The sequence below is a fragment of the Cervus canadensis genome, chromosome 15, assembly GCF_019320065.1.
Source record: "Cervus canadensis isolate Bull #8, Minnesota chromosome 15, ASM1932006v1, whole genome shotgun sequence".
NCBI classification, from domain to species: domain Eukaryota; kingdom Metazoa; phylum Chordata; class Mammalia; order Artiodactyla; family Cervidae; genus Cervus; species Cervus canadensis.
The window spans coordinates 57,980,124-58,124,302 of NC_057400.1; the positions used below are offsets into that span (position 1 = coordinate 57,980,124).

Here is a 144,179-nt window from a genome sequence, read left to right on the forward strand (position 1 = left end):
TTCTAGAAATAAAAAAATCAAGTAATGGAAATGAAAAACCCATTGAACAAGTTAAATAGAATATTAGACACAGCTGAAGAAAGCATTAGAAAAATCAAAAGGCAGATCTAAAGAAATTATCAAGGTTGCAGCAAGTAGTGTTAGAAGGAGTGGCAAATATGTAAGAGAGGTTAAGCAATGTGGTAGAATGTTGGGGGGGGGAGACATACATGTAGTAAATCCATAAATAAAGGCAGGGGAATAATAAATATTAAATTCAGAATAATGGTTATTGGAGGGATGGAGGGAAGCATTGGCTCATGTGGGGCACATAGGGCTTTAAAAATATAGTTGATCCTTGAACAATGGGAGGTTAATTCATAATAGTCTACCCTCCATATCCAGAGTTCCTTTGCATCCAGAGATTCAACCAACCACCAACTTGTGTATAAGTGGATTCCATGCAGTTTAAATCCATGTTGTTCACGGGATAATTGTATTAGTAACATTCTATTTCTTAACGTTGGCAGTGGATATACACATATTCCTTTTTATTGTTACTCTTTATGCCTTAAAATACATTTTAAGTGTTCCTTTTTATACTGTCAATATTTAATAAAATATTTTATTAATCTATTAAAGTAGCCTAAAAAGAAATACTCCATAGTGTTAACTATAGTTGCATTTGGATCATGCAACTACAAGTATTTTTATTTTCCCATATTCTCTGATACTTTCACTTTTTTTCTTGAAACTATATTAAATTTATAGTAAAACTATAATGATGAACATACTTAATACAGGAAAAGAAGTGTACGGTTTCACAACATGATGAATCTCTTTGCATACAATACCAAACTCAGACAATTCTATTACCCAGAATTTTCTCTTTTATTTACAGATAAATAAACAAAGTTTTAAAATATTACAGAGTGGGAAGACTCCTTTGGGTTCTGTTTTTTCTCTGGTGAATAAAAACATAATATCAAATTTCCAATGAACTAAAGAAGCTTTTTAATTACTCTTTGGAATTTACGAAGATTCTTAAACTGAATTACTTCAGTTTCTTAATTATATTTAATGACAAATTAACTAGAGATCTGGGACTGATAAAATTATAAGACTGCTGAGAGTTAAACTTGCTGCAAACAGAGTCTGTGGCAAAAATGAGATTGATTTAATTTTGACTTAATGTGTTTATAGAAAGAAAAGGTTAGAAATGGCCCATTGGTAAGAGAAACACTGACAGTGGTATGTTTTTAGATAGATAATTTTTAATAACTAGTTGAATAATCAAATCCTAAAGAGAAGGGACAAAGACTTCTTTAATGTGCTGAATTCAACTTACTATAAAAACTGGTCTTCCCTTGTGGCTCAGCTGGTAAAGAATCCGTTTGCAATGTGGCAGACCTAGGTTCGAGCCCTGGGTTGGGAAGATCCCATGGAGAAGGGAAAGGCTACCCACTCCAGTATTCTGACCTGGAGAATTCCTTGGACTGTACAGTCCATGGGGTCGCAAAGAGTCAGACACCAATGAGTGACTTTTCACTTCATGAAAATTACAGTTTGCAAAATCATGCAAGGAGACAATGAGATTTTTAAAATCTCTTTGAAAGGTGCTTCAGTTTTTCTAACATTAAAAAAATAAGGTAACTGATTCTTAAGGGTAAATACTGTTTCCTATTTGAAACAATTAGTTTAGCTTGCAATTTTTAAGTGGCCTAAATTGCTTCTAAGTTTTCTTTTAATTTGCAGTCATATTTATTAAAGTATAATCATATACAATGAAATAGACAGATATTGAATATACACTTCAATCCAATCTAACAAATGAATATGCCTGAGCAACCTAAACACCTATAAAGCTATAGACCACTATCATTAGCCAAGAACTTTCCTTTGTGCCCAGACCTCAACTTGTAACCTCATGCAACCACTGCCCTGATTTCTATTATCATTGATTGGATTTGATTTTTCAAGAATCATTCTTTTGTGTCTGGCTTCTTTTGTTCAGCAAAATTAAAAACCGTTTCTTGCTTTTTGTTCTACTGTATACCACGGACTGTTCATCCATTTTCTTGTTGGCCACCTGGGCTGTTTGCAGACTTCAGTTATTACTGTTCAAGTAAAGCTGCTATGAATACTTTTTTTTTTTTTTTATAAGGTATTGGTGAACAACATTTTCATTTCTTTTAGATTAAATACTTAGATGTGGGACAGCTAGATTACAAAGTAAATGTATATTTTTTTTGTTTGCTTTTAACTGCCAAAGAGTTCTCCAAAGTGGTTGTACCATTTTACACTCCCACCATGAATGTATGAGAATTTTGTTTGATCCGCTCTTTAACAACATTGGTATTGTCAGTCACTTTCATTTTAGCCATTTGAGTGTGTAGTGGACTGGAATAGTCTTGTCTGGTTTTGATTGATATTAGGGAAATCTGGCCTTATAAAACAAGATGGGAAGTGTTTCCTCTTTCTGTATTTCCTGAAACTTTGGGAATTTTCATACAGAGGTTTTGAGTTCTTTAACAGGTGTGAGTCTATCAAGATTTTCTACAAATTATCATGTTACTTTTTGTAATTTGTATCTATATTGAATTTGCTTGTTTTATCTAAGTTTTAACTTACTGGCATAAGATTGTTTATAATATCCCTTTTCATCTTTAATATATGCAGAATTTGTAATGATATCCACTCCATTATTCCTAGTACTGGCTATTTGCACTTTCTCTCTTTTCTTGATCAGTTCTGTTAGATATTTAACAATTTTTATTAATCTTTTCAAAGAACCAAATTTTGAAATCATTCTTTTTTGTTTGTTTGTTTTTGTCCATTTTCTGTTTCACTGATTTCAACTCCTATTAGATCTTTTACTTACACTGGACTAAATTTGCTCTGATTTTTCAAGTTCCTTATTAAGTTAAAGACATAGGTCATTTAATCTACATCTTTTTTCCCTAATATAACTTTTAGTGAAGCTTATATTATAAAAATATAAATATAAAATATAAAAAATAAAGAAATAAACTGCAAGCTTATAATATAAGGGTTTTTTATAAATTATTTTGTCTCATATAAGCATTGCTATTTGATAGAAATTTACCTGTAGGCACAGCTTTAGCTGCATGCCACACATTTTATTTTTTTACTTCTCTTGTGATTTCCTCCTCGGTCCATAAGTTACTTAGAAATAAGTTGTTTATTTTCCAAATATTTGAGGATTTGCTAGACATCTTAATGTTATTAATTTCTAATTTAATTCTATTGTGAAATAATAAATGTTGGCAAGAATATGAGGAAAAGGGAACCCTTGAAATATTGATGGAAATGTAAATTGGCACAGCCACTGTGGAAAACAGTTTGGAGGTTCCTTAAAAAACTAAAAATAAAACTACCATATGATCCAAAAATTCTACTCCTGGGTATAGATCTGAAAAAAAAGAAAATATCAATTTAAAAAAATACATGAACCCCTGTCTTCATAGCAGCACTATTTATAATAGCCAAGTTATGGAAGCAAACTAGGCGTCCAACAAGATATGAGTGGATATAGAATATGTGGTGTATACACAATGGAATACTACTCAGCCATGAAAAATGACATTCTGCCATTTGCAACAACACGGATGCACCTAAACGGTATTATATTAAGTGAACTAAGTCAGAGAGAGAAAGTCAAATACTCTGTTATCACTCCTATGTGGAATATAAAAAAAATGAAACATATATAACAAAAGATAAACAGACTCACAGACATAGAGAGGACAAACTAGTGGCTACCAGTGGGGAAAATGGAGAGGGGCAAGATAGGAGATTAAGAGATACAAACTACTATGTATAAAATAAATAAGCAAAAAAGATGTATTACACAGCACAGGGAAATATTGCTATTATTTTGTAATAATTTTAAATGGAATATAATCTATGAAAATATTAAATCACTATATTCTACACCTGAAACTAATACAATATTGTAAATCAACTATACAACAACAACAAAAAATACTATCATGGTCAGAAAATATACTCCAAAGATTTCAATCTTTGGAATTATTGAGACTTGCTTTTATTATTTTATTTATTTTTTATTTATTATTTTATTTATTTATTTATTTATTTTTATTTTATTTTATTTATTTTTATTATTTTATTATTGAGACCATATACAGTCTATCGTGACAAATTTCCCATATGCAATTGAAAAAAATTTGCATTCTCTTGTTTTTGGTGGTACTGTTTTGAAAGGGATGTGTAAATCCAGTTAGTTGATACTGTTTTTCCAATCTTCTATATCTTTACCGATTTTTTTTTCTACTTGCTCTATCATTTACTGAGGTGCTAAAATCCCTCACTAAATTTGTCTACTGTAATACTATAATAACTGCAAGCACTTAAGAGCTTAATTAGGTGCCTACATATTGTTTTCTGTTTTATTATTATGAAATGTCCCTCTTCCATCTATAAATACTCTTTATCTTGAAGAGTTGGATATTTTAAGCAGTCTCACTCTGATGGGTGAGAGCAAATTGTCTTTGTGTATGGAGATCTCAGGGTTTTTGAATCACCACACTGGCCTTTTCTCAGACTTAAAATGTGCTAAAAAACTCAACCCTACTCTTCTTACATACTTTGGTACCAGCTTCCTCCTACTCCAGCTATTCCACCAAGAATGGGGCATCTGGGGAGCTCTTCTCTCATTGTAGTTTCTTACGTTCTTTGCATCCTCAGCTCTCTTCTGTGCCCTCCAAACAAAAAAAAACTATGAATCTGTACATTATCCAGATTGTTCTTGTTATGTAGGACTTTCTATAGCCTACATCATAACTAGATGTGAAAGGCCAGCACCAGTCTTTAAATAAGACTCTTAAATCCTGGTCTTCCCAGGTAGCACCAGCGGTAAAGAACCTGCCTGCCAATGCAGGAGACATAAGAGACTCAGGTTGGATCCCTGGGTTGGGAAGATTCCCTGGAGGAGGGCATGGCAACCCACTCAAGTATTAATTGTTTTAGATTTGCAATTAAGAGTTTATTTTAAAGGACACACATAGGTGAGGACTGAGGATAGGGGGGAGGCAGAGCTCCCACGCACTTTCCTCATGGTGTCAGGGAGCTTTACCTTTCTGGGATGTCAATGTACTCACCAACCAGGAAGCCCTTGGTTGGTACTCACCAACACCGAGCCTCATGTCCAGAGTTTTTACTGAGGTTTCATTACCGAGATATGATTCATGAAATCACTGGCCACATGACTGAACTCAATCTCCAGCCCTCTCCCCTGTACTGAGGTTGGGCTTGGTAATTTTAATTTATTTTAATTGGAGAATAATTCAGTTCAGTTGCTCAGTCGGGTCTGACTCTTTGCAACCCCATGGACTGCAGCACACCAGGCCTCCCTGTCCATTACCAACTCTCGAAGCTTACTCAAACTCATGTCCATAGACTCAGTGATGCCATCCAACCATCTCAGCCTCTATCGTCCCCTTCTCCTGCCCCCAATCCCTCCCAGCATCAAGGTCTTTTCCAATGAGTCAACTCTTTGCATGAGGTGGCCAAAGTATTGGAGTTTCAGCTTCAGCATCAGTCCTTCCAATGAATACTCAGGACTGATTTCCTTTAGGATGGACTGGTTGGATCTCCTTGCAGTCCAAAGGACTCTCAAGCATCTTCTCCAACACCACAGTTCAAAAGCATCAATTCTTCAGCACTCGGCTTTCTTTATCGTCCAACTTCTACCTCCATACATGACTATGGAAAAACCACAGCTTTGACTAGACAGACCTTTGTTGGCAAAGTAATGTCTCTGCTTTTTAATATGCTGTCTAGGTTAGTCATAACTTTACAATAATTACTTTACAATATTGTGATGGTTTTTGCCATATGTCAACATGAATTGGCCACAGGTGTACATGTGTCCCCTCATGCTGAACCCCTCTCTCATCTCCCTCTCCACCCCATCCCTCTGGGTTGTCCCACAGCACCAGATTTGGGTGCCTTGCTTCATGCATTGAATTTGTACTGGTCATTTATTTTACATATAGTAATGTACTTGCTTCATTGGTGTTCTCTCAAACCGTCCCACCCTTGCCTTTTCCTGCTGAGTCCAAAGTCTGCTCTTTATATGTGTCTCCTTTGCTGCCCTGCCTGTTGGATCATTGGTACTGTCTTTCTAAATTCCATATATGTGTGTTAATATACGGTATTGTCTTTCTCTTTCTGACTTACTTCACTGTGTATAATAGGCTCCAGGTTCATCCACCTCATTAGAACTGATTCAAATGTGTTCCCTTCTAAAACTGAGTAATATCCCTTTGTGTGCATGTACCACAACTCCCTTATCCATTCATCTGCCTATGAACATCTAGGTTGCTTTCATGTTCTAGCTATTGTAAATAGTACTGCAATGAACATTGGGGTACATGTGTCTCTTTCAATTCTGGTTTCCTCAGGGTGTATGTTCAGCAGTGGTTTTGCTGGGTCATAGGGTAGTTCTATTCCCAGTTTTTTAAGGAATCTCCACACTGTTCTCCATAGCAATCTAGGATTCTTGCCTGGAGAGGCCCGTGGACAGAAGAGCCTGGCGGGCTACAGTTCATAGGGTCGCAAAGAGTCAGACACGACTGAAGTGACTTAGCACTAGCACCCTCTTAAATCTTATACAATATTAAGTTCTTGGAATAAGTTTATTACTTCCCCCTTCCCCAGGCAGGACCATGATCACATTAACTTAGAGTTTAACCCAGAGGTCCTCAATCTTTTCTTGTATGATGTTACTTTCAATATAATTGAAGTTTCATGTACCATCATGGAGATTATATCTAATACAAGTGAACCTCTCCTTAATCAAGTCTCTCAATGGAGTCTCCTCTTCTGGTGCCTCTCCACCATCCTACTTTGTCAGCAAAGCTCCTTCCTCTAATCTTGCTTGTTCCCCAGTGCACTGTGTACGCTGCTGAGAGATAATTCCTAAAACACAGAGCTGATTCTGTAGCCAACTTTGAAGCCCTTCAATGGCTCCCACCACCCAGATGACAATGTTCCTTAAGATCTGGAGCTGCATGATACCACAGCCTCATTTCACGTCACAAGATGTGCAGTTTTGTTCTCGTCTAACAACCCTCTGTTTTGAACTCTATTTTATTTAGTGACAGAAAAATTAACATGGCCAATTTAGGGTAAATCCAGCGAAGTCATGGTTTTCCTGCTCCGCGTTTTCTCCCCTGGACTGAGTCTCTCATTCTTTCGTGTTATGGATCCAGCTTGGAACTGTAGTGATCACCACACTTCCACACTGGCAAATCCTGTGATGTCTCAGTGCTCATCTACCTTCTACTGCAAACTTCACACTAAATACGCTGCTCTGCCTTCTGCCTCTTATGAGGCCCCAAGCCACACGTCCACAGGTTCTCAGTGTCATAGTCACAGAAAAATACAGTAAAGAATATGCCTGCAATGCAGGAGACCCGGGGTCGATTCCTGGGTCAGGAATATCCCCTGGAAACGGAAATGGCTACACACTCCAGTATTTGTGACTGGAGAACTCCATGAACAAAGGAGCCTAGAGGGTTACAGTCCATTTCATGGAGTCTCAGAGTCAGACACGACTGAGTGACTAACATTTCACTTTCCCTTCCCTCTGCAGGTTGAGTTTCATGAGGAATCTGTAAGGCTTCCTAAGATTCTTTTGTCTATTTATTGTATTTAGACATTTCTAATGTATTCTCCAGTGCTATGATGATACAAAGAATTCTTCAGGGTTTGTGACCTTCCCAGGAAACCCAAAAGGGCAGCAGGTTACAGGACTCTGACTCAGACTTTCAAATTTACATGGTGTTGTCTATTCTCCCTTCAAATTCAGAGAATCTTTATCTTAGAAGGGAGTGATAAAAAATTAAGTCTTCCTCATCACAAATTCTTCCAAATATCTCAGCTTTACTCTTTTGAGACTCAAAAGCCAAGACTTGACACCTTTGTTCTCTGATTCTACTGTGGCAACTCCCATTGAGGACAACAGGTCACCTGCCTTATGATTTAAATGCTGAAAAGGGTAAACTGGGTAACAGAAAGAAATGGGAGGGAGAGGAAAGTGAAAACATATCAGTTAATATTTCAAAACATCCACCACACAAACTTGTTATTACCTGTTTTTAAACTTAAAGTAGTTGGGACCAGTAGAAACATCAAGAATAGATATAGAATTCTCTGCAATACTCCCTAATAGCTGTTTAATGATGGTGCTATTGAGCCTCTCTCAGTAGAACATATACTTGGGTGAGTTTTCTTAATGTAGCCATACAATTGTGTTAATTATTCACCAGAGTCCCCCTCATCCTGCACCTCTGATAAGCAATACACATCAGAAAGATAGCAGCTAAGAGATAGGGACTACCACGCACCGCTAAAAGAAATCATTTATTATATAGAAGTCTCCTAAACACTCAAATTATAAGCAACAAGTCTCAGGGTTAGGACCATTATAAAAATTATTGGCAGTCCCACTACACTGCACAGAGATACACGCCAACTTTCCTGGGCTTGCTTCTTTATGTTGCATTTGTGGCATAAACTAAAATCAGGAGGTTGGAAAGGATCAAAAGATTACCTTTAGATATGTCCCAAAAGGAGAGAAGTCTTTCCTTCAAAAGTTTACAGTAGATCCCACAACCCTCTGTAGAAAATTCGTTCAACATTTCTCTGATAGGAAACATATTCCTTAAAAAAAAAAAAAATCATCCAGTTGCTGAAAAACAGCTTTGATCATTATTTTCTAAACAGATAGGAAACAGTGATTAGCATGGTTTGGGGGTAAAACCTTACCATATATGAAGATCATTCCTGTAGCTTTCAAGAAGGCTGGTCTGGTAAAACAAAATAACATAATGATAAAAACAATGCAATAGACATTTAAAATATTTTAACATTTCTAAAGCTAAATATTGGGGGGTTTATGTTGTAAAACTGACCACTTAGAAGAAAGGTTAGAAGAACAAGAGGAAATTGTCCTCATTATTTGAACATTTGTTAAGTGTGCAATAGTATGTGAAATGTATTTATTATACTAGTTGCTGAGCAAAAAGTTCAGATCATTGTTGTATGTATCTGTTTGCTTTTGTTGTGAAGCAAAATACTCTTAAACCAGTGTTTAAAAGAACAAAAAGTTATTAGTTCTTAAAGTTCTGAGGGGTTGCTGGGTGGTTCTTCTCTGTGACAGCCAGGGCAGGACTCACTGGAGGCTGTGGTCATGGCCTCTCATTACCTGGACTCATGTACTTGGTGGAAAAACGATTTCCAGCATGATGAGACTCTAAGCCCCAATGATAAGACTTTTTAAGCCTCCCAGCACATGTTTGCTAATAATACATTAGCCAAAGCAAATCACATCCCTAGATTCAAACCTCTTGCAGAGGGGTAAATTATATATTCTTGTTGTAAAAAGGCTGAAATTCTAACTAGGGTTCAGATAAATACCAGGTTTGGTATTGGGTATCTCTTTGGACCCAACAATGGAGTAATAGAGTATAACACGATGATAAAGGGTATAAAGAGAGATTAGACAAATTTGTGGCCATGACGCAATCTCCTACCTCATGCATCTTTGCTTATAGTAAATATGAGGCAATAATTCGAGTTGTATTTGAGTTGGAAGGAAGGTCAAAAGCACCTGTAGGAGATTTTACACATCTGTATATGTTTTCTTTTTGCTTTTGCTACTGAACAGAAAGTATAAAAATACTAACCCTGTACAAGTAAGTAAAGCTCAAAATTCTCCAAGCCAGGCTTCAGCAATACGTGAACCGTGAACTTCCAGATGTTCAAGCTGGTTTTAGAAAAGGCAGAGGAACTGGAGATCAAACTGCCAACATCCTCTGGATCATCAAAAAAGCAAGAGAGTTCCAGAAAAACATCTATTTCTGCTTTATTGATTATGCCAAAGCCTTTGACTGTGTGGATCACAATAAACTGTGGAAAATTCTGAAAGAGATGGGCATACCAGACCACCTGACCTGCCTCTTGAGAAACCTATATGCAGGTCAGGAAGCAATAGTTAGAACTGGACATAGACCAACAGACTGGTTCCAAATAGGAAAAGGAGTACGTCAAGGCTGTATATTGTCACCCTGCTTATTTAACTTATATGCAGAGTACATCATGAGAAACTGGGCTGGAAGAAGCACAAGCTGGAATCAAGATTGCCGGGAAAAATATCAATAACCTCAGATATGCAGATGACACCACCCTTATGGCAGAAAGTGAAGAGGAACTAACAAGCCTCTTGATGAAAGTGAAAGAGGAGAGTGAAGAAGTTGGCTTAAAGCTCAACATTCAGAAAACTAAGATCATGGCATCTGGTCCCATCACCTCATGGGAAATAGACGGGGAAACAGTGGAAACAGTGTCAGACTTTATTTTTTTGGGCTCCAAAATCACTGCAGATGGTGACTACAGCCATGAAATTAAAAGACGCTTACTCCTTGGAAGGAAAGTTATGACCAACCTAAACAGCATATTAAAAAGCAGAGACATTACTTTGCCAACAAAGGCCCGTCTGGTCAAGGCTATGGTTTTTCCAGTGGTCATGTATGGATGTGAGAGTTGGGCTGTGAAGAAAGCTGAGTGCTGAAAAATTGATGCTCTTGAACTGTGGTGTTGGAGAAGACTCTTGAGAGTCCCTTGGACTGCAAGGAGATCCAACCAGTTCATCCTAAAGGAAATCAGTCCTGGGTGTTCATTGGAAGGACTGATGCTGAAGCTGAAACTCCAATACTTTGGCCACCTGATGTGAAGAACTGACTCATTGGAAAAGACCCTGATGCTGGCAGGGATTGGGGGCAGGAGGAGAAGGGGACGGCAGAGGATGAGATGGCTGGATGGCATTATCAACTTGATGGACATGAGTTAAGAGTAAACTCCAGGAGTTGGTGATGGATAGGGAGGCCTGGCGTGCTGCGATTCATGGGGTCGCAAAGAGTCAGACACGACTGAGCAACTGAACTGAACTGAACTGAACAAGTCAATCCATCAGCACAAATGAAGACACTTTTGTAACACCAATGTCTGGAAAGAAAACTATACCAGTACCCGAACAGTCCCATTTATCTCTTCTCCCAACATCGTCCTACTCTCCTCCCCAAAGGTAGCCACTATTCTGTTATTGAATATAGCTGCGGTTTTATCATTTTCATTGCTGTATAGCATTCCACTGTATGAAAAATCACACATTTGTTTATTCATTCTACTGTTGATGAATGTTTGGATTGTTTCCAATTTTTGGCTATTATGAATGTGGATATTCTGAATATTCTTCTGCATGTCTTTTGGTGTACACACATTTCTGCTAAGAAAGGAGACTGAAATGTTTGCAGTGTTCTTACTGTTCAAGGACCTAAGTACCTAGCAGGCAGTGTTTTTTTTGTAATTCCCCCGCAGTTTTGAGATATAATTGATAAATAAAATTGTAAGATATTTAAAGTGTACAAAGTGTACACTATGAAAGAATACCACTCCCCCCCGGATGAGTTAATTAACACAACTCTCATGTAACACACAGTCTTTTTTTGTTGTTGTTGTTTTGATTTGGTTTTTGATGAGAACACTTAAGTTCTAAACTCTTAGCAAATTTTATTTATACAATAGTGTTATCAGCTATAGTCACCATGTTATACATTATATCCTCAGACTTTATTTATCTTATAACTGAAAGTCTGTACCCTTTTACCAACCACCCCCGATTCAACATGCAGTGTTCCACTGTCCTATTAAGTACCTAGGAGTAAAATTGCTGGCTTACAGAGAACATGTATGCTCAAATTTAGCTGATCTTATCAAACAATTTTCTAAACTGATTTTACTCATTTACACTCCCACTACTTTTATATATACATTTTAGGGTTTTTAGCTAATGCCTTCTTACCTTCTACTTTCTCTTGCTCTACCAAATGAAATACTTACATTTGGACTCCAATTATATTAACAGTAGCTAATCTTGCATTTAAAATTTCATAAAAACCTGAGAATCCCAAAGCATATCAAATCATTCTGCCTAGCAATAAGTCAAAATAATCTGTTCACCCATTCACTCATCAAATGCCTATTGAGTAACTCTAAGAGATAGATTTGATATATATATATAACTACAATATAGTTATAATACATATGAGAGAGAGACCTGGGGTTACAAAGGAATGTAAAATTGAACTTCTGACCTCCAAGAAATGTCTACACTAGTAGAAGACTCTTATTCATTAGTTCTTGTTCTTCTCCAGCGCCTCCCACCTCTCCTACAGACTCTCCAATACTTGTCTCCAGCCCAGGTGAGCAATACAGCACCTTTCATTAACCACAAACAAATTCCCCTCCTCTTTTTCTCCTCTTTGGACAACTATCCTTAAGAACTTCACTTCCTCATTTTTGGACAGAAAATAGTATTAAGGACATAAGCAAAATTGTTCTCAAACTTGAGGAATGGAAATCTTTTCTACATCTTTTCCCTGTATTTCGAGGAAGTGTATCTGCATGTATTTGTGTATAATGGGATTCTCAGGCTGCATTTATATTGTGTGAGAAGACTGCAAAACTTCAAAGTCTTTACTGTTCAGTATTTCATTTTGTAAAATGACGGGAGAATATATTAGTTGTAAAGGTGATATGCTCAAGTATCTTTGTGGTTTAAAGGAGGCATTACAGCTCCCAAAATAGTTGCAGTTAGTCCTTGTTACTAGCAATACGGAGCCAATTTTAGGTTGTGAAGTGAGTTGTTACATCTGTGAAATACATTTCAAAGCCCAAGATGAGTGCTATAGGGAAACTGAGGTTCTGTTATAAAACTAGAGCACTAGTAATAAAATTAATGTCATTAAAAATTAACCTCATTTAAAATCACTCATTTAGATATTTCCGTAAAGGTCCTTTGTTATATTTTTTTCACAGGTCATCTTTATTGAGTATATATTTATTTCCATCTATACTCAGAAGGAGAGGCTATGAAGTAGAAGTATGTTAGCAAAAGTATAGTGGGAAGAGCTGTCCTTACTAAGCCTGCCCATCAACAGCAGTCACCCTCAATTAACACAGATGCTTTTAGTGCAGGCGGCGCTAGTAGTAAAGAGCCCACCCGCAATGCAGGAGACGTCAGAGACAAAGGTTCGACCCCTGGTTCAGGAAGATGCCCTGGAGGCGGGCAGAGCAACCCACTCCAGCATTCTTACCTGGAGAGTCCCTTGGCCAGAGAAACCTGGCAGGCTATGGTCCATAGGGTCGCAGAGAGTCGGACACGACTGAAGTGACTTGGCACCCTTTTAGTGCAAGTGGTACAAATCTAAATCAAAGTAGCTAAAGTAGAAAAGGGTATTTTTTGGCTCATGTAACTGGGAGGCCTTGTGTTGGCTACAATTAATTTTATTTAAGGACTCAAACTTGTTAGGACTCCTCTTCTGTCTGCACTGCTTTCTTTTGAGCTGTACTTGTCCTCTATTGCAGGGTGGCTTTCTCCATGGGGCAGCGGATGCTCCAGCTTCCACAAACACCTTCCTTGCTTTGTGTGCCCTTAGACATGGCCGTGTGTTTCAGGCTCCAAGCTGAAAAGTCATTGGAGAAGGCTGTGAGTGGCCCAGCTTAGGCCACAGGTTCACTTGTGAACCAATGGTGTTGCCCAGGGGTTCAGGTATTCTGTATGACCAGGCCAGGGAGTTCTTTCATTGGCAGGTTTACCAGAATTATCTGATCAGAGAGAAGGAATAACCCTTATACAACAGCAAATGTTCAGTAGAGCCCTCGAAGGGGCTCCTCATATATCGGCCATAAAAATAGTGTTAGAGAAGGGCACATCTCTGACTGAGCAAACAGGGTGCTATATAAATTATGGAACTCAAGAGGACTAATTCATAGCAAGTTTTCTCATTTCAGGATTTTTTCTAGGATGGAAGCTAATTCACAGGAGATTCAGCCCCTATTTGCTCAATTTTTTAGGTCTTATAGTGCATGAAATGACTGATTAAATAACTAGTTAATTCACTTTAAACAACCATTTGACTGTCACTGAAATGTCTGATCAAAAATTAAGGTGTCTGGATATTGGATAAGCTTCCCAGGTTGCGCTAGTGGTAAAGAACCCGCCTGCCAAAGCAGGAGGCATAAGAGTCGCAGGTTTGATCCCTGGGTCAGGAAGATCCCCTGGAGGAAGTCACAGCAATCAACTCCAGTATTGCCTAGAGAATCCCAAGGACTTGGGAGCTTGGCGGGCTATAGTCCAAAGGGTCACAAAGAGTCAGACACAACTGAAGCAACTTAGCATGCACAAGTCTCTAATATGGGGTTAAAAATAATACAATAGTAACAGCTGATTGCTTTCCATTTCTAAAATGTGTTGGTTAATAATAAACAGCTACAGTGAGATATAAGAATCTATATGAGATAATTATATTAACAGGTTAATCATGCTTCCATTTGCAGAAAATCTCTTTTAAAAAGTCGACCAGAATGTGTTCTCTAGAATGAGCTATCAGAATTTTTGCCAAACAAAAACAGAATATTGCTGCCGACCACTTTATTAAAGTGCCGAGTTTCCCATTTAAAACAAATCTTGCCCTCATAAAAATAAGAGGGCAGTGTAAGTACACACAGCTTTATATAAGAGGAAGATAGTGAGGTTTCCAGAATAAGGACGATCATTGTGATCCACTGAAGAGTATTTCCTTAAGTGTTATGTCTATGGCAGTGGTGGTCAGCTAGAGATGATCTTGCCTCCAAGGGCCTATTTGGCAACGTCTGAAAATATTTTTCATTGTCAGAACTGGGAGTTTGTGCTTCTGGAATCTAACAGATAAGGCCAGGATGAGCTAAATGCTTTACAAGGTACAGGACAGGGCCCCCACAACAAAGAATTAACTAACCCAAAATGCAAATAGTATTGAGGTAAAGAAACACTGGTCTATGGCAAGGTTCAGGCAAAAAGGCAATGCTTAAGACAAAATTTCTGTCACTGACAAATGTACAATCTACTTAGGTGGGATAAGACAAAAAATAAAAATGATCTCATTCTATAATACATAAATGCTAATTATAAGACCTTTACTATGTGTGCCTTGAATTGCATCAGACGATACAGAAGGAAAAGCCACTGTTGGGTTCTACATCAGAGCAACCTTTGTGTTAGTAGCGAGGTGGATGTACGTTGAATCTTGAAAAATTTGAATGGGCTAACAGGGATAATTTAGGTGGAGGGTAGGAGGGAGGTAGAAGTCTAGAGAGGAAAAAGGGTGGTATTTTTAAATAGCCGGTTTGGCTATAGCAGGGTTTTTGTGGCAGGGTAACCTTAAGGAAACAGTTATTTCACCTGGGGTGTGTGATCACGTGGTGGATGGAGTCCTGGCTTTGTGATGTCTTAGCTGAGTGTGTGAACTATAAAACTGTCATAGCGCTTACCTTACGGCTGTAAAAATCAGGCCTGTCACATGGCAGGGCTCAAAGGATGGTCAGCTCCTAAAGCAAACATTGAGGAAGACTGAACTTTAAAGAAATACTAGAAGAGTCATTGGACTTCAGTGTCTAAGGGGAGGACAGGACAAAAATAATGCTTTAGATTAATCTGAACCTAGGTAGGTGGTATATAGGTGGTCACTGTACTCTTCTTTTGACTTTTCTGAATAGCTAACAGTTTTCTAAGCACAAGTCTTAACTTTTAAACTTTATCTTTGGTTTCTGTTGCAAGAATTTAGCCTCAATGGAAAACAGGTCCCCTATTTGTTTGCTCTTCACTGTATCCCCAGGACAGAGGAGTTGCCATACATTGGGAGGTAAAGAGTCGGATATGACCTAGAGACCACACAAAAACAAATATCCTCAGAATAGTACCTGGCACACAGTAGATGATCAGTAAACTATTATCCAAGTCTAGCCACAAAGTTAAAAGGGCCAGGACTACAGTGGTGGCAATTTCCAAAAGCGAAATTGATAAAATTTTGGTGATTTGAGGATAGGGGAACAGCTTTGAAAATGTAAAGGTGATGGGAGATGGGTGGAATCATTTGCAGTTAAGTTAGAAAAGATATAGATCTGAGGAAAAATGAATTTTATTTTGGATCCATGACATTATGGGCAGTAGGCCAGTGATGTGCAGAACTCAAACTTGACAAAAATTTGAGAGGAATCTATCTAGAGGGGATTGCTGAGACTAGCAAAGTAGACGAGGCTTCTCAAGAAAGATGAAGGGCCTATTCTCCCAACATGATTGAGAGCAAAAACTGAAACAATGATCTTTTTTGTACAGTAAGTAGTATCTTTCCAAAATTGACAGATTGTTATTGAGGGACTGCAGTAGAATCACAAACCAGATACTCAAAAGCTTTGTTTGGACTTTCAATAATCTGGGCTATTTTAAACTTACATGAGGTCATCACCAACATTTAACAAACAAAAGCTACATACAAAATTCTTATTCTCTTCAAAACCAGGCAGATGTGTCGATCTTCGGTCTTCTTTTCCTTTGGCACCTGCTGCTGCCTTTAAATGACTCGTTTCCCACGTTTGATTATGACCCACCTGTAACCCTGGAGGTAATTGATTTTGCAGTTCCTGGTCAACTGCTACTATGTCAGCTTTAGTGACAATAACAATACAAACAGTAACAATGAGCACTTAGTTCCAGGTCCTATTCTAAGTATGCCACAGAGAACATTCACTATTTGAGGGAGTTACTATTATGAATCCATTTTACAGATGAGAAAACTAAGACACAGCGGTTAAAGGATTTGTCTGAAAGTCAACAATCAGCAAGTGGCAGAAGTGAAATAAAAGTCAGATTTAAATTTGCCAAAGAGTACTTAATGTAAATGGTAATAAATTACTCTTTATGAACTGGAATCTTCTAAAGCAAGCCCGTGCTCCTCTGTACATACACGACAGACACGCACACCCTGTGAGACTTTGGGCAGCTATCTCCTTTCTTCTTCGAGCTGTGTAACGCTGGCCAAAGGTGAACTAAGCTTCATCTCACACAAAGCATGGTAAAGAGGGCAAGTCACAGCGGTAGAGAGATGTCCTCACATTTATCTCTAGAAAACACACAATGCACAGGTAGGACTACCTTCAAGGAATCGTGTTCTAAATGGAGATATGCAATGTACTCAAAAGTTTTAAAGGACATTTAAACAGAAACATGAGGGTGGGTATATATGGAAGTTGTACAGCATATTCAAGGACAAAAGGCTGGGGTAGGGGACCCAAGAGAGGAGAATAAGGAGAGCCAGGATAACCATTTCGAAGTATTTCAGTGATCGACAGTGGTTTCCTAAAGGTCACACAGGCACTCTGGGTTCTCTCCTAAAATATCAGCCAACATTAAAGTTTGCCTGACTTAAGAAACATTCAGTGGAATAAACATGGGACAGAATGAAAGAATCTGAAAGATGAGAAAGGACATCTGATGATTACAGAGGAAAAAGTGAGAAAAGGATTCGGAAAAACAATCAGGATTCTAAAAGATCTTGGTGCATGAAAGCATACAATTATCAGGTAGACATGAATTAGGGAAAAAAATACATCAGCTGAGTAAACATGACAAGGGGACAATGGCATAAACAAAGTACTCAAACCAAGAACAAAAAATTCACTCGTTAAAAAAAAATCACTTATAATTAACCAGAGATAACCAAAACTTTCCCCCCTTTCTGACAACACGTTTGGGACATGTGAAATCAGGGGTATTAGAAGCTGGTTGCTTACATTAAAAGAATATATACATCTGGGAAAGAAGTACTACAGTAGGAGGAAAGTGACAGAGAATTACTCTTTGTCACACTTTGACTCTAGAAAAATCCATTAATTTTCTGTGTGGCTATTCTAACACAACCTTCTCCTCCTTTTTTTACAGCTTCCCCAGAGGCTCAGATGGTTAAGAATTTGCCTGCAAAGTGGGAAACCTGGGTTTGATCCCTGGGTTGGGAAGATTCCCCTGGAGGGCATGCAACCCACTCCAGTATTCTTGACCAGAGAATCCCCAGGGACAGAGGAGCCTGGTGGATGACAGTCCACGGGGTCGCAAAGAGTCAGACACAACTGAGCGACTAAGCACAGAGATTACAGTGATATAATAGAGCAATCACGAGTCAGCCAATGAACCTTAATCTTCTCCTCAGTCTGCTAGATGCTGGGGAAAAAGAAAACCAGTGTTTGTTGAATGCCCACTTTGCGCTATATATTACTATATATAACTTTGACTGCTTATTTCATTTAATCATGACTACAACTGTCTAACGTGGGCACAATAAACATTTTAAAGATGAATGTGAAGGTTAGCGAGATGAAATAACTTGCCCAAGTCCACACGGCTGTTAGGTGGCAGAGCTGGTACTCGAATACTTCTTTCAAACCAGAATGAAGCTGATCTGGGTTAAAATCTGGCCTGCCACTTCCTAGCTTTCTGGCCTGAACCTAATTAACCTCTCTGGACTTCACACTTCTCTTCTGTAATATGGGAAGACAAAACCAATTCTCACAGGGTTATTTTATGAAAATCGGTTTATTCATTACTTCACCCATCAAATGATGGACTACAGAACAAGGAAGTGAAGAAATGAGGGAGTGGGATAACATGATACCAAAGTCAATAACTCTAATGTGATAAAGTAAAAAGATTCTAGGATAGCAGCATTAAAGCAGAGGAGCTGGATGGGCAGTGGTCAAAGTGTGATGCTTGAAGGAGAGATTTCAGAGGTTGTATGGATTTTGAAGTCAACATGAAGGAGATGACCATGGGAGTGGGTGGCTGGGGATGTGAAAGGTAGGGACGGATGAGGAGAAGCAAGGAAGCTGAGAAACTGAAAAACAATGAGCAATGAGCAATGCATGCAAAGTATCTGTAACTCAGCTGGCACTTACAAAATATTAATCCTAAGAAATAAAAAATTAGGAATAACAAATAAATTTCTTATCTGCATATTAAAAAGGATGAAAGTGAGAAATCTGCCTGAGTGGCAAGCGGTGGATGGGAACAAATATCTGATGCTGCAGAAATGCATTCAGAAGGCAGATAGTGTATTCTTTACCTAGGCTGTTATTTATTATGCCCTGATATGACTCCCTTACTCTTAAAAACCTCTGCTTGAAGGCAGTTAGGTGTTCCATTAATTGCTTTTGTAAGAGTAAATATTAATAAAATACTGAGGAGCAAAAAAAGCTGAACTAAGTAGAACAGGAAATGTTAACAAAAATTTCCAGGCAATATTTACTATAAATAAACATCTATGCCTCAGCAGTTCCTTCTGCCTCAGTTAAATGCCACCTTATGAGAGATCTTCTCCGACCTTCCTAGGTAGAATCATCATTCTCTGTCCCCCTCCATTATCACACTCTCTCCTTTCTTCTTCATAGCATTTATTACCACTGGGTACACTTACATTTCTTTGTTCATTGTCTTTCGCCGGTCTCTTTCCCAACGATACTATCTAAGAGTTGAGACTTTGTTTTCTTCATGGTTTTATCTCTTAATTCCTAGAATAGACTTGGCAACACAGTTCAATAAAAGTTACATTAAAAAAAAAATCTACTTTAAAAACTCTTTATGGTCTTAAGTACTCAATAAAAAGAATGGTTTCCCATTTTTACATTTAGAAATTATGAAATAATGATGAGAAAGTAAAATTTCTAGTCCATTTTCCTTGTTAACATCTCTAAAGATTAATGTTAATTAACTAATAATTAGGTAATAAAGTTAAAAAAATTAACTCATTTATTTCCCTTAGGACTTACAGCCTGTATGTTCCTTAAATCCTATTTGCTGAGCTTCACAGTTCCGTGAAATGTACTACATCTGTGATGGTCCATTCTAATCACAACTTACGGTGTGATTCTAACCACCACAGTTAATTTTTCCAAACTGCCATATTCAATTAATACTCAGGGGACAGGGGGAGAAGAGGAAGAGAACATAGTATGTCTTTATCGACATGGACTTTATTGTACTTATGCTCAAGTTTTTATATAATTTTATTATTTTGGCTGTGCTGGGTCTTGGATGTTGCACAGGCTTTTCTCTAGTTGTGGCAAGGAGGGGCTATTCTCTATCGTGGTGTGTGGGCTACGAACTGCAGTGGCTTCTAGTACTATGGAGCACAGGCTCTAGGCACATAGGCTTCAGTAACTGCAGCACATGGGCTCAGTCGTGGCCAATCTCTGGCTCTAGATCACAGGCTCAATAGTTGTAGCACACGGGCTTAATTGCTCCGTGGCTTGTGAAATCTTCCTGGACCAGGGACCAAACCAGTATCTCCTGCATTGGCAGGCGGATTCTTTACCACTGAGCCACCAGAGAAGCCCCTGTACTCAAGATCTTAAATAAATCAGAGTATGCCCAAAAGCCAAACTTTAAAATGGTTTGATTTTTTAAAATGGTTTAAGATTATTCTTGAATCTGGACACTGGCTAAAATGGATTTTATATACTCTTAAGGTGAGCAAGTACAAATAGTTTATTTAGTAAATGAGGTTTAATGTCAGCAAATCTAAAATTTCAGAGGCAGTATTTTATTTCAAAAGTAATAAATAATATGGTCACATAGTAACTGGTGAGAGTTACAAGGATAGCAACCCTTAAACTTCTTATAAAAAAACTGAAATTATTTCACAGTTGGTCTTGTCTACATTTCTCATGACTGCATGTTTTCCAATAACCTATTAATCCACATTAAAACTTAAATACGTATTAACTTACCAAAAGTGACAGAACTTCAAGGCTGAGAAAAAGCACTAATCACAAAGAATTTCAATTAAAAGTTAACCTAACACTCCAGAAAGAAATGTTATCAATGAGAGAAATCCTAATTATTAAATAAGATAGTTGTGTATCTGTTTAAAGCCTAACATACACCTAGCTTCACTGAAACACTTCTGAAAAAAAATTATACATACATATTTTGCTAAAGATATAAAATAAAACTTAAAATAATTCCTCTACTTTAAAAAAAGCATGACTCCTAAGAAAAGTTTATAGTATCTCATTAACAAAGCAAAAACCTTAAAAAGGTTTATCTATTTTGGTCTTCAGTTACAAATAAAAAGCCACTAACAATTCATTATAATAATTCTATAAACAGAAACATTATCAGAAAAAAAAATTGTTGATAAAAAAATCATCAATTCAATGAGCATTTGATTGTTTTATTAACAAAATATAGGCAAGAATTATAACCTTCTCTGGTGAAACTTCTCAAATAATTTTATGTAGAAGGCCTTGAGATGTATCAATTATACAACATATTAAAATGAAAACATTTTTTAAATGTACAAATACAAACCAGTACTTTATACAATAATTCTCTACAAAGTTTGTCAATGGATGTAAAAAATAATTTGTTTCAACTGAATATAAGGCATGTTCAATTTCTGTGATTTTGCAGAATTATTTTTTTTGCTTTGTTGGAGACTTTTCTCTTTGCCGGTCCTGATTTTTCTTTGATTCTCCAGATTGTTCAGAGTATCGGCTAGATTTTTCCCAGCGCCTCTCAGCACCGTTCTGATGCCTATCTTCATCACTTCTAGAACCTGAATGTTTTTTATTTTTTTCTCTTGACTTGGATCTATCTTTCCTTCTAAAATTCCCACTGTCCCTATTTCGATGTCTGTGCTCATTGTCAGAGAAAGAATTCCTTCTCTCTCTTTTCTTTTTGGGATCCCCATGATTATGTTCCAAATCCATGAGTGCTTCTTGGTCTCTGTCATGCATGGCTCTGCTGTAGCTATTTCTCTCAGAAGGAATCCCTCTGTCTGAAGCATATTTTGTTCCAGAGCCTCTTGAATCTCTCTCTCTGGGTTTTTCTGACCTCCTTTCTCTCTCAGTCCTTGTCTCCTGGTGCCGATGCTCTGGCCTCCTTTCTTCTTGTTTTCTATCATTCATTTCTTGTTTCCTGATCAATTTATCTACTTCTTTACTTCTGTGGTTCCCATGCCCCTTCTTTCTTACATTTTTAGCTGCATGTGTAAAATGAAATATAGTTAGCTTATATTTTAATTTTAATTTCACAATTGAAAAAAAAATCACATTTACTTATACATTATAGGTTTGTTTACTAATTCAGACAAACTGGATGACGAGTCAAACTGACTGCAAAATCTGATGACAGAGCAGTATACAAAAACTATAATTTTTAAGAATATACAATATAATACATTAGTTACTGAAGTAACTGCTTTGATCCTTAAAACAATAAACAAATGTTTTAAATAAGGTATAGCAAATGTAAAAGTTTTAATGAAATGACTAAAGTGGTACATTTCCACTTACAAATTTTATCCAAAACAGAAATTTCAGCCCATATGCATTATGTTGTATGAAATATAATGACAGATATGATACATAATTAAAATACAATGATCCTATATGCCAGCAACATCACTTCCTAAAAGGTGGGTTGAGTGGGATGACTGGGTTTGTGTAAAAATAGGAATACATATTTTTCAAATACAAACCTCTGCCTACAAGAATAATAGTCCTACTACCAGAGAAGTAGTAATTATGCAAAGAGAAGCTATGCTGAGATCTAATCACAGGCTTTATGAGAGCCACAAAAGCTTGATTGTTAAGAAAACTCTTCTAAGGCCTGGAAACTTTTATCAGTCTGTCCACAAATATAAATATTAATTAGAATGAAATATCTTACCCATTTTAAGCTATAAAACACACTTAACCACTATGTGTTATCTGCTTTGGATACATAATCAAAAGTACTGAGATGACCACAATTTCTGTCAAATTCATACGGAAAAAGAAAATATGGTGGAAAGTTGCCTATCCTTGTCCTACCTCCACTCAAATGTAGCAGCGTCTATTTCTCCTGCCAAATGCCTATCCGTGGCAAACCACGGGTCCTGGTTTGCCACAAAGGATCAATTTCTCTGGTTTCTATCAAGCAGTTCAGCTGAACTACAGCAACCCAAGCAGAAACCATCTGGCTCTGTGTAGAATCAATGCCTCTCTCTGACCCTTCTGCATCCCACACCTGTGCTTCTTGACACCAAAACCTGAGCCCTACAATAATATGCACTTTCCTCTCTGGTGTTTGCTTTACAATTTTCTAATTTGGTATAAGTTCATATTGCTTTTATGCTATTTAATATGTTATTAATAAAACTGAAAGCTCTCTACTGAAATTGTACGATGAGGCAAATTAATTTTGAATTAGCAAGCTTCCTTATTGCAGCAGTTCATGCTGTGTTATCATCTGTTCTCAAAACAGATACCATGAAATAACAAATTCTTTAGAGGTGAATGGTAAATGAACAATGTTAGTATATTTCAACTTAAGAATAAAACTTCCTGTGAGTAAATGGAGTCTTGCTCTAACAATATAAATCACTGGAGCGGGAGCCAACACTTCACTCGTGTCCGACTCTGTGCGACCCCAAAGACGGCAGCCCACCAGGCTCCTCTGTCCCTGGGATTCTCCAGGCAAGAATACTGGAGTGGGTTGCCATTTCCTTCTCCAATTCATGAAAGTGAAAAATCAAAGTGAAGTCGCTCAGTTGTGTCCTACTCTTAGTGACCCCATGGACTGCAGCCCACCAGGCTCCTCCGTCCATGGGATTTTTCAGGCAAGAGTACTGGAGTGGAGCGCCATTGCCTTCTCCAATAAATCACTGAGAGTCCCCTAATTCTGGATGCCACATAGTATGTAAAACACTCTGAAGAGAAACAAGTGTGTAAAGACTAGCCTGACCAACCTACTAATAAGGCTGTGAGGAGAAGTGCTGCCTCTCTGAAATACACACTAAAAAACCAAGAAATGACATGCATTTTGGGCAATCAGACTATCTCTTATTCAAATTAAGATATTATGGTGAAAGAAAGCAGAGTTGGTCCTCGGAAAACAACATAGACCTTTTTAGAAAATGGCATATTTGAAAAAACACTTTACTACAGCACTTCCTCTTCCAAGGAAGATGAAGAAGATTGTCAAAGACCAGTAATGTTGCTGAAAACAACTAGAAATGCCTGATAAAAGCTTAGCGTCTGCTATTTAATGGCACTAAAAATCTGAAACAACTTGAGATGCTACAAGGAAGGTGCTATAAGGAAGGAAGTGCTCAAGAAAAAAAGGATGGGAGTGTGTCAAAAGAACACAGGAGTCAACTTGAAGGAACTTCCAATTGCCAAAGCTGAAATGATCTGAACAAGAAAATAAATGACAGCACTGGACTTTAACCCACAGAATAAGATAAATATCCATGAGTCTACACTGATATGTATAACACTATTAATAAATAAATGCAGGGGGCACAACTCTTTCTTACAAGAGAAATTTCATTATTAAATGTAGAAAAAAAAGTGACAAATAGAAAAACCACCATTTGGCAAACATTACAGTAACAAGTGTTGCAGATAAGATCCAAAGATGGGTGCAAAAACAGAAGACTGAAAGAGGAGAAAAAAGAGATCTGCCTTGTACTGAAATATCTCCCTATAACATTAATTTATAGAGAAAAATGGTTTCCATGAAAAAATTCAGCAGATACCACCATAACCAAGTGATTAAAGTTAATATCACCTACAAGACATATCAATATTATCAACTCCTCAATAAGGCACAGTAAGAACAACACATCATCTCTATGGAACTCTGGCCTAAAATGAATAATCTCATTTGAATCATGAGAAAACATCAGACAGATATTCACACTGAGTGACAATGTGCACAGTAAGTGACCAAAGGACTTAAAAAAGGTCAAAGCCATTCAAACCAACAAAAGCCTGAGAGAAACTATCATGGGTTATATAGAAGGCTAAAGAGAAATACAATTAAAGGCAAGAAGGATCCTGGAACAAGAAAAGGGACATCAGTGGAAAGACTGGTGAAATTCAGTATTTTCCCAATGTTAATTTCCTGATTTTGATAATTGAACTATAGTTATGGAAAATATTAACATTAGGGAAAGTTGGGTGAAAGCTATATGGAAATACTCTGTACTAATTTTGTAACCTTCTTATAAGTCAAAAATCATTTTAAAATAAAAAGTAAAGAAGACACCAGTGGGCTGGCAAAAACAAAAGGAGGATAGAAGGGCCAAGATTCAAGAGAAGGCAGAACCACAGAGAAGTGAGCTGATGTCACCTTCTTCCTGCAAGCATCTGCTGATTCAGGGCTGCTGCTGAGGGAAGAAACCAGCAGAGCTCTGGTAGCCTCACAGGGCTTAAGAGACAAGAACAGGGCTAGTTATTTGCAATGTACACATGTGACAAAAGAGACATACCCAAAATACATAAAGGCACTTATAAATAAACAGAAAAGACAAATAATTAGAAAAGGGTGGGGGGAGGCAAAAAGCTTGCAACAGCCACTTAACAAAAAGAAAATATTCAAATGGCCAATAATACACAAAATGATGCTCAGCCTCACAATGATCAAGGAAATGCAAATTAAAATGACAATGCAATACCACTGCACACCCACCAAAACAGCTGAAATGAAAATGATGGTTAAAACGTCAGTGAAGATGGGCGCTCCTGTAACTCTCACACGTGGCTGCCTGCATGTCAAGTCGCTTCAATTGTGTCTGACTGTGTGTGACCCTACAGACTGCAGACTGCCCGGCTCCTCTGTCCATGGCATTCTCCAGGCAAGAATACTGGAGTGGGTTGCCATGTCCTCCTCCAGGGGATCTTCCGGAACCAGGGATCAAACCCACCTCTTCTGCAGCTCCTACACTGCATGCAAATTCTTTACTGCTGAGCCACTGGGGAAGCCCCATACACGGCTGGTGGGAGTGTAAACTGGAACAACCACTTGGAAAGCTGTTCAGCAGTATCCTACAACCAGGGATTCCACTTCTAGGAATATATCCAACAGAAACGTGCATACGTATACACGCACACGTCACCAAAAGACATGCATCATAGCATTCATGGAAACACTATTTATAAATCTAAATTTCCATTAAGTAAAAATGATAAACATTAAATATACTATGAAATACTTATACATACTGAAAAAACTATACAGCAATGAGAATGAATGAAAAATAACTAAATGCAATAGTATGACTGCATCTCACAAACATAAAGTTGAAAGACAAACCAGACATAAAGGAGTTCATAATACATAATTCCAAAGTTAAAAACAGGCAAAACTAATTTAGAGAATTACCAATCAGAACAGGAGCTGCCATGAACTAGTGGAAGGGAGGAGAGGTAGTAAGCAGGGGAGAGAACAAGGGAAGGCCTCTGGGGTCCTGGCTACATGGATATGGTTTGTCTATGAAAATTTACACAGCTGTTCATTTATAAGACATGCACTGAATATGTGGTATGTGTCAATTACTAATATAAGGCTTCACTGTTAATACTTAAAAATTAAAATTTCTTTAAAATACAACCATCAGGAAAGCTCCTGCAAAGCAGATGACAGACATTATGAAAGGCATTTCAGTCAGCACTCAAACAAATATTTGCCAATGGAGTATCTTCATTTTGATGAAGAGGATTCAAAAGATAATCCTAACATTATAAATACTGAATTCAGTATAGACTGCAACAGTGATAGATGATCATTTATATTATTAATTGTGGCTTTTAAACAAGTGAACTCTAAAATAAAGAAGCAATCAAATGTTCTCTTCCCTTGTAAACACCACCAGCAACATACTTGTGAGAAAAGAGCACGATCAATTACAGATGAGTTTCAGTACCTGAGGCTGAGCTCTGACTACTGGTGGATGAAGAACCGCTTTCTTCACCAGAAGACTCTGAACTGCCGTCACTGCTGTCTGAATCAGAGGCAGAGGAGTCAGACTCTGAGGAGGAGGACTCGGAAGAGGAAGAGGAGGAGGATTTACTTGGCTCAACATCTGGTTTTTGTGCCACAATGACCTTTGGTATATTTTTGAGATGCTCACGCAATTCATCCCTAATTAAAAACATAACCACTGTTAGATTCTGCCTCGAAGGAACTGTGAGATAAGTTTGAGATAAGTAAGTTGAATAAAACTCTGATAATAATTCTTACGTTAAACCTCCAAGACCAATAGAAGTAAAGAAGTTGATGGCAAATCGAGTGTTTCTTGGGTTATCTCTGGGTAATAATCCTTCAAAGAATGGTTGCAGAGTTCTGAAAAAGAAAATGAACAAAAGAGAACAGATTGCCTACAGATAAAAAGGCAAAATCCTCATACAGACATTTTTCAGAATTTCTATATATTAAATTAGTAAATGAAATATAAGCAAGTGATTTAAAAATCATCAATTAGGTCAGGCTGCAAGATATCTAAACGACAGGAGTAGGGTCAAGTCACAGTTTACTAAAATTGACTTCCAGTAATTTCCCTGATGGTCCACTGGACCCAGCACTTTCACTGCCATGGGCTCCGGTTCAATTCCTGATAGGGGAACTAAGATCACGCAAGTCACGAGGTGTGGCCCAAAATAAAGAAATTAAATTGATTTCTATAATTATATGAGAGGAGGTTTTTTTTACAAAAAACTTTCATATACAATCAGAATAGCTATACGTATATAACACATAAAATCTATGGATACATATGTGTATTTATATTTGAGTGTATGTACAGGAAAAAAAAAAAAGCCCTGCTCTGATGTACATACACACACTCATGTCTACACAGTACTGTGGAAGGCACTGGCAGAAGGGGAAAAGCAGTCAAGAGAAATCAAGGGTAAAGACTGTATGGAACTGCTGTTTCTCGGGAGGGGAACAAATAGAAAAACAGCAATATCACGTGGTTTTGAGTGACGCACTCAGTGGACTAAGCAGCAGAGTTAGGAAAAACCATCTTTCATAGAAAAAGGTAACAATATAAGAAGAATGATTAAGAGTTTGCTGGACAGAACAAGAGAAGGAATTCCCAGCTCTGGAAATAGAGGAAGGGGGCATGAATCAGCTTATTATTATTGTTTAATAAGCTGGGCAATGTTTGAGCAGTCAGAGTGCATCTTGCTGGAGAAGGAGTCCCAGAGCCTGGCAAGTAGACAAAGACCAATGAATAAGTATATGAAGCTAAGAGAAGCAAATGGATTGGCCCAGAGCACTTAGAATTCAGGACAGACCTCTGGCGAACATAAGCAAGGCAGGCCGAAGATGAGAGACTGGGAGGAGCAAGGCAGAATGAGAATAAAGTGAGGAGTCAGTGAGCAAGTGGTCAATAGTGTGAGTGAGACCAAGAGGTCAAGAGGCATGAGGACTGTGAAAGACTGGGGGATTTGGCAGGTGATCACTGAGAAAACTCTCAAAGGATTTCAGGAGTATGAATGGAGTAGAAGTCAATATAAGTGGTAATATGCAACCTGAATACCTGGAAAGTAAGAAAGCTGGGATAGGGATTACATAACAGTACTGGAACAAAGCCCGAGTTCAGCATAATAATCTAAACAGTTATATGACTTATAGGGCTGACCGTCACCAGTATATGTTTACAATTATCCACTGATAATAAGACATTATCATTCTAAGCCTCAACCTTAGGGTAAAAATGAAGCAAAACTACAAAACTCATTACTGGAAAATTCCAGTCAGCATGGAAAAATAATTTTGCATGTTCTGACTAAATTAAAAGAGGCATGAAATCTGAGTTTTCTCTACTTGAATAAATGACCATTAAAAGTTTCATGTTGTCCTGTCACACAGAACATGAGAGTCAGAGTAGTGACTAATAGATGAAGAATGTCCTAAGGACTTAACACATATTTTTACAACTAAGAGCGGACTTACGGTTGCTAAAGTAGGAGAATAAAAGTTAAGAATAAAAAGTGTTTAATTTAAAATTTAACAATATACTTACTCATCCTTTAATCTTGCATTAAGTTTAGGAAGACCCATGTATTCACACAGCTCTTGGAAAAATATTTTCACAAAAATTCTACTGGATGACGTAGTGGTTTCTTCACTCAGTTTTATACATTCAAGAACCTGAAAATTAGAATTAAAAAAAGACATTATTATTTTGGTATTCAAAAGGAAAGACAAAGTGACCAGTATCTCTAACTTTCAGTGTCCCCTGAAATTATGATTTGTTATCTTCAATAAGAATTATCTGTAAATATCTTCCATTATGCTGATACATATTATTACCTGGGAAAGTTTAAGACTGCTTTTCTATACAAATTTTCAAAATGTTAAGATGCTACAGAAGTAAAGTTCATTCTCTTTCCTGAGCAATGTGCTTTTTATAGCAGGGAGGAATACTGTCTTTAGCATATAATGCTAAGATTACTAGCTCCTAAAACCTAGTCATCAAAACGGATGTTATCATATTGTATGTCCAGTGCATACCTGTTCGTGAGAAGGGTAAAGACCAAGAATGATGGCTTGTTCTGCATAGTAAGACTAGGGCTTAAAAACTAAAGCTCATAGACAGATATTTTAGGGTGAAAAAAAAGTAAAAGCAACCTCCAGTTTTTAATGGATCACGCGTTCCAGGAGTTTACTATTTCAATTGTTTAAAACTTTGGTTTCATTTTCCCAGAGAAGGAAGAAAAAAACAAAGTAAAAAAGTTTAATAGCCTGCTGGGTTAGCTTATAAATGCCTATTAAAGTAGTGGGACACACTTAGTACTTCAAGTATTACAAAAATCTATCCAATGTTCATTAGCTCAACAATGTTGTTTCATTCTACCACTGGGTTGTGGTATTCTACAATATGATCTCTTTCTTCTTGGATATAATTTCTTTCGAATTTTTCAATTCCTTCAGCCTAATCTATCACTTTTATTCTGCATTATTACCATGGGCATCTTACCTCTTCTGCTATATGGTATTAAACTCCTTGAAAGCAGGGACCATATATAATTCATTTTGGAAGCCCAGTGTCTCCTTCTGGGCACAGAGTTGGTGACTAAACAAATGGTTGTTGAATGAACAGTGGTTGTACAATTAAGTGGCAGCTTACTGAATGCAGTTCAAATTCCAACCCAGAGTACATTTCCCCAGCGAGAGTATCTTTCCTTGTTCTAACTATGACTACCGGAACTCCTCCCAAACACTGATACAACTTCAGTGCTGGCTAAGAAAAATACATCCTGTCAGAATAGTCATTTCTCTCATGTCCTTACCAGAGGAACTTCTGACAGTTACTCCATCAGGAAACATGCAATAACTAAGAGGATCATGTGCCACCAAACTTTGCTGTACATGGATAAGACTGTGCACACACATGAATGCACACGGAGAAGATAAAAAGACTATGTTTGTTCTGAAAACATTCCTAGGTATCGCTTTCAAAAAGCATTGTAACGTTTAGACTATTAGTATCATTCAAAACGTTATTTCTTACATTCATACACTAAGTTAGCTTTTTGATCCCACGTTATATGAATATAACCTCAAAGACTGCCATTATAGTAGACGTTTGCTCCACATGTCATTTTAAAGTACACTGCCTACATTGGGAAAGTATGGCTATGTTATACTTAATAATATTTATTTCAGAATAACAGGGGATTAGGAAAGAAGAACAAATATTGACTCATCTACTTACGCTCCATGGAAGTGAATCAGTGTATAAAAGGTGAGCAAACATCTTAGCAACATTTCTCAATTTGTTTGTTTCCAAGCGATGGATGGTATCATATTGTTCTTTGAATATACTTTCAAAGGATTCCATGTATTCTTTTTTTAGCATGCAAAATCGCTAACAAATTAAAAATAAAAATGTCAACACCATTATGAGCATATTAAATCCTAATTTTATTCAATCAAAAGTTAATAAATATTTGTATATCATACCAATCTTCTTTGCTATATAATGGGATGCTTAAAAAAGAAGTTAATTTATACCACCACTATCTACCTGGGATTTATATGCCAAAACAAAGTTATACACATGGCTGACCACAGATACACACATTTATATATGAGAAATATACTTCTCTATGGGTTAAGTTTGGATTCAAAAAAATTATTTTAGCTCATGTTTTATTTATGTTGTCTGAACATGTAGTTGACCAAAAACTGCTGTGAAATTCTGAAAAGACAGCATTTAATTGTTCTCTTTGGGAAACTGTTACAAAGCATGTATTGGAATGCCTCAAAGTTCTGGAAGAATGATAGGTAATGTTAAAGAACTACAAATAGGAAGTGGGAAGGGAGGAAGCTACAGAGATTGGGAAAACTGTGGAAGGGAAGAACGATTTGTTTTCAGCAAAGATATGTTAGTATATTAAACCAGGCAACAAAGCAGACACATTAATTCACAATACTCATGTTCAGAATTACCCTTGTGATTTCATCAAAATCCAACATGAAAAATGAGGTCGGAACTCACCCCCGCTAATAAGCCAAAAAATTTCTCATATGTCCTTTGTTGGGCACAGCAATCAAGTATCATGTTGCAGAGTTCTTTCTGTTTGGAAAAAAATTACATTAATGATTCAAAACACAACGAATCCATGCTGTGTGATAATTTATCAATATGACAAAGACAGCCTGAATTTTTAAATAAGGTTTTAAAAACATAAAACTTGGTGAAGTTGAGTTATGAAGACAAAACAAAAAATTCAATCTATGTCAAGACTATAGTTTTTTTAAAGTCTTCTGTTTGGCTAACAGAAATTCCATGTCATTTATATTAATTAGACTGCTTATAAAATTCTAAACTCACATAAGCATGAGCCACTTCAAGAAAACCTAGTAGAGGAAACAGATACATCAACAAAAAGAAACTAAATATATCGCATTCTGAAAAGATTCTATACAGAAATCTTTTAAATACAGACCACCAATACAACATTCAAACCGAATCATCAAGAATATATTTTGTTAGTATGGAAAAGGCAAAACGTGGTGGGTCTTTACAGAGCATGAGTGAGTGAGTGAAGTCGCTCAGTCACGTCCGACTCTTTGCGACCCCATGGACTGTAGCATACCAGGTTCCTCCGTCCATGGGATTTTCCAGGCAAGAATACTGGAGTGGGTTTACAGAGCATAAATGGGCACAACTTCAATGCTAACATAATGACTGCCTTGTTGATAAGAAAATACATTTAAAAGAACAACAACAAAAAAGACCTTTGTGGCTAAGATTTTTAGCCTCAAAATAAATGTTACGCATATAGATCTGTCCACAGATGAATCTAAACAAATAGATGGAATCATTCCATAACTGCTCTTTCCACACACTGTCCAATCAGTTATTTTTGTGTCTTGAAAACTCCTTTATGAAAGTTCTGTTAAACTATGAAATGCAAGAGTTAATTCAAGATCGGAAAATACCAACATCACAAATTACTTATAATGAATAAATATTATTTAATTCCTGAAATAACCCTAATGAAATATGTATCAATGATAGCAATTTCATAGATGATGAAACTCAGGAAATATGGACAAATCAATGGAGACAAAATGAAAAAGAGAATAACCCTAACCCTAATTCTGAGTACTACTAAACTGACTAAAGATCTTTTTCTACAAAACTTATCAGAAAGTTTAAAAGTAATTTTTTTTTTATAAATACATTAACTGTAATGTATTTGCTTTCTAAAAACAGAAAGCAAGCCTATAAAATATACTATATACTCTTTCAGTTCACTTTTATTTTACCTTTATATTTTCAATTAGGAATTCTGACATTTTTGTCCTTTGATAACGAGATACAATCTATTAATATGTAATTATTATACATATTTTTAAAAATGAGGTCAATATGCATTTACTGGAAATATCCATATGCACCACCAGATGACACCATCCAGATGACATCCAGATGGCACCACCCTTAAGGTGAAATCGATGAACTAGAGAGCCTCTTGATGAAAGTGAAAGACGAGAGTGAAACAGTTGGCTTAAAACTCAACATTCAGAAAACTAAGATCATGGCATCAGGTCCCATCACTTTGTGGCAAACAGATGGGCAAACAATGGAAACAGTGAGAGACTTTATTTTCTTGGGCTTCAAAATCACTGCAGATGACTGTAGCCATGAATTTAAAAAGACGCTTGCTCCTTGGAAGAAAAGTTATGTCTAACCTAGACAGCATATTAAAAAGCAGAGACATAAAAAATAAAATAAAATAAAAAATAAAAAGCAGAGACATTACTTTACCAACAAAGGTCCATCTAGTCAAAGCTATGGTTTTTCAGTAGTCATGTATGGATGTGAGAGTTGGACTATAAAGAAAGCTGAGCGCCAAAGAATTGATTCTTTTGAACTGTGGTGTTGGAGAAGACTCTTGAGAGTCCTTGGACTGCAAGGAGATCCAACCAGTAAGTCCTGAAGGAAATCAGTCCTGAATATTCAATGCAAGGACTGATGCTGAAGCTGAAACTCCAATACTTTGGCCACCTGATGCAAAGAACTGACTCACTGGAAAAGAGCCTGATGCTGGGAAAGATTGAACGCAGGAGGAAAAGGGGACAACAGAGAATGAGATGGTTGAATGGCATCACCGACTTGATGGACATGAGTTTGAGCAAGCTCCGGGAGTTGGTGATGGACCAGAAAGACTGGTGCGCTGCAATCCATGGTGTCACAAAGAGTTGGACACGACTGAGCGACTGAATTGAAGTGAACTGATCCATGTTCAGGGAGGAAGGGGAGCCCTGAAGCAGCACAGAACACTTGACAACTGTGCTTCCAGTGTGGCGGCCCCAGCAATACACAGCTATTTAACTTTAAATTACTCAACATTATGTGAAACTCAGATTTTAGTTTCTTACTCATACGTCACAGTTTAAGTACTCAGAAACCACATGTGACCAGTATAGTGGCCACTGTACTAAAAGGGGAAGAATACCAATATTTTCATCACTGCAAAATGATCTACAGTGCTATTCGAGAAGCTGATAATCCACTTATAAAACTATCTAATGAAAAAAAAAAAAAAAAACTATCTAATGAAAGGCCTCTCTTCACAATATAAGGTTATTTTTAGATGTAATTATACTGCTCGATTACTATTTTTTTTAAAGGTTAGTCACAAGTTGCCTCAATTAAAATGTTTATAAATGTCTAAGTTCTGAAGAGATGCACTTTGTCAAAATTTAATATAGTACTAAAAAACCTAAATAACCTTTTCTGAATTCTGCCACACAACGTTAATTCAATATATTAAAATGCATTTTCAACTTCTACCAACTCTATATCTTAAAGTAAAGTAACACTTAATCAGGTTTTAAATAATGTAACATGGTAATCCGCTGATAGCACTGCTAATAAAGTCAGCACAACCTGCAAAACAAATTACTTTCTTTCTGAGACTAAATGCAATTATAAGAGTTATTCCCTGTGGCATAAAATAATTAAATATTTTAACATTTTAATTAAATATCATAGTGATTTTAGGAGATTCTTTTGACTGAATGAAAACAGACTCACTAAGACACTCCCCCAAATGTTATCAAAATATGTTGAAGTTCTTAGCACAAATGCTACAGGCCAGAAGAGAGTGAAAAGCCATATTCAACATGAAGTAAAAAAAAAAATTTCTAGCAAGAATGATCTACCTAACAAATAATCCTTCAGATATGAGGGAAAAGTAAATATTCTGGCCTGTGGTTTCAAGGGAAAAAAATGGGAAGTTAAGTTCTAGAACAACTATCCTCTGCATTAATAAAATTTTTAATAAAAATTATATTCAGCAAATAATGTGACAAGATCATACCATAACTTTAGTTTCACTTATAATTTTAAAGGTTAATTCACTAATTTATTCCCTTCCAATGATAATACATCAATTATACCCATAATACATATAAGGACACTATTATTAATATATCAATAAATAAATTTTAAGAGGGAAAAAATTTTTTTTTAATTTGTAAAGAATAATCTCTTCTCAAAATTCCATACCATGGCATTTCAAGAACTAACCTACATTCTTAAACAAAGATTGGGACTTCTTTTCTGGAAAAGACCAGACAGCAAGTATTTCAGGCTGTTAGTGGCATATGTTCTCTGCTGCAACTAGTCTGCTGCTATAGGGCAAAATCAGTCACACACAATACATCAACCAATGGGTAGGGCTGCATTCCAATAAAACTTTATTAACAAAACGGGCAGTGGGCCTGGGCCACAGTATGCCAATCCCTGTAACAGAACATATTTAAGGCCTTAAGTCAAAGGACTTCCGTGTAATGCTAACAGCTCAGCCAAGATCTTTTAGAAGAACCAGAAATCAAACAGCCTATTAGAGCTGACACATTCACTCTGGACCTGTGCTGAGTCTACTACATGTAAATCAATATGTGAAAACCCAAACCCTGAAAGCCTTTGCTTCAAATTTCAAGCATCCAAAATTTAGATGGGCAGGGAGCAATATACATAAGGAAAGAATTAGAAAAAAAAAAAACCTAAGATAATCTTCTCAGTCTAACCTTTATTATCCCTGATATTAGGGTTCCATATTTTGAACAGTTAAGTGTATGTACTGAGTTATAAGACTATGAGTCCCATGGGCTAAGAGGGGGCTAAAAGGTACTTTATGGAAAGCTGAATCCCTGACACCTTACAGAATGCCTGACATATGGTATATGCTGAATGTGCTTAGTTGCTAAGTCATGTCCGGCTCTTTGCGACCCCATGGATTGTAGCCCACCAGGCTCAGACTCTGTCAATGGGATTTCCTAGGCAAGAATACAGAGTGGGTTGCCATTTCCTTCTCCATATATGCTGAATACATTTTATTAAATAAATTAATGAATGAAAAAAAATGGAACAGGTTCTTCTATATCCACTGCAAGTAATGGAACAAGAAGTATGGTGATCTTCACAGCTTCTATGACAAAAGAACGCTTAGTGCATAAAGTAGATGGACCAGGTACTTCATTAAGGAACAAACTTCCTATTATATTTAAGGCACCATTTGATTTATAGGCAACCACTCAGAAACCTGTGTCAAGTATGGTGGTTCAGAGAGACTTCCACCTTTTCTCACACCTCAAACAAGCAGTTGATTCAAATCACTGGAATGAGCAGCATATATGAAGCACTGAGTTACTGACTCATTTCATGAAACCTATTAACTATCTTAAACATTTTTATAACATACACATACACATTTTATAACACATATATATTTCCTAATAGAAAAAAAGTACTAACTTACTGTTTGACTCTCAGGAAACTCCATTTTTAGCAACTTGTGAGCACATTCTTCAAAATCTAAACTGTAGAGATAAAATGGTCACAATAGTTAGGTTAAAAATAGCAGCATGTTTAAGTTGCAGCACTCTTTCATATATAAGAATCTTACCTTAATAACTGTCTACAAATTTTCTTCTATAATTTCATATTATTGTATTGTATACATAAAAAAGATAAGGTTTTTAACTCTACAAACAATGAAGTACTGATACATACTATGACATGGGGGGACCTTGACTGATGCTAAGTGAAAGAAGTCAGACATAAAGACCACATATAGCGTAATTCCATTTATATAAAAAGTCCAGAATGTACAAATTCATAGACATAGAAAGTAGACAAATCTTTATTATACTGTTAAATATTTCCACTTCTCCCTGATCCAAGTTAGGAAGAGGTAAAAGATGTTTCAAGAGCCCAGCATGACATCCAGAGCTTAATCACCACACTTTCAAGTTATCTTGATTCATACCCAAACATAGAGCTTTTACACTATATAAAAAGTTAGTATGAAAACAGTAAACAACTAAAATCACTTACAAAGAATTTATTTTTGTACAACATTCACATAAATTGCATGAAAAATATTTTCAATATGCTTTGCTTAGATAATTATCAAACTCAGTGTGAACCTGATTCAGGAATAATGCCAGTATCTTTTGATAACAGCAATATAAAATAATCACCCACTGAATTTAGTTTTATAGTTCATCAGTACTCCTCAGCTTCTATTACTTATTGGGTTTCACAAGCACAAAAGGGTAATAATTCAGGATGGTAGAATGGAATTAAAAAAAAAAAACTAAAAATGAAAAAAATCTATCAAGAAAGAGCATTCATAACACGTAATATTAAATAACTAGCACTAAGATTAAAATAGCTAACTGTAATTGATAAACTTCAATAATGCAGCAACACCAAAAAGTATTTTTAAAAATGTGACATTTTCTTTTTTTTTTTTTTAAACAGAATTAGTATTTAGGGGAAAAAATCCTATAATTTCTGAAAAACAAGTCAAGTAGTTCATGGAAAATTCTTACAACTTTCCTTTTGTCTAATAAGTGAAGAATCAAAGAGAAGGTATGACAGTATCTTCTGTATTCTTGTTTGACTTAAAAAGTATTTGGTGACTCCCTACCATGATTGTTTTGAAGTTGCACTAAATGGAAATATTAAAGAAATTATTAACTTTGCTTGCTATTTTAAACCAAACATATTCCAGAATTAACAGTGACTGAGGGAAGGGTAAAGAAAATAGATTTTACATAATGCCAGTTTTCAATGGTTTGTTGATGTCTCCAATCTAAGAAACTTCAAATTGCTAAGGACATTACTCCAGTAATACAACATCAGACTGGAACATCATTTACAACCAAGAACAACCCGGAATGTCCAACTTTTAATAGCAAAGTTAACTGTGTAGTTCAATGTTTGCATAAATAAAAGAAGACTGTTTAAGGAGCCAGAACAGTAGAAAGATCAGAGTATTGGTGAGGTCAGTCAACAAGTATAAAAGGAAAGAAAATTAAAAAAGTAAAATCCCCAAATAGTTCAGTCACCAGAACTTGGTTTTGTTCACAAGATTTCCAAAAGTGAACAGTTGATACAAATAATCCAACCTCTTCTCAAAATAATCACTGTTGATACGTTAGCATATTGTTTCTAGAACCTGCACACCTACTTATACAATTAAGATAAAGCTATCAGCATGGTGCCATAGATTCTATATTTTTAGTTTTTTATCCCCAACTAACATTAAATCAGACCACTTGCCTACATGAATACTAATTCTCCATTAACCTAATTTTTAATAGTGGCATTAAACATGAAAACACTTTGATTATTCATATTGAACAATAAGATTTTTCTCTTTTTTGCACTAAACAATTCTCTGTATAATTCTCTGTTAATGTGTATTTCTTTATGAAATATAATGAAAAAGAAGGGTCAAATGGCAATCAAACTAAGCCATTGATTCATGCTACCAAAAGGCTTTCCAAAAGGAATGCACCAATTTATAGTTCCACCAAAAATCTTTCTGTTTATCTAACTGAAATCATCATTGAGTACTGTTGCTTAAAAAAAAAAAAAAAAAAAAACCACTTTAGCTGTTTTAATGACCAACAATGTTACTTATTCATCTAGAATATTTGTTTGATAACATTTTTATGTTTTATAATCCCATTACCTGAGTCTCCCAACCATGTCCTTTAAATACCTTTTTATCAAAGTTGTGTTTACTTCCTAAAATTATTTTTACTAGGCATTCAGGGGCTGAGAACATTTAACAAATAACATATAAGAGAGTATTTACTGTACTATTACCAGAAGTGGTAGCACTATGTATCAAGTGTCGATCACTTGTCTAATGTTTTAGTTTTTCCAACATTTTTGTGTGATTCAGAGGTTATTATTATCAAGGTTAGATCACCTAAAAAATAAAGTTTCTTTAAAATAATCATGCAAAGAGCTCCACTGTGACTCTTCAAAGTTAATATTAACAGCAATATTAAAACAATGAATCTGCTCTTTACAACTGATTACCACTGAATTTCTTAAAAAAGGACAAATAAAAGGTCAAACTCTAAAACTCTAAGAATAACTACTTATAACAAAAATTTCTCATTATCCACTTTTAAATCTGTATAAGAAAATATTAGTTTTTTCCTTTCATGTGAAAGGCAAAAAAACATGCAAGGGTAAAGCAAAAAAATTTCTAACTAACGTTTTGCTGTTTAACATTTCTCTTTTTGAAGATGAATCTAAGCCAAAAACTTTTCAGACAGACTGAAAACAAGATGACTCCTACTTATGAATCATTTTTGCTATTACATCATACTAAATGGAAATATACAAAACCTAGTAACAAAACAAAACAGGGAAAATATTCCTTCTCCACTGTAAAATATAAACATGGTGCCCACTAAATCAATAGATTGATTCCCATTGAAAACAGATGTACTCAGCATTTAATATTTTCCTTTATTTCTCTTTAAAACTAACCTCACAGCCTTCAAAGGGAAAAGGTTGTTTTCATGACATCATAGCAGTTCTTGTTTAATATTATTTCAAAGAGTCCTTAAAACCTTCCTAAGTCTATTTCCTACTTCCATTCACATTCATTTCCATCTGCACAACAAATCAGTGTCCAAATATCACAACAGAGTTTCTCTCCTTAGAGCCAGAGTTAGAAAGCAAATCAGAAAAAAATAAAACATTAAACTTTCACTACACAATACTGTGCTAATTCTGTAATATGGAAATGTTTTCAGATTGTTAGTGATATTTAATAATAAGAAATGACATAACTTAAAAAAATTTTAATTAGGTAACAGTTAAAAGTAAAGACAAATTGCTCCTGCAGATTCCTAACAACATTAGGAATCTACAATCTGGGACTTGGGATGGTGGCGGAGAGATAAGCAGCTGGAGAATCCCTGCAACAAGTGTCCAGTTTTCTGTCACCAGATTCTAACAATCCCATCTCCTTGCCCATCCCCTGTCAAAAATTAGGATCAACTGAGCTACCGTATCTTACCTTGACTGAATAGCAAGATAAATGGTACGACGAAATGAGACTAGATTAATTTCTGTTTTGTCATGAATAGTCACCTTTTGTCCTGAAATTAAACATAACAAAATTATAAAACTATAAAAATAAATGAAGAACTGAAAATGTATCCCTTTATAGTAATGTTTTCATAATCTTTTTAGAATCTATGAGTTTAATGTAATATTCTCTTCTACAGTGTAAGTTAGTATTGATATTTATAGAATTCAACATAACTATTTCTAGTCTTTTGCCGTATCTTTGAGTATTTTAATAAGTTTTGCCAGCTCAAAGAAGTCCAGAGCCAAACCAAGAAAACTACTTTTGTTTCTGGGTCACCTGCTCATTTAGACATTATAAAAGGCTGCACTTAAGCTGTTGTTAGGGAAAACATTATTTTTATGTTTATAAACAGTTATCTTTATAATTTGGAAGATCTATAAATTATGGGTAAAAATTCAGGTTCAGAGAACACGGGGTCATCATGACAGGTTGGATGGGTCCAATACAAATATGAATATTTGTTGAAGTTTTATCTTATCTGATGCATGAAAACTTTATAAACATTTAATAGTTTTTATTTGAACTGTGTTTTCACATAAGACAAATTCTAAAGCTAAATGTTAACTTGGTTAGGAGACATTTTAAATAAAAAAGACACTGGAAAAACTTAAACATATTTTTATAAATTATGTTGTAGAAGAGCTACTATACTCTAAGACAGAACTAAAATATATTATGCCCTAGAAGGGAAAGTTATACTTTTAATATTTTCAAATATGTAACATAAGCAAATAGTGACCAGTGTATATATATTCTGATGTTTTAATGGAGACTTAACCAAAGTAAAGTTCTGAGCTTATTTTCCTATGAAATAATATAATCAAAGCTGAAGAGGAAGGACATCATGCCTGCTTTTGTACAAATATAGCTTTTGGCTTCCCCAATCTATTTTTCCAAAATGAAGAGCAAATATCTAGTCACTCGCATCTGTCACATTCACGCCACAGCAACATAAATCACATGTACTCAACATGAATGCACCTTTTTCATAGTTCATATTCAAAGTCATAAAACATCAAATTTAAATTATGGTGGGATTAAAAAATGAATTTCCTTGTTTCATACTTTTAAAGCAGGCTCTTTCAACCTTGCCAATGCTGATATTTTGGGCTGGATAATACTTTGCTGTGAGGGGCAATCTTGTGACTCATAGGATGTTTAATACATCCCTTGCTTTCACCCACTAGATAACATAGCATCTCTCCCAATACTCCACAGGTTAAGGATCACTGTTTAGAGGATTACATTAGATTATTCTGGGAGTGTATGTTACAGTTTTATTTGCAGCTACACTTTTACCTTCTTCATCTTCTTCTCCCTCTTCCTCCTCTTCTTCCTCCTCCTCTTCACTACTCCCAGCATCTTGGTCTGTGTTTGAGTCGCTATCTCCTTCATCAAGAATTTCTAAAAGAACAAAGTTAAGTTTAGGAAAACATGAATGAGCAAGGGATATAAATGTATCTCATTCTGGGAAGATAATTCTCAGTTCAATACAACCCAGAGTGGTGTAAGAGTTTATCAACCAACAAAGATGAACACACAGGTCTCATATTATTACCTAGGTATTCACAGAGCACTCTAACTAATCAGACCAGAGAAAACCGTATGTATAATTCTTCTGCTAGATGGAAAGCAGCCATGAAATAAGCAAGGGATGAGAAGAACAAAGAAAAAGTAGATGAAGGTTTTCCAAAAAAGCAGGAGCACTGGAACAATAAATTAGGCAGAGAAATTAGCATCATGGAGAATGGAGTCAAAGTATTACTAGTTCATCCCCAGCAAGAAGATAAGTCTATTATAAAAAAGCAAAGACGAGCAAGAGAAAACAAGAATTTAGCCTGAGAAAGTTTTCTGAAAGACAAAAAAGACAGAAGGAAAAAAATGCATAATTTAGTGTTCACTCCCTGATGGCTAAGATGGTAAAGAATCTGCCTGAATGAGAGAGACCTAGGTTCAGTCCCTGGGACGGGAAGATTCCCTGAAGAAGGTAATGAATGGCAACCCACTCTAGTATTCTTGCCTGGAGAATCTCATGGACAGAGGAGCCTGGAGGGCTACAGTCCATACGGTCATAAACAGTAGGACACGATTGAGTGACTAACACATTTAGGTAGTGAATGAAATTTAAATAGTAGTGAGATTTTTATTAAAATGTATACCTATTAAGTAGAACATTATAATTAATCGATAGAATTTTCATATGTGCAATAGAAATGGAAGTCTAAAGGCCTTTAAAAAAACCGGTAACTCCACTTCATTGGAGTATCATTTCTTAAAATACAACTCACATTCAGAACTATTCAAAATTGTGATGCAAAAGACTACATGAGGTCTATCATCATGTTAACGGTAATAAACAAATGACAAAAACTAGAATCATATTTTGTCCAACGGTATGTGTTCCATCAGTCTGACAAAAGATTTTACAAACCTGGCCAACAATCCCCCGTTGCATTTTTACTGTAATCAGACAGATTTTAATACAGTTTTGGGGCCAACTAATTTTTAGAAAAATTCTAATTTCCTTATATTTAACTAAACGGTATAGATCAGGAGCCACACATAATAATGTTAGCAGAGATCCACATACTAGAGAAGCAAGTCATTTTACAAAAATGGAGAGTTGTCATTCAGCCCTTAGCTGACATACAAATCTCTTCAAGAATATTTCTAACCAATGTGACTTCAAGAAATGATCTGCAGTGTCTAGTTTATAATGCGGCTCAGACAGACCTTTAAAAGGGGAAACTATTTAGTATTCAACAGGAGGAAGAACAGCACTCCTGCTGTTTTCCCAAATGCTCTAAGACCTAAAACACAAGTACACCTGGGTCACTCTAAGGTGCTAATTACTAAAGCTGTGCCCACTTCCTGCTGCGGTCATTTTTTTTAATGCCAACTCTAGAAGAACATTTTACAAAAGAATGAAGGTCAAATGGATTGTCTAGCTGTTTACATCATCCTCTCCTATCCCTTAACTTTAGGATCTACTTACTAAAATCATTTAGGCAATGACAACTGGATTTTAGCAACTAAATGAAGCAGTGGTTTCCAAGTATGGTCTGTGAATCCTGGAGGAAATCACTGAGACCTGCCAGGTGGTCTGTAGGTCAAACTATTTTCATAGTAATACCAAGATATCTGCCTTTTCACTGTGCTGACATCTGAAATAAAGACGCAAATGCAACATGAGTTAAACCTTGCTGCATCCTGAGCACAATCAAGGTATCAAGCTGCACAAGTACTCATTGCACTTTTTACTGCCACACTAATGTAGCAGGAAAAAAGCTTCATTTAACAACGCCTTCGAAGAAAAAATGTAAAATTATTAATTTTGTTAAGTCCAAGCCCTTGAGTATCGGCATTTATAGTAGTTTGAGTAAGAAAATACGAAGTTTATAGATAGCACTTCTGTTAAAAGACAAATGCACAATGGTGATGGTTATCTCAAGGAAAAACACTTGTGTGACGGAGGTGCAAGATGAATTACTTATATTTTTCATTTTTACTTGAAACAATGGCATACAAGCTAGAGTCATTAGGTATTTACCAGATATTTTCTAAAATATAAAGTAATACTGTTATTTCAAGGAAGATAACCAACAGTTATTTTCAGATATTTGCCACAATGATCAAATGAGTTTTCAAGAGAAAATCAGAATTCTAGAAAACACGTATCTATTCCTATGAGCTTGACAGCTTCCCAAATTGTTAAAGAGTTTTCTGATAAAGACGGGTGGTAATATGAATAAATGTGATTTCTTCAGAATATGTTAATGTGTCAATTTAACTTTGATAACATTAACACATTAATACTTGGAAGATGTGAAAAACTTAGTGCATCAGTATTTTCCAAATGACTGATGAAACATGTTACAAAATCATGCTTAGGTAAAAGATCCATTCAAAGTGACAGGCCAACATATTTTAATGTTAACAAAATAGGAAAATTAATGGATATAATTTCAGGTTTCACAATGCAATTAAATCATTAAGAAACTAATAGCTACTAAATATTTAATTGGAATAGTGTTAAACAGAAATATACACAATTATAATTCTGAAAAGGCTATTAAAATACTCTTCCCTTTCCAACTACCTATCTATGGTGAGGTTAAATTTCCTTCATATATTTCAATCAAAACAACCTACTGCAACAGACTGAAATCAGAAGCAATATGAGAATTCAAATGTTTCCCATTAAGCCAGACACTAAATTGCACAAAATATTTACAACATACCATTCTTTTTCTTAAATTTCTTTGTTCATAGTTATTTTTATAATAACATGTAACTTTTGTACTAGGTTTATTATTGTTATTTTGAAATGACCTAATATTTTTTATACTCTCCATTTAAATTTCTAGTAAGTAAATGTCAATAGATACAACCCACATAAACAGAAGCTCTTTGGAATTCTCAATAATTTTTAAGAGTATAAAGGAATCTTGAGACCACAGAGTTTAAGGAATGCTATAGTAAAGAAAAGTACTACTTTCTTGGCCAACTGCCAAGAACCTAATAAAGAAATGGATGGGGATTCCCAAGTATAAAAAAAGGAAAAAACAAAACCCAAAACCTCTATACCAGGTATAATAAGAATTCCACAAAATTACTGGTATCTTTTAGGGAGACTATGGAGAAGGAAATGGCAACCCACTCCAGTATTCTTGCCTGGAGAATCCTGTGGACAGAAAAGCCTGGTGGGCTGCTGTCCACAGGGTCGCACAGAGTCGGACACAACTGAAGCACCTTAGCATGCCTGCATGGCAGGGATACTACAGAAAAAGAAAGACACTCGAAAAGGAGAAAATAGATTCAAGGGCTTTCTCTATGTTTGGAAACTACATTTATTACAGAAAAAGGAATCTGGCTATTGCAGCGAAAAGTCCCTGTTGTACCAGATTTTAGGATAGTGTATAAAATGGGAAGCTTCATACACTTTTACTTCCCCTTCAACGTTCTACTTCTAAGCATGATTAGAGCACAGAACGCGGCAATGACAGAGTTCAACATCTCTGCTCTCTCTTCCGAGGAGCTTTCAGAGCTGTAAGTATTTGTTAGGTAAAATCACAACTCAAGGGAAATAAACTTATAAAATTATTACAGAATTACAATATGTAAAATAATATAAATAATTATATATTAGAATGATGTAAGCAGCTCTGAATATTAGCTTTAGAAGAAAAATAATGACACACATATTAAAAAAAAAAAAAGTACCAGTGTCTAAATACATGCTCTGTGGTAATATAAAGTACTGTATTTTATTTATCCTTACACAAACATTTACTGTTATATCAAACAAATAACTTACTCTAGGTGACTTAGCTAGTAATGGCAGAAATAAAATACAAACCAGTATCTATACAAACAGTGCTTATGATATATAATAATCAATTTATCCATTAAGTATATTAAGCTACTGTGATTGATTTTATCAGAAAGACATAAACCTGCCCTCAAGAAATAATGAAGTATAGAACTTTATAATACAGTGTAGCACTTAATCAAATATTAAATTGGTGGCAATTTAAGCAGCAACTCTTAAGTGGAAGTGAAGTTAAATAACAGCCATTGTAATACATGAATATTTCTTAAGAGGGATGAAGCTGAAGAGCTGCATAATTAAAGAGAGAAAGAGGAGAAGGAAAATGAGTTAAATAATTTAAAATGAAGTTAATACCATGGATAGGACTTCCCTGGTGGGCTATAGTCCATAGGGTTGCAAAAGAGTCTGACCTGACTTAGAGACTAAACAGCAGCAACAATACTGTGGATAAGCACTGGACAGAAAAATAATGCATGGGCAAACAGTGCAAAGAGAACGGCTTCATAGAGCAAAGATTTCAATAGGCAGGGGTCAGAGTGATCTATACCATTCTATCACTATCATACAATTAAATAAACTTCTTCTTTTAAAAGGAAATTATTTTTTAAAGTTTTACATACCCTTCTTAATAGCTCTGTACTTCTCTTCATTCTCCATAAAATTAGGATCCATCTTGAAAACATCTCAAAAATAAATAACACAAGTTAGGCTGTTACTTTCAATACTGACATTTGTTTGTATGCCACTTCCCAATGCCCACCCCTGACTTACTAAGAACATCTTCTGGATTATAGTCATCTTCCAGAGGAAGCATGTGGGTGAACTGATCATCTTCTTCCACTAAATCAAGTCCTCCTAGGATAACAGGGTGGTCCTTGAATCCATCCTTCCTTACAGCAAACATCACTTCAATCATATACTGAACCCTTTTGTCAATTTCAGACTCATGGAGAATGTTTCGAAGGCGTTCAAATATAGCTAAAGTTAAACACAAAGAAAATAAAATAAGCACTACATATAATAATACTCAAACAAAAGCTCAATCTCAAACCAAGGATATATATTTACCATTGATCCCTCTTGGTGACACTTGTGTTAATTTGAGACCACATTCCTTAAGAAAACCAATAGCTACTTCAACACTATCATCTGTTGGTCTTTCCAGAAGCAAAGTGAGCATTTCTAAGCATAAAACTTCATGAGCCTTGAATAGAAAGAAGACACACAAAATGCTTTCACATGTATAAATCTACAACAGATGGTAATTTTTAAAAATTAGTAAATCTAGTTTTTACAGTGATGATATTGTACATATGATGAGCAAAGTTTCATAATATACATAAAAATACTCTAAATATGGGATACAATTTTTCTTTTACTTCCATTATGTATCTGCAAAGAATTCCGTGATGATTTTTCCAAAAATCTTAATTTACTACACTGGATACAACCAGATGATTTATCTCCAGCAGAAATATTCCTCTTATACTCTCTATATAGGAAAGATATATTATCTTTAGGAAATGTCATAATTAACCTCAAGATAGAAGCTAAAAGTCATTTACTAATTTTTAATATGAGATATTTTCATAACTACTATATGAAGAAAAGTAACATGATTCTTTTTATAATATCCTTCTCCATGATCACAACTCTATATACATTTCCCAATTCATTCTCTCAGCAATTCTGTTAGCAAATAGTTCTTAAATTACATGAATACTAATTTTCTCAGAAAATTTCTTTCTATAGTTTATAGCATACAATGACAGTTTTGAATACTTCTATTTTTATTTAAATTAAACTCTACACTGGTCATGGTCAAAGTTTAGAATTTTATAAACAATGCCAAGTAGAGAGGGAATAAAATTATATTGAGAAGCTTTGCTGTAAAAAAAAATGGACTTAGGAAGCGTGTTTAAAAGACCATACATATGCCTTTTAAAAACTAGACTCTTACTTGAGATGGAGAGACAACTTAGGAAAATATCTTCTTCGCATCTAGCACAATATAAAAAATGAACACTGCTTTTATTTTGGGAAGATAGGCAAGGTTGAACAGTCTTACATTAGGGACAAGAAAATACTGCCCTGTACTACAGTTTGGAAGATGCAAAATACTTATCATTTTAACTGGTTTATGTCAATGTCAAAAGTATCTCCAAGTGTAATATATATTCAAAAACTGAAACATATCTGTGCTGTTGTAGTCTGTGAAATTAGGTTTACAGACATGTAAAATTAAGTCTCTGTGATCTTAAGTAGAAAATTATCATTTTAATAATATGACTAGGTTAAAATCTAAAAGGTTTCTTAAAGTGAGTACCAGAATTTCATGTAGCAAAGAATTAAAATATTATTAAATGTTAGAGAAATAAGATTAAGTGTGACTTCAAAATTCTTCCTCTTAAAGATAATTTTTAAAAATAATACACATCTGAAGGAAAACTGTGAGTATGGACAAGAGCAATTTTACTGTTTTCATTTTTAAAATGTGGCTCAGCAGGTAAAGAATCCTCCTGCAACGCGGGAGACCTGGGTTCAATCCCTGGGTTGCGAAGATCCCCTGGAGAAGGGAAAGGCAACCCACTCCAATATTCTTGCAAATACTGGATCGCAAAGAGTCAGACACGACTGAGCAACTTTCACTTTCACTTCCCCCTGGAGAAGGGAACGGCAACCCACTCCAATATTTTTGACTGGAGAATTCCAGGGACAGAGGAGCCTGGCGGGCTACAGTCCATGGGATCGCAAAGAGTTGGACAGGAGTGAGCGACTGACGCATAATATAACATAAATCAAAACTCTCAAACAGTGGATAAATAAAAAAATAAACACAAAAACTAAATAATAAAATGATAAATTTTTGCATTTAAAACAGATTAAAATTATTTAGTACACAATATTTTATAAAATGATTCTAAGAATATATGAGTATATACATATACCATGTAGTTATACGTATGAATATACACATATATATGCAGTTGTGGGGAATAGCATTTTTTAAAGAATATCAGCTGTTAGGTTTTCTTGAACACTGGGTACAGGGAAAAGAGAAGAAATAGTAACTTTTTAAATAAAAACACATTATAGTCTTTGAAGGAAAAATATTCAGTTAAGTAGCCATGTAGAGTATTAAGAGTTTGATTATTATAGTTCTAAAATTAAAATATCATTCAGGATACTTTTCTGAAGGACTGTAAGTCAAAACAAAGATGCCACTGAAGTGACATCAAGCCTGTGGTCTAATGCCACTGAATGGCACAAAATTGTGAAAATAATTACTTACCACATTTTGATTAATAAGATGTGCCACAAATTTTGAAGCTGTCAGACAAAGTGGCTGAAAAGGGAAATTAGAGACAAAGTTAATCTATAAACTTTAATTATAAATTTATAAATATAAATTTAATTATAAATAATTATAAATTATAAATTATAATTATAAATTATAAATCTATAATTTTCATTTATCTATAGAGTCTACAGTTTACTTATACACTCTACTTAAAATATGTAACATGCAAGGTAATTTTAATGTGTTATAAAATAAAAATTAGTATATGTGAAAACACGCCATTTCTGGATCAATAGAAATCAACATCACTTAACTAAGGTTGAGTTGATAAGGTTTATTAGTATGTTATCTATAGCAGTCTACTTACAAGTCCATTACATATACCTTATCATTTCTCCGATAGCCTTTTCGAAAATTAAGAATTAATCTTTTGAGGATTAACTCTCCAATTTGTGGAAATTTTGAGTTGATAATTGCCACTAATGCTGCATAAACATGGGTGAAGATTGGAGAAGCACTCTGTGCTTGCAAAACAGATCTGGATAGCAGGCCTCTGGTTAAATGGGAAAAGAAAAAGCATCAACAATACTCACTGATTTCATCAGAAGGAAAAAAATTCAACTAAAATCCAGCTATATTACTTCTCTGTAAATCATCATAAAAGCTAAATCAGGACTAAATTTTCACTACCCTTATCTAGAGGAAGAAATTGTCTTACTAATAAATTAAAACTGATTTTGAGGAAATAAAATGTCAATCTGTACTTATATAAAATAGATTTAATATAATTTTTTTCAAAAATTTTTCTCTCTAAATAGAAATCTTTTCCAGTTGCTGTTCATTACATCTAATCATGAATTTAAGTTCTTAACTTCTTATATTAATTCACTTAACATTATCAAAAGAAAAGGGAGAAAAGACCTACTTCAAAAGTATTGAACTTTGACTTTAAGTAAAATTTCCACTATGAGCCCATCATTCATATAAATTAATTCTGCAATTAAAGAAAAATCTGGGTGGCTTCCATCTAAAAGACAGGCTTAAGTCTACTGTTCATGAAAATAAAAGTGAAAACAATATTCCTAAGACAGATAAAGACATAATGTAAGCACTGCAAAAATAATGCTAAAACAATGACAGGAATATAAAAGGTCCTATCTTCTAACTCATTTTGAAATGGACATGTTTCTATCAATGTACATATTTGATAAGAAGAGAGATACAAATGGGCTAACCTAAGAGTTATTTTTAGCAATTTAATAACAAAATATTATTCAGTTGTCAAAAGGCAGAAAACTATGTCTTCATAGTTATCAGGTCTAGGTATGACATCTGAATCACTAGAGTAGAAAATGAAAAAAGAGAACTCAGCTTATAAACTGTAACATCTTAAATTACCCTTTTAACTTCTGAGTCTGCTTCTTTCTGAATAAAATGAGAGTGCTTTCCTGTGGCGGCCACCCAGTCACCTTACTAACCCCCACTTTACTTTATATATATATCCCCAAAGTTCTGTGCTGATGACCAAGGTCATATGGGAAAATAGTCCTCAGATTTTAAAATAAATAGAATACAGAATAGTTCTATTTCCTGATGAGTTAAAACATCACAAGTACTTAAAAACCACACAGAAAATGGTTGCTATTCCCTTCTGCTTTTCTAAAATTTACTACTTATCTTTCTCATTTCTTTCACATTCCCACTTTGCTTTCATTAGAAATTAAACTGGTGTGAGAATCACTTTGTGTATACATAAAGAAATCATTTATTTTTCTTCATGAGCTTAAATTATTGGAAGTATTCAGTCAATAAATAACTGTGCCAAAATCATTATGTGACATCAAAGCTTCTCAGACAGTAAAAACTCCATACAAGCTCTAACAGTTAAGTTATTTGTTAGTAGCTTACATATTTATAACAACTGCATTTTAAATACTCCTTGAAATTTTCTTTGAAATGAAATAAATGATTATTCTTCATGCAGATATTATTTTCCATTGAAAAAGTGCTATGAAATACTACAAATAAAATAGCCAATGCTTACCTTCCTCTAACTATATTTTCTTGAAGAAGTTCTTGAATAATAATACCGATATTGGAAATGTTGACTTTGTTGATCAGGCCATTGATAGATTTCTTCAGGGCTTCCCAGCTCATCCTCTGGTATGCTAAGCTAAAAAGAATTATTTTAATAAAGATGAAAACTCAGTCAACAATTACAATAACAAGAGGTTATAAGAACACAAAAAATACTTAGTGTTCCTTTATTTTCGAAATAATTTTCACAAAATTACCCAAAGGAACAATAAAATATATGACCATGTGGATATATAGATTATACCTAAACCATATCTGATTCTCCATACATGTGATACTAATATACAAATTTCTTTTAATGACATAATAAAATGATACAAGGATATGTAAGGATAACATCGTTCTTATGTCCATGTACGTGTGTGTTAGTTGCTTAGTCGTGTCTGACTCTTTGTAACCCCACAGACTGTAGCCCATCAGGCCCCTCTGTCCATGGGATTCTCCAGGCAAGAACACTGGAGTGGGTTGCCATTTCCTTCTCCAAAAGGAACTATAGAAAGAAAGAAAGTGAAGTCACTCAGTTGTGTCCGACTCTTTGCAACCCCATGGACTGTAGCCTGCCAGGCTCCTCCATCCATGGAATTTTCCAAGAGTACTGGAGTGGGTTGCCATTTCCTTCTCTGGTCCATGTATATTGCAATTTATAACATGTATTAGTTAGATTCAGTACATGCTTATTTTATAACACTTAATTTACTAAACTTGCCGTTAAAGGAAATGTTTTAAAGTAAAAGCAACTATTTTTAATTTAAATTACAATATATAATACCTAAACATAAGCTGTGAAAAGGAAATCTGGTATTATGTTCCTTCTCATAAAAGCATGACAGAAGAAAAAAATTAAGTTTTAAACCATAAAGAAATAGTATTAATTATAGAAAAAGAGAAAGTCATACAAAATCATGGGACTGAAAGACTGTACTAACTATATTAAAGAACATCTCTATATTTAAGCAGTAGTCCCACAGGCTTATTAGCTGAATGCTAGACGGCTACACTGTTTTGTTTTTTTTTAACTTAGGGCACAGGTATATTATTTAGTCTAAATGGGTTTCTTTAGGTTGAACTAGGTAATATCTAAGGTCTTTTAAAGCTCACATTCTATGGGTTTTATCATTATTTCTCTGTGGAATATGATTTCAGGTGCAAAAAGTCCCAACTTTTCCTTATTTTTCTCTGGCAGTCTGGTAAAGGTGATGAACTTCTTAGAATAATGTGTGTAAATATATAGGATAACAAAGGATACCAATCATATTGAAATAGAGCTTTCAAAGCATGAAAAGAACAAAAGTTTGATATAGTATCCTATTATGTGCTTCTTAACACATTATATATCAAAAAGTAGTAGTAGGCATAGTAGCTTCTTTAATTCACAAGTAGCATAAAAGGTATTTTGAGGTATTTGTAACAAATAATCTGTTAATACTATGGTCTGCTGCCTACATTCCTGATAGAAATATTAAACTACATCAATTGAAAAAGTTGCAATTTTTTCCAATTCACATTCATGGACTGCCTGAATTTTATCCATGGACCTCTTGAAAGTCTACAGGTTAAGATTCCCTGTTTTGAACCCTCCTACACTGTTGATGGGAATGTAAACTGGAGCAGCCACTACAGAGAACAGTATGGAGGTTCCTTAAAAAACTAAAAGTAGAATTACCATACAATCGAGCAAGCCTACTTCTGGACACACATTCAGAAAAGACAAAAATTCTAATTTGAAAAGATATGTGAACCCCAATGTTCACAGTGGCACTATTTATTAATACAATAGTTAAGACATGGAAGCAACCTAAGTATCCATCAACAGATGAACATATAAAAAAGATGTAGTATGTCTACACCACGGAATATTACTCATCCATAAAAAAGAATGAAATATTACCATTTGCAGCAACATGCACGAACCAAGAGATTATTATACTAAGTGAAGTAAGTCAGAGAAAGACAAATATTCTATCGCTTACATGTGAAATGTAAAAAAATAATGCAAATAAACTTATCTACAAAAGAGAAACAGATTCATAGATACAGAAAACAAATCTATGGTTACCAAGTGGAAGGCAAGGGAGGGATAAATTAGGATTATGGGATTAACTGATACACAAAAAGGAAGCAACAAGAATTTACTTTGTAGCACAGGTACAAGATATCCAATATCTTGTAATACATAAAAGAAAAGAATCTGAAAAAGAACATGCAACTGGGTCACTTTGCTATATACCTGAAACTAACACAACATTATAAATTAACTATGGTGGTGGTGGTTTAGTCGCTAAGTTGTGTCTGACTCTTGTGACCCCATGGACTGTAGCCCGCCAGGCTCCTCTGTCCATGGGACTCCCCAGGCAAGAATACTGGAGTGGGTTGCCATTTTCTTTTCCAGGGGATCTTCTTGACCCAGCAAACAAACCTGGATCTCCTGTATTGCAGGCAGACTCTTTACCAACTGAGCTGCAAGGGAGCCACAAAATACTTCAGTGAAATTAAAAAAAAGCTCCTGTTTTAGAGTGCTATGCCAGGTACGTCAAGGAGGTGGTGTAAGAGCTGTCTACACGGGTGAGAAACCGCGTTTTATCACTACACTGTCCTCAGCAAACACTGAAGATAAACAGCAGGCTGCAGTTAATTTCATTACTGTTTCTAAATTCTCTATAGATTGCACATTCCCTTCCTGCCTGCATCTGAGGTGGAAAACTCCTCCTGCCCTCAACCCAACCCTTTGGTATGCTACAATATAGAGTAGTAAGGTTTATGGATTAACAACTAGCCTGATCAATAAGATACTGCTGATACATAATCACAAACTCTTCCATTAAACTTTGGTCAACAGACAATAATCACGTACAACTGTACTTCTTAATTAGGAAACCTAGAATTAACCTGACTTAGTATCTACTGAGGAAAGACTACACTTCTACTTCTGTCTTCTTTATAGCCTATAGGCAGAGTTCAACTGTATATAAAATTATCTAAGAATCTGCTTAAAAGTGCATATATTATGGATTCTGCCCACATTATAAAGAAGACTTGGAGATTATGACAATGCTTTCAATCTTTTACAGTTAGGATTGCTTTGAATGGGGTCAGAGACGGTAAATATTTTTCACTAACACTTCCACTACTGTCTCCTATAAGAGCAGCATGCCTGCATGACCATGAAGCTCCCAAAAACCACAGAAGCAACTTCCAAATCCCTTCTCTACGTAACACTGCAGGCATCACTACCAAGTGCTGGTCTATGAAACATAAAGAAAAACTTATTGTTTGAATGTCATTTAAATGTCCCCTTCTAGCTCATAAAATTGTTACACTTTATTTCAAATATTTTAACTTATTTTATAAAAATGACATTTCTACCTCAAGCTAATTCTTACAACAAATTTATATATTTCATTTATACAAGGTTCTCAAGTACTCTCAAGTTGCCACGAAAATACACAAGCAAGATATAGTAGACTTTCTTGACTCACCCGGAATCTGTTTTTCTTATAAGCATACCTACCTTCTATCCCAATCTTTTTCTTCACTACCTGGCAACTGAGTGATCATGTCAATCTTGGGCTAGAGTTTTCCCAGTTATTATCTCATTTCACTAGAGAAAAAGGCCTTGAAAACAGCTGCACTTTCCTACATAGTTTCTCATCATTTCAATTATTTTGAAAAGGGAAGGAAAGGTATTTAAAGAGAGAATGGTCATATATGAATTTTGATTATTTGCCTCAGTGTGGCAAAAAACTGTTAGATGTTATGGTCTAAAAAAAGTAGGGAAAAAAGAAAACTGTCAACTGCTTCACAGGTTAGTACAACGGTTGACAAACTACACCAAATTTAGCCAAATTTAGCCTATAGCCTGTTTTTAGCAAATAAAGCTTCACTGGAACACAGCCATTCTCATTTGTGTACAGGTTTTACCTACGGTTATATTCAACATAATAGTGAAGCATGCATCCTCAAGGTATGTCCAGCTCTTTGATATCCCATGAACTGTAGCCCGCCAGGCTCTTCTGTCCTTAGCATCTCCCAGACAAGAATACTAGAGCGGGTTGTCTTTTCCTCCTCCAGGAAATCTTCCCGACCCAGGGACTGAACCCACATCTCTTACATCTCCTGCATTGGCAGGTGGATTCTTTACCACTCTGCCACCTGGGAAGCCCTGTAACGGTGAAGGGGAGTAGCTACAACAGACAGGATAATGCAAAGAGCCCAAAATATGTACTATCTGTGCTTTTATAGAAAAAGTCTGCTGACTCCTGGTTTGGTATAACTAGAAAGATCCATTTTAGTTCTAAAATATCAATAGTACTCTTGATTATCAATGAAAAATGGACACCACTAATACGCATACTCTTTGCAGCCAAAGATGGAGAAGCTCTATACAGTCAGCAAAAACAAGACCGGGAGCTGACTGTGGCTCAGATCATGAACTCCTTATTGCCAAATTCAGACTTAAACTGAAGAAGGTAGGGATAATCACTAGACCATTCAGGTATGACCTAAATCAAATCCCTTATGACTATACAGTGGAAGTGAGAAACAGATTTAAGGGACTAGATCTGATAGACAGAGTGCCTGATGAACTATGGACAGAGGTTCGTGACAATGTACAGGAGACAGGGATCAAGACCATTCCCATGGAAAAGAAATGCAAAAACGCAAAATGGTTGTCTGAGGAGGCCTTACAAATAGCTGTAAAATGAAGAGAAGCTAAAAGCAAAGGAGAAAAGGAAAGATATTCCCATCTGAATGCAGAGTTCCAAAGAATAGCAAGGAGAGATAAGAAAGCCTTCCTCAGCGATCAATGCAAAGAAATAGAGGAAAACAACAGAATGGGAAAGACTATAGAGATTTCTTCAAGAAAATTAGAGATACCAACGGAACATTTCATGCAAAGATGGGCTCGATAAAGGACAGAAATGGTATGGACCTAACAGAAGCAGAAGATATTAAGAAGAGGTGGCAAGAATACACAGAAGAACTGTACAAAAAAGATCTTCATGAACCAGATAATCACGATGGTGTGATCACTCACCTAGAGCCAGACATCCTGGAATGTGAAGTCAAGTGGGCCTTAGAAAGCATCACTACAAACAAAGCTATTGGAGGTGATGGAATTCTAGTTCAGCTATTTCAAATCCTAAAAGATGATGCTGTGAACGTGCTGCACTCCATATGCCAGCAAATTTGGAAAACTCAGCAGTGACCACAGGACTGGAAAAGGTCCATTTTCATTCCAATCCCTAAGAAAGTCAATGCCAAAGAATGCTCAAACTACCACACAATTGCACTCATCTCACACGCTAGTAAAGTAATGCTCAAAATTCTCCAAGCCAGGCTTCAGCAATACGTGAACCGTGAACTTTCAGATGTTCAAGCTGGTTTTAGAAAAGGCAGAGGAACCAGAGATCAAATTGCCAACATCTGTTGGATCATCAAAAAAGCAAGAGAGTTCCAGAAAAACATCTATTTCTGCTTTATTGACTACGCCAAAGCCTTCGACTGTGTGGATCACAATAAACTGTGGAAAATTCTGAAGGAGATGGGAATACCAGACCACCTGACCTGCCTCCTGAGAAACCTGTATGCAGGTCAGGGAGCAACAGTTAGAACTGGATATGGCACAACAGACTGGTTCCAAATAGGAAAAGGAGTATGTCAAGGCTGCATACTGTCACCCTGCTTATTTAACATATATGCAGAGTACATCATGAGAAACGCTGGTCTGGAAGAAGCACAAGCTGGAATCAAGATTGCCGGGAGAAACATGAATAACCTCAGATATGCAGATGACACCACCCTTATGGCAGAAAATGAAGAGGAACTAAAGAGCCTCTTGATGAAAGTGAAAGAGGAGAGTGAAAAAGTTGGCTTAAAGCTTAACATTCAGGAAACTAAGATCATGGCATCTGGTCCCATCACCTCATGGGAAATAGATGGGGAGACAGTGGAAACAGTGTCAGACTTTATTTTTTGGGGCTCCAAAATCACTGCAGATGGTGCCAGCAGCCATGAAATTAAAAGACGCTTACTCCTTGGAAGGAAAGTTATGACCAACCTAAATAGCATATTAAAAAGCAGAGACATTACTTTGCCAACAAAGGCCCGTCTGGTCAAGGCTATGGTTTTTCCAGTGGTCATGTATGGATGTGAGAGTTGGACTGTGAAGAAAGCTGAGCGCCAAAAAATTGATGCTTTTGAACTGTGGTGTTGGAGAAGACTCTTGAGAGTCCCTGGGACTGCAAGGAGATCCAACCAGTCCATCCTAAAGGAGATAAGTCCTGGGGTATTCATTGGAAGGACTGATGCTGAAGCTGAAACTCCAATACTTTGGCCACCTCATGCGAAGAGCTGACTCATTGGAAAAGACACTGATGCTGGGAGGGATTGGGGGGCAGGAGGAGAAGGGGACGACAGAGGATGAGATGGCTGGATGGCATCACCAACTCGATGGGCATGAGTTTGAGTAAACTCCGGGAGTTCGTGATGGACAGGGAGGCCTGGCGTGCTGCGATTCATGGGGTCGCAAAGAGTCAGACACTACTGAACGACTGAACTGAACTGAACTGAATAACCATACAACTGCAAAAGGAATGGTTTGAAAACAGTAAAAGAAAAAAAAAGATAAGTGACCTTTTCTCAGACTTTTCCACTCATTCATATAAAAAGTAAAGAGGTTAAGAGCTAATGTCAGGGAAAATATTAAGCAGAGCTCCAATGGAGCTTCTGAAGGCAGGAAGGAAAGAAGTATAATCTGAGATCTCTATCATTATGGACTCTGCATGTAAAATCTCAACAGTCAAGGTTAATTAGAACATAGATGACTTTTTTCAGTGAGAGTGTCATTGCCTTTATACACTTAGTGATGTTGACTTGCCTGTTTTTATCTGTAATCTGTTCCTGCATCATTCTGAGTTTTGCAGGAGGAATATATGCTCCACCAGTGCGAGTAAGAAGAGGATCCAGCTCCTCTTTCTTCTTCTTTGCAGTAGGTTCATCCTGAGCAGAGGAACTCTGGGTTACCGATGGTTCTGGACTTCTTCTCCCAGGAGATGGTGATTTTCGGGACCTTTTCCGATCCACATCTCTTTCTCTGCGTTTCTCTCGGTCTCTACCTCTGTAATACATTTTTTTGATGGAGAAAAGATGATACAAAATACATTATTAAATGAACTACATACCAAATGAGTGAGACCATTTGGGGGCCACAGATTCAGATAAGGAAAAGGGGTTTGGTAGTGCCTCACAGAGAAAATGTAACTTAAACTAGGTCATCAAGGGTTGAGAGGATTTACACTGGGGGCAAGGTGGTGAGGGGACAGGGCGAAGGGAGGATGGCATTCTGCAACTAGTAGAAGACAGAACAAGTACTAAAAAACTGAGCAAGGTTATTTAGGCCAGAATAAGTCAAAACAATAACGAATAATGTACAACAGCAATTGGAAAGATGAGTTCAAGTCAGACTATGAAGTCGTAAAAGACAAGCAGCAGACTAAGTTTTTTATCCTGCAAGTGATTAGAAATCATTAATAATTTCTAAGTGGGATAGTAACATGAAAATAGTGTTTTCTAAAGATAAATTGGCCTGTGATGTACGTGATAAGTTGTATTAAGGAGAAACCAGAATTAACCTCCAATAATACCAATTTAGCAGTGAGACTATTATCATAAACTGTAATTTGAAATTGTTTCCTGATAGAACTGGCAATTTATTATAAATCTCAAAATATCAGAAGCTTCTGATTATTTTAGACAATGTGAAAAAACAAACCATTTTCTAGCCACAAAAACTCTTCCCTACTAATGCAGGTAACTATCCTTTGTAAAATGATTATTTAATGTTTTCAAACTATCAAGAAATAGCAAGAAAGAATGAATCTTTGCTTTTTGCTCTCTTTCCCCATTGAGCGTTTGTCCACTTGGCTGTTTTCTACATACATCTGCCTAGAAACTCAGATTATTCTGCTCATGCTTTGTGCAACCATGAGTTATATGAATAACTATCACTGTACTGCCAGGAAAGCACTTAATAGATTTTACCTAAATCTAGAAGGTGTATTTGAAATAATACGTCTTAATACATGGAAAAGTGTGTTTCTAGTCACCTACCCAGGCAGCGGTGGAGAAACTGTTCTCCAGCTGAAGCACAGAGACCTGAGTGGCTGCCCCATGAAGACACAGTCTGTACCTACCAACACAACGTGAACAGTGGTAGCAGGCAAAGTGGTTCCAAACAGAAACCCCAATTAGTCAAAGGCAGGTGCTCTGAAATCTAGCCACTGCTTTGTAATTGAGTCGAACATTTTACATTTACAGGAAAAAGCAACTCATTTTATATCTATTCTCTATAGAGAACAACTACAGAAGGGATTTACTGACACTGGTTATGATTCTTCTGAGAAACACCAGGTGAGACTGCTTGTTGGCTGGTAAAATTGTGTCCTTATACAATTACAGTGTTTCTCCTTCAGAGTGCAGAAGTAATAGTTTTCTGAGTCTAAACAGAAATATTTCTCTTCAGGTGTCTTTGCATTGCTAGCCTTTATAGTCTACATAGTAAACAATGTGCTTACTTTACAGTGTGTGTGGATCAAACCAAACTTTGTATACATACACTGGACTAGACAAAGAATTATAGTGAAGTAATACAGTCAGGGGTACGGATATAAACATGGGCTCTGAGTCAGAATTGAGCTCAAATCTCAGTTTCATTATCTACTAGACAGGTAACAGCAACCAGAGGTAACAATCAGTTCTAAGCCACTTCCTTACATGTAAACTGTGAGATATAGTATCTAGTATGTAAGAGTTTTGACGGCATTTGAGAAGGTCTGAGAATGCCTACCTCACCAATTACGGCGGTAACAGTTGCTCTTATTAAAGTGTCATTAGGGTGACGGCAGATAAACCTGTCTTTTGGAGGTTAATTTAATTTGACATTTATAAGGACAGGTTACATATTAGAAAGAAAGCAGTGAAAAGGAAATTGTGGCTGCAGATATCAAATAATGTGCTTGGTTCCAAACTATGGAGAAATCTGATTAACATTCTAGTGTGGTATAGTCTGGGTAGTCATGGAATAGATGATATGAGAGAGACATCAAAAGGGATATAGAACTATGTGAACAACAGAACATGGTAGGCAAGTTTTGGAAACCAAATGACTAATAAAGTGGGCAGTCAAGTTCTCTAAGACTCAAGTAAGAATAATTTATACTTAGAAAATGGTAACTTCACTCTCAATGTCCCTCTGCCATTATGTAAATTAAGATCACTCAATATCATAAATGACTTTCATTCAGTAAACAATCTCAGAAACTCATATAAGCCAATTCCTCATACAGCACAGTGTAATGAATAAAAACTTGAGACCTAGAGTCAGACAGATGAGGACTTGTCACTGGCACACCTTTAAAACATGAACAAATGACTTAACTTCTCTAAGCTTCATTTTCTTCATCTATAAAAGTCATGTATTTATTGCAATAAGAAGTTAAATTAAGTCCTTATTAGAAAGCCTGGCACCTAAAAACATCCACTTACTGCTAGCTGTCATTATTATTATGCATAAAGAAAATTTAAACAAGTATGTTTCTATAGTTAAAATGTCCAATACTAACCGTGACTCCATGCTACTATCATAAGAACGTTCTCTCCTTGAACGCTCATAGTCTGACCTGCTGGAATCAAAGTAACCTCTATCCCGAGGAGATCTTTCTTGTTCTATGTATCTGACACATAAAATAAGAAAACCAAAGTTACAAGTTGAAAACAATGATGTTATACTTAGAAAAGTCATACATTGGTAATGGTGATGTAATTCTATGACTGTACAAAGTCCTATCAAGTGAATCTTAACAAACAGATTATTTTGTTGACATCTATTCATTTAATCATGATTATAAAAGCTTTCCACTGGTATGCAACAAAACAACTCCTAGAATTCACTTAACCAAGCTTGACATCCTGTCCTTAGTAGAAGATACTTATTTGCATATCATATACAGTTTAGCAGGGACAAAGCTATCCTCCTGCTGTCTAGCTGGCTCATTTTATCAAAGTACTGAATAGTGTCATTGGTTGTCTGCCACTGGTTGTCAACCACTAGTATCATTGGTTGGCCTCCATATTTCCAGTTATTCTACTCCAAAAGGCTATTTTTATCAGCTCCTATTCTTAAAATCATATTATTAGATATGGGAAAATGGATTGAATGATAAGCAAACAGGGATAGTTAGTATAAGATCTGCCTTTTGAATCTCAAAAGTCAATAAAATCAGAGAACCTTAAGAGAAGTTAATACATACACACATGATAAATATACACAGTAACATAATCTATGTTTCATATGCATATCTACAATTTATTTGCATACACACATATGTGTGTGTATGTCTACAGAGAGATTTTCTAAAAAATATATACAGGGAGGAGGTGATCTGTAAAAGACAATAAGTAGATGCAGAACACAGTAATTAACTTGTTGCGTATAAAGAAAGGTTTTTTGAGACAGCAGAATGGAATATGAACAAAATACACAGAGAATAAGAGATCAGACAACTGAAAGAAAATTTAGAGGATGCTTCTCCTTTCATAAATTATTTTTCAAGGTTGTAGCTTACTAAGTGAAATAACTGAAGTCATACTATGAAGGCATGATAAACATTAATGGTAACATTTCTGGGCATTTGAACTTAACACAATTATGGTAAGATACATATAAAAACATTTTGAAAACTAAAGAGAGCCATGTAAATATAAAGGATTAGTATTAACAGTAAAAGCACTTCAAAATAATGTGATTTCAACTAAATTTTCCATTTTATAAACTTCTATGCAGTATTTGACATATAAAATTATTCTCCTTCACCTAAAAAATTTCATAAAAATCTAGAATTATTTACTAGAAATTCCTAGAACAGTCATTCAAGGATGATCTGTTCTCAACCCCAATCAAGTAATATTGCCTGTAAAACCATCAAAAAAAGTTAGTAAATTTAAAATTAGAAATCTAAGACCTAAATAATTTCTTAAACTCGTCATTAGGTATTTAGAACACATAAAATTGTTTACCTGTCTTCTGGAGAGGAGGTCCTTTGATATGAATTATAATTTTCCCTTCTGTCATGACCAGAAGAATGCTTTCAATGGAAAAAAAGAGAGGGAAGGGAAATTTTAAAATTCTGTTAAAAAAACATACAGACAATGACATATGTGACATATGTATCTTGGAAAACTGGAAGTGCTTTAAAAATTATTTCAAAATATGCTTTTAAACATAAAAATAATTTATACTACCTAAATAAATTTTCAGGCCTCCCAGGAAAATGTCTGTTGCAGTTATCAGTTTACTATAGATCAAATACTGTCTTTAAACAACAACAACAACAAAAAACTCAAGGTATAACAGAAGAAAATAATTCTCAAATTTTCGATGCCACTTAGTTAATATTTTACTCCTATGTAATGAAATTCAGATAGTAAAGAAGCTGTCTGCAATGCGGGAGACCCAGGTTCAATCCCTGGGTTGGGAAAATCCCCTAAAGAAGGGAATGGCTACCCACTCCAATATTCTTGTCTGGAGAATTTCATGGACAGAGCAGCCTGGCAGGCTACAGTCCACAGGTCGCAAAGAGTCAGACACCACTGAGCTACTAATACTTTCACTTTCAATAAGATTTAAATTTATAGAACACCATTTTTATAAAGGCCTTTCCTGGTGAAAACCATGACCAAAGGCCAGAGGTTTTCTTTCAAGAACTCACTTTTGTGGTTATGCCCAAGTCTTTTATAACATTGCACTTATGTTCTTATCTCCTTTGGCTTAAGAAAACCACAACATTAGTCCAGGTTACCAAATTTGGACAAAACAGAGGAAACTGACTAACATTTATGAAAATTCATTTTTGTTTTCAGCAAACATTATTTAAGTGTCTGATATGGCATGTATGACACTATGGTAGGCTGTAAAGATTTAAAAAATATGACTTGTAAAATATAGCTCCTAAGCCAAATCCTTTGAAAAATAACATACAAAAAAGGAACCTCAATGTAATATGAGACTGAAGCTACATGTCACAATGAGAGAGAGAGAGATGAATCATCCAGTTTAAGAACATATCCTAATTTAAAAATCCAAATACATTTAAGATGCAAAAATATTTATAAACAGGTAAATTTTTAAACCACCTATAAAAATGTTCATATTGACAAGCTTATTTTTAAGAATTAAATGATTTTTTAATTAACTGAAAAGAAATACAGTATGTTTTCAAAGAATCTTAATCTTGAAATCTAAGAAGAAAATAACTCAAATAATGAGTAATTTGTTCCACATACTGACATGCTTGCCTCCTTAATGAGAAAAAAATACATTCAAAAATTGAAAATCATACTGCAAAGAAACGTAAACACGCTCCCACGTCCTCTTATGTTACTGCTGTCAGAGGCTCAGCCATGTCCAGCTCTTTTTGACCCCACTGACTGCAGCCAAGCTTCTCTGTCCAGTCAAGAATACTGGTTGCCATTCTCTTCTCCAGCGGATCTTCCTGACCCAGAGACTGAACCTGGGTCTCCTGCATTGCAGGTGGATTCCTGACCATCTGAGTCACCAGGGCAGCCTTGCTCTTGTGTTATGACTAATTAGCAGCAGTTTGAGTCCATTATCACAAGTAAATTAATTGCTAATACAATCTCCTTAAGTACTGAATTTTTTGAATAATATACACTAATTAGACTAATGTGTGCTGGTGAATAAACATGTGATCAAAATTTATAATTTAAGGTAGTCAGTCTGGCTATATTTTATACTGAGTGCAAACATCTTAAAATCCGGTTTCTAATATGTATAACTTTAAAAAATTCTTTCACTGGGCAGCATAATTAAGTAGAATTGTTCAATATATATGACCTAGGCTTCCATAAAACTTGACATCAAGATCCTAAACCAAATATGGAGCACAAGATTCATGCAGTTCATGGTAACGTCAAACACAGCATTTACTTATTTTTTATAAGACACATCCCTTCCTCCAGCCTAGACACTCCGGGGGATACAAAAGATAGGAAAAACCTCCAAGGAGATTAGGATCTTAGAGGAGGGATGATTATAAAGATTTTCACAGCTAAAAACATCAGATTATATGTGAGACAGATAGAGAATGAGGAGAAGGGGAAGGAGCAGGGAGAGAGAGAAAACAATAGAACCGCACTCTCTGCTTGCTCTTTTACAAGACATGGCAATTATTTTGACTACATTAGGGAGAAGGCCTCAGTTCTGTGCTAATGATTTTTAACACACCTCCACAACATCTGCTGTGAGCAAGAGGGAGAAATCAAAAATACTGAAGTCATGACTCAGGATTTCATAAATGCGATCAGGTTAACCAATGGCTGCCACACACAGTCAGTGCCAACAGGGGATCCAAGAAGGAGCCAGGTCCGGGGCACACAGTGCAAGGGTGACCGTGAGGAAGGGGATCCAAGAAGGAGCCAGGTCCGGGGCACACAGTGCAAGGGTGACCGTGAGTAAGGGGATCCAAGAAGGAGCCAGCGCCGGGGCACACAGTGCAAGGGTGACCGTGAGCAAGGGGATCCAAGAAGGAGCCAGGTCCGGGGCACACAGTGCAAGGGTGACCGTGAGCAAGGGGATCCAAGAAGGAGCCAGGTCCGGGGCACACAGTGCAAGGGTGACCGTGAGCAAGGGGATCCAAGAAGGAGCCAGGTCCGGGGCACACAGTGCAAGGGTGACCGTGAGCAAGGGGATCCAAGAAGGAGCCAGGTCCGGGGCACACAGTGCAAGGGTGACCGTGAGCAAGGGGAACCTGAACTGGGTTTCAGTACATTTTACTCAGTGGAAAATAACTTCAAAGTTTGACCCAAGTAATAGTAACCTGAATGTCCCTCTTTCCCTTATCAGAGAGGTTAGATTCGAAGTCAGAGCAGTAGTTGATGGTAATGTATTGTTGAAATGACCTTTACAAATCCTCCAACTTTTTCCTCAAGCAAAGCAAACACGGTACACCGAGTAGTCGCCTGCAGTCTCTGGCAATGCAGACAGCGGTGCGAGGCGGCGACAGGAGCAGGGAGCCTGTGTCCGGAGGCCCTGAACATCCCTTAGGCTCGGGGGGCAAGTCTTTAGAGCACAAAGAGAGGAGAGGCTGGAAGAGTTACGGAGCTTGCCTCTAACTGGCTAAGGAAGCTACGTAAAGTCAATGGAAAAATAAGGGATCCTCAGCTGAAGCCTCCTGAACCTTACAGATGAGGCCTCAAAATATTAAGAGAGGATCTGAGGTAAGACCGGCCCAACCCAGCTAGTGGCCAACAAGATGGAGAGAGGAAGGCAAATGAAACTGGGAACTGGCTGAAGGGGGTTGAGCCACTGTGAACAGCTTGCTGGGGACATTTCCCACGCTAGGGTGATGCCCTGGAAGACCCACGTGGACGACAAAAGGAACACGTGGAGAGGCACAGTCTAAGAGAAACAGGAAGAGGACTCTGAGAAAGACCGAACACTTCTCCCTCTGTGTAAAAGGCAGAGACTAAACTGAGGGCTCCTGTCTAACAGGGCTCAGTCAAGAGCCAGTTTTGCACACGGTCTCCTTTCTCCTTAGGTCCCAACTCCTACCACGGTCTGCCATCTACTAGGCCCACAATTAATTGTTTAGCTGTCAGTGGACCAACAAATACAAGTTCCAAAGAGGAAGATTTTAGAACACCATATGAAGGTATCTACTGACAGACGGCGCCAGCTTCCGGGACAGCGAACCCCCTGCCAAAGGAAATACGTAAGCACAGGCTGGATGTCTACCTAGGAGGGAGGCCTAGAGAGTGTCTTCTCATACTCAAAAGAGGTTTGAAGAGATGGCAACAGAGCCTGTCTCAGTCTGTAAGCATATCAATTCACTCTTATCAAGCATTCACACCTCAAGCCTGGTACCTGGGGCCTGCTGTTGAGGAGCTCCTATCTCACACTAAAGTGGGTTTAGGGGTGCAGAGGTGGTGCAGGAGGGGAAAGAAGTGTCTGTCTTCATAATCAAATAAAAAGCCACCTTCCCCTTTACTGACTCCAAGATACAGGAAGTAACGTGCCTGCTTGTAGATCTACGGACTACACGCACTGGCAAGTAGATCTGTGCAGCCGAAACGGAAAGAAGTAGAATGCTTGCTCTTCTGCAAGGTCCACTCAGAGGCAGAGGAACGGGTCTGAAGCAGATGGAGTTACAGTTCTTGTGAGCACGCTGACTACCTCTGCTATTCTACTTTCCTCAGCACCTGCTCCAGCCACACTGGGCTCTGCAGTTTTGCCTCTGTTGTTCCCGTTGTCAAGCACACTCCTCTCCCAGACATCTAGTGGGCTAACTCCCTCATTTCCTTCAAGTGTGTGCTCAAAAAAGCTCCTTTTCACTGGTCCCTCCCTATTAAAAACTGCATCATCCAATTGCTACTGATCAACCTTATCCTATTTCTTTTTTCCATAGCACAATCTAGCATTTAACACTGTGAAAATACTACATAATCCACTTACATATTAAGTTTATGATCTATTTGCTTTCTCCACCACTAGAATGTAAACTCTACAAGACCAAGGAATCTTGTTTTATTCACCATTTTACCCAAAGTGCTCAAAACAATCACTGGGACATCGTAAGAATTCAGCGAATATTTGGTGAATAAACAAATGTATAAAGTCTAAACTACAGCACAAAATAAGTAGCCCATTTATGCATCTGTAATATGCAACAAGAGGTTCACTTGTAGACAGACATGCAAAAACTGTGACCAACTGAGAAAGAAGATAATCATCTTCCATTTACACTCATGCAGGAAATAATGCTCTTTAAGAATGGTGGAATTTCCTGCTCTTATTTTTCTTTTATATATACATGCTCACTCACATATACTTTCTTGATTTACACACACATGCACACACTCATACACACACACACACCCTCCTCCACCCCTGTATGTTCTCTCAACTTACCACTTTACCATCTGGCCAAATATCTAGAGTTGAAATAGCATTAAGTTCAATGTGTGTATGACACAACTCTACTGTCTGGTTCTACTGCCCTAGTTATATAAATGCATTTTTGCTTAAAGGGTAGATAAATGACTATGAGTTTATGTTCTTTATTATAAGTTTCAAACACTTACCTTTATTTGTGCCACACTACTTTTCATTTTCTTTTGCCAGTTGATGTGATATGTCAAAGACTCCTTAAGCTGGCCCAAATAACAAATATCAAACAGGATGAATTCCTTGACAGTTCACCTTTTCTGTCTGCAAATGTCACCTATAAAATATACCAAAATAAACCTTTGTTAACACTAATAAGAAGTGTGTAAAATAATGACATGTCATTATTTTGGTAATTGTTGAAAAATGCTGAACTGACAGTTATGTTCATACACAACTGCCATTCAAGTATTTTATAAGAATAGCATAGCAGTAGTTTATAATTTATGGTATGGTATAAGGTAAGGAAATCACAAAAGTGAAATAGAAAAAAAATTAAAAGAGGTAGAGAATATACAGTAAAAACTGTGCTCAGCACCAAAGTAACTGAAAACAATTTAAAAAAAATCTAATTTGAATTGGAGAAAGGATGATACAGATTATCTCGTCCAATCCTTTAAGGATAAGAACACTGTCAGATAAGTCATTTCAATGTTCTAAGTTATAACAACGTTCCAAACTATAAAACAAGCTAGCGGCGGACTAGAAACCTAGCTTAACGACACCTGATTAGGTATTCTTTTCACTGGACCACATACACAAATAATCTAGGTACTATAAAGTACAGTGATACACAACTGCCATCACTTAATGCAGTTGGGAAGGTATATAAATCACTAAGTAAAGAAAAGTTTCCTTTACCATGGTTACCATGCTATCTAGATTAGTAAAAACAAAATATGGCTGATTCTTCACAAACATGTCAATCTACAAAGTATAACTGCAATCTAAAGCATATCATTGCCCAAGGACTCCCAGAGCAGAGAGAGCCAGAGAAGGCAAGTCCCATGCGCTCAATACACTCTCCCAAATTTCTGACTACACCTGAACCCATACACATACTAAAGAGAGTCCTGCTCAGGACCACGGAACTGAACACAGATGTGAACAACTCAAGAGACAGATGGGTTCAAGAGACAGAACTTGCAACTTAAGCCTTATCAAATAATTGCCTAAAGGGTCATCATTTCTCAGAGGAATACACCAGAATCCAAAGTCTTAACAGAATAGTAAAATGTCCATGATACAATTAAAAAATAACTTATCAGATAACTGTGGCCCAATCTTGAGAAAAAAGACAATCAAAGAAAACCAATACTGAGACACCAATCCAGATGATGAAATTAGCAAAAGAAGTTTTCAAAGCGTAGTCAAAAGTGAAAAGGAAGACATGCTTGTAAGGAATAAAAATATAGAAAATTTCAGGGGAAAAAACCCAAAACAAAAAACGAACCAAACTGAAATTCAAGGACTGAAAAATACATGAAGCAAAAAATTCACTGGACAGACTTAAGAGCAAAATGGAGATAAAGGAAAGCCAGTAAGTTTGATGTAAAAATCATTAAAAACTATCCAATCTAAAGAACAGAGAGAGAAATTTTAATGAACTGTATCAGGGATATGTAAGACAATATCAATGGGCATTGTGTAATTAAAGTACAAGAAGGAAAGAGAGAAAGAATGGGATAGAAGAAATATTTCAAGAAATAACAGCCAAGATATCCCCAAATTTGATGAAAGACACAAATTTACAGATTCAAGAAGCTTGAACACTCCCCAACAGGATACATATAAAGAAAATCACACTTACACAAATAGTTACATATAGTAGTCAGTAATCAAACTGCTGAAAACTAAAGATAAAGAGAAAATCCTGAGAGCAGCAAGAAGAAAAAAATAACACATTATACAAGGGGAATAATTCAAATTATTTCTGACTTTTCTTTAGAAACTAAGGAGACCAAAAGACAGTAGAATAATCTTTAAAGTGCTGAAAGATTAAGAAACTGCTAACCTCCAGCAAAAATAATCTTAAGAATGAAGATGAAATAAAGACATTTTTCTGACTGAACAAAGCAAACAAAAACAACTAAGAGAAATTAAGAGAATGCATCACCAGCAGACCTGCATTGCAAGAAATGCTAAGGGAAATAATACCAGATAGAAGTATGGATTTTCAAAAAGGAAAAAGTAACACTGGAAATGGTAACTGTCTCAAGAAATATAAAAGACTACATTTTCCTTTACCTAAAATACACAGATCTGTTTAAAGCAGATACTATGTTGGAGAAGACTCTTGAGAGTCCCTTGGACTGCAAGGAGATCCAACCAGTCCATCCTAAAGGAAATCAGTCTTGAATATTTATTGGAAGGATTGATGCTGAAGCTGAAACTCCAATAATTTGGCCACCTGATGCGAAGAACTGATTCATTTGAAAAGACCCTGATGCTAGGAAAGACTGAAGGTGGGAGGAGAAGGGGACAACAGAAGATGAGATGGTTGGATGGCATCACTGACTCAACAGACATGAGTTTGAGTAAACTCTGGGAGTTAGTGATGGACTGGGAGGCCTGGTGTACTGCTGTCCATAGAGTTGCAAAGAGTTAAACATAACTGAGCGACTGAACTGAACTATAATGTCTTGAGAGGGCATAGTGTATGTATGCAGATATTTGTGGACTAAAATGGACCTACATGAGGCAAGGTTCCTGATTTTTTTCTGAGGCAGTACAATATGAACTCTAAGAAGGCTGTGAAAAGCTAAGGATAGACTTTATGTTCTTTAGAGAAATGACAAAAAAAATGTAAATAAATATAACCAAAATGTCTACAGATAAATTAAAATGGAATTAAAAAAATAATTTATAAATGCAGGAGAGAAGGAACAAAAAACAGAGGACAAAAAGAAAAAAATAAGATGGCAAACTTAATTAACTCTATGAATTATGTCAAGTATTAATAAACAAACATTTCTAAATAAAAAACAGAAGCTACTCCTCCCTCACTTCAGGGGATACAGCCCTGAAGGTATTATAACCTAGTCTTGGCTGGATTTTAGGTCCCACTTGCCTCCTCAAAATGACTAACACAATGTGTATTTGCCATACAGAAATCACATGATTCCTTTCAAAGATCCTGTTTTTACGGCTATAAATGTATAGAGCTATAAAACTAAAAAAATTTTATTCAACAAACTTTTGCCCAAAGGTAATGGCATTTTTTTAACCTCTACAAGCACCATCATTATATTCTAGTATATCCTTATCATCTAGTATTATTTATATATACATTTATTCAATAACAACAAACATTTATTACACTTGTATTTTGCCAGGCATCCTTTTAAGAACTGGGTAGACAGCAATGAACAATCCTAACAAAATTCCTTGCCCACACGGAGCTTACTTATAAATTTATTTATAGATTAACTTATAAAAAGTAAAGTTAATTTATTTACAAAAAGTAAATCTATAATGATAAGCAAAGAACTCAGCTACTAAGAAAGCAAAGTGGCTGGCTGGGTCTTTTTTTTAACACATGTCATTTCAGATCATTACTTAATACTATAAAACAAGATCCTGAAGTCACTATGTTAAAAAAAAAAAGTGGAATATGAAAATCTGCACGGCTGGAGAATTACTTGTACATATATTAGGGCCCACCTGACTTACTTAGAAGAAGATCCGTATACAGGGGTGGCGGGGGGCGGAGGGGAATACCTAGGCACACTGATTTTACGAAGGCATCCCCAAGGTAATTCCAATATCCAACTCTTCCTCAAGATTTCTCAGCCTTCCAATTCTGAACGAGAAACTGGTTATCAATTTGTCTGAAATCATGAGTCAAGGACAGGACTCCACAGCTTACCTACTTTGTAGTGAAGAACTTAAGACATAAATCATTTCAAAAGGGAAACATAAATTCAAATATTAATCCTTAACTAACTGGTAAAAAGCACATACATGTATGTAAAAAGCAAAAATCAGTATCAGTGCTTTTTACATCTGAGAAATCTGGGCACCATTCATAGGGAGAAAACTCTCACTCATAATGCACTGGCGGCCAGCGCACAGGCTTTTTGGAGCTTAGGACATCAGCCGTGATAATTAAAGTAACAGTATCCACCATAACGGGCTTCCCAGTGGTGCTTTTGGTTAAGAACTTGCTGCCAATCCAGGAGATATAAGAGATGGGGGGTCCGATCCATGGGTCAGGAAGATCAACTAGAGAAGGGCATGGCAACCCACTCCAGTATTCTTGCCTGTAGAATCCCACGGACAGAGGAGCCTGACAGGCTGCAGTCCACAGGGTCGCAAAGAGTCGGACACGACTGAAAGGACTTTAGCATGCACGCATCTGTTATAACATGATCACAAACACAAATTTAAGCACTGAACTGGAGTCATCCAGATGACAAAATATGTTCATGAAACACTTTTATTATCTTTAAAATGAAAATAAAACATGAAAAATTGAGAGAGGGCAAGAAAAGGAAAAAACCTGCATCAGAATTCAGTCTTCCTATGTAAACTAGATATGTATCTGATAACAGTAATTGTTTCAATGATTATGTACTTCTCAAGTTAAAAAATGCATATATGTACACTGGAATAAACAGTAAAAATTTTCTTGCCCGTAGGCTTAAATATGCTTATTAACTGTGAGATATGGAACATACTTTATGTAAAAATTAAAAGCCTAGAGAACTGTTAATGTCCTTACTATTCATCGTGTGTCCTTACTCCTGGGATGATCTATACGATACCTCAATAGAGGATTCCATTCTCTTCTATTTTAATAAAGTTGTTATACAAATTAATTGGGGTTTCCCCGGTGGCACAGTGGTAAAGAATCTGCCTGCCAATGTGGGAGACACTAGAGACGTGAGTTCGATCGCTAGGTCAGGAAGATCCCCTGGAGTAGGAAATGGCAACCCACTCCAGTATTCTTGCCTGGAAAACTCCATGGACAGGGGAGCCTGGAGGACGACAGTCCACGGGGTACGACTGAGCACGCACGCACAAACATACCCTGCCACCACCACAAATTAACTGTAACCACAAATTACATTCACCAAGACTCCCTCTATGAACTAGGCTAAAGAAATGAACTGTCCAAAATGAACCTCAAAAGAATCTAATCTAAGTAAAAGACTCTGCCTGGTACTCATTACGTTTTGCAGGGAATATGCTGGTGGATACTGCTGCCATCAATCACTGTGACTCATTTTCAGGACTTTTCTGATCCAGAAGGAGAAAACACAGAAGACAGAACAAAGCCCTCCTTCAACAGATGCTAGACGCCAGTAACTGCCATAGACTCATTTGCATTATTTTTGTCCTTGATCCTCTTATTTTTTTTCTGCTCTCTGCTAGCGGACACTTCTAGATCAGCACTGTACAAAAAGATTTTCTGCACTGATGGACAGGTTCTTTTTCTGAACTGTCAGTAGCCACTATACCAATACAATAGTCACTGGCCACATGCGGCTATTGAGAACTTCAAATATACCTAGTGGAAATGAGAAAATTAATTTTATATGATTTTAATTACATTTATATTTAAACATGAATAACCACATGTGGCTACTGGTTACCATACTAAACAACACAATTCTAAATGATTAGCAGACACTGGAGGCTTTTTAGTCAGGGCATTCTGAATCCTTGTTTTGACAATCGCCAGATACGATATTCAAATTTCTCCAAGCCAGGCTTCAATAATACGTGAACCAGGAACTTCCAGATGTTCAAGCTGGTTTTAGAAAAGGTAGAGGAACCAGAGGTCAAATTGCCAACATCTGCTAGATCATCAAAAAAGCAAGAGAATTCCAGAGAAACATCTATTTCTGCTTTATTGACTATGCCAAAGCCTTTGACTGTGTGGATCACAACACTGGAAAATTCTTAAAGAGATGGGAATACCAGACCACCTGACCTGCCTCTTGAGAAATCTGTATGCAGGTCAGGAAGCAACAGTCAGAACTGAACATGGAACAACAGACTGGTTCCAAATAGGAAAAGGAGTCCGTCAAGGCTGTATATTGTCACCCTGCTTATTTAACTTATATGCAGAGTACATCATGAGAAATGCTGGGCTGGAGGAAGCAAAAGCTGGAATCAAGATTGCCAGGAGAAATACCAATAACCTCAGATATGCAGATGACACCACCCTTATGGCAGAAAGTGAAAAAAAACTAAAGAGTCTCTTGATGAAAGTGAAAGAGGAGAGTGAAGAAGTTGGCTTAAAACTGAACATTCAGAAAACTAAGATCATGGTATTGGGTCCCACCATTTCATGGCAAATAGATGGGGAAACAGTGGAAACAGTGGCTGACTTTATTTTTCTGGGCTCCAAAATCACTGCAGATGGTGATTGCAGCCATGAAATTAAAAGACGCTTGCTCCTGGAAAGAAAAGGTATGACCAACCTAGACAGCATATTAAAAAGCAGAGATACTACTTTGCCAACAAAGGTCCATCTAGTCAAGGCTATGGTTTTTCCAGTAGTCATGTATGGATGTGAGAGTCGGACTGTAAAGAAAGCTGAGCACCAAAGAATTGATACTTTTGAACTGTGGTGTTGGAGAAGACTTGAGAGTCCCTTGGACTGCAAGGAGATCCAACCAGTCCTTAGTGTTCACTGGAAGAACTGATGTTGAAGCTGAAACTCCAATACTTTGGCCACCTGGTGTGAAGAACTGACTCATTTGAAAAGACCCTGATGTTGGGAAAGATTGAAGGTGGGAGGAGAAGGGGACAACAGAGAATAAGATGGCTCTTTAGTTTACAAGTTCTCTCTTGTCTACAAATGCCTGCCTAGACCAGATATCTGACGAGCACTAAGTGCATCACTGGGGATTTTTTATTGATGGACTTTAACATACAAGACAAATGAAGCACTTTCTTCAACAATTCGATGACATGGAGGACAAAAAAAGAAAGAAATGGGTGGTACAACTGTTAAAAGAGGCTTAACAGACTTAACACATGTAATATGTGGACTGTGTTTAGATCCAAAGTTGAACAATTTGCCCTACTCTATAATGGGGTATGTTTATATTGTAGGATCCATGCTAACTTGAAATGAGCACTAACTCAGTTAACTAATATCTTCTATGCAGTCTTTCTTCCAAATAAAGGAGGCAGACTGGACGTCTCTTCTCTTAATGGGGGACAAAATAATGGAAGAGGACACTTTCTAGTCCAGTAATACTATGAACTTGCTGAAAAGTACTATATGCACATCTGGGTTTCTGGGTAGAAGAATGTGAACAGGGTGGGATCTGGACTTTCAGAAATACTTAAATCCATACAGATAAACATATTTTCAACCCAAGAGAACTTACCTTAGCATGTACCTAAAATAAGATGTATTTCAAAATCAGCCTTTACCTACATACCTATATAGTGTATACTATATACCTATATAGGCTTTATATATAGTGTGCCCAAATTGATAATAAAGGAGATAGTCTAAGCTCTAGTACCAACAATTTATAAGCATTCAAAAAGCATTTTTCTCAACCGTAAAACATGTTTTCCAATGAGGTAAGTCATTTTAAAATAATGTGATGGTTAGTGACCCGTGGCTGACAGGAATGATACAACGGTGAACACAGTTTGCCCAATGCTGTTCGAAACCAGCCAAAGGGAAGAATGCCAATGTATATAGCAGCTCCACAACACACTAATTTGCCATCTACACTAACAATTCTACAGCACATTACAATGATGTTTCTGAGATATCTGAGATGAACTAATTACATTTCCTGTGTCAGGAGTCACAAACATCTAATTTAGTCAGATAATAATAACAACAAAAACAAATAAATAATAAATTGTTATAGTCACAAAGACACTATACCAGGCACTTCATTTCTATATTCTTATTCAACCTTCATTGTTACCCTGCTTTTGTGACTTTTTTAAGCCTTATTTTTCAATGGGAAAACTGAGGTACAGACAGTTGAAGCGATGTGTACAAATAAATCACTGCTAGTACGTGACAGAGCTAAAATTCAAGAAAGTTTATCTGATGCCAAACCATCTGATACTGCATCCCAAGGAAAATACCAACATTAGTAAGCTGATGCCAAACTGGTAAATTATAAAATGTAAAAAGATACAATCTATATATACTATGCATAAAATTTTCCTAAACTGATCCATTAAAAGTTCCAGATAGTAAAGGTTTTGATGTTAATATAATGAGGCCCTACTTTTTTTAAACATGAATAATAATGCTAAGGATTCCTTTATTTAATTTGCATACCAAGAATTCACTGTGACCAGGTACAATATGAGCAAATAAATCACTTGACTATTGTGCAATATCTAGTATTTTTCTTGATGATCCCTCTTGGGTCTAAAACCTGGTTTCTCTTCTCATCCTACACACATAAACACATACACAAAACCTGGTTTCTCTTCTCATCCTACACTCACACACACATGGCAATTTTTAATGCCTTTAATTTCAAATTATCTCATCCATTTAAGTTTACTGAGTTTTCTTGCTGATCAGTGTCATCTTTCACCTTTCTACCCTTCAACCGTCATCACCAAATACTTTTCTGGCAATCAAGTACAATCTGTTACATTTCTATGTCCCAAAACACAAGAGTGAAATTGATAATACTGTAGACTGTTATCCCAGTTCTAACAAAAAATGCATAAAGTACTATCATCGTCCAGATTTATACAGAATATGCCTACAGGGAAATTCTGAGAGTTCAATATGTGCATGCTTGATACATAGACTAATTGGAAATTCCTGCAACGAGAGTAATTTATCTAGAGTTTATAGCTCTCACTGCTCTTCTTAGCATCACTGTGTGCATTTCATGATGAATTATTAAATTTTTCTCTCCTTGTCACAAGTCAGTCACTCAGCAAAACCACACCTACTCTCCTGAGCAAGAAGAATATTTCATAATAAGAAGATGTTGTTTCAGCAAGCATCAGAAAACAAAATACTTAATAAGATTTTTAAGAAGACTGCTTTAGACTAGTAACTGGAAACTATAAAATTATATACTCTGCAATTATCTCAAAACTTCAAGAAACAGGAAAATATTCAACTAATTAATGCACTACTCTCTCAATTATTTCAAAATAAAACATTTACCACTGTCCCTTAGGTATCTTCAACCCATGTTAGAGGAACTTATGGAAATATACTATCATAAAATTTTTAAAAGAAAGTTAAAGAAGTCGATTTCCTTTAGTTTGCTCTTCTGCATTCTACATAGTAACAGTAAGCATGGCAAACTCCAAACATTATAACAGAGTTTAAAACAAAAAACAAAATAAGAAAATGTAATAGTAAATAGCATTCAAATTAAAAGCTAGTTCAAATCTGTTCTTAACACAAAAATGTAATAGAAAGGTGGTGTTGATGGAATCCTTTGAAAAATTTCCAAATAGGACACAAACCGATGACCCTTCCAAATAGCGACTTTCCTTTTCAGGGAACAGATAGGAATAACAGATTGGCCACAGTTCTTAAGCATTAATGACAAGATTGCCATGGCCTTTCCCTATTTGTACTAGAGGAAAAAGAAACATTGTTTAAGAAAACTGCTTCCTTATTTTTTCTTGCTATTTTTTTGAAAACATACATATTAGCAAGAAATTTGCCCCATGATATGCCACGTAAGAAAAAATTTGATACTGTAATTTGATTTCAGCACAGGTTCACAAAATCAAGAAAATAAAAGGGCCAAAACTTTTCAAGAAAAGTCACAAGAGTGACAATCCCTTATGTGCAATTCTGAAATCCGAAATGTCTTAAAAACACAGATTTTTGGTAAACTCATTTGGCAGCAAAACTTGACATGCACTAACTCAAAACTTTATGTGACTCTTCACATGATGTACTATAGAAATATTACATGTATTGGACTAGATGATGTTGCCCTGGGACCCCAAAAGGGGGATTACTTAATAAATATATCTGCACTGTATTCCCTCTGTAAAATCTGAACAAATTCTGAATGTCAAATCAGAATTACCAATACAAACACAGAAATGCAGATCTGTTCTCCCTGTTTGCTCTCTGATAGACTACAGTACACCAGGTGTGTGCTTTGATGCATAACCATTTGAGTGACTAAAGGTTACCACGTAGAAGTAACAGGGTTAGAAGCTGTGCAGATAGTATTAGACATTGTTTGGGTTTTTAAGCGATGAGGAATAAACAGCATAAACACTTCTGACTGGTCTTTAACTCTATGTAGGGAAGACAGCACCAACTTGGGGACTTCTTATGACAGTGAGACTCAGATGAGTAAAAAAAAAAAAGACAAAATCTCAAAGTTCTTGTCATTTTTTAAGAACTCAGTGACACCAATGTGTGTGTGTTAAGTTGCTTCGGTGGTGCCTGACTCTTTGTGACCCCATGGAATGTGGCCCCCCAGGCTCCTCTGTCCATGGAATTCTCCGGGCAAAAATACTGGAGTGGACTGCCATTTCCTTTTCCAAGACTAACATTCATACCAAAAATCACTCATTATAAATTGAGAGAGTGTTAACCCCCATTCACTTCCCACATCATGAAGCCAATCCATATTAGTCTGTGTTAAGTTACCAAAGAAATTAAAATGATAATCATCATATTAATATGCTACCTAAACTTTTTAAAAAAGTCTTTTTTGGTACATGGGAAGATCCAGCCTTTTCCCTAGAATGCAGGCTCTATGAGAGCAGCAAGTTGTTGATTTTTGTTTCAAAATCTCTATCAGCTACTTCTGGATTTACAGTATTGATTTCCAAATAAGTTAGTTTTCAAGAAAAATTCTACATGTTGAACTTATTTACTGATTCATTTGAATATAAATTATGACATTTATGGGGCAAATTCCCTTTATCTTGCCCCCTCTCTAATTCCATTCTCTTTCTCTACACAACCAAGCTTTTTCTGGTAGATAAGTTCACATGAAGTGCCTCTAACTCTTCAGTTCAGTTCAGTTCAGTCACTCAGTCGCGTCCAACTCTGCGACTCCATGAATCGCAGCACGCCAGGCCTCCCTGTCCATCACCAACTCCCGGAATTTACTCAAACTCATGTCCATCGAGTCGGTGATGCCATCCGGCCATCTCATCCTCTGTCATCCCCTTCTTCTCCTGCCCTCAATCTTTCCCAGTATCAGGGTCTTTTCAAATGAGTCAACTCTTCACATGAGGTGGCCAAAGTATTGGAGTTTCAGCTTCAGCATCAGTCCTTCCAATGAACACCCAGGGCTGATCTCCTTTAGGATGGACTGGTTAGATCTCCTTGCAGTCCAAGGGACTCTCAAGAGTCTTCTCCAACACCACAGTTCAAAAGCATCAATTTTTCGGCGCTCATTTTTCTTCACAGTCCAACTCTCACATCCATAATGACCACTGGAAAAACCACAGCCTTGACTAGATGGACCTTTGTTAACCCCTCTTACCACAATTTGGTTTCCACTCTTAGGATTCCACAGTACTTACCAAGGTTACATAATGACTTTCTTGTTGCTAAATCCAGGGGCCACTTCCTTCTTTTATGACACTGTACAGTATTTGGTACTGCTAACCACCTTCTTGAAGTTCTCATTTCTCAACTTCTATCACAGATACCAAGTTCATCTGGTTTTGCTTCTGTCTCTTCCTCTGTCCACCCCTCTAACAGTTTACCATTCCATAGCGTTTAATCTTTGCTCAGGCAGTTTTGTCTGTTTTGTTCACTATTATAATCCCAGAAGTCTCTCAATACCTGGTAAATGAACAAATGAATAGTCCTTATCTTTTCTTTCTCCACATTCTCTCCGGAAGACCATCTCCACTTCCACATCCTAGGCTAATACTCATAAGAACGATTTTACTTCATCCAATCTTTTCTACAGTGTTCCAAGCCTTTATCTCCGAATGCCTATAGAAACCTCCGTGTGGATGCACCAAAAGCCCGCTGAACTACAGAAGTCCAAATTGGAACTCATTTCCTCCTCTCCTCAAACCAGCACTTCCTCTAAAATATTACCTGTAAAACTAGGCAAGTGACAATTTCCTCATTCCCAGTCAGTCATCAAATCTAACTGATCCTATCTTCTCAGTTAACAGGAGACAGAATCAAATCTGCCCATTTCCCCCCATTCTCTCTGCCACTGTATATAGGAGAAAAGTAGGGGGAAGGCTCCATTTAGGGAAGATCCTATAAGATAATCCCTGGTTTCATTTTAGAAGAAGGCAAAATAGTTTTGACCTCTCTAATGAGATTTCTCACAGGTCTTCTTTATCTCCAGAATATAAGGACTTTCCCAACTTACCTCTAAAAAACATACTACACACCTGTAGGGCTCCACTGCATTCTACCTACACAGAGCAAACAGATTCTTTAAATACCTGTAATGCTGCCCAGAGAGAAATCCAGGCCTTAAATTAAAAGCACATTCCACTACAATATAACTATTATTTCACACTTTCAAATTTCCTTCTAAGTTTTTAAAATGAAAATTTTGTCTCAATGCCTACTCTATCTACCATCAGTCTCCTTATTTCAGTCTTTAATAGAAAAGAGTTCTTTAGTAGCAGTTCTTCTCGTTAACTGAATAAAAATAAATCTTAAGGGATATCTCTGGGGCTTCCCAGGTGGTGCAGTGGTAAGGAATCCGCCTGCCAATACAGGCGATGCAAGAGATGTGAGTTTGACCCCGGGGTCAAGAAGATACTCCTAGAGCAGGAAATGGCAACCCCACTGCAGTATTCTTACCTGGAGAATTCCACGGACAGAAGAGCCTGGAGGGCTACAGTCCAGGGGGTCACCAAGTGTCAGACACGACTAAGCACACACACACAAGGGACATCTCCACTGCTGCTATGCCTTTAATCACCTGTACTCAGACCCTCTGAAGCCCACCTCATCTTGCCTTCTCGTTACCCCACACTTCACTTGGTTCACACAGCTCAAGAGGCCAGCAGCAGAACTCAACTTTCCTCATTAATCCCAGCACCTGATTCACTGAATAAATATTGTCAGTATGGGTTTTACTGATCTGTGATTAAGTTAAATTTATACCCATTGTCATGGTAACAAAGAAAAGACAAAAAACCTTACATTTAAAACCTACATAACCCTCACCACTTGTGGCAAAGAAACAGCTCCGGCGCATCTAACCACCCACTGAACAGTCCCTTTTTCGTTTTGTCTTTAAAGCTTGCATTTGTGAGTAAAGTCTCCTTTGTGAGATTTTTTATAACTGAAAAATTTTGTATGGGAGAAACAGGAAAATAGAATGAAAAGAACTGATATTTATATTAAAAAGTGGTTCAGAAAAGCACTTAAGAGAAAGGTTTAAAGGTTGAGAAAAAGCAGGATGGTCATGGTCTTTTTCTTTTTACTTTACCCCCAATTCTTTGGAAGCAAATTAAGAATAGAGGGTCAAAGGCAGTGTGTGTATCTTGTGAGGGGAGATGTATGTTAAGCTGTGAACAAGACACTGAGGTCTGAGAAAAGAGTGCCTATTATCAGGCAGAGCAGAGAAATCTAAGTGCTACAGCAATGTTATAAACACAATACTATTAGAAAAGTGGAAGGGCAAGTAGTGGGTCTGGGGAACACAGAAAGAAATCGGTCTAGAAGCTGGATTTTGAAGGACAAGTAGGTCATTCAGGCAATGAGATAGCATGTATAAGGACTCAGAGGCACGAAAGACCTTGTAGAACACTGGATCCTTGAAGTTCTTGGTCACTGCTATATATCCACTGTATAACAGTGCCTGCTACTTCATAGGTTCCAATTCTAAAATCAAATATAAAAGGAGGTGTGTAAGCTTTTGATGCTTGCTCCTAATTCTTCCTAGGAAGAACTCCCTATAATGATATCTGACAACTTCTTTACCATGGAATACCATAACAGTCTCATCCCACGTATCAACCCCTGCTTCTAGGAATGGCCAAGCTGTTGCCATCAACTGTATCAAGACAGTACCATAAGGAGCAAAACCGTCCCTGTCTTTACCACCACCCTCCCTCGGTTAACCTGGAGAGAAGCTTTAATATACCTCCCTATGAGATGAAAAAGGTATCAGTTCCTTTCCTACCAGTTCCAATCCAAGAGGAAATCTGACCCTCAAGGTGTAGTTACTTCAACTTACTAAAACAGGTCTAACTGCTGAAAACGTTGCATGCCTTCATTCATACCACTTTGTGCCCCCCTCCCCAAAATGCGTTCATCAGCTTGCTGTACTTAAGTATAAGGGCCAGATATGTTCTCTCAACTCTCACAGCACAGCTTTGAAGGTAGGCTTGCTGATGATTAAATGAAAGAGGCACTTAGTAAATCATAATCTAAATTTTAAATAAAATTTGAGGCCTCCACAGAGAAGTTTATAAAGTAGCCCCTAAATACAGCACTATATTCTAGACCAGAGACTCCTGTCATCAGGGCTAGAATAAACCTGTCCTGATAAACTAATTCAGGAAAGGACTCACAGGGTAGCTTTCAAGGTGAAAATACCAAACTCTAGTCTGATCCATTTATGAGTTAAGCTCAAAGTCAAATTAAAGATGAACCTCCACTGGGTCTCACCCTCCCATTAGCCAACCTATTTCATAATCAAGGGACCCTTAGGTCCCCCGGGCAAGGCAGCCCACACCATTTTTTTGGTATCTGTTCAATGGGAAAAGATTTAGCTTAACTACAAATAGCAAAGGTTTGCTTTAATCACTGCTTCCTCCCCTGGTATATTACTCTTGAAGAAAAGGCTTTGAAAATACGAACTTCCTTGTAGGCCTTGAAATGTCTCTCAATGTCCACTTGAGAAATGAATATACTGAGATAAAATATTTAGGCTACAGGCTTATTAAAGTCTGGAGGTTTGCTAAAACTAATAGGCCAAGAGGCCTTTTTATTCCATTACCCTCCCATGCTAGGATTCTCAGATTTAAACAGAGAAGCAGAGAAAAGCAACAAGGAAGCCCTCAAAGTCACTAGTGGGATCAGCTATATTAGCAAAATCCACTTCTTTCTTAAACTAGCTGTAGGCTAGCAGTGACATACATCAAGTTAGGGATACACCTATACACCTAACTTGATGATGGTGTGATCACTCACTTAGAGCCAGACATCCTGAAATGTGAAGTTAAGTGGGCCTTAGGAAGCATCACTACAAACAAAGCTAGTGGAGGTGATGGAATTCCGGCTGAGCTATTTCAAGTCCTAAAATATGATGCTGTTAAAATGCTGCATTCAGTATGCCAACAAATTTGGAAAACTCAGCAGTGGCCACAGGACTGGAAAAGGTCAGTTTTCATTCCAATCCCAAAGAATGCTCAAACTACCGCACAACTGCACTCATCTCACATGATAGCAAAGTAATGCTCAAAATCCTCTAAGCCAGGCTTCAACAGAAGTGAGAACTTCCAGATGTTCAATCTGGATTTAGAAAAGGTAGAAGAACCAGAGATCAAATTGCTGGATCATAGAAAAAGCAAGAGCGTTCCAGAAAAACATCTACTTCTGCTTTACTGACGACGCCAAAGCTTTTGACAGTGTGGATTACAACAGACTGGAAAATTCTTCAAGAGGTGGGAATACCAGACCACGTTACCTGCCTCCTGAGTAGTCTGTAGGCAGGTCAAGAAGCAAGTTAGAACCAGACATGGAACAACAGACTGGTTCCAAATTGGGAAAGGAGTATCTCAAGGCTATATATTGTCACTCTGCTTATTTAACTTATACGCAGAGTACATCATGCTAAATGCAGGGCTGGATGAAACACAAGCTGAAATCAAGACTGCTGGGAGAAATATCAATAACCTCAGATATGCAGATGACACCACCCTTATGGCAAAAGTGAAGAACTAAAGAGCCTCTTGATGAAAGTGAAAGAGGAGAGTGAAAAAGTTGGCTTAAAACTCAACATTCAAAAAACACATCATGGCATCCAGTCCCATCACTTCATGACAAATAGATGATGGAACAAAGGAACCAGTGACACATTTTATTTTGGGGGGCTCCAAAATCACTGCAGATCGTGATTGCAGCCATGAAATTAAAAGACACTTGCTTCTTGGGAAAAAAGCTATGAAAAACCTAGACAGCATATTAAAAAGCAGAGACATTACTTTGGAGACAAAGGTCAGTCTAGTCAAAGATACGGTTTTTCCAGCAGTTATGTATGGATATTAGGGGCCATTAGGAAAGCTGAGCGCCAAAGAATTGATGTTTCCGAAGTGTGGTGTTGGAGACGACTTTTGAGAGTCCCTTGGACAGCAAAGAGATCCAACCAATCCATCCTAAAGGAAACCAGTCCTGAATATTCATTGAAAGGACTGACCTTGAAGCAGAAACTCTAATATTTTGGCCACCTAATGCGAAGAGACGACTCAATGTAAAAGACCCTAATGCTGGTAAAGATTTAAATCAGGAGGAGAAGGGAACGACAGAGGACGAGATGATTGGATGGCATCACTGACTCAATGGACACCAGTCTGAACAAACTCCGGGAGATGGTGAAGGGCAGGGAAGCCTGGCGTGCTGCAGTCCATCCGGGGGCAAAGAGTAGGACACGACGGAACGACTGAAACACAAGTTACGAAAAGACAAAGGATAACAGAGGAAGAACACACATAATAATAAATGAACGGTCCTCAGAACTACGTGGTAAATGATGAAAAAGAAACGACTATGAAATTTTGAAGCAGTCACAAAAATACTTCGCCGGAAAGAGGAATGAGAGAACTTCCACAGCTTTTTAATAAACCACGGTTCATTAATCTCACACCTGTGGTTCGGGGCCCAGGCACTAAGAAAGGGTCCTTGGGCCCCGAACCAAGGACTCGAGAGGCTCCAAGTGATCCGCGCCCAAAACACACCTCACACGAAAGGAAAGGGTACCCGCGCTGGTGCTGGATTCCACCATAAAAGCCACCGCGGAGAGACAGCTCCAGGAACCTCCCGAGGAAGCTAGTCTGTCCGCGCAGGCACTCTCCATCCCACCGCGCACTCCCCATCCCACTCACTGGGGCTCTTCGGCCCGACCGACGCTCACAATCCAACCTCGCGGGCCACCGCGCGGCGGGAGACCCAAGCGAAACCGAAAGGCGCCCACGGCCACACCAGCGAGCCCCCACCTCCTCCTGGGGCCCCTTCATTTCCCACCCGGCCTGGCAACCTGCAACCCCAACTCCAACTCGCTGCCTGCAGCGAGTCTACGGACTTCGGTAATTACCTGGAGGTCCACCGCGCCGCCATCACACCGGAAGCACGTCACTTCCTTTTCCCCGGCCCCGCAGTGAGAGGAAGGCGGAACGTGAAATATATAAAAACCTGACGTAAACTGACTCTGATACGTTATTTTATTAACTTATTTTAAACATTGTTTTATAAGACCAGATTCAGAGCCGTCGATCCGGCCACACTTTTCCCTTCCCAAGACGGCGACAAAAGAGACACAAACTACAAAACCCAGAACCCTCCGCCAATGCGGGCGGAAATGACGTGCCCAGTTGTAGGCTGAGAAGGCAGCAATGCACGACGGGAATGATAGTTCTTCTGGATTTGCTCTGGAAGCTCACCGGTAACCTATTTCTGTCTTAAGATTTTTAAAAATTTACTGTAAACTTATTTCTCTGCAGTTGACAAAAAAAGGAGACCTTAGTGTAGCCACATTTCTGTGAAAATCTTAAGGAAACCAGACACCTTTTTAGACTTTTTACAATCGTCAAACCAAGAACCAAAACAAAAATGTTACGAACTGTAACAAGTGTTAAGTGCCTACCAGGTTCCAAGATTGCAAACCCAAGTGAATAGGAAAATATCGGACCCCAGAGTGAAGTAATGAGGAGAAACTAATTCTGTAGATAAGATGATGCCTCCATTTTAGGTAAAGGTACCAACCAGCTGGCGAGACACAGGAGAAAACTTTCTGACTGACTTGGAAATAGAAGTCTGAGGTAATCAGTAGAAGCATTTTCTTAATCATTGCTTTTCAAAAGTTACAGAACATAAATATTAAACTATTTGTTACTATTTTGGAAACTTCAGTTCAGTTCAGTCACTCAGTCCTGTCAGACCCTTTTCTACCCCTGGACTGCAGAACGGTAGGCCTCCCTGTCCATCTCCAACTCCAATACTCTGGCCACCTGATGTGAAGAACTGACTCATTTGAAAAGACCCTGTTGTTGGGAAAGATTGAAGGTGGGAGGAGAAGGGGATGGCAGAGGATGAGATGGTTGGACGGCATCACCGACTCAATGGACATGAGTTTGAATAAACTTCATATTACCAGATATCTGGTTCTAGGTAAGTGATCACACTATCATGATTATCTGGGTCATGAAGATCTTTTTTGTACAGTTCTTCTGTGTAATCTTGTCACGTCTTCCTAATATCTTCTGCTTCTGTTAGGTCCATACCATTTCTGTCCTTTACTGAGCCCATCTTTGCATGAAATGTTCCCTTGGTATTTCTAATTTTCTTGAAGAGATCTCTACTCTTTCCCATTCTATTGTTTTCCTCTATTTCTTTGCACTGATCACTGAGGAAGGCTTTCTTATCTCTCCTTGCTATTCTTTGGAACTCTGCATTCAAATGGGAATATCTTTCCTTTTCTCCTTTGCTTTTCGCTTCTCTTGTTTTCACAGTTATTTGTAAGGACTTCTCAGACAGCCATTTTGCTTTTTTGCATTATTTATTTGGAAACTTACCTTTCCTAAAACAACTGTATCTGTAAGTTCCTCAACTGTGTATAAGCCAGGCCTGGTTTCTCCAAGACTGAAGTATTATAATTTTAGAGTTCTGGTACTCCTCAAACCTTTCTAGAAGTAGAGAAGTCAAATGATTATGGATGAAGACATGGGAACAGAACAGCTTATGTTTAAATCATGAATCAGTTGATATACTCATGGACTATTGCCCTTAGGCAGGTTACTTTGCACTGTATGCCCACTTCCTGATCAGTTAGATTGGAATGATAATAGCCCCCACCCCCTAGAATAGTTTTAAGGATTGTATTAATTGATACCTTTGAGGCATTTGTGATAATTCCTACTATATAATAGTATTATCTATTCTTTTTTATATTTAAGATATTTGGCATAGTTTAAGGTACATTTTGATGTCTTAAACTATTTAAGTGGATAGATTTCAGTTCTACTTATATGTGGCATAGGAGATGAATCTGGTAAACATCTGTATCCATGTCTGAAAAAAGCACAATACCACCCCTACAATTATTGATCGAAACAGGAAAGAACCAAGGGGAGCTGGATGGAATTGGGAAAGATTAGGTTTGTCATTTGTGTCCTCAAGGAAGCAAGCAGTGATAGAATTAAGAATGTAAAAAAAAAAAAAAAAAGGTAAACAGAGAAAACTATCAATAGTTGGGATAGAGGTAACTCAGAGCCAAGATGAAGAGTCCCTCCTTGGAATAAAAATGGCAAGGCCTTTGCAGCACAGTCTTGCTTAGTCTTTGGCTGGAGTCTCCCCAAGAAGCCTGTGACCTCAACTCAAAATCTGAGGCTGTCACCTAACCACACTCTTGTAAACAGGCAAAAGGCCTTTTATTGAAGAGATATCTGAGCAGCACATTTCTGCATTTGTCACAGTCTACCCCTTGCATGAGATTCACTCTCCATACACATTCACAGAACTGTTTTCTTCCTGAACAGAAACTTCAAAGACAGAAGTTTGTGGGACAAACTGCAGTTCCCATCTTTGCAGTTGGTCTGTGCAGGAGCCACAACTGAACTCATTACTTAATTCTCTTCTCCACTATTTATTCTAAATTTTCCTCTCTTTTATCTACCACCTCTGCTGGTCTCAATAATTAAATTGGTAATGTGAAAACCTTAAGTGCTGAGAAACTTGAGTCTCAGGTAACAATCCCTTTCTCAGGCAGACGTTGTTGTACTTGTCCATTTACAGTCACTTTTGGGTAAAGAAGAGGTTCCCAAGTGGATCACCTTAGTAACCAGACATATTCTTACTTGCCCCCATTGAAGCCTACTTACTCCTGTTGATCAGAATTAGCTTCTTCTGCCAGGGTGTTGACTCTTCTTCCTGCCTACTTGTCCCTGAACTCAAAAAGGCCAAAGTTTCCAGGCAGCAGATGAAGCTTAGTTCAGTGGGACCTTTGCTCTGTCCCCTAGCAGGAAGATGCTACCTTTGGTGACTAGGACTTCTAATTCCACAAATTTAGAACTACAGAAGTGGGAAACACTATGTCCACTAGTGGATAATTGGGAAGATGATAAATGGGGCTCTTCCTGGTTTAATCCATTGCTTTCTGGCCCCATGTATTGTTTCTTTTTGGGACCCTGAGCCATGTCAAGGTCTACTGCTTCCTGGGGGACAGTATCTCATCTTTCCAGAGTATGGTCTCTTAGCAGCTGCTTGAACTTCACTCTCAGCAGGCCATTCCAATGCTTTATTAGGCCACCAGCTTCTGGGACATGCAGCATGTGGTGCAACCAGTGAAATCATGGTCACAGGCACCCTCCTACACCAAATATAATACTTTCATCTGATGATGAATTGTGACTGGGTCTCCAGAATTTATGACATAGTATGTTCAGCAAGATATATTTCATTTTGTACCACGAAGTATCTCAGTGAGGTTCCCCAATGGCCCAGTGGGTAAAGAATCTGCCTGCAATGCAGGAGACAACAGGAGATGCAAGGGTTGCAAAAAGCTGAACACGACTGAGTGACTAAGCACAGTGCAAGTGTCATGGTCAAGTACTCCCTCTTTAGCATAGCATCCCAGGACCTATTTTTCAAAAGTTGTACAACCTTGATCCAGAACCCCAGAAACCTGAACCATGATTTTCCTACCAAGGTTCCTATAAACTTCATACTGCATCTTTCCGGAAACTGACAATTCTAATGCCATAGGATCTGCCAGTTCCTTTAGTCCAATTCAGGCTACTTGCACTAGAACTCATACCTGCTGCAAAGCCCTTTCTTGTGCCAAGTTGCACCAGATATTATGGGCCAGGAATGTAGTCTGAGGTCTGGAGTACATTGTTTACAGAACCCAAAGCAGCCTCCTAGGTCTTGTGCTTTCTTCTTTATTGTAGGGGATGCAAGAGATGTTAGTTTGTGTTTTACTTTGAAAAGGATGTTCTAGCACTTCCCAGAATACTGCACTCTTAAAACCTCTCTATTAAAAGGACAGGGCCTTGATTCTTCATAGGGTTCACTTCCTACTCTCTATAGCGCAAACCTCCAGCACACTAGCCACCTCTCACTCAGTCTGTTATAGCAGCGTGATTTCATTATTATAATGGATCCTAAGGACCTTATCCAGAATCTCCAGGTGACCTAGATCTCTTTGGACTGTGTATGAAAGAGGAGAGCTAAAAGGGCTAGACTGTCAGTGCATGCTATTGTCAGTTTATTTCATGTGGACATTAATAATTAGCAATTTCATATGGACAGTTATTTCTAGTTGTGTTTCTTGATCAAGGTAGAAAAGAAAGCCTTCTCCAAAGCAGTGGCCACACACCATGTGAAAGTGAAAGTCTCTCAATTGTGTCTCTGTGCGAGCCCATGGACTATAAAGTCCATGGAATTCTCCAGGCCAGAAAACTGGAGTGGGTAGCCTTTCCCTTCTCCAGGGGATCTTCCCAACCCAGAGATCGAACCCAGGTCTCCTGCATTTCAGGCAAATTCTTCACCAGCTGAACCACAAGGGACGCCCACATAACATGTGAAGTCTACCTAATTATCCTGCTTTAGCAGTACTACTGTGCTTGGCATGGCAGTTGCAACTGGGGCTGCTACTTGGTTGAACTTGTGGTAGTCTACAGTTATTCTGCTAGTTCATCTGGTTTCTGAAGGTTCCAGATTGTCAAGTGAAATGGAGATGTGATAGAAGCTATTTTGCCTGTATCTTTTATTGCCACCATACCCTAGCATTGTGATTTATTGTTTTAGATTTACTCTCTTGGGCAGAAGAGGCAGTTTCAAAGACTTATACTTGACTTTCCCCAAATATGATAGCTCTTACTCCACAGGTCAAGAACAATATGTGAAAATTACTCCAAAGTATATAATTGGGATTGAAGAGACATGATGTTACTTCAAATCTTCAGGTATCAGTGTCAACTCTCACCTGTATCTAATACTCCTCAAAATGTATGGGTACTTCCCTTTACCTGTGTACAGTCATTCAAATAAGTGCAAGTGAGTCCCTTTGAGAAAAGGTCAAAGGAGTCTCTACAATATATACCTGATAGGGTATTGCAGGGTGCTTCTTCACGAGACCCAGCTAAGTCTTCAGCCAGTGGTTTGAAAACTGGTACAGGTACAGGAACTTGGCTAGAAAGTGTGACTGTTTATTGGGACAACCACCCTCAGCCTCCTGCTCATCCATTCCTTCTTTTTATCATGTATGTGAGCAACACTTGTGTTGGCTGCCCAGATATTTTACCCCTCGTGGTAATGGTTTTGTTGCTAAATTGTGTCTGACTGTTTTGACCCCCAGACTGTAGCCCGCCAGGCTTCTCTATCCATGGGATTTCCCAGGCAAGAATACTGGACTGGGTTGCCATTTCGTTCTCTAGGGGATCTTCCCAACCCAGAAATTGAACCTGCCATCTCAAACCCATGTATCCTGAATTGCAGCCAGATTCTTTACCACTGAGTCACCAGGAAAGCCCATATTTTGCCCCTAGTATCACCATATTCTGTTAACCATATTCACAATTCCCTCTTGGCTGCTGCCTTTACATTCTTGTCACTATAATTGTGACTTCCTAGCTTCTGAGGGTTAAGTGTTGCTCATCCTCTATTGCGTCAGGGCCCCATTATCCTCACTGCTACTAATAAACCAAGTTCCATGGAAGGCTCTCCTATCGGCAGCCCTGCGCTGTAAATAGAAGTCAGCTTCGGATGGCTTTGTGGTGCTGGTGTCTCTCTTACGAGCACAGTCCTGTTGGCCTTTCAGAATGATGTGTCCTCTGGGTCCTCCAGTGCAAAATAATTTTCTGGTAGGTTTTCTGGCCTCACATAATATATTCACTCCAGCATTTCCACTTCCCTGAGTTTTTTATGTCTTTTCTCCAGAGTCAGCTACAGCAGGTCAGGCATTTCCTTTTCTCACCAGGAGCCATTACTTTCTCCAGCTGTCTGGGAGTCATCCTAGCAGCACATTTGCTTCACCCATTCAGAATAGAGAGTGTTTAATTCTATATTTCAAGAGGATGTCCCAAAGTCCACAAACTCTCCCCATCCAGTATTATATTCCAGTGCTCTCTACCAGTGAAAAGTTTTAGCTCTCACACTACCATATTGTGCCAAGTATTAATTGTTCCCCATATACCATCTGGAATGGACTCTTTTTTTTTTTTTTCTTGCCAATCAGGAAGTGAGGGTTCTGGTTTCAAGATCTCAACCTACCACTTGCTTTTTTGGGTCCTTCCTGCAACTAATGTGCCAGCTGGGTCCTCTAAGAAGTGGAAAGGAGAATAGAAAGTGTGTTGGGGGAATAACACCTGTGAAAAGAAAGGGCAGGAAAAAAGACTGAACAGAAGAGTCCACAGATCACAATACGGATATGACAAAGTCTCTGAAAGCCCAACAGTAAGGTCCAAAGTGAAGATTAGCTCTTAGAAGTGTGTTGCATTGGGTGAAAGTCTAGGCCTTTATAGCACATTTTGCTTGGTCATTGGCTGAGGCCACCCAAAGAAGGGCATGACCTGAGCTCAAAAGCTGAGGCCAAACCTGAAGGAGTTAATAGCTAGTAGCCACGAGTTCTTTCTTGAAGAGGGATCTGAACATCTTAAAGATGCAATCCTATGTCTGCTACATTAAGTACTAACACTAGAAATAGTTAAGTTTGTTTGGTGTGTTCTGTATTTCTTAATTAGCTCACTGCTGTTATAAAAATTGGGGCTTCCCTGGTGGCTTGGTGGTAAAGAATCTGCCTACCAAAACAGGAGATGCAGGAGACACAGGTTTGATCCCTGGGTCGGGAAGACCCCCTGGAGGAGGAAATGGCAACCTATCCCAGTAATCTTGCTTAAAAAACCCCGTGGACAGAGGAGCCTGGTGGGCTACAGTCCAGGGGTTGCAGAGTTGGACACAACTGAGCGTAGCATTGTGAGTATTGCATTGGGGAGAATTGACAGATCAGAAGAGGCCTCATCCTTCCCTGGGTTAAGTGCATATAAGAATTTCAGAGATTGTAAGGAAAAACCTGGAAATTTGTCATTGTCCTCACATCCATAATAGATTCATGAGAAACATTGACTAAACTCTTATGAAATACCTAATAGAGAATTTTTCTCTCTTTCATTTTGATGTTATTGGTACTATAGTAAATTCTACAGCAATTCAGTCTCATTATTAAACAGGTTTCTGCTTTTCTCTGAAGTTTGCCTGAAACTCTGTTTTAGAAAACAGGATAGTGATTATGTCATTAACAAAATGTAATCTCAGTGAAAAACACTGCACTATGTAGTCTGAACTACAGGTATGTCAAAGAAGAGTCTTGGGCACAATCTTCCAAGGTAAAATTGCTTAGGAAACTTTTGGACTGTACCAGTGTACCAAGTCAGGATTCCCAGGACTCTTTTCTGTCCAAAAGCAGACATATTTCATCAAAGCTAACTACTTGATCCAAGGCCCAACAAAATAGGAGGTATTTCAGAAGACTTAATAAATTATTGAGGGAAATATTAATTTAGTAATTTATTCACTATATTTTGGCATTATTTTAACATTTTATTTTTTGTAGATATATGAAAGAACTGTTTCCTTTTCTTCTGTAGCTATTTCAAATCTTCAGTATAGTAAACTCTGCCTTTTGGATTTGATTCCCACTGATACATAAGCATTGAGAAAGAGATATTTTTACTGAGGCTCCTTACTTTGTTTTTTTTTTTTTTTCCCAATAAGAGTATTTCCTCCTTTTTACCTGAGTATAATTGGGCAAATCAACTGTGCAAGTATGTCATACTTGAAGTGTTACATTTGAAAATAATTCTCATTTAATTGTGTGTCAGGGTTAACTTTATCAGGGTTAACTTTACATGTCAAGATCAACTCATGAATGGCACTAGCTATTGACTTTAAAAGCAGTGAAGGCCAACCAGCTGAGTAATAACCATTGCCATGGAGACCAGAGGACCTGGGAACACTGTACTGATCTGAGGATCCTTGCTAATCCCTTTTTCTGTACAGCTCAGATGCCACCTTGGGGAGGAGGTGGGGGAGGGATAGATCTAGCATGTTAAAAAAGTAAGTAAAAAGTTTTAGTCACTCAGTCATGTCCGACTACTACATGGATTGTAGTCCTCCAGGTTCCTCTGTCCATGAAATTCTCCAGGCAAAACACTGAAATGGGTTGCCATGCCCTCCTCCAGGAGATCTTCCTGACCCAGGGATCAAACTCTGGTCTCCTGCATTGCAGGCAGATTCTTTACTGTCGGAGTCACCAGGGAAGGTTTACCTAAATACCTGAGCCTACTTAGGTTGCTTTTATTTTTTTTAGGGGAGTGGGAAGTACTAACCTTCAAGGGGGTGTTTAGAACTATGTAAGGGCAGTGAAGGTTGTCATCGTGCTATTGAAAGCTACTCCTTGCACTTTACAGGAGGTAGGGGTGAGGACGGGCAAGGGTGCTAAATGTCTGTAGAGCTCTAGGAAGCACTATCTCCTCAGCATACCACTTGAATTATCATGAGAAACACAGAAAGGGGGGGTGTTTAAATCCATCTGTTTGGGTTTACAGAAGTGTCTTAATAGTTTTTTATTTTGTTTTGTTTAGTTTCCCCACACAACCCAGAGGGGAGGGCTCTTGAGGAAGGTAAGATTAGTTTAAATCAAATAAAGAATTACTTTTTCTTCCCCTTATCAGTCTGTAATGTGATTGGTCCTGTTACAGCTATCCTTAAAAACAGAGTTAATCTAAATGCAAAATAATTATAGCAATGTTTTGAAAAGCTGGGAGTACAGATTCTTGGCAGGAACAAAAGATATTCTTTAATTGATTTTCTTTAAGATATGTTTTTGTCCAGAATGCCTGATTTTCAGATGATCCTGTTAGTCACACTGGAAAGCCAAAGCTTTGACCGACTGTTGTGTGACTCAATTCATATCATATTTTGAACATTTTAAAAAGCTGCCTGTGCTTATGTAACCCACATGTAATAACTTAAAAGTGCTCTTGGAACTATTTCTGACAGTTTCTATGAAAACATTTTAATTGGGGTGGCCAACAGCTTTTAACTGCCACAGGGGATGTTTTGATATGGGAAGTGGGGAGGAACAGAAACCCACTGAAGAAGAGGGTTTGCCCAAGAGGGTTTGCCCACCCCCTCCACCTGTGTTTTTTTTCCTGACGATATTTCCAGAAAGCTGTCCTTTCCAGATAAATGTTAAAGTTTCCAGAAGTTAAATAGTGGCTTTTTCTGTAAATGAAAGCAGAGGCAGGAGAAAATCGTTTACAGGAAAAAGTGGAGATGAAAAGAAAAATGGTGTCTAATAGCAAAGAAAAGCAAAAAAGAACCATAGAAGCACTAGAAAAAAAAACCCGAAAGTAGAGACACAGAGAGAATAAATGAAATGATGACAAGAGCAGGTATTTCTGAGCCATAATTCAAGAGGAGGGATCGATAATGACCTCGTGGTACAAGGGAGCAGACAGGAACTCTTCCTTTCGTACAAGAGAAGGAGATGATCTGTGCTCTCTTCTGAAATCACAGCACTACCTGGGCCATTGGGAAGCAGGAGGGAGAGCACTGAGCCTGGTTGCAAATGCTGGCCTTTGAGAGAGAGGCTGAGAGGCTGATCCCAAGTACCAGGGAGCAGTAGATCACACTGCTGAACCATGATGCCCAGAGCCAGACTGTCTTAAGTTTAAATTTACCATGTATGTCATTTGTCACATAACAAATAACTCTAAGGTTAATGCTTAAAACTACATTTATTATCTCACATTTTCTGGGAGTCAGGACTCAAGTGCAGCTTAACCTTGCCCCAGGGTTCAGGGTTCCTCACAAGGCTGCAGTCAGGTGCTCGCTGGGGCTGCAGTCATCTCAGAGCCAACTGGGAGAAGATGCACTTCCACGATTCCTCGCATGGCAGTTGGCAGCCTCAGGTCCTTGCTGCCCATTATGGAGACATTAGTTCCTTGCCACTGATGTGGGCCTCTCCATTGGGCAGCTCACAGTATGACTGTTGGCTTCCATCAGAGCAAACAATTGGGAAAGCATCAGAGAGGGCACAGTCTAATCTTGACTCATCTTGTCTATCCCCTTTGTTAGAATCAAGTCACTAGGATATGGAATGATGGCGTGAAGACCAGAAGGTCATCTGAGAAACTTGTTTATCATACCCACTAAGTAACCCAATCTGCCTTCACATTCCTTCTCTTCAAAATGAGGATGAATAATAGCATTTACAACATTAAACAATAAAATAAAGACTTTTTTTGGGTCCATGTTGTTTGAGGATGAACTAAAATAATCTATGTAAAATGCCAAACATGGTGCCTTACACATTTACTTTTGAAATAGTGACCATTTTTTTTTTCCTTCCAGGGAATTTCCCTTTCTTTTCTCCCATGCAAGAGAAAGTTTCCTTTGCTTATTCTTCAGAAGGGATATATGGCTGAATGGGAAGTTGAAGACCTGCTGGTCTTCCCAGTTTGGTTTCCAAAAGCCTAGAATCTCTTGGAACAGAAAGTTTAGGAATGGATATCAAATAAATGGGGAAAGCACTAGGGAAAGAGCAGGTCCCGGGAAGGAATAATGGAACCAGTGCTGAACTTTTCCCTTATTCATTCAGGCACCATATATTAGAAATATCTTTGTTTTCTAATTCTTATGAATAAGCAATTTGATGAGAATTAAGGACATTTGAATAAGCAATTCAGTGAAGGAAAATGACCAGACTACAGTATGCAGAAGGAAGAGCTCTACAGTCTTATTGAACCCTGCAGCTTGTGTTCTGTAATCCTTGGATTAAGTAAAATGACAGTATCTTGAAAAAGCAATAAAGGGGATTTCACTGCCTAGAGTTTAGGTTTAGATTTAGTTCGTATTTAATACCATTTGGTAGTATTTTAAAAGTTGTGTATCTGAAATCAGCAAATTAGTTAACATTATCTTTGAATACTATAAGTATTCTATCATACAATCAAAGCTGTGCTAAGAAAATTGCTGTCTGGATGGCTTAAAAGTCAGTGTTCAACATATTGAGACATTTAGGGATAAAAAGAAATGAAGGACATTTCTCATATTTATGTGTTTGATCAACAAATAGGAAATATTACCAAGCACAGGTCATAAGAAGAGGTATATGAGGAATATGAAGTTTATGAAATATGTTCTCTACTTTTAAACTTTCTATCTAGTTGAGAGCTTTTGTCAAAGCTGATTTTTAAAAATCTGATGGAGAGTTTCTGCAAACAGCCTGACATACAGTGTCTTTTATCAGGTTTCCCATCTGACTTTCGAAAATCTCCAGGGAACAGGTCGTTGATCCACAGACCTGTCACAAGAGACAGGGTGTCATAGTGGTTAAGGCGACTGGCCCTGAAGCAAGAGTGCCTGCCAGGATTTGTACCTTGGCTCTGCCACTTGGTAACTGTTTGATCTTGATCAAGTTACTTAAGCATCTCTGTATCTCAGTTTTCCTACCCATAAAGCAGTGATAGTATGACTCATATCATGTGGTTATCATGAGAACAAAATGAGATAATCCACAAAAATACTTAGAACATGTTAGTTCAAGTGTGTCTGGCTCAGTAAACATGAGTATATTCTTACTATTAATAGCTGATTGTTGATTACATTTTTCCTTGAAATAACTGCTTCAGGTTTTTCTGCTCACTGGCTATTGCTGTCTTACAAGCACTTCATCCAGTTGCTATTTTCTTCCCGTTCTAGTTATGCCCCAAAGACATTAGACATGGCTTCTAATCTTTACTTGCTCAAAGCACAGCTGTGGCATTTTGTAAAACTTTACTAATGCATACATGAATAGGATCATCTAAAGGAAAACCTAAGACAAAACATTAGGTGCCATTTCTCCTGGAAACCATTAGTCATGCTCTTCCAAAGGGGCTCCTTGGCAGGTCAACTCTGTCCTTTCCTCTGCCTTGATATCATGATCTGAGGCTTGACTCATATTCTCCAGGTGGATATCCCCTCCCTCCTGCCCTTCTTCTCAGGGTCCAGGGCCCACAGCCCACTTTATCTCTAGCTGTCTCAAAAGAAAGCAAAAACCAACCACACCATCATAATCTGTTCAGAGAGAACACACGCCCACAAAAAAGAAATAGAGTCGATCCTCCTCATTGTCTTGAGTATATCCCTTCTCATTTTCTCCTTTGCTTTGTAAAACCCAGAAGTCTATAAAAATGCATTTAGCCAAACACCTGCCTTTTCCCAAATACAAATTTTCTGCCACCCCTAGAACAAAAGGCACAAATTTCAATATGATTTCACCTACACCAAACTCCATCCAAAAAAACCTGTTTAGAATCTCACAATTCCCAAATTAATGTTTTCAGGAAAGGGGAAAATATTGAGTCAAAATGATCAGGTTGTTAGGGTGGGCAATTGTAGCTCATTTCTGCTGGAGAACCTTTAATAAACTGTATACAATGTTGTCCAACAGAAATGTAATGCAAACCACATATGTAATTTTAAATTTTCTACTAAGTAAAGTTTTAAAAATTAGGTAAAATTAATTTTGATGTTATATTTTACTTAGCAAAATATGCCCAAAATATTATAACATATAATCAATAAATACATTAATGAGATAGTGTATCTTTTTTTCATACTATGTTTTTGAAGTCCAGTGCATATTTTACATGTAAGTTGCATATCTGTTTGGAACAGCTACTTCCAAGGGGTCAATAGTTACCTCTGCTAGTAATCATATTGCACTGCATGGAGAACATACCTCAGAATTGCCCCTAACAGGGCAGTGGTCTTTCACGCTCTTGCAGCCAGAGAAAGTGTTCAGGGAATGAATTCTATGCTGAAGAACCATTAGGGCAACTGTCCACGAAGCTGCAGGTGACCTCGGCAGAGGCTGCGGGAGAATCAAACCCAAGTCTCACACATTGAAGGTCGGTTCTTTACTGTCTGAGCTACCAGGGAAGCCCAAGGATACTGGAGTGGGTAGCCTATCCTTCTCCAGGGGAATTCCTAACCCAGGAAGTGAACTGGGGTCTCCTGCATTGCAGGTGGATTCTGTGTCAGCTGAGCTATCAGGGAAGCCCGCAGTGCTCACTACAACCACCTAAAGCAGTAGCTGGTACCATTCCATTCCAGAGCTAAATAAAAATGACCAACTAGTTATGAAATTAGGGAAAATTACTAGGAAATTACTAAACAAATGTTCCTTTTCTCTCTTCAGGAGAGATTCTTCTCTTGTGAATGTAAAGTTATGTCTCATTTTGTTTTTTCCCCCTATGCCTTCTATTGATATTTCCTCCATTTCAAGCCTGCAGTTATTAATAGATAGAGACCACTCTTGCCTCAGGGAAGATTTGTGATAAGTCTGCAAATAGAAACAACTTACCCCCAGCCTTCCCTGGCTTTTGTCTTCTGAAGTCAGGCACCTCTGCAGGTGGGTATATTGTAGCGGAGGGGAAGAAAGACTCATTTGGTAAGAGAGACTGACAGAGCTGGGTAAGTCTACAAGTAGAGGGAACTTGGGCCTCATTCAATGACAGAACCTTAGCATGGGGTGGGGGGCGGTAAAATGGCAAAAATAACTACCCAAGGTGGTGGGACCCCAGAAAAAGTTTAGCGGAAATTTCTTTGACTTGAAGCCTGGCATGGAAGTGGTGGTCATTGTAAGTTATGTACCAATGGGCATCTTGGCAGTGATCAGTGTGGACCAAAGATTTGATGGGGCCTTCCTGGAGATACGCTGTGGGTGAGACTCTTCCACCTTTGTAGGGCCCAGGGTTCTAGCAAATTTGCAGGGTGTTTTTTGTTTTTTGGGATTGGTTTCTTAAAAGTGTCAACATTATCTCTAAAGAGTTTTCAGTTGATTTTCTGGAAGAATGGGCGAACTTTTTAAAAAATTTCAGATTTCATGAAATAAGCACAAAATTTTCACTTTTCACACTGTAGGATTGTGTTTATGTATCTGTTTTTCTGGCTTCCTAAAAAAACAAAGAACATTTATATCTTAAATAGTTGATTTTCTTCTTACATGCACATATTTATGATCATGCATTTCAAAAATAAGAATTAAACCTTGAGACAGTAGCCAAAAAATGGCATATGTATTTTAACCAAATTGAGTGAATATTTTAATAGAAACATCCTCATTTTTGCTGCTATTTATGGATTCTGAAATTTTATTTTAGTTTAATTTTAAGTAAATATACTTTCAGGCTTAGAGAAAAATTATAAGAATAGCACAATGAATTTTATACCTTTAAGCAAGATTTCCTGAATTTAATGTTTTACCACATCTGCTTTATCATTTTCTTTCTCTCTGTTTCTGTCTGTCTTCCTCTCCCTCCATTCCCCTCCCACATACACTCTCATATACATGCACATACATACAGGTTTGTAAGGAAGTTGTAAAAATGTCTCTTTATCTTTAAACATTTTAGCACTTATTTTCTAAAAACAAAGACATTCTCTTACTTAACCACAACACAGTTAAAATCAGGAAATTATCATTGACAGAATACTGTGACCTAATCCACAGACCTTAGGCAAATTCTGCCAATTTACCAGTCCTCAGTGGCAAGATGAAATCCTAGATCACACATGGCTTTCAGCTGTCATGTCTGTTTTGTTTCCTTTACCCTGAAACAGTTCCTCAATTTTTTTGTTGTTTGGTCTTTTAAAACATTGACGTTTTTGGAGAGTATGGGTCATTTATTTTGTAGAATGCTCTTCAATTTGGGCTTGTCTGATGTTTTGTCCTGATTAGATTCAAATCGTATGTGCATATTTGGTAGGAATACCACAAAAGTGGTGATGTGCTGTTTTTTCAAGGTATCTTTTCAGGAGACACAGGATGTCAATTTCATTGAGAAAGTCTTATGAAATAAATATCAGCTGAACTCAGCAGTCTACTCAGGGATACAGTTGGTTTATATTATGGTATAAGTATATTTTTATATTGTCATTAGTTGATAACAATTCATGCACTGACACTTTCAGTAGCAACCTTACAGTGTACATTTGTTGCCTATGTTCCCGGTATTCATTTCTCAACTTGTCCCCTTCACAACAGCCTTTAATCTTCACTTTAAGATTGTACCTCAACCTGCGGAAATCAACTTCAGCCCCTCCCTCTACCAGAGGAGCATGTGGTCAATGTTAGGCCAATAAAAGTATTGCATCTCTCTGGATTTGGTATTGTTTCAGGATGGGATGTGACCAAAACAGTCTAATTACAGTGGGATCTGGGGACTTTTGATGGGAACACTAGGGTTAGGATTCTGTTTCCTTCTGGAAAATGAGCTGGGAATGTGAAATCTGGGACTGCTGGAGCCACTGTTTCTATGGGGGCCAATCTGAGAGCAGAGCTGCCTGGTGGAGGAAACAGGGGAACGAACTGAAGGAAACAGATACACTACTGACTTTATAAATGTCTAGATTAAGCCTGACCTGACATTTACTTTTGAGCTGTGTAGCTGCAGTTCCAAACCAAGATTTGTACCATCCACTGTGGGAAGAAACAGATGATAATGTCATTAGGTTGTAAGAGATGATATTGTCAGTAGGCTATGACCACTGGCATTTAGTTCCTAAAGCCAGGGATGATAAACATTTTGTGAGATAAAGAGTAGCTGATAATAATAATAATAAGGAATTGTCCCAGCCAAAATGCCAATAGCAGTGCCATCTCTCCAACTGAGAAACATTTTTAGTTTTTTAGGTTTGGATTGAAATGTTTACTTATTTTGAACTGAAAATATTCTGCCTTGAAGGGGTACTATTAAGGGGTATGCATGGGTATCTCTGATCAGTGTTTTATAACTACATCTGTCTTGAGTGTCAGGGCTCATTCCTTCCTAGCCATTAAATGTTCTTCACATTACCCTTGCTACTTGACCCAGAATTCTCTGCACTAAGTCTGTTATGTCTGGAGTGAGCCTTACCGCTGAACTACAGTACTTTTCAGTCTCCTTCATCTCCTAACTGTATCTGCAAAGTCCACATGAGGAGACTTCTATCTTGGTTTTTTGGTTTTGTACTCTAGCTTCTCTTCTTTCTGCCTTGAACTCTGTCCCCTTGGCTTGGAATCCTAGGCGCTTCCTAAGCCCACGTGGTGATACCTTCTTCCCAGAAACTGGAGGCCACTTACCAACAGGAAGTCAATAATTGGAGGACTGTTTTGACCAGGCCTCTCATGAGTACTGCATTTTGCCTGTCTCTCAAAAATGTTCACAGAAGACATTGCTGTAGCTATGCCAAACCACCAGCAGAACTCCCTTGAGTAATGATGCCATCCTTGACTTACTGAGAGCTTTTCAACTCCTCTGAGTACTTGGATTTGGCCTCAAGCAGGAGGGCTGGCATCACCAACTCAAAGGACATGAGTTTGAGCAAACTCTGGGAGATAGTGAAGGACAGGGCAGTCTGGTGTTCTGCAGTCCATGGGGTTGCAGTGAGTTGGACACGAATCAGCGACTGAACAACAGGAGAGCTACCTCCTACCAGGAAGCCCGGTCCAGCAGTGCATTTCATTCCTTCTCAGCTCGACTTCATCCTGCTTCTTCCATCTCGTTCCACCATGCCTCATGTCTAAACCTCATGGGTGATGACCAGTTTCTTGAGGAATTAACTAGGGCTCTCCACCTGCTCTAAGCCATACTCATCCTTCCTCAGAGAAAAGAGAAGCAGAGAGATTCTTGAGTGGTAAGGGATAGTGATAGTATATTAAACTATAGAATGGAGATTAAGATAGTTACCCAGGTAGAGAAATTTTTATTAAAAAACTGAGAGAAAAAAAGAGATGATGCTTACTTGGTTGCCTGTTACTAAAATTAGCTTCTTATGTTGCTTTTGTCACTGGATGAAGGGGTTGCTCAATATTTGATAAGGAAGGATTGCTTTTAGTCTAAATTTTTTTCAGTTTTATTGAGGTATAATTGGCAAAATTATAAGATGTCTAGAATATACTATTTGATAATTTGATATAAATATACACTCATCAAAGGATTTCTCCCATCAAATTTATTAACATAACCATCACCTCATTGTTTTTTGGTGACATCATTTAAATTATACTCTCATAGGAAATTTCAGTTGTATAATATAGTGTTAAACATAAGCACCATTTTTTAATTTAGAACCTCAGATTTTTGTTTGTTTGTTTTTTTAGAACCTCAGATTTTATTCACCTTGTAACTGAAGGTTTGTACTTTTTGCCAACCTCTATTTCTTCCATCTTTCAGTAACTTTTCTACTTTGTTTTGATGACCTTTTTTTTTCTTTTTTAAATTTCCACTTGTAAGTGATGCTATGTCTTTCTCTCTCTGCAATATTTCACTTGGTATAATGCCCTTCAGGTTCATCTATGTTATTGCAAGTGACAGGATCTACTTTTAAGGCTATATAATATTCCATTCTGTACCTATGCCACGTTTTCCTTATCCATTCATCCGTCAATGGATAGGTTGGTTGTTTCCATACCTTGGCTATTGTAAGTAATGCTGTAATGAACACTGGAGTAAAGCTTTTTGAGATAATGGTTTTTTTCCTTTGGATGTTATACCCAGGGATGGAATTACTAGGTCATATGGTAATTCTATTTTTAATTTATTGAGGAAACTCCACACTGTTCCCATAGTGGCAATATTTTCCCACCAACAATGTACAAGGTTTCCCTTTTCATCATATCCCCACTTGCATTTGTTATCTCTTGTCTTTTTGATAATAGCCACCCTGACAGGTATGAAGTGATAGGTCACTGTGGTTTTGATTTGCATTTTCCTGATGATTAGTGATGTTCAGCACATTTTCATGCACCTGTTGGTGCATGTGTTTTTTGAAAAACAAATATGTCTATTCAGGTCATTTGCCCACTTTAAAATTATTTGTTTGTTTATTTATTTATTTTGCTGTTAGGTTGTATGACTTCCTTGTATATTTTAGATATCAATTATTTATCAGATATACGGTTTATAGATATTTTCTTCCATTTCATAGATTTCCTTTTAATTGGTTAATGGTCTCCTTTGCTGTGCAGAAGTTTTTTAGTTTCATGTAATCTCATTAGCTTATTTTTCCTTTTGTCACCTTTGCTTTTGGTGTCAAATCCAGAAAACCTTTGCCAAGTGCAAAGTCAAGGAGTTTATCTCAACATTTTCTTCTAGAAGCTTTATGATTTTAGGTCTTACCCATTTTGAGTTGATTTTGGAGTATGATGTAAGAGACAGGTCCACTTTATCATTTGCATGTGGCAGTCCAGTTTACCAAACATCTTTTATTGAAGACAATATCTTTTTTTTCCGTTGTATATTCTTGGCTTTCTCTTAAATTAATTGACCATATATGTGAGGTTTATTTTTAGATTCCCTATTCTGTTCCATTGATCTATGTGTTGGTTTTTATGCTAGTGCCATCCTGTTTTGATTACTACAGCTTTGTAATATAGTTTGAAATCAGTAAGTGTGATGCTGAAGGCATTTTTTTTCCCCAAAGGTACTTTGTCTATTCAGGGATTTTTGTGGTTCCAAAACAAATTTTAGGATTGTTTTTTTCTACTTCTATGAAAAAATGTCATTAAAATTTTTATAGGTATTGTATTGATCCTCTAGATTGCTTTGGGTAGTATCAACACTTTAACAGTCTTAATTCTTCCAATCAGAGACATAAAATATCTTTCCAATTTTGTATGATTTCTTCAATATCTTTCATAAAAGTCTTAGAGTTTTTGGTGTAAAGATCTTTGACTCCTTAGTTAAATTTGCTCCTAAAAATTTTACTCTTTTTGATGCTATTATTAATGGGACTTAAAATATTTTTCTCTTTTTGAGCTCATTATTGGTGTACAGAAAAAAAAAACCTTATTTTTATATTGATTTTGTAGCCTGAAATTTTATTGAGTTTTTAAGTTTTCTCTGGAGTCTTTAGGATTTTCTATACATAATATGATATCATCTGCAAATAGAGATAATTTTATATCTTCCTTTCCAATTTGCTTTTGCTTTTTCTTGCTTAAATTGTTCTGGCTAGTACTTCCACTACTGTTGAATAAAAATGGTGGAAGTGGACATCCTTGTTTTTTTCCTGATCTTAGAGGAGAAGCTTTTAGCCTTTCTCAGTTGAATATAATGTTAGCTGTGGGCTTGTCATACAGGCTTTTATCATACTGACATATGATCCCTCTGCTGCTGCTGCCAAGTTGCTTCAGTCATTTCCAACTCTGTGCGACCCCATAGACGGCAGCCCACCAGGCTCCTCTGTCCCTGAGATTCTCCAGGCAAGAATACTGGAGTATGATCCCTCTATATACAGTTTATTGAGAATTTTTATCAGAAAAGTATTTGAATTTTATCAAATTAGTTTTCTGCATTTATTGAGATAATTGCATATGTAACCAAGAAGACAAGAGATAGTTCTGTGCCCATTAAGAACTATTTCTTTGTTTGCTGCTGTGGAACTTGTGAATACAAGCTTCATTGGCTATGAGAGCCAAGCAGTCTCAAGGCCTGTCTCCCTGGTGGCATATGCAAAAGCTTGAGTTTCTTATGTGTATATAAGCTCTTTCCAGGGAGATACTAGCAACTTGGTTTCATTGTCAGAGCAGAATGGAGGGAGAAGGCTAGAGATGTCTGCCAGTTTCCTCAGTCTCTGAGGATGATGCAGCCAAGCCTAAGATCTTTACTAAAGTTAGAAGCCTGACTCTCAGGCATCTGCTTTTAAGTTATGTAAGTAAATCCCTTTCAGGGAAAGATGGGAGATGAGCTGAGTTACTTCCTTTTCAATCTGGATGTCTTTTATTTATTTATTTTTTGCCTAATCATCTGGGCTTAAACCTCTACTATAATCTTGAATGTTCTAGAAGTTGTGAAGGAGGCCATTTTTGTCTAATTCCTGATCTTAGGGGGAAGGATCTAGTCTTTTACCATTGTGTGAAATGGCACAAGCTGAAAGATCTTCACTGGCAAGTTCTGACTGTCTCAACAGTTATAAATTTATTTTTGTGAAGATTATTTGAGACTAAAACCTCTGGATTTCCAGTGATCTGATTTCCAATGATCTAACATTGTTGGGAGAGCTGAATTCTGGTTGCAAAAAGAAGAGAAGTGGAAAGATTTTTTTTGCTTAACTAAAAGAGAAATTTAATTTGTGAACTGGGGGTACAAAGAGAGGCTGATTTGTTGCTTAGGTATTCTGTGTGAAAGCAACAAAATAAGAAAGGAGCAAGAAATAGTTGGAATAATGTAGTTTATTGTTAGGGAAAAAACAGGGTAATACACTGAAAAACATTATTTGCTTCCATCAAACTCACATAATTTCTAGTCCCTATTGCTGTAATTAGATTCTCAAGAGATACGATAATGAAGACAGTTCTGGTTGAATGCAACCTTTATTCCTAGCCAGGGCTTCCATCTGAAATCTTCTCCCACTTTTCTCCCAGGATGAGAGATATAGATATCTTTTTTATGAGAATCCTTTAAAATTACCACAAGAACTGAGTCTTGGCATCCAGATTAGTCTTCTCTGTCTTTGGGCTAGAACCCTGGTCCCCTTAGCTAATGATAGAGGTACCCTGAAATAAAAGGCTGGATCACCAAAAATTTTCCAAAAGAAGAAAACAATGCAGGATATAATATTATTTTTCTATGATCTTTTAATTTCATCCATAAAATGTTCTGTTTATACTGACAAAAAACAGATAAATTCAGAGGATCATTTTGTGGTGGCCTTACTGTTTGCTCTTATTATGGCATCATGCCTTGACACGTGACAGAAGCTTTGAGGCATTTGAAGTAGGGATACTGCTGCAGACTGGATACTGCTGCAGACTGCTTTGTCACTAATTCTTGCAAAGGCGTTTGACTCTGTGACCCCGTGGACCATAGCCCGCCAGGCTCCTTTGTCCATGGAATTTTCCAGGCAAGAATCCTGGAGTGGATTGCCATTTTCTACTCCACATTCTTGCAAAGCGTTTTGTGAAAAAATAGTGTGGATTTTATGAATTTACTTTTAATATATTAATACTTAATAATGTAACCAGATCTAATGACAAATAATAACTAATGGACTTTAACTTCTTAGTAATAAACAGTTTTTAAAGCTAAAAGAATGCACTAAGAGTAGAATATATGGCAAGCTAAGTTTTGATTAGAGGCTAGTGCGAAGTACGGATCTCATGAATGAGGCCCTGCTTGGGGTGGGCCGGTCAGAGGAGGACGCTGCATGGGAGTGCCCAGTCCACCAGGAGCCACTGAGGGAATTTGAGTGCTGAGGGGCCTTTGTAAGAGACAGAGTGCAGAGTGAGAAATGATATTTGGAGGGTGCCAAAGAAAACTTTCACTCTTTCATAAATTTGCCTGCAGCTAACTCTGCCCTGTTGACATCAAACTGGGCATCACCAATTTCTGAATCTTAAAACATATAAAAGTCAAAATGTTATGTATTAGCTAATTAATTTTTAAATAACACCATTTATTATTTTGGGACACTTTCTCAGATTGCATCAACCCATTACAGCAAGAAATGGTGGGCATTTATCACTTTTAATGATCCACATGAGCACTCCCTGTACCTCCCATACCGGTCCCAGAGTTATTCAGAGTAAGTGCTTGGGAATGAGATGTTCTAAGGAACCCTCACTTTAAGTTGCTCATAGGACATCTTGGTTTAAGAAATAAGCCTTTAGAAATGTAGGATCTTTATAAAACAATTTCAGTGCCCCAACTGAAACAATAATTCTAGGAGGCAGTATCCTTTTGGGGGCTCTAGGTGCATCAAAGAAGTGATATTGATCATGGAGGTAAACATAATCCTTAGAGCTCTGTTCCTGGAGCCCCAAACTCTAGCTGGATCAGGTTGTCAAATATCTGAAGGCCCCAAAGAGTGAAAGACCAGGCTCCTGAGCATTGTCCCCAAAGTCAGAACTTACATTAAGACTGAAGGAGTTAAAGATTATCATAGGAAATATATGTGGAAATGTGGTACTATAGGTGTATATGTTTTGGAAGCAAGAAGCAAGGAGGGAAGAAAAATGATTTAGAGCTTGAATCTTTTTTTTTTTTTTTAAAGCAAATTAGAGCCAAATCTTCCACCTAAATTTCTCACATGCCCTTTGAGTCACTTAGGATCGTGCTTAGAACATCAAGAACAAGTCATGGCAAATTTTCAACCACTGCATGTGATTGTGCTTCATTCCTATTTCCCCGTACCTAAGATCAGAGGGTTATTTTTGTGCTACATTAAGATGAAGGACTGAACCTGAGCTTTCCTCCACCTCCCACCCTCAGACTTCCCACTGTCATGCTTGATTTTGTTCCTCCAGGGGCAGTAAAGAGAGACCTGATTCATCTGACTTGATTTATAATCCTTTGTTTCTCCTTCTCCTTGTAAAGGTCAAATGAAGGGGATAGAACTTGGGTGCCCTTTAAAAATCATACCTTTTCCCCTCTCTCAACCCTCTTTTCCCTCCCAGCCCTTCCCCACAGTGATGGCAAGGTTGAATTCTGGAGGATTTGATTTTGGCACTGATCCATAGATAGTCTTTCCCTTCTTAGACTAAGACATCAAGACAAGCATCAACAAGGCCATATCCCTATTACCACAGAAACTGGGAGGAGAAAACTGTTTCAGAAATTGAAACAGCAATTTTGGGGTGATATATTTTCCCTGAATTATGATTTCAGCAAGTCATAGTAGTCTTATGCTTTATAGATGAGAAAATTGCAGTCTTGGCCAGATTAAGAGACTTGCTTGAGGTCTCAAAATGGCACAGCTCAGGCTTCCTGACTGGATTAGTTTGCTTTCCACTATGCCATGGCTGCTACTTAGCAGTTTATTATTTTATGCCTTATTTATTTTTTCAAAAGGTTGTGACTAAGAGAATTTCCCCACCATAATTTATGAAGTTAGCTTGATTCAGTTTAAATATATGAAGTCTTGGGAACATTTCTCAACAGAAAAAGAAAAGAGAAAGAAAAAAAAAAGTGTTGATTAAGTATTATATATCAAAGACTATTTACAGTATTCAATAGATGCCACATGGTTGTTTTTATTAAATATAGGTTCAACTTAAAGATCTATAGGGATTTACTAAAAGAAAGGTGCTATCATTGGATTAGAAAAGAGCACTCCCACAAATATGCAGTGAAATTTTGTATTCAGTTTATTTTGATCTTATCTTGGTTTGTCAAGTCTAATGCCTAAATGAACAGCTTTCAGTAAATGCCTTGCAGAATAGAATGTAACAAATGAAGGTGATGATTTAAAAAGTCCCCAGTGAAGTGGTTTTGGTACATTGCACCTGTGTATTTTGCCTCTCTTTTCCCCTACAGCCCACTTCTGCCTTCACTTACAGTTGCTTTCCAGAGAAGCAGGACCAATAAGTATTCCCACTAATTGGGTATGTGTGTACCACTTTCTTTACTCTCATGCCAACACTGTGTACCATCAATTCCTTTCCAAAATTTTGCCACTCTAATATGGCAAAATAAAATCTTATTTCAATTTGTGGCTTCCTGATTACTAACAGTGTGAGTTTATTTCTTGATAATAGTAATAATATCCAATACTTATGAAGTATATATACCATGGTAATTATTTGCTAAATCCCTTAAGAGAATTCTCTCCTGCCCTCCTGACAGTATCCCTGTGAGGTATGTTATCTGATTATATTTACAGATGAAACTAAGGCATAGATCAGTGACTTGCCCAAGGTCACAGCCAGGAATAACAGTCTAGACTTAAATGTAGGTAACCTTAGTCTGGAGTCCCATGCTCTTAAGGGCTGTGAGTTAAGCTGTCTTTTTTCCAAATGTTTATTGTCCATTTGCACTTCTTATGTGCATTTCTTCACATTTCTTTTTGTTTCTTTTATTTACATAGCTACTTGATGCAGTTTTATTTGATTTAAATCAGATTGATGTTTCTTGATTGTTTCTACTGACTTGGACTTGCAGCAGATCAAAAGACCAACTTGTAGTAGATCAACAGGAATAGCTTTAGTGACTCAGAAATTCTCAGGCTTATGAGAGTATTATGTAGCAAAATATTACTAACTATTTAATATGTTTCATGCTTTGATAATGGAGAAATTTCTGGGTCTTCATTCTCAACATCCCCAAATAGTAATTTAGAAAATAATTATGATATTTAAAAAATGAATATTTAGTGGCGAGGCCTTCTTAAAACATTCTTAAATTAAGAACTTAAAAAACCCAGCTATTTTTTTCCAAGAAGATGTAGTTGCTGAGAATATTTTATTCTCTGAGAATATTGCACAACTTTAATTGGCAAAAAACATTTGTACCAACCAAGTTAAACATCATAAGCGAGACTTCCAAGCAGAATTGTCAATTAGTGATGCTAACTTCTTTTTTCTATGTTGAAATAGTGAAGGTCACAGGTTCCAGTTAATATGATTTTGTTGTTTTACAAAAGTGAATGCTAGAGACCAACTTCTACCCTCCGTTTCTTGTCTTTTTTTTTTCTGGATTCATTTGTTTATTGGTTAACAGAGTTTGCCTTTTAGTTAATCGTTGTTGTTGGTTTTGTTTTTTTTTTTAAAGAATACAGAAAAGTTCTCTTCTTGATTTCAGTAATATAAACCAACCAGGAATCACACACACACACACACAACCTTGTATTTGAAACCAAGTGAGTATTTAAAATATTTTCTCAGTTGTTTGAATCTAGTATTACATGACACTGAAATTATGCTACAAAGGCAGGAAGTAGGTTGAAACCATCATTAAAATTAGTGGCTAACTATGGATATTTCTTTGGAAATGCTTAGTTCACATCACTGCTGTGATATTTACAGAGTAACCTCCGTGAATCCAGGTGACAGACCGTGGCATTGCTTGGCTGACACTTGGCCCAAACAGATAATGGATGTCTCTTTCATCAGGATGATCATGCAGAGTTCCCTGGCCTCAGGCTGCACCCTCCCTTTTGTCTCTTCCCGCCTAGGGTCTTCTCACCAGCATGCTTCCTTTACTCTTCCTTCCTCAAAACTTTCTCATCCAGCTCATTCTTTCACCATCTTTTAACACAGATTCTATGGGGACAGGAGGGTAAAGATTGAAGAGAGGTGGAGAGAGTAAGGCTATCTGCTCCAGAGGCAGCTGCTCTTCTCCTTCCTGCCCTTGTCATCTCTCAGCCGCAGGGCTTATCTCAGATTGTTTGAATATTTCCCACCATTTCCCCAAACATACCCCTTTTTCTGTTCAGCTTCCTACCAAAAGACTGTGCCCCATATGCTCTTATGAAATGCTTCAGAGTTCTTTTGAATACAAGGCAAATTTTACTACGTAAATCTGCCTCTATCACTTATATCACCTTTATTTTTTCTTTTTAAAATTTATTTTATTGAAGTGTAGTTGCTTTACAATTTGTATTAATTTCTGCCATACAGCAATGTGATACAGCTATGCACACACAGACACACATTTTTTTTCATATTCTTTTTTCCTATGGTTTATAACAGGATGTTGAATATAGTTCCCTGTGCAGTATAGTAGGACCTTGTTTATCCATTCTATATATAATGTTTTGCAACTGCTGATCCCAAACTCTCAATCCATTCCGTACCCCCACCCCCAGCTTGGCAACCACAAATCTGTTCTCTATGTCTGTGAGTCTGTTTCTGTTTGGCAGATAAGTTCTTTTGTGTCATGTTTTAGACTCTGCATCTGAGTGACATCATATGCTATTTGTCTTTATCTTTATGACTTAGTGTCTGAGTGTTTCACCTTTTTTCTTTACATTTGGAGGCTTTTGGATGTGGAATCTTTAGTTTGTCACTGTTGCCACCACTCCTTGTTACTAAATGCACACAGTTTCAGTTATTTATACGGCTACTCAATCTTGAAGTCATTTATAATTCTGATTACAATTCCATAGCTGGAAATGGAGTATGCAAAGTTGTGTTCTTACTTCTTCCCAGGACGTATGGCCTTCTTAAGGCCTTTTATGGCCACATCTTGGGTTGCTCTGAAGGTCTGTAATGGTTTTGTTTTTAATTTTTTTAAACTTCACTTTTAAAGCTAGCTCCATAGACTTGTCTTCCCCACCACTGTTTACCTTCTTTGACACATAAGCCTCCATTCTGCTCTCTGCTGACAGTGTTCATGCTGAAATACTGAACAGTTCCCTACAGGAATATAAATGTATGTGTATATATTCTTTGTTCTCTTGACAAATCAATAACAACAAAATAGAGCAAAATTCTGATACATGTACCCATATACCCCTGCCTTTTGTAACTTTTCTCTCCAGCAAAAATAGCTCAATTGAGAAGAAATTCATTTGTTGAAAGTTGTTTTAAATTTAATTTAATTTAAATGAAAAGATAATATTTATTAATTAGGAATCAGATACACATGGCTTATCTTAATGCATAGCCAATCATTTTTGATATAATGAAACCGAAAAGTATTATTGTAAGGAGTTTCAAACCTTGACCTCATTCTTGTAACTGACAACGAAATACATTTCCTTTTTACTGATGATTTTTACTGGTAGATTCTGTGGGTAGTTTGACTCTCTGGCTATAAAGAATCAAAAACTGAAAGAAAAAAAAAAAAGAACTTAGAAAAGTTTAAGGAGAAGACTTTTTCTTCTTTCTTGGTAATTTCCCTGCAGAATCAACCAAGCAGGGAGCTGTGTTAACTTCATCTCCAGGGAGGAGTGGGGAAGAGCTGGACACAGTGTGAAGAAAAATGTCTGATAAAAACATATCAACAGATTTATCATTTGAGGTGAAAATGAAATCTAATGGAAAAATAGTGTATTTTTTAATACCTGTGAGTGATGTCCTATAATGGATTCTTTACCACTGCACCACCTGGAAAGCCATAGTAAGGATTGTAAGAAGCTACCAGTAAGAACTGAAAAATGGTCAATATAGTAAATTTTACATTATTGTATTTTACTGTAATAAAAAAAATAGTGGAAGAAAAAAAAGGAATCAGTAAAAAAATGAGACAAACCAGGAACTGTGATTTAATAAGAGAGTTTTAATTTCAGAAGATCATAAAGTCAGTATGAGAGGACATTCAAATAAAGAAGCTAATTAGTATGTGTTTAAGTTCTTCAATGTCAACTGTGACTACGTTTGAATTTTACCCCTTTAGACTATGATAGCTTAATCAAAACAGCAGGAACAGTCAAGCAAAGGAAAAAAAAACATTAAACTTGTGGCAGAGAATATTCTTGGAAATTGATACCCTCCACTGGCATCCTGTGCAATTTGAACAAATGTTTTAATTGGATGAAAATCAGTTAAATATCCTTTAAGAAGTTGCCTTAGAATGTTGTATCATTAAGTAATATAAGTTGCTGCTTTTTCTTAACCACAAGTGGGATATGTGAAGAAGAAATTGGAGTAAAGAGGACATTTTGTAATGCTGTAGTTGACTAATAAAACTGCTCTGAAGTAGTTATAATTCTGTCTGGCTCATTCATTGTACTTTTCAGGATTTCAGTGACACTCATCAGTAGGGAGCAGAAAGAAACTAAAACTATGAGGGACCAGAACAGGAAGAATGGGCTTCTCTTTTGGATGGTGGATATTAAACTTCTGAGCAATGCTCCTTTGAAACTTTGAAGAAAATTCATTTGCCTATATCCAAAACTATCTATACATAAAACTAGTGTTGAGGGTTCAGAACCTCATCCATGTGTTACCTAGAGTTCTGTGGACATAGAGATAAGAGCCTTGTCTCTAAGGTTTTCCTTCAAGTTGGGTAGTTAGCAGTAATGCCCAGAACCAACTTTGGCCTGATGGTGGCCCAGTCTGGAAGATGGTAGGTAGAAGTAAGGTAATTTAGGCAAGACTGACATGCAAAGCTAGGGGTAACAAATTCTCCAGATCATCACATTACTCCAAATCAGATTCCAGACTACGACCGAGACTACAGGAGAGAGGGCTCCATCTCTCCATAAATGAGCAGTTTCAAATAATTAACAATGATCACAATCCTCATTAAACAAAACAGCCATAAATTCAGACTAAAGTACTGAACAAAAAATTGAGGCACATCTGGAGAAGACTCTTGAGAATCCTGTGGATCGCAAGGAGATCAAACTATTCAATTCTAAAGCAAATCTACCCTGAATATTCATTGGAAGGATTGATGCTGAAGTTGAAGCTCCAATACTTTGGCCACCTGATGTGAAGAGCTGACTCATTGTAAAAGACCTGGATGCTGTGAAAGATTGAGGTCAGGAGGAGAAGGGGGCGACAGAGGATGAGATGGTTGGATGGCATCATTAACTCAGTGGACATGAGTTTGGGCAAACTCCAGGAGATAATGAAGGACAGGGAAGCTTGGTGTGCTGCAGTTTAATGGGCTGCAAAGACTCAGCAACTGAACAACAACACCTTCTAGTCTCGGCTAGCTATCCCAGTAGGGGTTTGGAGAGAATATGCTACTCGGAGGGCCTACCGGAGCTAAGAGCTCATGCTTGCCATACACCATACCTTTAGCATCAGATTAAAGTTACAACCATCAAGGAGATTCTTTTTTGTAGTTAATACCCTGGCTATAACTGTCTTAGAAACTTCTGAACACAAACTTGTGTATGAAGAGACTGTAGTTATGTATGGCTAAAAATGTGAAGAGTTACTGTGCCTGTACATTTTATTTCTGGACATGAATTTGGACAGAAGTATGTGGAAGGTATGGCAGTAGCAATTACCCTTTGTAGAGAAGACCACACAAAAGCCTCTTTATATAGAAATGATACCTTAGGCACTGCTCGTCTCCTTCAGAGGAGGGCAGATTAGATCTCATTATATTATGCTGTTTCCTAGTGGACTTTCTCTGTCAACCCAGTTCTTAAGCATTATTTTATTTTTTCCCTTCTAAATCGGTAATTGAGGTTCTGCTTTAAGGAGAGCATATTTATTATTTGGTGTTTCTTCCTCCCTCTAAATAGTTTGCATCATCAGACTCATCCCCCTGAGCACAGTCTGACTCAATGTGTCATCTGGCCTATTCACACCTGCCACATTCCAGCCCTGCTCTGTCATGCATAAAAATCCAAGCAACATGCTGTTTAAATGGAGCCATGCTGACAGTTTCCGTTCATTCAAATAACGTCTGTGAGATTTGCATGGATTAACATTCAGAGGACAGAATTCTAATTCTTATTCAAATAAAGAGACAGGATTGGTTTATTGAGGCTGAGCACCAAAGAATTAATGCTTTCAAATTGTGGTGATGGAGAAGACTCTTGAGAGTCCCTTAGATAGCAAGGAGATCAGACCAGTCAACCCTAAAGGAAATCAACCCTGAATATTCACTCAAAGGAACTGATGCTGAAGCTCCAATACTTTGACCACCTGAGGTGAAGAGCTGACTCATTGGAAAAGACTCTGATGCTGGGAAAGATTGAGGGCAAGAGAAGAAGGGGGCGACAGAGGATGAGATGGTTGGATGACATCACTGACTCAATGGACATGAGTTTGAGCAAACTCAGTGAATTAGTGAAAGACAGGGAAGCCTGGTGTGCTGCAGTTCATGGGGTTGCAAAAAGTCAGACATGACTTGGTGACTGAACAACAACAATTTTAACCATGAGCAGGCACTAGAGAAGATTCACATCTCATTGGAATGAATCAGTGACTTATTTTACCAAAGGTTTTCCATCTAACCTACCATATGTTCAGGCCAGGGTCCTGGTACCGTTATAAGGAAAACATCACTGGACATGCGAATTATACTGTTTCTTATTATTGAGATAATAATTAAAAACTTCAAAAAAAAAAAAAAAAAACTTCAGTAAGTGTCTCCTCTGCTCTCTGCACTGGAAAAATCTCTTTGAAAATCATTAAGTTTTCCTAAACTCATCCACATAACTGCTTCATTCTTCAAGAGATGTAAAAGATTATGTAGGTTAGAATGACAGACATCTTTAAGGGATTGATTCTGGTCAGTCAGATAATTATTAGGTGCTCTGTGACTTGAATGAGGCTGAGGAGGATGATGGGAGGAGTGGTGGGGAATTGGGATATAAAACACAGGGGTTCCTATAGATTCTGTCTATTGGGGGAGCTGATGCCCTTATCTCCATGTTGGAGTCCTAATGCTTTGCAACGAGCTGCCCATCAGCAAGTATAGACTAAAGGACAGTTTATAGAACACAAGTTGTAAGGAAGATGGCTTTATATAAGCTGCTTATTTGTGTATCATAGGCTAGGTCACCTTAAAGAGTAAAGAATTGCCTCTTTATTGTTGTAAATGCTGAATCATAAATATAAGCCTAGACATAGCACTGGAATCTAGAGTTTCTGGAACTCTTTTCTCAGGTCATCCCTAGGACACATTGGAAGGTAGAGTAGGTTTGGTGTCTGATGCCTTTCTGTTCTTGGTTTCCACCCCTAATGCCCTCTTCCCCTCAGATAGTCCCTCAGGTCACTTTTCTTTCTTATCTCCATCAAAGTCTGGATCTTGATTTTAAAAAGGTCAGAATCATACTCACCTCCACACTAAACTTAAAAAAAAACCTGAATATTGACTTTTGCTTTGCCTGAAACAAACAAAAAACTGGACAAAATACATGAAACAATAGTTTTCAAAATATTAGACAATGAAGGACACTAATCCTTGAGAAACAGGGAATAAATGAGATGAGCCCTGCTATGGCCCCAGCTGACTATATTGAGAGAGCTCCCAGACCATGGTGTGCTGGCAGGGGGAACCCAAGAGTAGTCTGGTGGACTGTCTAAACCGAGAAAAATAAGGGTATTTTTATTGTCTCTATCAGCTTCCCTAGTGGCTCAGTGGGAAAGAATCGGCCTGCAATGCAGGAGATGCAGGTTCAATCCCTGGGTTGGGCAGATTCCTTGAAAAAGGAAATAGCAACCCACCCCAGAATTCTTGCCTGAAAAATTCCATGGACAGAGGAACCTGTTGGTCTAAAGACCATGGGGTCACAATAGAGTTGGACATGATTTAGTGACAAAACAACAACAAATGACCAGGGATGCTGTAGAAATCTAAAGGACATCAGTTGATGAGAAATTCCTGAATAACAAAGAATCTTCCCAGTCAATTTGTGCAAGTGGCCCTGAGGAGAAATATTGGTGGATGATCTCTGCCAAGAATGGGTGAGGGAATGTCCATGACTCTCTACTGGAAGGACACTGGAATGCTGATGATACAACAATTCCTGAAAACATGAGCAGCATACAATCAATTTTTTTTACATATTTATTTATTTATTTCAATTAATTCTTTAGTTTAACGATTATTTGGAGAAGAAAATATTATGACATGATATGTATTTCAACCTGTCTGAGGGCTTCAAGGGAGAGTTTTCTTTGTTAAGGTGTTGTAAAAACTCATGATCCTGAAAATCCTTTCATTAGTCATACATCCTGATCTCCTTTGAATTTCAGTATTATCCTGGCGTAGCCTTTGGTGAGCACTTGTCTTTAAATAAAGAAACATAAGGTTTTTATGTGGCTTCATGGACCGAGAGTCTCATTACTGCAGATGAAATGGCACTTCAGGCAAAGTGCAGGCTGCCCAGTTCAGAACATCAATTATAAGGAAACATCTTGCCCTCTTGGTGAGAAACGAAAAGAATCAACTCTTCCTATTTAATGACTATATTCATTGTGAAAACAAAACATAATTATGCTAGAAAAACAAATCTTTGGTTTCAAAGGATAATATTTTGTCTTAGAGCTTACAGGAAGAAATCATAGGTAGAAATTAATTAATACTTGTGCTAATGGATGATTGATATATTCAACAAAATTACTTTTATAAATGCTGTAGCTTGCCTTTGCTGAGGAGAGGTGGAGATAACTGTTGACTGACATCATTTCCCATTCTTCCCTAGATCAATGCTCCTGGAGTGCGCTCTGTGGAGAGGGCTAGTGCTGGGTGCTGAGACAGGGGTGAACAAGACAGACACTGCCTTGGTGCTATTGCTTCTTTAAGTTGCTATCAGTTCATGAAAGTGAAGGGGCTGGGGCTTCTCAAGTGGGTTTGAAGTGGAAAGGATATAGGGAAAGAATTACTCTGGAGGAGAGTAGGAAACAGCTCTGGCACCAAACATGACCCTGAGCAAACCACATTAGCCACTGGGCATCATTTTCTCCTGTGAAATGAAGGTACTGCTCTCTGATTGCAAAGGTTTATTTTTTTTTCAGATTTAATTTGTAAATGAAGGAGATCTGCTCTTTTCCCTAAGGGGTGAGTTTTCCTTCCCAAAGTTTCTGTGCCAAGCAGAGATCTTGCTTGATGCTCTCCTGATAATTCTTTCCCTGCTACACCCAGTTGTGCGGAGCAAGATGACAGAGTGATTGAAATCATGGAGTTTTCATTCTTTTCTCATGACCTTTCTTTCCCTTAGGTGAGAGTCATGGTTGTCTCAGATCCCTTAGGAGACTTTTCAGAAGGCTGAAGGCTTTTCAATTCCAATGATTATTTATTCAGTACAATGCATGGGCAGGTCTAATGTTTTTACATATGTAATTCATCTTAATAACCTCAGACCGTCTGACCTGCTCTATCCTGATACATATGTAGCTTTGTTGGCTATCTTTCCTGTTTTCTGGTTTAGCATTGATGCCCTATTACTGTAAAAGCTTAGAAAGTTACTTTCAGATTTTCATCTGGAAGTGTGAAGAATAATACCATTATTTATTTGTCATGGCAATACTTTAAATGATGCCTAAGATACTGTTTTATGCATTGGAGAAGGAAATGGCAACCCACTTCAGTGTTCTTGCCTGGAGAATCCCAGGGATGGGGTCGCACAGAGTCGGACACGACTGAAGTGACTTAGCAGCAGCAAGATACTGTAAGCATTCAATAAATAACTGCTATTCTTTTTCTGATTATTAAAGTCCAGAGATGCTTTAGTGTTTGGTAGGACAAGTATCCCCTCATTTTAGTTTTTCAAAAGTTATTGTCTATTATCCCTGAATATTCACAAAGATGACCTTAATATGCTTGTGTTCAGGCCCAAAGGAGATGAGGAAAAGAGGGTAACACTATCATCTTTACAGTGTAAGTCACCCCCTCTGTCTCAGTTACGTATTGCTGTGCAACATCTGCGCCCAGTCACTCAGTTGTGTCTGACTCTTTGGGGCCCCATGGGCTGTAGCCCACCAGGCTCCCCTGTTCCTGGGATTGTTCCAGCAAGAATACTGGAGTGGGTTGCCATATCCTCCTCCAGGGGATCTTCCTGACCCAGGGATCAGACACACATCTCCTGCATCTCCTGCCTTGGCTGGTGGTTTCTTTACCACCGAGCCACTTGGGAATTCCACTGCTGTGCAACAAGCCTCCATAAAACCTGGTGTTTGAAACAGAAGCGGTTAATTATTTCTCACAATTCGGTAGGTCAATTAGGTTGAGTTGGACTGTTTTTCTGCTCCATGTAGTATTGGTTGAGGTTGCTTACATCATCCTATGCAACCAGGAGTTCTGTGGCAACTGGGCTAGAAAGTCTGAGAAGGTCTCTCATATGTTTGAAAGCTTAGTGCTCACTGTTGTCTGGATGCCTCAGGTCTTCTCCACATTGCCTTTCTCTCCAGGTAGAGAGCCTGGACTTCTTTCCAGCATGGACGCATGCTTCTAAGACTGCAAAGGTGGAAGCCACCTCCACTGCATTCTGTTAGTCAATTCACAAGTCTAGCCTAGTGTCAAGGGGAGGAGAAACAAATTCTACCTTTTGATGGAAGGGGCAACATGTACACCCAGGGAGGGGAGAATCTGGGTGTCTGGTAATGGGCTGGAGCCAATGTTGGTTAGCATGGTTAGCAGTCAGGAAAAAGTGCTAGACGTGGAGCAAAACAGGAGGACAAACTGGAACTTGTTGCATCTCTGTATCTCTCACTGAAAACTTGAAGAGGATATATTGATACCAATATGATTTCTATTCATTCAATTCATTCAACAATTACAGGAAGCCTCCAATATGCAATGTAGGTAACTTGATTTTTCCTTCTTGGGTGTTTATAATTTTGACTGTTGACATTTCAATTCATTTTCACTTACTACGTTTACCTCTTTATCCTTTTCTGCTGAATTTGAGGGGAATTTTTTGAGCTGTTCTCATTCACATTTGTGATATTTCGGCAGTATGCAGTCTGCTATTTGTTATCAACTTCATGTTTGTAATCCATCTCCTTCCTTTCACATGAAGGCAGTATTTCCTGCTAGCAGGCAGTTTTCTCTCTTTATAAATACAATGATCTCTTAAAGATCTTTGACAGTATAGGTTGATATTTTAGTTATTTAAAAAAAATCTATCTCTTAGGACATTTGCTTTATCCCTCATTCATTCAACAAGTATTAACTGAATGCCCACTATGCAACAGGCATTGTTCTGGGCAGTGGGCATATGTTAGTGAGCTAAAGAGGTTTTATATAGATAAATGATATATCAGTGAGCTAAAGGGATTTCTAAATCCCTGGCCTTGGGGAGCTTACATTCTAGGGGGAGGAAATATGATCAACAACAAACATAATATGTTGAAGGTCACATGATCATTCACGTTTGGTGACTTGCTGGGCATACTGAATAGACTCAAAGGAGTTTGTACTCACAGGTCTGGCCACATGTCAGGATCTGCAGGAAAAAGACTCCTCAGGCAGAGTCTGGAGGGCTCCAGGTACAGCCTTTGAGGGTCTCTCATCCCAGGGATTGGCACATTGCAGAGAACTTGCTGCTTCTTCCAGTGATCAAATGAAGCAACATGTGTGCAATGCCATTGATTCTGCCCAGGGAAGTCCACTTGAGACTACATCCAGCGTTATAACTAGGGGCCAGTCATATAGGCAATCTGTGCCTTTGAAACCAGCATCATGTTACCAAATTCCATACTCCCAGAAGGAAAGAACCTGTTCATTGTAAATCACACTGTTTTTCACAAATACAGGCAGACCTTGTTTAATTGCACTTCACTTTATTGCTCTTTGCAGATATCGTGTTTTACAGATTGAAGACCTGTGGCAACCTTGTGTGGAATGAGACTATTAGCCTCATTTTTCCAGTAGTGATTTGCTTGGTTCATGTCTCTGGGTCACATTTTAGCAATTATCCAATATCTCAAACTTTTTCATTATTATATTTTTTACGGTGACCTGTGGTCAATAATCTTTGATGCTTTTATTGCAAAAAGATTATAACTTGCTTGAAGGCTTAGGGAATGGTTAGTGTTTTTAGCAATAAGGAATTTTTAAAGTATGTACTTTTCTTTAGACAATGCTGTTACACACATAATTTGACCACAGTATAGTGTAAACACAACTTTTATATTCACTGAGAAACCAAAATGTTCTTGTAACTCACTGTTTTGGCAATACTTTATTGTTGTGGTCTGGAAATGAATTGGCAATATCTCTGAGGTTTGCCTGTAGCCTTGGCAACCAATCTTATTGGGAAGATTCTAAATATCTCAGGCCCAGCCAAGGACCGCTCCCCTAAGCAGGCCCCTTTAAAGACCAACATCAAACCTTCTTCGTGAACAATTTCTTGTACAAGAGTAAACAAATCTCATAGTTTAATATAACATGATAAATACCATCAACAAATAGAGCAGCGCAAGGGGGATTGTAGGTGCCAGGTGGGGAAGCAATTGGCAAATAGGTTACAATTTTAAATAGCTTCTTCTTCAAGAAGGTGATATATTTAAGCAAAGGCAGAAAGGAGGTGAGGCAGTGGGCCATGTGAATAGCTGGAGAGAGTTGGCTTAAGAGGAACACTCAGTGCAAAGGCCCCTGGCACTAAGGTTTCTATTATTTTCAAAGAACAACAAGCAGAACAATGTTGCTGGAGCAAACGGTATGGAGGAAAGATTAAGAGAGATGATCAAAATGGCAATACTTGGATTTTCACTTACTGAAGATTTTCATATGCTATTTTGTTGTTTGGGTTTCCCTCGTGGCTCAGAGGTTAAAGCGCCTGCCTGCAATTCGGGAGACCTGGGTTCAGTCCCTGGGTCGGGAAGATTCCCTGGAGAAGGAAATGGCAACCCACTCTAGTATTCTTGCCTGGAGAATCCCATGGACAGAGGAGCCTGGTGGGCTACAGTCCATGGGGTCGTAAAGAGTCGAACATGTTGCTTATCCTTATGTGGAGATTTCTATTAGTGGGAATTGCAATTGGTTCTGCAAAAATTTCATGGCTTTCTAATCAAAATTTTAGTCCCAAAGAAGAAATTTTACATTTTTAACATTTTTTATTGATGGCTTAAAGTTTTTCTTGCCTGTTAAAGCAAGAAGGCAAGAAGTAGGGTGGAAATGGGGTATGTGGTAACTGTTTACGATGCATTACCTACTTTTTATGGCAAATGAGATTTTTTTTGCCTTCCACAAGTGGGGTCGCTGCTTCTTGTAATAGCTCCCAGTGTGCTCACTGGAATTTGTTCTAAGGTTGATCTTTGCCCCCACCCACCCAAAGCTGCCCCAGGACCAGTCTTCACATCAAAGACCTCTTACTCTTAATTGGCAACAGAATTGATTGGAATCTACCATGGCAATTCCCTTTTGAATTTAGATATTTGGATTTTAGGAGAACTTTTTTTCAGCCAGGACCAGTAAGTAGGTGGTACCCAGAGACAGTCTTTGAAGAGGGGTGTGCCTGCCAGTCTCCTTCGGTACTTGGGCTGTAATTCTGCTTTGGGGAAACACCCAAAGGTGCTGGAGAGAGATCCTGATTGACAATTGAGGGCTGGTGGCTTGGATGGTAAAGAATCCTCCTGCAATGCAGGAGACCTGGATTCGATCCCCGGGTCAGGAAGGTTCCCTGGTGGAGGGCATGGCAACCCACTCTGGTATTCTTGCCTGAAGAATCCCCATGGATAGAGAAGCCTGGCAGGCTACAGTCCATGGGGTCACAAAGAGTCTGACACGACTGAGTGACTAAGTGCAACACATCTCATAGGAGAAACAAGTAGGCACACATCTTGGGGTAACTCTGCTCTGTATCTGGTGAAAGAATGATTATGACTGCAGTTGCAAGCACTGTTAAAAGCAATAAAGGAGCTCTTTAGGGAGCTGGAAAGAAACCTATTCTGGTACCTTCAAATGGTACCATAGAGTCAAGATTACATGTAATCTCCACGTTGTGTGTGGTAGCAGCAGCAGCACAAGCCTTCTTGCAGTTAGTCTGGAAAGTCTAGGTTTGTTATAACTGGACCCTGCCATCCTGTAATTGGGGAAGAGGTCCAAAATGTGCTATTAAAGAATAGCACCATGCTCAAAGAGAAGCTGCTTCATGTGGGAATGTAAGACATCTAGTTATGATCATCAAAGACCAGAAGCATGGCAGGGATTTGTCCGAGTTACCTATATTTACAAGGCACTTGGGAAAAGTTTGGGTTAGAAAGAGAATGGGACCAGATTTTTATGGAAACCCAAGTAAGTATTTGGCTCTTAAGTAACTCTATAAATGCCCCCCCTTTAAAGGCAGGGGCTCTCAGTTCCCAGCCATGGCCTCCGAAGGCCCTCACTAAACATTTGTTGAATGGTCAGCTCTTGCCTGCCAATCCTGTGTCTTCTAAACTTCAAATTAATCACTGAGTTCAAGTATTTTTCCACATAAAGAGACTAGAAGCATGCTATGGAAAGATTGTTCCTCCCAAATCAGTCGTTTTGTGCACATTGATAAATAGCATAGTATCATTATTTTCAAGTCTGAAGGCCCTCAGCTGAATTCTCTGGAAAATAATGTATTCCTTCCAGAGAAGTTATGAGGGTTAAATTAGATAATTCACCGTTTCTAAAGGCATTTTACTATAACATAATAAATGGTAGTTTCCTTTTCTCCTTTCAAACATGGCAACTTAAGAAAAAATATAATAATAATCTACAGATTGAGAATAAGGTAATAAACATCAAAATTGCTTTTGACGTTTATTAAAGTTGAGTACTCTTGACTGAATATAGTTTTGGGTGGTTTTTTTTTGTTTGTTTAAATGTAGCTTAAATCAAGTTAATAATCAATCCAAACAACTTTTAAATTAACTTTGGCATAGGTAGAGCTGGTTTGCTCATTATGTTATTACTGTCTGGATTCCTGTTTTCTAGTTTAGTCTGTTTATGACTCTGGAAGAAGTTTTTTGGTTTGATTTAACGTGCCTTTTGAGAATTATTAGATTTGAGTGAATTTCAAGGAAGAATTCTATGAAAGTTTGGTTCTCTATTACTCTGAAAAATACACTGATATGTATGTAATTCTTTAAGATAGTTAGAATTATGTTCACTATCCCCAACATTTGTAGGATTACCACAAGATTATAATGGTAATGATATATGTGATATAATGATCAGTTTTTATGTTATAGATACCATGCTAACTTCCTTACTTCCAGGTAGGAAAATACAAAATAGGCTGAATGGCAAAACTTTTTTTGTGTGTGTGTAAAATATCAAGTAGATTTAATTCATACAACTGTAAAGTATTATGGCAAAATTCTAAAAATAATTAAAAGAAAACAGCAAGATGGGCAAACTATATATGACAAATGTTATAAGCAAAATGTTGATGGTAGGCAAGAAATAAAAGTAATATGATAGTGAGATATCATTTCTCATCTATCTGATTAGAAAAAAGTTTTTTTTTAATTATAATAACTAATGTGAATGGTGAATTTCTATCAGCAATGCATAGCCTCTGAAAGAATAGTTTTAGTCCTTCAAATTATTAGGAACTGAGTTCCTGATTTGTGTAGGTACTAGATTACAAGAAATGAATTATTAAGAAAAGAAGTGTTCTTCAGCTTTTGTTGTTCAGTCACTGACTAAGTCCTGTCTAACTCTTTGCGATCCTATGGACTGCAGCACACCAGGCTTCCCTGTCATTCACTGTCTCCCGGAGCCTGCTCAAACTCGTGTCCATTGAGTCAATGATGCCATCCAACCAGCTCGTCCTCTGGCCATCTGCTTCTCCTCCTGCCCTCAATCTTTCCCAGCAGTGGAGTCTTTTCCAGTGAGTGGCTCTTCACATCAGGTGACCAAAGTATTGGAGTTTCAGTTTCAGCTTCAGCATCAGTCCCTCCAATAAATATTCAGAGTTGATTTCCTTCAGGATTGACTGGCTTGATCTCCTTGCAGTCCAAGGGACTCTAAAGAGTCTTCTCCAGCACCACAATTTTAAAGTATCAATGCTTTGAAGCTTAGTCTTTATGGTCCAACTCTCACATCTGTACATGACTACTGAAAAACCTCACTTTGACTAGATAGATCTTTGTTGGCAGAGTGATGTCTCTGCTTTTTAATATGCTGTATAGGTTGGTCATAGCTTTTCTTCCAAGGAGCAAGCATTTTATAATTTCATGGCTGCAGTCTGTCCACAGTGATTTTGGAGCCCAAGAAAATAAAATCTGTCACTGCTTCCACTTTTCCCCATCTATTTGCCATGATCTTAGTTTTTTGAATGTTGAATTTTAAGCCAGCTCTTTCACTTTCCTCTTTCACTGTCATCGAGAGCTTCTTTAGTTTCTCTTCACTTTCAACCATTGGGTTGGTATTATCTGCATATCTGAGGTTGTCGATATTTCTCCCAGCTGTCTTGATTCCAGCTTGTGATTCATCCAGCTCAGCATTTCTCATGATGTACTCTGCATATAGGTCTTCCCGAGTGGCACAGTGGTAAAGAATCTGTCAGTCAATCCAAGAGATACAAGAGACATGGATTTGATTCCTGGATGGGGTAGATCCCCTGGAGTAGGAAATGGCAACCCACTCCAGTATTATTGCTTGGAAGATTCCATGGACAGAGGAGTCTGGTGGGCTACAGTCCATGGGGGTGCAAAGAGTCGGACACGACTGAGCACACACACATACAACACTGCATGTAAGTTAAATAATCAGGGTGACAATATACAGCCTTGACGGTCTCTTTTTCCAATTTTGATCCAGCTTGTTGTTCCATGTTCAGTTCTGTTACTTCTTGACCTGCATAAAGGTTTCTCAGGAGGCAGGTAAGGTGGTCTGGTATTCCCATCTCTTTGAGAATTTCCCACAGTTTGTTGTGATCCACACAGTCAGCTTTAATGAAGCTTATTCTCAAATTTATAATTGTCTCCATATCACTTAACTTATGGGAGAAAAGGCCAGAATTAATTCATGAATCAAGAATTATAAAATCTCCAAGGATGATATTGCTATTTAATAAATAGAGTACTAAGTACAATACATTTTAAATTTGATTAGAAAACTACTTTCTGCATTTTTTAGCTTCTGGCATTTTTTTTTTTTAAATCTGAAAATTTAGCTGTTTTGATATTTAATTGAGCTCTACATTTTTTATATTTAAAAATAATATCTTTTTTTCCCCAATAAGTCTCTGGCAACATCAGCCTGAGAATACAGCAGAAATAAATTGACTTCATGTCTGAAAATTTCAAAGTATTTAAAATACTCACAGCCAAAATGCTTTAAAAGAAGTATTTCCTTCAGTTTATAAGAATGGCCAGTTTGGGTCAACCACTTGTAAAAGAATGAAACTAGAACACTTTCTAACACCATACACAAAAATAAACTCAAAATGGATTAAAGATCTAAATGTAAGATCAGAAACTATAAAACTCCTAGAGGAGAACATAGGCAAAACACTCTCCGACATGAATCACAGCAGGATCCTCTATGACCCACCTCCCAGAATATTGGAAATAAAAGCAAAAGTAAACAAATGGGACCTAATTAAACTTAAAAGCTTTTGCATAACAAAGGAAACTATAAGCAAGGTGAAAAGACAGCCTTCAGATTGGGAGAAAATAATGGCAAACGAAGCAACAGACAAAGGATTAATCTTAAAAATATACAAGCAACTCCTGCAGCTCAATTCCAGAAAAATAAATGACCCAATCAAAAAATGGGCCAAGGGACTAAACAGACATTTCTCCAAAGAAGACATACAGATGGCTAACAAACACATGAAAAGATGCTCAACATCACTCATTATTAGAGAAATGCAAATCAAAACCACAATGAGGTACCATTACACACCAGTCAGGATGGCTGCTATCCAAAAGTCTACAAGCAATAAATGCTGGAGAGGGTGTGGAGGAAAGGGAACCCTCTTACACTGTTGGTGGGAATGCAAACTAGTACAGCCACTATGGAGAACAGTGTGGAGATTTCTTAAAAAACTGGAATTAGAACTGCCATATGACCCAGCAATCCCACTTCTGGGCATACACACTGAGGAAACCAGATCTGAAGGAGACACGTGCACCCCAATGTTCATCGCAGCACTGTTTATAATAGCCAGGACATGGAAGCAACCTAGATGCCCATCAGCAGACGAATGGATAAGGAAGCTGTGGTACACATACACCATGGAATATTACTCAGCCATTAAAAAGAATTCATTTGAATCAGTCCTAATGAGATGGATGAAACTGGAGCCCATTATATAGAGTGAAGTAAGCCAGAAAGATAAAGACCAATACAGTATACTAATGCATATATATGGAATTTAGAAAGATGGTAATGATAACCCTATATGCAAAACAGAAAAAGAGACACAAATGTACAGAACAGACTTTTAGACTCTGTGGGAGAAGGCGAGGGTGGGATGTTTCAAGAGAACAGCATTGAAACATGTATATTATCTAGGGTGAGACAGATCACCAGCCCAGGCTGGATGTATGAGACAAGTGAAGAAAAAAAATAAAGAGAGAATTATTAAAGTGAAAAAAAAAAAAAAAGAATGGCCAGTTTGAAATTGTGCTTTTAAGAAATGATTTTAATATTTATGATGAATGTGAAACAATATAATTGAATGCTGAATTGATATTCTATCAGAATATCTGAAGACCTCTTTTTTTTTCATTTATTTTTATTAGTTGGAGGCTAATTACTTTACAATATTGTAGTGGTTTTTGCCATACATTGACATGAATCAGCCATGAATTTGCATGTGTTCCCCATCCCGATCCCCCCTCCCACCTCCCTCCCCACCCCATCCCTCTGGGTCTTCCCAGTGCACCAGCCCCGAGCACTTGTCTCATGCATCCAACCTGGGCTGGTGATCTGTCTCACCCTTGATAATATACATGTTTCGATGCTGTTCTCTCAAAACATCCCACCCTCGCCTTCTCCCTAAAGACCTCTTAAAATGATTGTAAGATTACCTAATAGGACCTTGGTGTCTTGCATTAAATTTCTGAGAATATTAATGAAAAGTTCAGCAATTGCAGTCAGAGGATCTTTAAAGCTCATATGATTTCTGTCATGTTATGCTTAGCTTCTCAAAGCTGTCACATTGTTTAATTCCCAATGGAAGGTTTACAGCCAGGTATAGTTGGTGTTTTAAAGTATAGTGGGTGAAATTCATATTTATTGTCCAGAACTTCCATATTCAGTGTTCTTTTTATATTCTTGATGTGAGTACCCCTCAATTGTTATTTAATTATAGATGTACAGTGTTCATATATTGTACACTGTTCATATATAGCCTTTTGTGTCAGAACTTGTTTATAGAAAAAGAGTAGATAAGAGATAGCCATAAGTTTTTCTAGACAAGTAAACTGGTGACTGACTTACTGTATGCTTTTGACTGAAAAATTAGGAAAACAAATTTTCTTTGCTGCTATCAAAGATCACAGAAGGCAGGCCAATGCAGGAGATGCAAGAAACATGGGTTTGATTCCTGGGTGGGGTAGATCCCCTGGAGTAGGAAATGGCAACCCAGTCCAGTATTATTGCCTGGAAAATTCCATGGACAGAGGAGCCCAGTGGCCTACAGTCCTTGGGGTTGCAAAGAGTCAGACACGACTGAGCACACACATACACACAACACTCAGCATATAAGTTAAATAAGCAGGGTGACAATATACAGCCTTGGTGTACCCTTTTTCCAATTTTGAACCAGTTCATTGTTACATGTCCAGTTCTGTTGCTTCTTGACCTGCACACAGGTTTCTAAAAATACAAGATCTCACATTTTGCATCAACTTAATAGCTGCTTTCATAATATCATCATGAATTATGAGTTGAAGAAAAACCTTGTACATTACCTAGTCCAGTTCCTTTATTTATGGAGGTGATGGTAGTGGGTGGTTGGTGGGCAGGTATGAAGTGAGGCCCGGAAATGATGCAGTTTTCCCAGCATCACAGGTGTAGTGTCAGTGGAAGATTGAAGTCCAGGCTGCCTGAATGTTAGTGCAGAACTCAGCCTTGTGAAAAGCAGTGTATCATGCGTTGATTAAGTGCACAGGCTCTGGAATTAGTCCTTCTGGGTTTAATCTTGGCTTCAGCCCAGCCCTTGCTATTTACTTAACCTCTGTACCAGTACCTATCTCAAACAGTGTTGATTAGAAGACTAAATAAATTAAATGAAGTTTAAGATAGCCTGGCTTGTGAATACTCCACAGATATTATTAACACCTCTGGCCTTGAGGAGGCTGGTCTCCTCTGCCACCTGACCTGTATTTAGAATTATTGCAGCCATTAGGAGTTTGAGCCCATGTTGTAGTGTTATGTTTTACTTTTTCAGCCTGTTAGGGAGGTTATTCCTGTTGACCTTTGACTTGACCCATGAGTAAAAAGCCATTAGACCCACAGTAAAAAGAAGCACTGGACTGTATATCTCTGGTAGTTTGTATGTATTAAACTGAAGTTCATATAAGTCAATCCTTTAAGCACAGGGTAGAGAATTCTTTGGGACAATGCTTGCTGTCTGTTTCCAGGGAAACAGCCATTTCATTTATTTGATATTTCCCAAATGGACCCTGTTGGAGGGGGAATGTAACACTTGACTTTGTTTCTCTTGCACCTACTAATTGCTGCTGCTGCCAGAACAGCAGAGTGATCCCCTATCTGCTTCTAGTATGAAGGCAGCTGAGTGGCTGGGATTGGAACGCAGTATCTGTTCTTTCTCCTCTGGTTGGCACACACTTCCTCTCTACATCTGTTAACCCACGAGCTTTTTGATTTAGGAATTATTCAAGTATTTCCAGAAATGTAATACTATGATGTTTTCTCCAATGGCTATGAGTTACAATTGACATGGATGCTATATTGTTCTAATCTTGACATATTATTACAAGATATTCCATTGCATCACCTCAGTGAATAATGCTTTTGACAAAGGGATTTTTTTTTAAAAGAAATACTGCCCCCTTGTGTTATAATGTGGTACAACAGTAATTTTAGGAAGAAAATCTTGTAAATTCTCTGAACTCTCTTTAAACATAGCAGATCCTATTTAGAGACCACACAAAATAGTATAGATTCTATATAATACTTTTCTTTACACATTAGCAAGTGTTAACAGAAAAAAACAGGCAGTATTACTGTTTCTTTCATCTAGTATTAAAAGGAGCAACACAAATGTTGCATTTTGGAAAGATTTTAATCTGTCTTTAGTGAAAAGTTCTTTGTGTTTTTGTTTTGGTCTTTGCACACCATTTACCTGAAAGAAATGCCACTATAATATTAATAGATCCATGGTAGTGCTTTAAAGATGACCGTGGGACTTCATTCAGTCCTCAGATTAACTGTGTAAGAAGAGGTAATACTGTTATTCTTCCCATTTTATAGAAGAAAAAAAATGAATGTAAGAAATATTGAATAACTTACCCAAGTTAATACAATTAGAAAGTACAATTGGTAAGAACATAAAGAAAGCTAAATAATGTACACAAAAACTCATACAATTAAGCTCTTCTGAGCTTAAATGCTGAGCCCATTCTACTATGTAGTACTGACTAGTAAGATGTTCAAAAGTCAGTACGGCAGTCACACTACCAAAACTGTAGAATTTTCAAGTCAGTAATCAAACTGGGCTTTGTGGCAATTTCATAGCTCCATATTCTATACTTATATCTTTGTTTTATGAAACAACGTGAGATCTATATTCATTTAAGTTGGTAAATTTAATTTGTGAGTTAGAATTGTGCGTGCCTGCTAATTGCTTCAGTTGTATCCAACTCTTTGTGACCCTATGGACTGTAGACCTCCATGCTCCGCTGTTCATGGGATTTTCTAGGAAGAATACTGGAGTGGGTTGCCATGTTCTCCTTCAGGGAATCTTCCCAACCTAGGGGTCAAACCCAAGTCTCTTACATCTCCTGCAGTGGCAGGTGGGTTCTTTACCACTAGCGCCACCTGGGAGGCATTGTGCAAGAGTCCCCAAAAAGGAAAAAGTTTTCTTGTACTCTGTACTTGGAAGTACGTGAGCTGAAGAAGTTACTCAGAGGGAAATGTAAGTATAAAATATGCTAAATATGACACAAATCAAGTGTTACATAGTTAAGTTTTTTTTTTTAACTTGAGCAGTAAATAAATTTCCATCATTAAATTTTTCAACAGTATGAGGAATTAAGGGGTTAAAGATATTTTCTCCATATCAAATCCCATTTTCTCCCCAGAAATAAACAGTTAGCAGTGTGTTATATATACGTCTTTATTCTATTTTCTATCCATTTACACTTATTTGTATGGACCAATAGGTTGTTTTTGGAGACCACGAGTAGGATCCATTTGTAAGTGTTCTGTTGACTGCTTTTTTCCACTTAAAAGTATATTGGAAATCTTTCCAGACAAGTGTGTATAGATTTTCCTGACATCTTTTTAGTTGTTGCAAAGCCATTCGTGATATTATTTAATACTGTGATTTAATTCTTGCATTATCGGTGTTCCTTTAGGATACTTCTTTTTCACTGTTACAATAGATACAAGAATGATTTATTTCTACATAACTCTTGGAGCACATTCATGACAATTGTATCTAGGATAGGTGCCTAATCATTGATAGATGCAATTTACATCACCTCCTGAAGCTGTTACATGTTTGTATTTTGACAAAGCATGTCCATTCCCAATACTCTCCTCAGAGTCAAATCATATTAATATTCTATTTTATGCCAATTTGTTGAATGAAAAATTTTATTTCCTTGTAGTTTAATTTATATTTTCCTGATTACTGGAGAGGTTCAGAAACCTAACATCTATTTATCTTTTATGTTTTTTCCTCTACAAATTGCTTATTCCTATAGCTTTGTTCCTTTATATATTGAGTTCTTTTGTCTTTTAGTTTTGATTTGTAGGAATTATTTTTATACTTAGATTTTATTTTTTTGTGTTTTATATATAGTAAATATTTTTTTGTCTACTTAAAAAATTTTTTTGTGGTCCTTATTAGACAGGAGTTACACATTTTTATATTTTAAAATGTTAATCTTTCTTTTTATTAAAGCTGTTTTCCTCAAAGTCCTCCCCATTCCATTGCCATAGAATTATTTTCCAGTGTTTTTATATTTTATGGTTTCATTTGCTTCCTCTCACCTCTAATGAAAGGTTAATGGGCCAAATATTTGCTAAATAGCTTACCTTTCCCACAGTGACTTGAATATGGTACCATTATCTCAAGATCTAAATTATCATAGTTTTAAAATAGATTTTATATCTGCCACATCTGTATTTTCTGTTCTTTTTCAAAAGTTTATTATATTTTAAAAAGCTTATTACTTTTTCCTTTCAACATGAATCTTGCATTTAGACTATTTGGTTTTATAAAATACCCTATTGAAATTTTACTGCTATTGCGTCAATTGTTATATCAATTTGGGGAGACACTACATATTTAAGACATTATGAGTTGTTCCATTAAAAAATTTGCATATATCAGTCCATTTATGTTTCTGATGTAACCGAATATCCAATTATAAAGAAATGTTAGGTGTTAACCTCATATCACACTAAAAATTAAATTTTAGATATAATAGGGAAGTAAATATAAATGTGACGTAATATGTCTGTGTTTCTTCTTAGAATCTTTTTAGGTATCTTATTTTTGTCTTTGTCTTATTATTAGTGGAATATACTTTTCTATGTTATTTCATAACTGATCACTTTTGTGTCCAGAGATCAATTAGTGTTTGTATTTTGATCTTATATTGGCCCCCTACAGACCTCTTATTAGTGCTAATTATTTCTCAGTTGATCTTCTGAGAATCAATTATTTCTTCCATAAACAATGATGCTTGTCGCTTTTTCACAATGTCTTTTTAAAAAAAACTATTGCACTGACAACTTCCACGACAGTCTGTAAAGCATGATTGCTAGATGACATTCATGCATTATTCTTGACTTTGATAAGAATGCTTCTAAGGATTATCATTACATTTCCATGTATATACATATATATTATATATAATATATTCATATGTAATTCACCTTGTTAAGGACTTTCAATTTATATTTTACCAAGAGTTTTTACAGGCTTCCCTGGTTGCCCAATGGTAATGAAGCCACCTGCCAATGCAAGACACTCAGATTTGATCCCAGGGTCAGAAAGATCTCCTGGAAAAGGAAATGGCAAGCCACTCCAGTATTCTTGCTGGGAAAATTCCATGGACAGAGGAGCCCAGTGGGCTAAGTCCATGGGGTCTCAAAAGAGTTGGACATGAATTAGAGACTAAGCAACAGCAAGAGTTTTTCTGAGACCTTTTGTTTAGGTCTTTCCTTGAGATGATTGCAAGATTCATGATTACATTTTGGATCCTAAAATATGATAACATAAAGGATGAAAATAATATACTTATTAAGTTGAATCACCCTAGCGTTAAGGGATAAAACCAAAATGATCAAGATAAATTTTTTTAATGTATACTTTTGGATTTAATTTGCTAATAAGTTATCACATTTGCAGTGAGGTCAATTAAAGTAGTTTCTCTTTTTCTATCTTGCTCAATCTTAGCATCATAGTAATGGTTCCTTTGTTGTTGTTCAGTCCCTCAGTTGTTACTGATCCTTTGCAACCCCATGGATTGCAGCATGCCAGGCTTCCCTGTCCTTCACAATCTCCCAGAGTTGTTCAAACTGATGTCCATTGAATCAGTGATGCCATCCAACCACCTCATCCTCTATTGTCCCCTACTCCTCCTGCCTTCAATCTTTCCCAGCATCTTGGTCTTTTCCAATGAGTCAGTTCTTCACATCAGGTGGCCAAAGTGTTGGAATTTCAGCTTCAGCATCAGTCCTTCCAATGAATATGCAGGACTGATTTCCTTTAGGATGGACTGGTTGGATCTCCTTGTTGTCCCAGGGACTCTCAAGGGTCTTCTCCAACACCACAGTTCAAAAGCGTCAATTCTTTGGTGCTCAGCTTTCTTTATAATCAAACTCTCACATCCATACATGACCACTGGAAAGACTATAGCTTTGACTAGATGGACCTTTGTCAGCAAAGTAATGTCTCTGCTTTTTAATATGCTGTCTAGGTTGGTCTTAGCTTTTCTTCCAAGGAACAAGTGTCTTTTATTTCATGGCTACAGTCACCATCTGCAGTGATTTTGGAGCCCAAGAGAAAAAAATGTCTGTCACTGTTTTCATTGTTTCCCCATCTATTTGCCACAAAGTGATGGAATCAGATGCCATAATCTTAGTTTTTTTAATGTTGAGCTTTAAGCCAGCTTTTTCACTCTCCTCTTTCACTTTCATCAAGGAGCTCTTTTCTTCCTCTTTGCTTTCTGCCATAAGGGTGGTGTCATCTGCATATCTTAGGTTATTGATATTTCTCCTGACAATCTTGATTCCAGCTTGTGCTTCATTCACTCTTACATTTTGCATAATGTACTCTGCATATAAGTGAAATAAGTAGAGTGACAATATACAGTCTTGGCATACTTCTTACCCAATTTGGAACCAGTCCATTGTTCCATGTCTCGTTCTAACTGTTGTCTCTTGACCTGCATACAGGTTTCTCAGGAGGCAAGTAACATGGTCTGATATTCCCATCTCTTGAAGAATTTTCCACAGTATGTTGTGACCCACACAGTCAAAGACTTTACTATAGTCAATGAATCAGAAGTAGATGTTTTTCTGGAATTCTCTTGCTTTTTCTATGATCCAGCATATGTTGGCAATTTGATCTCTGGTTCCTTTACCTTTTCTAAATCCAGCTTGAACATCTGGGAGTTCAAGCCTAGCTTGGAGAATTTTGAGCATGATCTTTCTAGCGTGTGAAATGAGTGCAATTGTGTGGTATTTGAGCATTTTTTGGCATTGTCTTTCTTTGGGATTGGAATGAAAACTGACCTTTTCTAGTCCTGTGGCCACTGCTGAGTTTTCCAAATTTGCTGGCATATTGAGTGCAGCACTTTCGCAGCATCATCCTTTAGGATTTGAAATAGCCCAGCTGGAATTCCATCACCTCCACTAGCTTTGTTCATAGTGATGCCTCCTAAAGCCCACTTGACTTCCCACTCCAGGATGTCTGGCTCTAGGTGAGTGATCATACCATCGTGATTATCTGGATTATGAAGACCTTTTTTGTACAGTCCTTCTGTGTATTCCTGCCACCTCTTTTTAGTATCTTCTGCTTCTGTTAGGTCCAAACCATTTCTGTCCTGATTGAGTTCATCTTTGTATGAAATGTTCCCTTGGTATCTCTAATTTTCTTGAAGAGATCTCTAGTCTTTTCATTCTATTGTTTTCCTCTATTTCTTTGCATTGTTATTTAGGAAGGCTTTTTTATTTCTCCTTGCTCTTCTCAGGAACTCTGCGTTCATATGGGTATATCTTTTCTTTGCTCCTTGCCTTTCACTTCTCTTTTCTCAGCTATTTGTAAGGCCTCTTATAACCATTTTGCCTTTTTACATTTCTTTTTCTTGAAGATGATTTTGATCACCACCTCCCATACAATGTCATGAGCCTCTGTCCATAGTTCATCAGGCACTCTGTCTGTCAGATCTTTCAATCTACTTGTCACTACCACTGTATAATAGTAAGGGATTTGATTTAGGTCATACCTGAATGGCCTACTGGTTTCCCCTATATTCTTCAATTTAAATCTGAATTTTGCAACAAGGAGTTTGATATTTGAGCCACAGTCAGCTCCCGGTCTTGTTTTTGCTTACTATATAGAGCTCCTTCATCTTCAGCTGCAAAGAATATAATCAATCTGATTTCAGTACTGACCATCTGGTGATGTCCATGTGTAGAATCATCTCTAGTGTTGTTAGAGGAGGGTGTTTGCTATGACCAGTGCGTTCTCTTGGCAAAACTCTGTTAGCTTTTTCCCTGCTTCATTTTGTACTCCAAGGCCAAACTTGCCTGTTACTCCAGGTATCTCTTGACTTCCTACTTTTCCGTTTCAGTCCCCTATGATGAAAAAAACATGTTTTGTGTGTGTTAGTTCTGGAAGGTTTTCATAGAACCGTTCAATCAGTTTCTTTGGCATTAGTGGTTGGGGCATAGGCTTGGATTATTGTGATATTGAATGGTTTTGCTTTGGACACAAATGGAGATCATTCTGTTGCTTTTAAGCTGTACCCAAATACTGCATTTCAGACCCTTTTATTGACTATGCAAGCTAGTCCATTTCTTCTAAGGGATTCTTACCAACAGTAGTATATATAATGGTCATCTGAATTAAATTTTTTCATTCCAGTCCATTTTAGTTCACTGATTCCTAAAATGTCAATGTTTACTCTTGCCATCTCCTATTTAGCTACTTCCAATTAGCTATTGGAATTTTAATCTTAATTCGCAGTTTTAATTTTCTTGAATTTCAATAAGTATAATTAATTATCTCCTCGTATTATTACATTCCCTTACATCTCACAGACTTCAATATGCAGTGCTCTTATTTTCCTTCATTTCTAAGTAATTTAAGATTTCTATCTCCTTCCTTCCTCTCTCCTCACTCCCTCCCTTTCTCTGTCCTTTCTTTCTTTCCCTCTCTTCTTCTCTCCCTCCCTCCCTTTCTTTCATCCTTCCTTCCCTCCTTCATCCCTTAGAGTGAAGGGTGCTCATTAGCAAGCACCCTTGAGTTCATCACCTGCAGGAGATGGAGGGAAAGGAAGCAGGAAGGCCTAGAGGGACTGGGAGCTCAGTGGCCTGCCGGGGTTGTCCCAGGTTTGTCCAAAATGGCTAAGCCTCTATATCCCTGCCTTGGCTTACCATCAGATGTGGGCTGCTCTTTGACCTTGAATAAGGTGCTTCTGGGCTTCCCTCATACCTCAGTTGGTAAAGAATCTGCCTGCTATGCAGGAGACCCTGGTTTGATTCCTGGGTTGGGAAGATCTCCTGGAGAAGGGATAGGTTACCCACTCCAGTATTCTGGCCCAGAGAATTCCATGGACTGTATAGTCCATGGGGTTGCAAAGAGTCGGACATAACTGAGCGCCTTCCACTTTCACTAAGGTGCTTCTCTTAAATTGCGGCCCTCCCTGGAGGGGCCAATAGATGAAGGATATCTGCTGACAGCTCTCTAGCTAACGGAGCAACCAGCCCTTTTCTGAAAGAGACTCTGTGTGGTTCCTCACCATGTTCACCACAGTCTCCACACACTTAGCACTTTCTCGGCTCACCATTTCTTTCATACCTTCTTCAGGGAACATTTTTCTTCTGGAAGTGCAATTTTAAACATTTTCTTTAGTAAAGATATGCCAGTTTCTCTCTCATTCTTAAACTGGGTACAAATTTCTAGGTAAGTGTTTTATGGCTTTTTTTTTTCTCCAACACTTTGAAGATATTATTTCATTATTTCTGACTTTGATTGCTATTGTATAGTAACCTTCTGCCAGTTTAATTGCCATTCCGTTCTGTATAATTGCTTTTCTTTTTGGCTGCTTTTAAGACTATTGTCTTTAGTATTCTGCTGTTTTCCTATAATATGTCAAGTGGATTTCTTTTTCTTTATCTTGCTTACATTGTCCTTCTTGCATCAATATCTTCTGCATCAAAAAAAATTCCTAACCTGAGCTACATCTTTTCTTTCCATTATTTATGCCTCTATTTCTTCTCCCTGTGTCTCTTTTATTTCTCTTTGTTGCTTTTTCTCTCTCAATAACTTTAAATTCTGATATAAATTCAAATTTCTAGAAAGTTGCACAAACAGTAAAAATCACTCCCATATACGCTTTAGAAGAGTTCATTAATACTTTATATTTAAACCCCTTTGCTTTATTATTAGTACTGTCTTTTTATTTGTGTCAGTATATATTACTATAGCTACATAATACATCCCCTCCCATCATATTTAGTGGCCTTAAAAACGCGATTTATTATAAAAATGGGTTCTCTGGATCAGGAATTTGGATAGGGCGCAGTGGACATGCTTGTGACTGCTCATGGTGTCTGGAAGACTCAAAGGCTAGATGCTGGAAACATGTGCAGGCTTTTTCACCCACATGTCTGCCAGTTGATGTTGACCAAAGACTGCTGGAGAGTCAGTTCCTGTCCATGCGGGCCTCCCCACATGGTCTCTCTCTCTCTTTTCTAAGGAATTGAGTGCTTTCCTCTAGGACTTATTAATGTTATTTTCTGTGTTCTATTTTCTTTTTTCCTTTTTATTTCTCTGCCTTTTGTGGATTAATTGTGTTTTAATTACACCTTTTAGAAAAGTTTCCTCTAGCTATTTGAAAGTTACTTGCTACATTTGTTTTCTTATGGAAGTTATCCTAAAATTTTTTCATACACATAAAATCAGTGTGTAAGCTGATGATCTTCTAACAAAGTCTAAAATTAATTTTAAGAAAAATACAAGCACTTAAACTTTCCTGTTTTCTCTCCTACTTACTAAGGTTAAGATCACCTATTATTATAGACCAGGTTATAAATAATTCTATTTGTATTATAGCTTAAAGAATCATTTTCATTAGGTTAGGAACATGTATTGCAAGTAATTTTAGAAGGATAAGTAAAATAGATAAGCAGCCTGAAATCCAAAACAGAGTTCTCAGTAGTCATTTCTGAGCGTGAGGTACCCTAGTGAATTACTGTCCTTCATGGATGAGATCCTGAGGGATGAAGCAGGAATTTGAACTTTTCCCAGTTACCTAAAATTAGTGCCTAACTGCTCCAGGCTCCTGTTTTCCTCTCAAATATCTCTGTAGAGAATATTCTATTTAATAGAACATACAGTCTTTCATTCACATTTGTAAGTGCCAATAGCCCTCATATTTCTATATCCTCTGATAAATTTGCTTTATTTCATAGAGAGGCATACATTTTAGAGAGAATGTTCTTTTCTTTTAATGTTCTTCATTTTAAAAATTTATTTATTTATTAGTTGAAGGATAATTGCTTTATACAATTTTGTTGTGAGACAAATGTCCTTTGTAAACAATTGACTTAAAGTAGAAAACTACACCAGTAATAGAAACTAAGTTATTTTATTAACTATATGATAAGAGCTCAATTCATTTACGCCTGTGTCTTCAATACTATCTGAAGAAAACATATTAAAATCTAGCACGCTTAGTTTTCTTCTAGGTAAAGTTGGAAAGCAAACAAACACTTATTCCCCATCCCGATCCGGGGGAATAAGTGTAAATCTATGGCTGATTCATATCAATGTATGACCAAACCCACTGAAATGTTGTGAAGTAATTAGCCTCCAACTAATAAAAAAATTAAAAAAAAAAAAGAAAGCAAACAAACAAAAAAACAACCAACCCTAGCTCTCAGGGTTGCTATCAAGATTAGAAATAATGTTAAGTACAAAGCATGACACAGAGTAGATGTTCAATAAATGCTCTTTTTTTTTTTTTTTATCATTTTCCTTTTTCTAGCACCATTTTGCTCCCATGAAGTTCTTAGGGTTCTCTACTGTTCACACTTAGATAACTCTTTGAGAGTTCATTTGTTGAAAGAACACTGGCCTATGAGGTATATGTTTATGTATATATAATTTTTAACCCCTTGGTTTGGAGATGGGCTGCTCTTCTGTAGCCTGAGAATTAAAAAAAAAATCATAGAATCATAAGATGGACTATGAATTCAAGAGAATGATGGCAAAATATCAGAAGTTTAATCTTATTTCTTTTTATTATCAGTCATTTTAATGCCATCTTCATGACTTTTGCTTTCTATACCCACCTAACAGTTATATTATTATGTAGTGATTTTTCAAATTGGCTTTAATTCATCTCACTTATTTTATGTCATTTTATCTTAATTGATGGTATATATAATTGATTATAAATTGCATAGTAATATAGTCAATAATAGAAAATACTTTTTATTTTAATAGCTGTTATATATTATAATTGTTAATAAATGATTCCTTTGTATATCAACTAAAATAACACAGCAGCATATTTGATCAGCACTATACTTATTTGGGGCTTCCCTGATAGCTCAGAAGGAGACTGATGGCAGGAGGAGAAGGGGAAGACAGAGGATGAGATGGTTGGATGGTATTACTGACTCAATGAACATGATTTTGAGTAACTTCCGGAGTTGGTGATTGACAGGGAAGCCTGGCATGAAGCAGAAGAAGGGGTGGCAAAGACTCAGACGTGACTGAGTGACTGAACTGAACTGAACTGGTAGCTCAGCAGTGAAGAATCCACCTGCCAGGGCAGGAGACGTGGGTTTGATCCCTGGATCATGAAGATCCCTGCGTTGGAAAGATCCCCTGGAGAAGGAAATGGTTACCCACTCCAGTACTCTTGTCTGGAGAATCCCTGGACAGGGAAGCCTGGAGGGCTCCAGTCCATGGGGTCTCAAAGAGTGGAACAGACTTTGTGACTAAACACAGTAACAATACTTGTTTGAGAAAGTTCTGTTCTAATGGGGGCAGTGCACACACTCTCCATTCTGTGTGTTACAGGCTTGAGAATTCAACCAAGCAACTAGCTGACTTCCTCCCTTCTTTCCCTTTTGCTGTTCATTTGACCATCCATTTTTTGATTTATTTACAATTTAGTGCCCTATACTGTGCTTGGCGTATGGTAGGTACTCCATGAATATTTGTTTAATAAGACACTTTTAAAAAATGATTTGAGGCATCTAGTTTTATTAAATTTGTCCTTTTCATTGTAATTTACATTTTTGCCAGTATTTAAAAATATGTCAAACAAGTAGAGATCACAATTGTGCCTTAAACACAATGTATTCAGTTTATCTGAAAATAATAATAAAATTCCTAGATATGACAAAACTCAACTGTATTATTATTTTTTATAGCTGAGAATCTTGTGTCTCAAAGATGTGAAGTTATTTTTCCAGAGACCTAGAGATGATTTTGAACTGAGGCTAGTTGACTATTGAGTCAACTTCAAAACACTTAGATATTTTTCCCAACCACAGCTTAGAGATTAGAGAAGCAAAGTTTTATTTTCTGTTGTCCATTAGCCATTTTCTCTCTTTTTCTCTCCTCAGCACAATTCTCCCTCCATGTACTCATACACATGTCAACATTATATTTTCTTCATCACTCTTTGGGGATAGAAACTATATTTGTAATTACACTATGATTTAGAATATGCAAAAAAAGTATACTATTGCTTATTTTTCTAACTTACAGTGAAAGTACATTGGATTATTTTGCAGCTTAGTGGGAAGGTCGTATATTTTGCACTTGTGTCATTTGTATTACAGAAACATGGCATCCGTGAAGACTACAGTGAGCAAGTTGGGTTTCATAAGCAAATAAGGATTGCATTAAGACCTCCAGAAAAAAATAAAACTCATTCACTTTGTATTCAAAAGCTCTTTTATGTAAGATAATTTATATCTGGCAAAGATGTGAGATTCTGATTGAAAAGCAATCAGATGAGAGCAGCATGCAGCTCGTAATACTGTGTCATCTGATAAGCAGCTCCCAGCTTACCCTCGCTTAGCACAGTGGACAGGAACACAGTTCTCCTAGGAAGAGAGGAGCTGTAATGTATCTAACGCCAAGGACAAATTCATGCTGCATTTTCCAGTACAGAGAATTTAACAAAAAGAACCATCTTTTTAAAAAAAAAAATTATGTGAAATTCCCTCTTTCCTTTCATTGATTAATCTGATGCTCTTTTAGTTTTCACAAAGATCTCCAACCACTGGAATTTAACTCTGTAAAAATTATGGCCTAGGGCTTTTCTCCAGAATATTCATGACAGATGCACAGAATAAATTATTTCTGAAATTAAGAATCAGGGCTACCCCTCTGTAAAACAGACGTTTGTCTTTTGCTGCCTTTGTTGCAGCAAACATGGATCTTCTCCCTCTGTCTCTCTATTTCTGTCACCCTTGGACATGCTTGTGTGCACACACCCTGGTTCTCTATCCCTTCCCCCTTCTTCTTTTCAGTTTATTGGCCCTTAGTCTTTGTTTTAGGTCCTTTCTGGGACCTGTCACTTATAACCCATGCAGACCAGTGGTAATCTTTTGACAACCCAAGATTTTTGTGTAACAGGTCCCTTTCTCTGGAGTTCTGTGTTTTGGTTAGCACATGCTTTAATTATAGATTTATTTTGTAGTTCAGCTAAGAGTAAGTGCTCTCACTGGCAACTAATGGCAATTAGCTGATCTTCTAAAGGCATTATTAATTGACATGTCAAGGGTAAAAAGCTGAAAGTGTATAACTTATTATTGGAAATACATGAACTTTTGTACATGACTTTAATTTCTGGAAATGGGCCATGTTAAGCCGAAAGGGAAACGCTCAAGAAAGAGGTTACTTTGGACATTTGCATGGTCTGATAACATTCCTCAAGGCACATGTTTTATATATATATATATATATATATATATATATATATATATAACCTCTGGTAGCTGTGGGATGTATTGCACTGACTACATTAAAATTTCCCTGAGGCATTGGGTCAAACATTCTTAAGGAGTCTCCTCTCTTCTTCTTTTGCCCCTCTTCTTCTCCCCCCATCCCAACTCTCATTCTTGCGCAGACTGGCGCTTTTTCTTCTGTATCATTGTTTTTGAGGAAAATTTTGTGTTTGTGAATAAAAAGAACCTGGGGGCCTCGATTTTCTTTCCTTCCACTGGTCTCTCAGCTCCCTGTCATCCTGAGTGGACTGCACTGGAGTGATGCTGCCAAAGAAGAAATTAAAAAGGAAGTTTTATGCTGATGTAGAGTTACTTCATAAAGCCTGGGGTAAAGAAGTTAACCTCTGCATACAAGATTCCCTTCTGATTAACAGGTGACTATGGATCCTACATCCCCAGAAGATTGGCTCCCATTATGGGAGACGTAGAACCATCACTGCTCTGGGTGCCTCTCTATAAAGTTCAGGTCTTAAGTTTGCTATTTCCTTAAAATGAATCCTGTGGGTGCTCAGAGTCCATGAAAGTATGGAATGAGCTCTTGTATTACAAAGAATGTCTTGGATTATTTTAAAAATATAGTTTCCTTGAACAGTATGTTTGTTCCCTGTGAGATTTTTACTGGGAGATATTAGATACATTTAAAAGGTTTGCAAGGTAACTGTAAATTAGAACTTGTGAGGTAAATTTTTTATTTTCACAATGTTAGTTCTCTTCAAGTAACATTGTCAATACACTTTTTTGGTAATCTTTCCTATAACCAGACTTTGATGCATACAAACACAAAAGATATAAAATATAATTCTATGAAATTTCAAGCTTTACTAGTAATTTTCTAGATGTGTTTTTCTGTTTTCTTTCATATATACATATAATTCTTATGACAAATAATAAAACACTAGTATGCAATATTTATGTGATAGGATTTATCAGCTGAGACCAAGCTGAGTCTCTCATAGAGCCTTAAGAGGATTGTATCCCAGAGGTTTTCAGGATTTTCTGGACAAGAAATCTTGAATATGAGGATGTTTGAAGACCCTGAAATAGACAACCAGTCTCATTCCTGATTTTCATAGGGGTTCAGGAGCTTTATATGAACAAACTTGGATCCTGGTCAAGAAAGAGATCCAGCAATCCACAGACATGTCCAATGAAAGAGGCTAAGAGAACAGAAAACAGACTGCAGGGGAGGGCAAAAGAAACTCTGAAAGAAAAATCTTACACCTGGGTCTAAGGAGCCTGCTCAAGCTTTCTAAGTTCTGAGGGTTAAGAAGCAGCTGTAATTCAGGGTAAATTGTGAAGCTGCTCTTGTGGTTTCTCTGACTCCAATCCCCTGTGATTGCCTATTGAAGGCCTCTAAGTATCCTATGGAATGTGCTAGGTGATGCAAAGAGGGAAGTGTGTTCTTAGAGGCACCCTGCAAGAGCTGGAAATTAGGAGGGGAGGGTTGGAGAGAGATCACCTTCTATGTTGCAGAAGGTGGGTCTTTTTTTTTGTTTGTATTTTGGCATGTGAGATCATAGTTCCCCTACTAGGGATTGAACCCATGCTCCCCTGCAGTGGAAGTGTGGAGTCTTAACTGCTGGACTGCCAGGGAAGTTCCAGAAGGTGGGGGTTTAGATCAGCAGAAAGGAGAAGGAAAAATGTGGAGGAGACCCTTGAGACCAAGCTTGGGTTAGGACCATACTGAGGGTATCTATGTTAGTCCACAAGGCTGCCATAACAAAACCCCACAGACTGGTTGACACAAACAACTGAACTGTATTTCTCATGATTCTGGAGGTTGGGCATCCAAGGTCAAGGTGTGAGCTGACTTGTCTCCTGGCTTACAGATGATTGTCTTCTCCTTGTGTCTTTATGTGGTCTTTCCTCTTTATGCATTCAATGTCTGTATCCTAATCTCTACTTTTTTATAAGGACACCAGTCATATTATGGTTTGCTCCTATGACCTCATTTTAGCTTAATTACCTCTTAAAAAGCCCTGTCTTCAAAACAGTCAACATTCTGAGGTACCCATGGTTAGGACCTCAACTTACGAATTGAGAGGGATGCAGTTCAGCACATGACAATGACCTTGATATGCCATCAGCAGCCGTACGTCGCCAGAGGTTTAGAATGGCAGAGTGAATAGTGCTGCAGAGGCAGGAAGAGTTGATACCTCCTTTTAGCTCTCCTAGGAAGACACAGGAGGGAGAGCTATAGTTCTGCTTTGTGACAGATAGAAAAAAATGACCCAACAACTTGGAGGCAAAGTGTGAAAATGACCCTTCTCAGCCTCTGCAATGGATGTGCTCTAAGGTTATTTGGACTACATATAAAATATCAATTGCAAAATATATAAGTGCATAATTTAACATCAGAATAAATGCTGCAAATGTAATGAAACTTTGAAAGTCAAATTATTTTAACATTATTCCTATTTGCATTGATTCTGAGTTGAAAATAGCTTTAGAAGACATTCTTTTCATACGGGTTTTCTTATACTTCATTTCCTTCTAAATAGTCTATGGGGAAGACAGAACAAGCATTCTCAGTTTTACACAGATAAAAAAATTGAATCTGAAAAAAGTTAAGATGACTTATTCATGGTTCTAAAACCAGGAAACAAAAGAGCTGAGACTCAAAGGGGAATGTTTTGAAACAGTACAATATAGAAATATGTAATGTCTTAGTTCAGGCTGTCATACAAAATACCATAGACTGGATGACTTAAACAACAGAAATGTATTTTATCACAGTTTTGGAGGCCAAAAATACAAGATTAGAGTGCCAGCGTGTCAAGTTCTGGTGAGGACCCTTCCTGGTTTGCAGATGGCTGCCTTGAAACTTATCCCCACATGCGGGGCTGGCAGAGGGAGAGAAAGAGAGAGAGTGCATGTGTCTTCTTCTTATGGGGGCACTAATCTCATTGTGAGAGCCCCACCCTTACTACTCTGTCTAAACCTAATCCCCAAAGACTCCATTCCCAATACCATTATACTGAGTGTTAGGGTTTCAGCATATGAATCTGTGTGTGTGTCTGTTGGGGTGGAGGGTGGGGACACAGTTCAGTCTAAAGCACAAAAGTAGAATAAACAAAAGGGAAAAGAAAATAATCACAAGCAACTATAGAATACCATCCAGCCTTTAACCTATTTTAGAATAATCCTATTTGCTTTGCATTTATAAAATGCAAGTCATCAATTTTGGTGAAACAATACATATATTTTTAAATGAAAATTCTATATAAATGTGATATTGGTGAATACTGTACGATGCTTTCTTCTCTCCTTTGTTATTCAGATCAACAGGGAATGTATATTGTTGAGAGGTAGTTTTGGCCTACTCTGTTTGTGTGTTTTATTATTTATCATGGATTTTCCCCAGACTTTGAAGGGCCTGGTAGGTGGTGCTTTACAAATAGGGTGGCTGTTGCCTTATGGTTCCATGCAGAGATGACCAGTGGGAGCAATTAATTCAGCAGGAGACTCCATTGTGATGAATCTTGAAAAAGGCCTTTGTCCCCAACTTGCGGGCTTGGACTCGATGAATTTCTTAGAGTTGTGCTAAGCCCTGTGTTTCAGAGGGGAATGCTTAAAGCAGTTTAGGATATTCACTAACTATAAATGAAGAGTAGAGGGTTTGGAAAGAAATCGTGCTGTATTAGATTTGTTATGACATGAAGTAGTAAGAAAACATTAATATAAATAGAAGAGGTTTTAAAACTTTTATCATGAATGTCTTATTCTCAATTTACATGCTTTATTAAAATAGTCACAGCAAAGGGATCAGCAGTTTTATTTACTTATTTATTTAGTATACATTGTACTTATATAGCACTTACTCTTTGGTAGGTGCTTTTTTAAGTTATAGCAATCCTATGAAACAAGAGCTATTTTCCATGCTATACAGTTGATGAAGTATCCTGCCAAGGTCACACTTAGCACTTGTATCTCACAAACCAAATGAAAAAACATTGTATAGAATTAGAATAATTGTGCTTAAGGAAAAGGACAGATAATCTTTCCAATAATAACATATTCCCACCTATCTTGAAAAATTCTCAGGATGTCCTTGAGAAGAGGATTTTACTCCATGTTCAAATATTGTAGTCTCATACACATTTACTTAATGTTAACTAAAACCATGTGTGAAGGGCTTCCCAGGTGGCTCAGTGGTAAAGAATTCA

The 144,179-nt window shown here is 37.4% G+C and overlaps 1 protein-coding gene across 3 annotated transcripts; it reads right to left on the reverse strand.

The window, feature by feature from the left end:
* Window positions 1-20,474: 20,474 nt before the first annotated feature.
* On the reverse strand, window positions 20,475-83,789 carry CWC22 (CWC22 spliceosome associated protein homolog). Of its 3 annotated transcripts, none has more exons than XM_043487803.1 (20): window positions 83,613-83,776; window positions 66,552-66,691; window positions 61,470-61,537; window positions 60,017-60,127; window positions 57,274-57,513; window positions 50,344-50,472; window positions 48,684-48,852; window positions 48,291-48,344; window positions 46,067-46,202; window positions 45,770-45,976; window positions 45,619-45,681; window positions 40,966-41,070; window positions 39,592-39,673; window positions 36,016-36,076; window positions 31,236-31,313; window positions 30,450-30,602; window positions 28,755-28,882; window positions 26,966-27,067; window positions 26,649-26,866; window positions 20,475-21,938 (listed from the first exon to the last, which is right to left on the reverse strand). In XM_043487803.1, exons 2-20 carry the CDS (start codon window positions 66,576-66,578, stop codon window positions 21,370-21,372), a joined length of 2,700 nt encoding a protein of 899 aa, XP_043343738.1. In that variant the 5' UTR covers window positions 66,579-66,691; window positions 83,613-83,776; the 3' UTR covers window positions 20,475-21,369. The 3 variants fall into 3 exon arrangements, with proteins under 3 accessions (XP_043343738.1, XP_043343739.1, XP_043343740.1); XM_043487804.1 differs by lacking the exon at window positions 83,613-83,776 and adding an exon at window positions 77,893-78,151; XM_043487805.1 differs by lacking the exons at window positions 20,475-21,938; window positions 26,649-26,866; window positions 26,966-27,067 and having other exon boundaries at window positions 28,751-28,882; window positions 83,613-83,789.
* Window positions 83,790-144,179: the final 60,390 nt, after the last annotated feature.

Excerpts from the sequence above, each read along its gene's own strand:
- CWC22 (XM_043487803.1), bottom strand. The coding sequence starts at position 66,578 with ATGAAAAGTAGTGTGGCACAAATAAAG. Across the intron at positions 61,538-66,551 it reads GTAGTGTGGCACAAATAAAG|CATTCTTCTGGTCATGACAG; the intron begins GTAAGTGTTTGA and ends TTCCATTGAAAG. Across the intron at positions 27,068-28,754 it reads AATGCAAGATTAAAGGATGA|AACTCTGCAACCATTCTTTG; the intron begins GTAAGTATATTG and ends TTTCTTTTTCAG.